Source organism: Narcine bancroftii, chromosome 2 (genome assembly GCF_036971445.1).
Source record: "Narcine bancroftii isolate sNarBan1 chromosome 2, sNarBan1.hap1, whole genome shotgun sequence".
Classification (NCBI taxonomy): Eukaryota; Metazoa; Chordata; class Chondrichthyes; order Torpediniformes; family Narcinidae; genus Narcine; species Narcine bancroftii.
In genome coordinates, this window is record NC_091470.1 from 244,100,559 (window position 1) to 244,244,737 (window position 144,179).

General features: G+C 40.7%; 3 protein-coding genes across 8 annotated transcripts in view; 2 read left to right on the forward strand and 1 right to left on the reverse strand.

The window, feature by feature from the left end:
- Positions 1-6,728: 6,728 nt before the first annotated feature.
- Positions 6,729-14,503, reverse strand: LOC138755190 (uncharacterized). 3 transcript variants are annotated; one of them, XM_069920668.1, is made up of 3 exons: positions 12,984-14,503; positions 8,648-9,647; positions 6,729-8,530 (listed from the first exon to the last, which is right to left on the reverse strand). In XM_069920668.1, the coding sequence occupies exons 2-3, from the start codon at positions 8,950-8,952 to the stop codon at positions 8,092-8,094; spliced, it is 744 nt and encodes a 247-aa protein (XP_069776769.1). In that variant the 5' UTR covers positions 8,953-9,647; positions 12,984-14,503; the 3' UTR covers positions 6,729-8,091. The 3 variants fall into 3 exon arrangements, with proteins under 3 accessions (XP_069776769.1, XP_069776768.1, XP_069776767.1); XM_069920667.1 differs by having other exon boundaries at positions 8,648-9,987; XM_069920666.1 differs by having other exon boundaries at positions 8,648-14,503.
- On the forward strand, positions 13,353-115,546 carry LOC138755188 (cyclin-dependent kinase 13-like). 3 transcript variants are annotated; one of them, XM_069920664.1, is made up of 14 exons: positions 13,353-14,508; positions 18,188-18,823; positions 50,045-50,218; positions 52,247-52,386; positions 57,702-57,872; positions 59,655-59,844; positions 69,550-69,606; positions 78,164-78,265; positions 78,367-78,444; positions 85,756-85,872; positions 88,001-88,132; positions 90,191-90,288; positions 108,246-108,710; positions 112,149-115,546. In XM_069920664.1, the coding sequence occupies exons 1-14, from the start codon at positions 13,547-13,549 to the stop codon at positions 113,018-113,020; spliced, it is 4,194 nt and encodes a 1,397-aa protein (XP_069776765.1). In that variant the 5' UTR covers positions 13,353-13,546; the 3' UTR covers positions 113,021-115,546. The 3 variants fall into 3 exon arrangements, with proteins under 3 accessions (XP_069776765.1, XP_069776764.1, XP_069776766.1); XM_069920663.1 differs by having other exon boundaries at positions 13,355-14,508; positions 90,191-90,390; XM_069920665.1 differs by lacking the exon at positions 18,188-18,823 and having other exon boundaries at positions 13,358-14,508; positions 90,191-90,390.
- Positions 115,547-135,340: 19,794 nt separating this feature from the next.
- sugct (succinyl-CoA:glutarate-CoA transferase) overlaps positions 135,341-144,179 on the forward strand; it is a 544,214-nt gene continuing 535,375 nt past the window's right edge. Inside the window, exons 1-2 of one of the 2 annotated variants that reach the window (XM_069920671.1) lie at positions 135,341-135,469; positions 144,078-144,179. The exon at positions 144,078-144,179 is cut by the window's right edge and continues 28 nt beyond it. The gene's annotated coding sequence lies outside the window, so the exon portion shown is untranslated. Of the gene's footprint in view, positions 135,470-137,108; positions 137,193-144,077 lie in introns of those variants that run through there. The other variant, XM_069920672.1, reaches the window with a different exon arrangement.

Sequence of the window (144,179 nt, forward strand, 5' to 3'; positions counted from 1 at the left end):
AGTAATTTTCTCCAGGGAAACACATCTATGTGTTTCAATATTCCAATGGGCTATTTCCAAGTGAAAATCAGACTTCCAGGTAACTGCGATACATTTCCAGGCCACTGCCAATGCAATTTTAAGAAACTCTGATATTTGGACAGCCTCATTTTAGGTCTTGTGTCTGTAATATTAACTAAAATAAACAATTCTGGACTTAGAGGTAATAGTTTCCCAATAATTTGATGTAATAATGTTCTTAAGTTTCCCCAAAGGGGTTTCAATTTGGAACATGACCAGGTGGAATGTAAAAAAGTACCTGTTTCTTCCCTGAATCTGAAACATATATCTGAAAAATTAGGATTTAATTAATGTATTTTTGCGGGGTAAGATATAGTTGATGCAAAAAATGATATTGTACCAGTCTATATCTTAGATTAATTGTGTTGGTCATACAGTCATTGCATAAGTTTGACCAGGTCTTTTCATCAATACTAATATTTAAATCTGATTCCCATCTTTGTTTTGATCTACATAACTCTCATTTAGGAGTATCCAATTGGATTAAAGAATACATAATTGTATTCTATTATTATCATTGGACGGCCCAGATGAAATTTGACACTGCCCTCTTTGACCGAAGAGACAAGCCTTCATGGGTAGAAATTGAACTGCACAAAGTTGGGGAAAGAGTAGCAGAAGATTTTATATATAAATGGGCTGTTAATTTTATTATAGTTGGAAAAGAAACACCAATAATAAAACATATTTTGAGTATCCAGTATAAAATGAATAATCTAATTGTTACAAGAAAACAAAATTACTCCAAAACACCCTTGTCTCAGAATAGACTAATTCCTCGAACTATAGATAATTTATTTCTACATACATGGATCCATAAAGAGATCAGATATGTAGAAGATTGATGGTACATTTAAACAATTAAAAAAGTAAATACAATATTTATAGCAAGACAATATTTTGCTATTTTCAATTAAGATCTTTTCTTAGAGAAGAATTAGGTCTGACTATGACATTACCAGAGTGCAGTGAAATGGAGATTCTAATTCGAAAGGGGACAACAAAGATGTTCATATCAGTTATGTATTCTTTAATCGAAAGACTGAACTTTGAAATAACTTTCTAGATTTTGGCCTGGATTGTAATGGTTTGGATATATCACACACACACATACACTAGACACCTGCGCATAGGTCAGGAGAGATTTAGTGTTAAGGATCATTTAAAGGTCAAGACTATAGTTTAAGAGTTAGAAATAAAATTAGTGTTTTAAAATTAAATACTGTCTGGTTCATTTCTTATTGCTGCTCTTTACGTGGTTTGTAACACAGAGTATTTACTCTCTCCTGAGCTCTCCTTATAAATTTCAGTACTACTTTAATTAACCAATAAAAGACAATTCAAAATATAACTCTTTTTACTTTTACCCAAATTTTTAAGTTCATAGTTCACTTTGTCTTTTCTTATTTTTCTTTTCTGAAATCTGTTTTGAGGTCCCCTTTAAAGTCCTTGTACATATCTCTCTACCTCCTTTGTAGATTTACATAATTTTCACGGTCTCTCCAACACATCGATCCTCAACGTCACTGAGTATAGCATAGAGTTCTTTGTGTTCCATGTTTAGAGTTATCGCTTGACACCATCAAATTCCATTAAGGTCTTGAAAAAACAATTCTTTTCAACCTCCCAACTCAACTGGGTCATTATTTTCCCTGACATATTCGACTGCTGCTCTTAATGTTGCCTTCCAATCCTAAGAACTCAAAAATCTTACCAGGACTAGTTGTGGTCTTTGATCATCTTGTCTTCTGGGACTGAGGGTCCAGTGGGCTCTCTCAATAAGCAAGTTTTCTTTGAATCTTCCTGTTCCCAACACTTGTGGAATCCATTCCTCAAAGAACCCCACTGGGTCATTCTCTTCAGTCCCTTCTTTTAACTTGATAATACACACATCATTCCTTCTGCTGAAATTCTCCATATGATCGGTTTTATCCAGCAGCAATTATTTATCCAGTTTCCATGCCATTACATTTTCTTCCATGCCTTCAGTTTTTTCTGAGCCATTGTCAGTTCATTTTCAACTTTGTCCACTCAAGTCATCAGATTTTTAACCGTCGTTGCCATCACTGATATTTTGTCTGTCACCTCTCTCGGTACATTTTCTATCTTAGAAAATCATCCACTCAATGTTTCCATTGTTTCCAGCAGTTTTTGCAGATTGGGTGTCAACCTCCCGTCTATTTGAGTCTGCTGCAATAACGTGGAGGCACCTTCTTCACCACTCCCTTGTGGATTGTCAACAATCCCGGCGACCTTTGAACTTCTTCAGCCCTAGTTCTTTTGGTCTTGCTTTTCTTACCTGTCATTTTCTATTTTTAACACGTAAGCTCTTTAGTCTGGTAACTTTGAATCATCTTTTTAATCACTCTTTACGGAAACCTCTTCTAACCCACGTCTGACTAGATCCCTCGCATGGCCATGCTTCAATGATTCAGTTTTAAAGGCCATTGGTGAGATGAGATCTGGAGGGCTGTGCACCATTATTATAGATGAATAATGCTTTTAATTGAGGGAAGTCTTCCATACTGATGGTCAGAAGGTAGTATTGCACAGCAAAGGGAATATGGTGGAGGACCTTTGTCTTGGAAATGTTGAGTGCAAGGCTGAATTTTACATGGTTCAATAAACAAACTGATGATGACTTAAAGCTTGGCCTCAAAATGTGCCAAAACAATAATTACCTGCATACTCAGCTGCAAATATTCAGATGGCATTGACTTTAGATTTTTATCACCATTGGTTGAACAGTTTAAAGTGATAGTTATTGTCAAATAGATAGAAATAATGTACTGATGCACCAAAATTCTTGCTTTCTGCAGTCAAACGGGTGCATCAGATACACCAACTATGATGGTTTCTATTAAATTTGCGTATTGCACGTAGATAGAAAAAGATAAAATAAATTTCAAAGGTTAGATATATCCTCACAGTTACTAGTAGTGCAAGAAAAAATGTGATGTTTCAATAATACAGAAAGATCGTTTGGTGATTCTGGGGTAGTTTATGATTAGGATACACAGGGAGGTTCAAGAGCATGATATCTGTTGGATTAAAAACTGTACTTGAACCATGAGGCAGTGGATTTCAGATTTCTGTACAATTTACCTGAAGGTAGCAGCAAGAAGAGGTTATGACCAAGGTGATGGAAGATCTCTATGATGTTTGCTGCCTTCTTGAGGCAGCAATTCAAATGATTTCAGTGAACAGAAGGTTGGTGCCTGTGTCAAACTTGTCTAGTTTCCCCCTTTCTACAGTCTTCTGTGTTCCTGAGTATGAGTTTCCAAACTAGGCTGTGATGGAACATGCCAAATCTCATTAGAAAAGAGAGGAGTTGATGTGTCACCTTCATGATTGTCTTGATGTGCTGGCTCCAAAAGAAGTTCTTCAATAAGTGGGCTCCCAGGAACTTGAAGGTACTAACTCTTTCCACTGTTTCCATTCCATCAATGAAGACATGTTTCCTTAGGCTTTCCTTCCTAATTTTCTTGCCTTTCCCATTAGTTTTGAAAATTATCTAACTCCAGCAGGAAGTTTGGAGGTGAGGTTCAGCTTAGATGAAACTGGAAAATGTGGACATCTTTTCATTATTTTGTGGCCCATCTCTCAGTGAAGGTGGACCATGATATAATTACCCCTCTCAACACACTAGCACAGCCATTTGGTTGAGAAGGGTATTTGAAGATCAAAACCTTAAAACTAGCACCTAACTCGTACTCTACCAAAAAACATTTATCCTTACCTACCTGTTGGCCTCTGAGACTTAGGCAACACGCACTGGAAAAATAATACCAATGTTATCTCTGCAAAATGGTTCAAATTGACCAGTAGAATAATAAAACTCTCTCTGGCTAGCATCCTCTATATTGATGCCCTAGTTACACATGTACAATTCTGTGCTCATGCTATGTGGCTCACATGTCCAATGCCATATTTCTGAAGCAAATATTCTGTTCTGAGCCCTGTCATTACCAGAAGAACAGCTAACTAAGGATGTGCTCAAAATCTTGTGGAAGAAATGCAAAATGTGCAATGACTTCTACAAATCTCTGTCCCATGACTGCTCAAAGTGAAGTATTGGGATGGGAGTGAGAAGTTTTGAGTTTATGAATTGACTATTTTGAGAATCTCCATGTAATTGGCAGAAGGAGTGTATGAACTATCTACCTGGTTAGGCAACTTCTGCACTGAATATGTGAAAGATTCTATGGTTCCCATACTGGCCTCAACGGTCATTCCAGAATACACAAACTAGTGTGGAAGCAAGTCATCTTTAGCCTTGAGAGACAGCCTTAATAATGAGATTATTTATTTTATAAAGCAATGTTGGAAGGCTAGAATTTTATCAGATTGAGTTTCAAAGGGCAAAATGCCTGGATTATCTTTGAATAATCAAGAACCAATCATTACTCTTTTAACATTTTTTTGACCACTTAAGACAGAAGTGCTGATTTTTTTAACTTTTATAACTGTCTGCTTCCACTTGTGACAGATTATGTTGTGTTTGTATTGTATATAGATATGTTTTTGGGAGATAAATTGGGGAAGGTTTTAGTGTAGGTCACATACACTTTAAAATAGATATTTAAAATACTGGAGCTCTGCTCATGCTAGACATGTTGGCCCCAGAGCCTTTGCAAAAGCTTTGGAGAGTTCCCAAGAGACTTCACTAATGGACTGTTTACAAAAAGGCAACAGATGAAAGAACTTGTCGGAGCCGTAGATTGTCTGGAGTGGAACTTGCTGTTCTAGGAGGGTCATGTGGTTTTGCAAGCAGAGAGAGTAAAACAGGCTGTGTGTGTGTGTGTGTGTGTGTGTGTGTGTGTGTGTGTGTGTGTGTGTGTGTGTGTGTGTGTGTGTGTGTGTGAGAGAGAGTGAGAGAGACAGAGAACAGTTCTGCAGTTTTATACTCAGCAGCAGCAGCTGGGACTGGAACAGGACAAGCTAGCAAGCTTGTAGAAATCCCCATTTGGAAGATGGGTGGTGACTGCTTAATTCAGCCTGGTCAAAACCCTTGTGGCTCATGCAAAAGGAGAAGACTGGCTGTCTAATGTTTCACTTGAAATAAGAGAAACAAGAAAGAACTCTGTGGTGACCTGAAAGAAAGAGGTTATCATCTGGAGAACCCGGAGGGGATAAGTTTCTTCGGCAAGACACTGAAGTGGCTGATTAAAAAGGAATCAGTTGTGGCTGTCCAGTGTACACCAAATCTCTCTCTGAAAACTGACAAGAACCTTCCAGAGCAGTAACTATGTACTTTTCAAGCACCAAAGCCTGGTGAACTTTATAAATGTTAAATTGTGCACAGTAGAAGAATTGTCTGCAACAAGTGAACTTGGAGGAATGGGAAGTGAGATTGGACAGTGAATCAAATAACTTTTCTGAACTTACACACGTTACATACGCGTGTGCTTAGAATTAGAAGGGGGTTGTTAGGTTAGTTAAGTCAATAGTGATAAGTTAAAGTGTGATTCTGTTTTCAAGTTTAAAGATACTTAAAAACAATTTTTGTTTAAGTAACCACTTGTCTTGGTGAATATCTATTGCTGCTGGGTTTTGGGGTTCTCTGGGATCGTAACACACTGCCCTTCCAGTCTTTGAATATCTAAGTCAAAGTAAAATAAATTTCTCAGTTAGTACAGTGGTGATCATGGTGATTCCTCTGGTAAATTACAATGTAAAGTTAATGTTACATTCAGATCAGCCATAATCTTGTCAAATGTCAGAGTGTTTCAAGGGGCTGAGTGGCCTATTCCAGCTCCTAATTTGTATGTAGGAAACTAAAACAACCAATTTGTCTGTAGTAAACCACAACAAACAGCATTGATCTGTTTTCTTGTTGTTGATTGAGGGATTAATACCAGCCAAAGAGCTATTCAGAAGTGTCATGAAATGTGTCACTTCAAAAGAATCCATGAGACCATTGCCCACAGGCATTCATATAAAGTTATTAATGAATTAAAAAATGTGGGTGCAAAGTCAAAGCAAGAAATGCTGAAAAGGGTGACCAAAATATTGGAGTACTGTAAGCGCATTGTTAAGGACAGTGAATGGCGGGAAGCAGTTCGGGGAGGTCATTTGAAGCAGATAGTATTGAAGTCACAATACTGCGTTGGGATTTATTAAGGCATTTAGTCCCAGATGTTGGAAGTGAAGAGGGAGTGGCTTCTTGTAAATTAGTCATCTGATTTCAAAAGATATGAGTTCTCAGGGAGTATGGCAATTACAGGAATATGGAGAATTGGATGTATTTTTCCATTTTGTCCTATCTTGTGTCCTGTGCACTACAATGAACCTGCAATTTTCCTCTTATAAGAGTATAATCCTGCATCTTCAGTAAATAACCAAACAGTCTTTGTCAAGAGTGGAGTTTGCAAAAGGAAAACAAAGCAGGTATATCAACCACACATTGCAATTCTTGCCCTTTATCTTGGGAGATTATTCCACTTTAAAGTTATTAATGAATTTTTAAAAAGTGGGTGCAAAGTCTAAGCAAGAGATGCTGACGAGGATGACCAAAAGATTGGTGAACTGTAAGCACATTGTTAAGAGCATTGAATGATGGGAAGCAGTTCAGGGAGGTCATTTGAAGCAGATGCTGGTGAAGGCACAATATTTAATTTCAGAAAGACAATGAGCAGAATACACTGTGGGTTCAAAAACTATGTTGAGATTTATTAGTTTATATAGCACACTTAAAACAATTCATATTGACCAAAGTGCTGTATAGATCATAAATTACATCTTAAGCAGCTATTTAAAATGGAGTATAAAATGGGTAATTGAGGTTTAGAATTGTACATACAACATGGCAACAACCATCAACCACTTCCAAATACTTGCGAGTAAAAATACAACTTCAGCCTGGATTTTAATGAGTTAAAAGGGCTGATTTGATGGAAAGAGGAATATTGTTCTACAGATTGTGGGCTGCTATCATGAAGTCGTGATTTCCCAAGTTTGCAATTTGAGCGTGGAACAAGCAAGCGCCCTAAATTGGCCAATCTGAGGGGTCTTGAAGTGGAATAGGGCATTAGGAGATCAGTGATGTAGGAGGGGGATAGTCCATTGATGGCTTTGTAAACAAACTGGAGTCCTTTAAAATCTATCCTGAGCCGTTCTGACAACCAGTGAAGGGAGGCAAGAATAAGGGTGACATGGTCCATTGGCTCCTGTCAGGAGCCTTGCTGCCACATTCTGAACCAGATGCAGATGAGATAATGATGACTGACTAATTCCCATGTAAAGAGAGTTAGAGTAGTTCAAACAGGAGAAAATGAGGACTTGGATAACATTCTCAAGGTCTTTCAGTGACAGGAATGATTTGATTTTGGCAAAAGTGCAGAGCTGAAAAAAGCTAGCTTTTACTACTGCATTGACTTGTTTGTCAAACTTGAAGGTGGAATCAAATATCACACGAAGGGATTTGATGTGTGGTTTAATGAGGGTGGCTAAGTTGACAAGGGTATTGGTAATAATTTTGGTGGAGTTGGGGGAGCCAAATAGGATGAATCTCTGATTTGCCTATGTTCAGCTGCAGGACGTTTTGAGCCATCCAGCACTTTGTCCTCCAGACAATCAATGAGGCTGGTTACCTTTGCTTGATCATTGAGTTTCGGGGGAGATAGAGCTGGGTGTCATCAGCATAGCAGTGGAAGGAGATGTCGCATTTTTGGATGATATGGCTGAGGGGAAGCATACATAAGGAGAAGAGAATGGAGCCCAGAATAGACTTTGTGGGACCCCACAGGAAAGGGTAGCAGGTGAGGATGAAAATTATAGAGACGAAAGAGATAACAGAGGTAAGGCCAAGCATGAACTGTAATTTTAGGCTGAGTATTTGAGGATTGTGGTCAGTAAAGGGCCTATCTCATTGACCTGGAGACTAGGTGGCGACCTGGAAGCGACTCAAGTCTCCGCGACATCTCCTGGAGACTAGCCGGGTCTCCGGGGAGTCGTGGGAAATTCAAACATGTTCGATATTTTTGGAGACTGAGGAGATGTTGCGGTGATGTCTCTGCAACACTGCTTGACTTAGAGACCATGTGATTGAGCACGTGCTGGCATCATTGAGACGCCTTCACTCCTGGTCCAAGTAACAGGTACATGCTGGTCAAGGTCTTCATCATCTGGTACTTGTTCCTGCTGCTGCTGCTGCTCCTTGTACTGCCTTGGAAGAGGCCCCATCATCTTGTCTTGCCAGGGGACAGCTCCAACCCCAGAGTAGTACTGGGTCAGGTACTCTCTCTGGTTCTTGGCAACAGACGGCATGTTACTTCCTCTTCTCTGCATCCCCTCCAACTGATTGGTATGCTGTCTCCACTCTCCAGGGGCAACTTCATGGGTGTGTGGGTCCTCTCTGTCAGCTGAGAGTCTGATGTCTGTCATCATGTTGTGGAGTGTACAGGCAGCAAGGACCACCTTTTCAATCGACTGTGGGCGCATCATCATCATGGAGTGGAAGCATCTGAATCTGAAAAGAAAAAAATAGAAGTAAAATTAAAGTCATTGTATTTGCTGTGTTTACAATCTGGCAAATATGACTGTCTGTGTGGCAGGAAAAAAATAAAAATAATAAAGTGCTGCACACCTGTTTGCCAAGATGCCAAAGCTGTTCTCCACAATAAGCCTGGACCTGAACAGCCTGTAGTTGAAGATTCTCTCTGCATGGGTCATCTGGTGCTTGGAGGAGGGCATCCATGTCCTCAGGGCGAATGCATCATTACCAACCAAGATGTAGGGGACATCTTGATCTCCACCAGGAAAGGGTTCAGGAGGTGGCAGGTTGGCTTGACCTTCATACAGTGCCTTGAACAGACTGCAGTCTGAAGATGCCAGCATCTGAGTCAGCCCCAGGAGTTCCCACATTGAGGTACATGAACTTATAGTCAGCATCTACCAACACCAGCATGATGATAGAAAAGTAGTTGTGGTCGACACTGCCTGACCCTGGAGGTTCAGAATTCTGACATGCTTCCCATCCAGTGCACCACAGACATGATGGAAATTTCACTTCTCAGAAAAACCCTTGGCCACTTCCTTCCACTCCTCTGGTGTAGATGGACACTTGATGGCCTCCTCATGATACTCATCATAGATGGCTTGGCACACCTCTGGGACAATACTGACAATGGTGTTTGGAGCCACACAGAAGCCATAGGCAGGCTTTTGTATGAATTTCCTGTAGCAAGGAACATCAGAGTGATGGCAACCTGAAGGGCCTTCCTGAAGTTAGTGATTTGCTTCTGGATCCTGGGAGTAAGGTGAGCCACCAGCTTTCTGAACATCTCTGGATCCACCCTGAAGAAATTCTTGAAGGACCTCACATCCCCCTTCTTCCAGATGTTTCATTAGCTTCTCATACCAGCCATGGTGTTGCCGTTGTAGGAGCCACTCATGTACCCACACTGTTTTTGCCTTCCTGACACCCTTTCTGGCCCTATCCCTGGCCTTTGCCTTGTTCATGGCCAGAGCTATCAGCACGAGGGCCAAGGCATCCTTCTGCTCATCCTCCAGATAGGGATCCTGCTTCAACAGCATAACAGTCTCATTGCAGATGTTCATGCTGAGAGTTCTTGACAGTCTGACATCTGAAAAGTGAATGATAGATCTAGTTGTAGATTTTGGTATATATAGACAGGGAGAAGTCATGGCGATGTCTCCGCAACCTTGTGGAGACCCGTGGCGACCTATCGGCGACTGCTGGAGACGTCACAGAGACGTCACTGCAACTGAGAAAATACTCCAGAGATGTCGCGGCGACTGCTGGAGATGTCGCGGCGATGTCCCCGTGACTTCCAGGCGAATTGGTTGTCACCTTGTCTCGGACGTCGCCCTGGTGTCGCCTTGGTGAGAGCGCAAGCCATTTTTTGGTCTCCCGAGTTGCCGTGTCTGATCAGTTGCGGTGATGTCTTCGCCAATGAAATAGCCCTGAAAGGAAATTGGGTGGGATAGGCAGCACAGTTTTATTGATTTTGATGAGCTGATGCTTCAGAGGCTAGAGATTGAAAATTCATCAAGATGGAAATTGAAATAGTTCCATCAATATATTGAAGATACTTTTCAAATTTACTGAAAATAAATTTTCCCCTTCAATTAATTCCTCACTCTTTTTCTATAGGATAGGCTGAGAAAATAGGGGTCTATGGGTGGAGAGTAATGTGGCTGCTCTTTGTGATGGACAGGTGGACAGTTATCTATTAAGCCATTCAATCTGGCTGGGAATGAGAATGGAAACAATTATAATAGTTTATGACAATAAACTGGAGGCAATGCCTTCAGGTTTCTCAATAATTTAATATTATTTTGGACCTTTCTTTAGACATAAGACCAGATACAAAGGGGATCTTGGAAGAGATACAGCTAGAATAGCACAGTACAGGCCTTCATCCCTTAATATTGTGCTGACCAATATATTCATACCAAAAAAAAAGCCCTTACTTCTTCATCACGCTCTATTTTTCTTTCATCCATTTGTCTAAGAATCTCTTAAATACCCCTAAATATTTCAGCCTCCATCATTACCTCTGGCAAGGTATTCCAGGCATCCACAACCCTGTGTATAAAAAAAAAACCTTTGATGTCTCCCCTAAACCTTTGATGTCTCCCCTAAACTTTTCTCCCTTCACTTTGTACAGATGTGCTCTGGTGTTTGCTATTCCTGCCCTGGGAAAAAGGCTCTGTCTATTTTTGCAGATAGTGAACTTTAATTTGTACTTATTAAAAGAATAAAATTGCAAAATAGTAGTGAGCTGATCCAAACTGTTTTCACTTTTTCCTTTAATTGAACCATCAATTGGAATGGAGCATTTTCTACTAAAAGACAAAATATTTTAGGAATCAGTGAGATATGCCGCACATAACCAGGCCCTTCGGCCCAACTCATCCATGTTGGCCAAGTTGCCTACATGAGGCAAAGTTCAAATTTAAAATTGATTGTCAGAGTACATTTATGGCATCACACAACCCTGAGATTTTTTTCCTGCGGGCAAGGCAGAATTTCTACTTGCCAATAGTGCAAATTGTGCACAAGAAAGATGCGTAACAAATGAGAAATGTAAACAATTTGTGCAATACATAAAAATATTCAGTTATAAACAAGTAAGAGTCCTTAAATGAGCCTCTGAATGAGTGTTTTGTTTAGAAACCTGATAGTGGAGTCATAGCAACTGTTCCTGAACTTGGTGGTATGAGTTTTGTGGCACCTATACCTCTTTCCTAAGGGCAGCAGCAAGAACAGAGCATGTCCTGGGTGCTGTGGATTGTTGATGATTGCTGCTGCTTTCCATCGACAGCATTTGAAATAGATTTTCTCGATGATGGGGAGAGTTTGGCCGGTGATGTTTATTCATTGTAAGTTTGTCTTTTAAACTGCTTATTCTTAATGCGGGTGTATTAATTAGGCATTGTCAGAGTAAGTCTTAAGCAACCGAAAAATACACTTATCCCCATAGGTGCCGGATACCAGGGGTTTAACTGTATTTTCATTATTATTATCATCAGCATTAACTACTCTGACACTACAGTGTAGCAGCCTGCGCACGGGATCGCAGACCAGCCCATATAGAAACAATTACTCTATTATTTTTAATATACTTGCATTATATAACCATTAATCAATGATTGTTTACTATATACTCATTATTTAATATACAGGTAATTCAGTTATTCACTTTTACCATTGAACAGTTATAATCAAAGCAAGGACAAAAGAAAAGGGTGGCAAGGCATGATGAATCATGTTACAGGATAGGAAAGATGGGTAAAAGTTAATGGTGGCGGAATATCATGGAGAATGTGGTTTGAATTATGATTAGATAAAGCAATGAGAAATAATGGTGGCAAACCAAAGATTGGTATGCTGCTAAAATAAGGGACATGATTGATTGAACAAGCAAGGTTGGGATTGTAACATAAAATGAGGATGCATACTGTATTCAGTGGGTTTTGATCAGTGACTCGTTCTCTGACTGCCTCAGCCTTTACTTGCAAATAAAGGTTTAACTTTTCTCAAGAATTCTCTGTGTTGCCTGACTCGTTTTTGGACATCAGAAAACCACACCACCCACAAAATGGCCAACAAATGCACTGGCCGACATCCCAGGTGAACTCCTGCCCGGTGGAAAAATGGTGAACTGTGGCAGGAACGCTGGCCAATCCCAGGCCGGTGCTCCGATGACATGGTGCCTGATGTCAGCACCTGGGGCCTGTATAAATGCATAAACCAGTCTGTATAAATGCATAAACTTCAAGGCTTGGGTGTGCACATCATTCTTTTCCACCCCTGCGTACTGCAAACACTACAACAGCATAATTGTTACCATATTTCTTGAACTGTTATCTGTGAATATTTATTTTGATCTAATTTATCTTTTATATTAAATATATCTTTTAAGTTAAGGTATTGAACTACCCAAAAGTTCTGGAAAAACTCAGTAGGTCATGTTGCATCCATAGATTTCTTGTTTACCACCATACGGTTAGGGTACTGGTTAGTACAATGCTGTTACAGCATCAGCAACTGGGGATCAAATGTGGTATTGCCTGTAAGGAGTCTGAAAAAGCTTTCCTCCAAAATCTACCAGGCTCAGAGGTCAATTGTGCTGCAGGGGCTCATGTTCCTGAAGGGCCTGTTGCTGTGCTGAATATTGTGGTGTTTTTAAATAAAAGCAAAGCACCTGTTCGGGTGCAGCAAATAAAATTTCCAATGTATTTGTACAGTGTATGGAAATAAATTCATTATCTTTATCACTGGCTTCCCTGGATAGCAGGCAAAACAGTTTTTCCACTGTATTTTGGTGCAGGTGACAAACAATTCAGTTCATTCCATGTACCAAATACCTTGTGTGAAAAAGCTGCCCTGCAAGACCTTCTCACCTTAAACCTATGCTCTAGTTTTAGACGCACCCACCCTAATGACTATTTACCTCTGGACCTCATGATTTTTCTTCATAACATTCTAAGATCACGCCAGTCCCCTTCGTTTCAGGGAACACAGCCCCAATTATGTTGAGTCTCATGAGGAGTAATGACAGGTTCCTTGTCCATAGTGATGGGGATACGGCTCGAAGCCAACAGTTAAACCAAAGGTAATCGAGCTCAAGGTAGAGAACAGAACCAACCACTGAACCATTTTTGGACATTAGAATGCCGTGAGCCAAATGCATTAGATTAAAAACAAGGACGTTTTCGTGATTCACCGCGGTCATTTGACATTTTGACAGACTTTCCTCAAGCATCCCTTGCAGCTCCCTGAGGGGAGGGCGCGCGAGGGCGCGCGCGGCTCCTGGGATGGAAACCCACTTCAGCGGGAGGGTCCAGCTGGCTCAGGGGAACGGCCATTTTGTGAGTCGGCGTAGAAGGAGCGCGCGCGGCGGAGCCCGGATGTGCCGGCGCTGTTAGATTGCGGCTCCAGGCCCGGCCTCCTGTGTGTGATGTCTGGCGGCGCTGAGCGGATGGCGTGAGAGGCCCCGAGGAGTCGCGGAAGTCAATGCCGAGCACGGAGACCCGCGGCGGGAGCCGGGGTCACAGCCCCAGCGTCAGGAGACGCCAAAGCGAGAGCGGCCTGGTGCAGGTCCGGGATAAAAGCCGCTGCGCAACGGCCGCCGCTCCTCCCTCGAGTTCACGGCGCAGGAAACGCCGCAGGAAGCGCTCGGCGGAGAGTCAGGCCCTGCGACGGGACGGCAAGCACCCGGCAGTGGCCGCTGCAGTCGCCGCCGCAGCTTCCTCGGTTTCGGGCCCGTCCTCTCTGCCTCTGACACTGCGGAGTTTGGTGGAGAGCGACGATGTGAGCTTGCAGTCAGAGAGTGTAGGCCGCAGTCCTGCCAAGCGCAGACCCGAACGCTGGCGGGAGAAGGAGAGGCGCAAGCGGGACCGAGGAAAGGAGAGCTCTCGGTCCCGCGGTGACGGCAAGAGTAAGAGTCGAAGCCGTAACAAGGCGACGTCGGGGACCGAGCAGACCGGTCAAGAGACCCGAGGAGGCCGCTCTTCCCACCGAACTGACAAAGATACACCCGCGGCTTATAGGGAGCCTCCGCGGGCCTATCGGGAGCTGGACTGGGAGACGCCACGAGCCTATCGCACCTCGGCTTCTCCTGGGGCTCGTAGCCCGGCTTGCCGGGAGCCGAGTCCGTACGGGACGACCGTGCCTTGTTATCCGCAGGTTTATGGAACCGGCCACAGCCCCGCTGGGCCCGCCGCCTTTGAGCTGTTCGGCCGCAGCCCCCCACTCCCACTCTTCGCTTTCAAGCCGCTCTACAGTTCGCGAGAGCAGGGGCTGCATTCCGGCTACACGGGTCGTTCTCCCAGTCCATTCTCGGCTCCGCGCCGCCGCTCGCCCAGCTTCTCTCGGCATCTCAGTCCCTATGAGCTTGGCGGCCTGTCTCCCAATCCCTACTCCAGCAGCAGAGGTCGCCGCTCGTCCAGTCCTTTCAGCCGGAGCCCCGAACTCAGGTTAGTCTGTATGTGGGTGAGATGACACCCACGATTAACAACCGGAGTATAAAAGTTATTTATACATGCATTGGTGTTCAATATCGCAAAATAATCGGACACAAGTGGAAAATATAATTGCATATACTCATGTGGAATTTGTCTCTCTGAGGCGGAAGCCCCCGAACATTTGAAAAATATTTCCCACCTTTTCTATACCATAGTGTACTCAATTGGTCTACACAGGTAAATGTTTGATTTTGGTTGCACGTGTTAGTAGAAAATCAACTAATGTAATCAGATCATATAATTTCTATGAATTCTATATTCATTGCGGAGTGTTCTGTGACTCCAAATAACTAAAATGGTGAACTAAAATAGTTTCAAATATTATCATGGGGTGGTTGTTCAATGGTAGCTAGTTATTAGCATTGAATAATGGTCCAAACGGTACATTTTAAAAAAAAAGTCAGTGTTCCCACAAGTTGACTGTTCTTTGAATAAATCAGTTTGCAAATGGATGACTAAAATGTGAAGTGAAGGTTTGCAGTCAATAGTTTAATCGAGAAAACGGGAACTTTATTATTTCGTTAAATTATTCTGCAAAATTAGATGTTCTTTTAGACTGCTTTAATTTCAATAATTCTTGCTCTTAGCAGAAAAAGATCCTTTTTAACAGTTGTAACATTTTCGTCCTTCAATACTATTAGCCTTTTTGATAACTTGTGTCATCTGTTTTAACATCAAGCACTTCTGAGTTAAAACTTCAGTATTGAATTCCTATTTTTTAACCTTGCCTATTCAGTGCTAATTTTGTGACTGCTTTTGTAAACTAAAAATTTGGTTGCAGCCTTAGTAGTCTGTTTGCAAAGCTGGAATGCATTGTTCCAATTGTATTGTATTATGTGGAATATTTCAGTCACTGGTTATGGTTTCTGGGACCAAAAGATGTGCTGTTAAATTAATTGGCTACTGTAAAGTTTCCTTGTTGAAGGGAAGTGGTAAATGAACCAAAGGGGAGTTGATGGGTCTGAGTAGGTGTACATTACAGGAAAATAAAAGGAACAGGGCTCTGCTGGAAGCTGGCATGGAGCCAGTGACTTGTCTAACTGTCCCCTATATCGTAATGAGACACATTAGCCATCATAGGAGCCACATCTTAAGCATAATATGGAGTTTTATTAATTAGTTTGCAGGAATATTGCTGATACAGGCATAGTTTGCTAATCTGGTTTTTGGGAGCTGTAGGATGTTTCGGAAAGAGTCTTCCCCACAAATATTAATTCACTGAAAAATAGGATAAGGGTTAAACTGTTCATTCAGAAATTAAAGTTTGAATGCTACAGTGGTAGTGGGGGGAGTAAACTGCCACATTCAAAAGAATATGAATGTTCATTTGGTGACCATTTGGTTGTGAAACACCGTCTAATTCACTATTGTGATTTTGGAAAGAAACTTCTTGTCTTGCTTGGTTTACATGGCTTCTGACCAACAAAGCCTCTTTAAAATAACTGGCAGATACTTGGTTATGATTGAATGATAAATGTTAGCCTTGTCACCAATATCTACATGCCAAGAATGAAGGAATAATTTAGAAAAAATTGGAACTCCTAGTTCCTGCGTAATCAGGATTGGATTGTTGGGTTTTGAGACAGATCTGTAAGCTGGATCGGTTTTCTGAAGCAACTTTAAGAATTATTTGTGCTAAACATATATTTTATAGTGACTACAAACATTTTTGTCTCACTTTTATGAAATATGAAATCTTGTATAATTTAGAAAATGCTGAACTTTCATGCAAATTTATATAAATTTCTGCGATGCAGAAAAATATGACACTCTTCATTTCATTGTGTCAATTCCATACAAAAATTGGATATACTTTGATTATCCAAAATCAGATTCAAAATCCTCATTTATCCAAAATTTTTTGGACCGAGAAGTGATGTCTATTCTGCTCTGAAAAATTAGAAATCCTCATTTTTTGAAGTCGAATTGCTTATTTTGGTTGTTATTTTTTGGTGAAAATTAAACATTATCTCATGCATAAGAAGCTTTCCCTTGTTGTTTAAACACTATTACAAGTGATTTGCTGTTGCTATTGGGCTGATTTTAAAAAAAATGACCAGTTATCCAAAAAAAATCACTTATCTGAAATAGCCCTGTCCTAACCAATTTTGGATAATTGGAGTTAGTCCTGGCCTGTAAGTTTTCCTTGAAATTCAAAAATAAACTTTATTCATAAAAATAAGTAGTACAAGGAGAAACATTTTGCTTTGTCAGTTTCATTCAGTGCATACATTGTGTAACTTGTTCTGCACATAGTGTTGGTACATTTTATTTTGTTCATAACATCATAGCACCATTGCCAAATCCCTTGGGTTGATGCATCCTTTCACTATCCGTCTAGTCTCAACTCCTTTAATGTCCAAAACAGAAGGATTTGTACATATTACAACATTGATGTGATGAATTTTCTGTTTCCATTCCTCATCCGGGCAGCAAGTTGAAATTCACCCTCCACCTTACCTGGTTCCACCCATCAACAGCCTCTGTCTTGACCCACCCCTTCATCTTTTTATATGAGCTATCTTCCCTCTATCCCTTTGCCTCCACAGATGATACTTGATTTGGAGTTACTCCAGTAGTTTTTATTTGCTTCTGTGTTTGCAATTCTTTCATACTTTAAATTTGACCCCGAGTTATGAACTCTGAGTATATGTAATAAAGGAACAAAAATTTCCATCGTCATAAGGTATACCTGTTGATTAAGTTATAAGTCTAACATTCAGTGACATGAATTTTCATCCCATGGCAATTGGGAAAGTTAAATTCAAGTACAGGTACACGATCCTTTATCCGGACATCTAAAATCCGGAAAGCTCCAAAATCCGGCAAGTGGGGAGAGAGGTGCCAGTGTGAGTCGGGCGGCCGAGGGACCGGCGGTCGGGGGAGGCGGCCGGGCGACTGGAAGGGGGTGGGGGTGGATATGGCAGCACAATTCAGGTGGGCTTTCCGAAATCCGGAAGAATCCAAAATTTGGATCACACTGTCCCCCAAAGGGTTCCAGATAAAGGATCGTGTACCTGTAATTGGAATTAAAGTAAAATTAATATAGTAATATGAGGCTGTTAAAAACATAACTAGTTCTATAATGCTGCTGTTCATTCTTTTGTGTGACTATCTGTTGGGACAAGTAGGGATGGATATTAAATGCTAGTATTTCCACCTGCATCACATGACATGAGGCAACAAGTAAAAATGAAGCTTGACGACCCTTTATCATTAAATTTACCTTTGGCCTCTACAGTTTTCTGTACAAGTGACTCCTAGTTGCTTTATTTTGGGATAAAACAACAATATTCAAAGCTTTTTTTGCTGTTTATGCTACTTTACTGAAGAAAGCTGCAAATTGTGGGTGTTATATATTAAAACTATTAACAAAAGCAAGAAAGCTGCAAACTTCATGTATAACAATTCAAACTTCCTCTGAAGTAATTCAGATTTTCAACTACTTTGCTGAATTAATATGGGTCAATTCCATCATTTTCCAATTTGTATATCCTTGGGCAAGAAACGACCTTGTCAGAAATGCTGGTGCTTGTTTTACATTATTTTAAACTTTGTTTGCTTTCATATTAAAACTTTCATTTAATCTTATTTATTGGATCTTTATTGAATTCACGATTTGCACTTTCAGGAGACCCAAGTCACGGAGCAGAAGTCCATATTATTCCAGACGCTCACGATCTCGTAGCAAGCATCGTGTGTCAAGGTCTCGCAGTCGGCAGTCAAGCATTTCACCAAACAGTTTAACTTATAAGACTAGTCTTGCTGCTGAGCTGAGTAAGCATAAAAAGGCAAGAGCTGTTGAGGCTGCTAAGAATAATACTAAAATCTCTAATGCACTTAATGTGACTGTTGTCAAGTCGAGTAGCAATGCCAGTTCAACAGCTGGCTATGCCTCTCAGACAAAGGACGCAAAGGAAGCAAATAAGCTCAAGTCAGAGCGAGCACCTGCTTCCCCATCAAACACTGGAATCCAAATTGTTAAGAATGAGAAACCGAAAATCAAGACTATTGCCCAAGAGGTGAAAATAGACCATGAATCAATCCTGGATAAAAAGGAAGTGATACCAATAAACTTGGGAACAAAAATTCCCAGAACTCCAACAATTAAAGTGGAGTCAACCACACCAAAAGAAAAACCTAAACAAGCTATGCCAAGTGAATCTTCAAAAGAAAAAGAAAAGAATTCACAGCCACTGACATCGACATTACCACCACTACCTCTGCCCCTAGTGCTGACAAAGGAAGAGCAAGAAGATGTGTGCAGGTAAAAGTTGCGATAGACCTGGGACAAAGTAGTGAACAATTTATTAAATTTTGAAGCTGGAAGTTTGTGATGGTGTTTAAGCATTGCTACTTTGGAATGGATTTGAAACTATGACAGCAGTTTGCTTCCAAAAATGCAGTATTTTTTTTGGAAATGTGTTGAAAAAGATGCATTTAAGTAGCATCTCTTATTTACCTCCGGATTAGGCAAAGAGATTCACAGTCTCTGATTTACTTTTAAAGTCTTGTTTTAGAAACATAAGACGCTTGGTTTACTCACAGCTTTGTTCCACAGTCAGCAGTGAAATGCAGGTGATCCCTGCGCTGACCACAGTGGGGTGTTGTGCTCCTAGGAAAGGATCCATATTTTTTTTTCTGTAATATGAAGCCATATCATCTTTGCATGCATCAAAAAAAATGCAAGGTTTTAAATATTGTTCATTTGTTTTAACACCAGTTCTGAGAGAATTTTACTCCATGCCTCAAATTTTAGGGTGTGAATTGTGAATTCTTTGGCAAATTTCCACTTACTGAATGGCTGTATTGTGGGAGCTGCCTCTAAATTATCAGTATTAGTGACTCTGGGGGAGAAATGTTGACCAGAGAACCAGGAGTGTTCCCCTTTGTTTCTTTAAATCATGTCATGTATTTTTTTTTGGTAGATAGAAAGGAACCTCTGTGTTTTGGTTATCTTGAATGAAATGTGCATTTGTTATTTGGTTAATAATCTAGTTTAGTCTATACCTGAAATTAGTTTCTTAGGCTGACTGGGTATATCTATCTGGCTGTTAACCACAACATGAAAATAAGCAAAAGTAAGGTGGAATACAAAGAAACGAGCTTCTGCAGAAAAGAAAACGAGGTGGACAAGTAAGTGAGTGTTTGAGAGGAGAGCACCAGGTTACTTGAAATTAGAAAATTTAACATTCAAAGCACCGTTTTCTTCTCTGTCTATTCATCCTTCCAATCCCTATTCCTTTAAATACCTTGATCTGTCATTTCTTCCAGAATGATGCTTATCACCTTTTAAATGGATGATCATTTATGGAAGAGTTACTATCTTGTTCTAATAATGTTTCTATTTTAGTAATGCTGCTTAAATTCTTAAAGCTTAGAAAATTTTGTTATGCCTTTTAAACAAAATTTGATTCATTTTCCACATTTGGCTGCACTTCTATTCTGTGTACAGCTATGCTAGAGACTTTTCAGTTATGAATGCACCTTTTTCTTGGTTCTGATTTCTAAAAGGGCAATTCATGATCTGATAGAATCCTTGGGTTTGATGCTTTTAACATGGTCAGGTTTAGAATCAATCTCTCTCTCCTCTCTCTGTAGAAGAGTTATTTATTGAAAGATTTGTTTGTTTCTTTTGTCAGTGTTTGGCTAACACCTGGGAATGGAAGGAAGCTGAAATGTCTGTCTTCCCTCAAATATTTGCTTTGACCCTTTGGACTGTGTCTGTTTTCAGGGACTACCAACAAATACATACACTCATTGTCCCGGTTTTCCGGTACTGGCTTTGTACCCAACCACCAGCTGGTTCATACTGGTGTTTGTACTGTAGTTTACCATCAGGCCCAGTCCAGAGTATATATGATAAAAGGTTAAAAATGGCTGGAGTCCAATAGAACTTTCCATTGGATATTATATTGCATAATTGAATTGACCATTTAGTGTAAGGAATTGCCAGTGTCCCAAATCTTTTTTTCTTGATTGTTTATTTTCTATTTGGGTGATGTCAAACTGGGTATTTCTTCCAAAATAATCTGGTGCTTATTATGCTCTTGTGTCCCATGAGTGAGTAAATTATGAAGATCAGGAGCAGATACAGTGAAATGTTTACAGATTTTCAAAGGCTTACAGTGCAGCTACTACTAGGGTGTTTTGTCAAACTGGGAAGTTTAGAATCAGAAATCCAAGTCTCAGAAAAATACCTAATTTGAATGGAGAAATTTCTTCAGTCATAATTCTCTATCCTTGAGCTGGCTGGATACCCAGTTGTTGATGAGATTGATAAAACAACAAAGATTCTTGGGTTATAGGTTAAATGGGGGCATTGAGGTAGAGCAAGGCATTACATTTGAGCTGGAAAATTACCCTGATTTTCAATATATGGTGGAATAGGCTTTGTGTTCGATGGATGTTATGAAAGTGCAATATTTCTGTTTCTGTTAGTTCCTTTCCCCTGGGATGTGCTGACTGTCATATTTTCTTGTACCACCTCAGTGATATATCAACAACAATTCTATCAGCCTGCATGATTCAAGCCATCACCTTGACATGTACAGTTGGATTAGTCTTTTAACTTGCCCCCATTATCTGATTACCTTATTATGGTTGTTTGCCTCCACTTTCTGTCTTAGTAATCAAAAATTTTGAGAATTATTGTAACGTGTTCTTTCAGGTTGACTAAGGAACTTAAATCTACTTGTGTTGCACAGTTTTGAATATCAAAAAATTATATTTGTATTCCATGTTAATCTACTTCATTTGAATTGGTTGCTACCTTTGTTCAAATAGTTGTGTTGCTTTCTTTTGCTATTCTGCTTTGAATTGTATTACCTTAGGATGCTTCAGTTGCTGGGCAGATGCAGTGATATCAAAATCTTACTCATTCACATATTAACTTAACAAAACTTTGTGTCTTAATAGACACCACTTGTAATTATAAACACATGAAAATTTTGAATAAGTGTGCCAATTGGGAATAAAATTTGAGTTGATTTTTATTTCAGTAATATTAACATCAGTGAGTGTATATAGTGAATGGCTACAGTGTTAGTACTCTCATCTAAATGCATAAACTAATCTCCATTTTATTTGATGATGCCACCAAAACTAGAAAGGTTTTTTAACTATTTAAAGTTTTAAAAACTACAATTACAAATATTAAAAGTAAATTGAAAAAAGATACATGTGGTGTAAATATCCCTCCCTCCCCACCCCCATAACCATAATTCCTGCCATCTCTAAAACCCTAAAAACAATTTTTAAAAAAGGAATGTAAAAAATACAAATAAAATTTGATTCAGTAACTGTGGAGCTGAGAATTACCACCAAAATGAGTTATTGAGACCTCTAAAACTTTCATAACAACAATATGGGCTCCATATTTTCAAAAAGAAATGATATTTATTAGGTAAATTGTGATTTTTTTTTTCCAAGTGGAATACAGTATCGTAATACAGCATGCCTTCTCTGCTGCATTCCGAAATCAACTTCTGATTTCCAGGTAATGGCTATGCATTTTTTAGAAATAGCTAAAGCTAATCGTAAAAATTCAATTTGACACATAGTTAATCTTAATTTAAGACTAATCATTTTAACATTAGCCAACAAAAATAAAATCAGGTCAAGCAGGAGTTTTAATATTTTTTTCCAAAAATATTTTCACCTCTACCCAGAAAGGTTTTTACCATGGGACATTGCCAAGTAGAATGAAAAATGAGCCTTACTTCTTGACCATAAATCTGATTATTTTGAATTAAATTTTACATGGGGGGGGGGGAGAATTAAGTATAATTGATGTTAAAAATATTATATTGAACCAATCTATACCTTTCATTAATAATTTTCACCATACTGTCTTTACATAACTGCATCCAATCATTCTCATCTTTCTATCTAAATTGATTTCTCATCTTAATCTTGATTTATGAATACCTAATTTAGGAGCTTTTCTTTAAAGTAATTTATACATTTCTGAAATAAGTTTATTCATAATCACCCTTAGTAATCAATAATCCTAACTCATTCTGTCAAGGTAATCTCAACTTTTGACCTAATTTATCAATTAAGAAAACCTCAACCTGATAATAAAAATGTAGTAGTTGAAATATGAAATTTTTCATTCATTTGTTGAAAAGGAATAAAATTACCAGCTTCAAAACAATCTTTTTTTGATCCCCATTTGACTCCAAATCTTCAAAAATTGATTATTCATTTTAAAAGGAAAAAGTCTATTTTGATATAAAGAGATTTTCCAAGGGATCAAATCTTTTCAACCTATCTCATAATCTATTTTAATCCATAATTCAATTAAATGTTTTAAAATTTGTGCATCTTTAGTACCTAGTAACAGTTTTGAATTTCATTTATAATTAAATTCCTGCATATATTTTTCAGCTATTTTATTTGATTCTATTTTAACCCAAGTTAAAGATCACTCTAAATCAAACTTTCTATTAATAGACTTCAATTGAGCTGCTTTATAATAATTCTCGAAATGTGGAAATTGTAACCCTCATAATTCAAACATCCAAGTTAATTTTCTAAACAAACTGTAGTCATCTTTCCATTAAAATTTCTTCATAATTGAGTTCAAATCTTTAAAAAACTTTTTTTAAGGTATATTACAAGGAATGGATTGAAAAGGATATTGAATCTTTGGAAAAATGTTCATTTTAATAGTTTACTCTACGCATTAAAGTTGTAGGTAAATATTTCATCTATTTAAATCATCCTTTATTTTTAATAATGGTAAATAAAGGAGATCCTTGTCTTGTCGATCTCGTCACGAGAAAGCTGAAGAAATTTGTCCATTAGTCACAACTTCAGCAGAAGGGTTTTTATATTACATTTTAACCCAATTAACAAATGTTGATCCAAACCCAAATTTTTCTAATACTCTAAATAAATAATTCCATTCGATCAAAAGCCTTTTCATCATCTAAAGCTAAAACCCATGCTAATTCTGACTTCTTTTGAGACCCATGTATTAAGCCCAATTAATTTAGCAATATTATCTGCAGAATGTCACTTTTTAACAAAACCAGAATGATCCATATGAATTAAATCCAATATTTCTTTTGTCAATGTATTTGCTAGAACTTTCCCTATAATTTTATAATCAACATTTAATAACGATATAGGATGATAAGATTCAGTTTTTAATAAATCTCTATCTTTCTGGGATATAATAGTTATTATTGCATTTGAAAAAGACTCCAGTAAAGAATGGGTTTCTGTTGCCTGTTTCAACACCTCCATAAAAGCAGGTATTATCAAATCTTTAAATTTCTTAATAAAATTCCAGTGGAAAACCAAACTCCCCTGGGGACTTAACACTTTGTAGAGAATTAAGAGCATTAATAATTTCTTTAACTCTAAATGGGGCATCTAAGTCTTTCTGATCTTGGCAATTTAAAGAAGGTAGATGAATTTCAGATAAAATTATTAATCTTAACTTCATTACTATCAGACTGAGATGTATATAAATTAAAATAAAAATCTTGAAAGGAATCATTTATTTCTTGAGGTTTATAAGTAATTTTTTTGAATTCTTTTAGTACCATTAATAGTCTTCAAAGTTTATTCTTCCTTCAATTAACATAACATAACATAACATAACAATTACAGCACGGAAACAGGCCATTAGGCCCTTCTAGTCCGCACCGAACCAAACACCCCTTTCTAATCCCACCTCCCTGCACAATGCCCATAACCCTCCATCTTCTTCTCATCCATATACCTGTCCAACCTTTTCTTAAATAATACAATTGACTCCGCCGCCACTATTTCTCCCGGAAGATCATTCCACACAGCTACCACTCTCTGAGTAAAGAAGTTCCCCCTCATGTTACCTCTAAACCTCTGCCCCTTAATTCTTAACTCATGTCCTCTTGTTTTAAACTTTCCTCCTCTTAACGGAAATAGTCTATCCACATCCATTCTGTCTATCCCTTTCATAATCTTAAATACTTCTATCAAATCCCCTCTCAACCTTCTACGCTCCAAAGAATAAAGACCCAATCTGTCCAATCTCTCCCCATACTCCAGATGCTTAAACCCAGGCAACATTCTGGTAAACCTTCTCTGCACTCTCTCCACTCTGTTTATATCCTTCCTATAATTAGGCGACCAGAACTGCACACAGAACTCCAAATTAGGCCGCACCAACGTCTTATACAATCTCAACATCACCTCCCAACTCCTATATTCCATGCAATGATTGATAAAGGCCAGCATACTAAAAGCCTTCTTCACCACCCTATTCACGTGAGTTTCTACCTTCAGGGAACGATGTACCGTTACTCCTAAATCTTTCTGCTCTTCTGTATTCCTCAATGCTCTCCCATTTACCACATATGTCCTATTCTGATTCTTCTTACCAAAATGAAGCACCTCACACTTATCAGCATTAAATTCCATCTGCCATTTTTCAGCCCACTTTTCTAAGCAGCCCAAATCCCTCTGCAATCCTTGAAAACCTTCTTCATTATCCACTATTCCACCTATCTTAGTATCGTCTGCATATTTACTAATCCAATTCACCACCCCATCATCTAGATCATTAATGTATATAACGAACAACAATGGGCCCAATACAGATCCTTGAGGCACACCACTGGTCACCGGCCTCCAACCTGACAGACAATTATCCACTACCACTCTCTGGCCTCTCCCTTTCAGCCAATGTTCAATCCATTTGACTATCTCAAAATTTATATCTAAAGACTGCACCTTCCTAACTAACCTTCCATGTGGTACCTTATCGAAGGCCTTACTGAAGTCCATATAGACAACATCCACTGCGCTACCCTCATTCACATTCCTAGTCACCTCTTCAAAAAATTCAATCAGATTGGTCAAACATGACCTTCCTCCCACAAATCCATGTTGAGTGCTCCTGATCAGACCCTGTCTATCCAGATGTTTATAAGTACTATCTCTAAGAATTTTCTCCATTAATTTACCTACCACAGACGTCAAACTTACAGGCCGATAGTTGCCAGGCTTCCTCCTTGAACCCTTTTTAAATAACGGAACCACATGCGCAATGCGGCAATCCTCCGGCACTATCCCCATATCTAATGACATTTGAAAAATTACCGCCAGAGCCTCTGCTATTTCCTCCTTCACTTCTCTCAATGTCCTGGGGAAGATCCCGTCTGGTCCCGGAGACTTATCCACCTTTATATTCTTCAAAAGCCTTAAAACTACACCTTTTGTAATCTCTATATTCCCCATATTTACCCAATTTGCTTTTTTTATCCCACATCTCCCAATATCCTTCTCCTTAGTGAATACCGAAGAAAAGAAACTGTTCAATATCTCCCCCATTTCTCTAGGTTCCACACACAGTTTTCCACTCTGATTTTCTAAGGGACCAATTTTGTCTCTAGCTTTCCTCTTACCATTAACATATTTGTAGAACTCTTTTGGATTAGTTTTCACCTTGCTTGCCATAGTTTTCTCGTACCTTCTTTTAGCTTTCCTAATTCCTCTCTTAAGATTCCTCTTACATTCAATGTATCTTTCAAACATCTCCTTAACTCCATGCTTCTTATATTTAATGTACGCCTCCCTTTTTCTTCGAACCAAGTTTCCAATATTCCTTGAAAACCACGGCTCTCTCAAACCTTTTGCCCCTCCTTTTAACCTAACAGGAACATAAAGCTTTTGCACTCTCAAAATCTGATCTTTAAAAGACTTCCATCTCTCTACTACATCCTGCCCATAAAACAAATTGTCCCAATGCACACCCTGCAAGTCCTTTCGCATCTCCTCAAATCTAGCTTTTCCCCAATCAAAAACCTCAATCCTTGGCCCTGATTTCTCTCTTTCCATAATGACATTGAAGCTGATGGCATTATGATCACTGGACTCGAAGTGCTCGCCAACACTAACCTCCGTCACTTGACCGATCCCATTTGCCAACAGTAGATCTAACACTGCTCCTTCTCTGGTCGGCACCTCTACATATTGTTGTAAAAAACTATCTTGCACACATTTCACAAACTCTAACCCATCCATTCCTTTCACAGAATGTGTTTCCCAATCTATATGTGGAAAATTAAAATCTCCCATAATTACAACCCTGTGCTTATCACAAATATCTACTATCTCCCTACAGATTTGCTCCTCTAGGTCTCGGTCCCCTCCGGGTGGTCTATAATACACCCCTACAAGTGTAACCTCTCCTTTCCTACTCCTCAGTTCCACCCAAATAGCCTCCGTGGATGTGCCCTCTAATCCGCACCGAACCAAACACCCCTTCCTAGGCACCGCTGTAATATTTTCCCTGACAAGCAATGCAACCCCACCTCCTCTTGCCCCTCCGACTCTATCACACCTAAAACAACGAAACCCAGGGATATTCATTTGCCAATCACATCCCTCCTGCAACCATGTCTCACTAATCGCTACCACATCATACTTCCAAGTCAAGCCAAAACCTTGTGCTCTTTCCCCAATTCATAAAATATCTGTCAAGTTTTCTCAATTAATTTCTCTGTTCTGTAAGTTTGTATCGAATTATAATTTCTTGTTTATTAAATCTTTTTTCTTCAGATATATTCAAATCTTTTTCTAAATTCTCTTTTATCCAATTTATCTAATTTTTTAAGATAATCCTTTTCAATTTTAGTTGAATAACATTATTTGGCCTCTTAAATAAGCTTTCAAGGCATCTATAAAACAAATTTATTATCAACTGAATTAGTATTAATATTCAAATATTCCTGAATTTGTCATCTTTTATAATTACAAAAATCAATATTTCTTATTTACGAAGAATTAAATCTCCATCTATAAAATGATTTTTCATTTTCAGAAACTATACATGAAATCAAAAGAGGTGAATGATCTGATAAAAATCAGCCTTGTATTCTGCATATGTAACTCACCCTTGTAATTGAACTGATATTAAAAACATATCCTTGAATAAGAATCCTATCTAGAAGAATAAAAAGAATAATCTTTTTCTTTCGGATTTAATTTTCACCAAATTCAAATCCTTCATCAAAGCCAAAATTGTTTTAGCTGTTTTTTGTGACTTATCTAATAATGGATCTAAACAATTAAAATCTACACCAGTTAGCACATTTTCATTTGCTTAAGCAAGATGTAAAAAAAACCTTTTGATAAATCTTTCATCAATGTTAGGTGAACTAGAAAGATTTTTGATGCTATTTGAGGTGCAGTAGAGGGTAATTTTTGCCCATGTCAGGAATACCAAATAATTAATTTTCTTTGGCAATTTGATAATCTTGTTGTGCGCACCGTTGTTGACATACTTATCGCCTCAGCAAGAATGAATTATTGTCTCTGTGCCTTGCTCCTTTTTATCTCTCAAACCTTGACAATGCTCAACCTCTCCATTTTTCACCTTTTTTTTTAGCCTATTCATTTTTTTTCTTGAGCCCCTGAATGCTTTGGTATTTATTACATACAAGGTCCTTTTAACTGTTCATTGATTTTGAAGTTTGATATACAGTATACTGAAAATGAGTGTATTTTCATGTGTAGTTTTAGATGTTTAAGATGCATAATGTTTACAGTCTTGTACATTCTCTCAATTCTGTTTTAAAACTTTGGGAAAATGCTGTATTAACTTTTTCTTATTTGAACATATTATAGCACAGTACAGGCCCTTCGGCCTACAGTGTTGTACTAACCTGTAGAAACTAACAACACATGAAACTTTCCTTACTTTTCACCCATAACCCTTTAATTTTCTTTTATCCATGTGTCTAATCAAGAGTCTTTTAAATGTCCCTGTTGTATCAGCCTCCACTACTATCCCTGGTAATGCGTTTCAAGTGTCCACTACTCTGTGTTTATTCAAAAATACTTTATCCCTGACGTCTGGCCTGTTCTGTGCTGTATATGGTTATATGGTCTCCCCTAAACTTTCCTTCCCTCACCTTGTTCAGATATCTTCTGGTGTTTACTACTCTTACCCTAGGAAAAAGGTGCTTGCTGTCCACCCTATCTATGCCTCTCATAATCTGATAGACCTTTGCAATCTTTGCTCCAAAGAGAAAACTCCTTGCTTTGTGAACCTTGCCTCATAAGACACAGTCTCCAATCCAGCCATCATCCTGATTAGTGTCCTCTACACCCTCTCCCTAGCTTCCACATCCTTCTTGCAGTGAGCCAACCAGAACTGAATACAATATTCCAAGTGCGTTCACACGATTTCATAGAGTTACACAACATTACCTCACGATTCTTGAACTCAGTCCCCCAACTCATGAAGGCCAGCATGCCATAAGCCTTCCTAACTATCCTATCAACCTGCATAGCAGAGAGTTATGGATTTGAACCCCAAGGTCCCTTTATCCTTTCACACTGTTAAGGATCCTACCATTAACTACGTACTCTGCATTTAATTTTGATCTTCCAAAATGCATCACCACACTTATCTGGATTGATCTCCATATCACTTTTCCGCCCAACACTGCATCCTGTCTAAATCCTGTTGTAACCTTTTTACACTATCCACAACACTGTAATGGATAAAGATTGGGAGGAATTAGTAAGATTAGGGTGGGTTACATACATAGAGAAATTTTAAAACCGATCTTATTTGAAAATAAGAGTTTAGGGTTCATATTCAGTAAAATTGCAGAAAAACCTTGGAAAATGATATGCACATTTCACAAGTAGGTGCTAATTGAAATGATGTGAGGAAATGAATAGACCATTGTCTTAGAGGAGGCAAACTAGCTGTTTGCAAGTACCCACAGAATGCTCAGAGAGAGAGAGAGAGAGAGAGCGCGTGTGTGACACTCATAATGTTGCATAGTGTGCAAGTTTCATCAGCGAGACATTAAGATTTCACATGAGAAGTGAAATTGAACTGTGAACCAAATTACTTTTCTTAAATTTTCTCACACGTTACATACACGTGTGCTTAGAATTAGAAGAGGCTTAAGTTAATATAGATTAGTTCAACTTTGATTATGTTTTAATGTCTGTTGCTGCTGGATTTTGGAGTCCTTTGGGCTCGTAACAACACCTCTAACCTTTGAGCCATCTGCAAACTTACTGACCCATCCCTCTATTTCTTCGATCATGTCATATTATCAAAATTACAAAGAGCAGTGGTCCCAGAATAAATCCTTATGGATCTCAACTAGTTACTGACCTCCAAGCAGAATACATTCTATCTCCAACTACCGTCCTCTGCTTTTTTCAGGTAAGCCAATTCTGAATCCACACAGGTAAGGTTCCATGGATCTCATAGCTCATGACTTTCTGAATGCATCTACCATGGGGGATCTTGCCAAATGGTTGACTAAAATCCATATACCCACCATGTCTACCACCTTTTCTCATCAGTTTCTTTTGTTACTGCCTCAAAAATCTCAGTGAAGCTTGAGAGGGATATCATACCTCTCACAGATCTGTGCTAACTATCCCTGAGAAGACTATACTTCTCTAAATGCTTATAAATCCTGTCCCTAAGAATCCTCTCCAATAGTTTACCCACCACTGAAACAGGACTCACTGGTCTATAATTCCAAGAATTCTTTCTATTACGTTTTTTTTTAAAACAAGAGGATGTCAATCCTTCAGTATACTCCCTGTGGCCTTGCTTCCTGTAGTAACCCGGAGTACATCACATCTAGTCTTGGGGATTTATCAATCGTAATGTTTTTAAGAAGATCCAGCCTTCCTCCTTCTTAACCTCAACATGCTCCAGCACATAAGCTTGTTCTGTATTGACTAAGTCCCTCCCTCTGAATACTGAAGCAAAGTATTCATTTAGGACCATCCCTTCCTTTTCCACCTCCAGGCACATGTTCTCTCCTTGATCCTTGTGTGGTTCAACCTTTATTCTCACCAATTTTCTGCACCACTAATGCATGGAACGCCTTGGGGTTTTCCTTAATTCTACTTGTGCCTCCTCCTAGCTTTCTTAATTTTCTTTCTGGATGCCATATACTTCTCATGAGCCCTTCCAGTCTTTTGCAGCCTAAACCTTCTGTATACTTCCTTTTTCCTCTTAACTAGCTTTCTCACTTCTTTTGTCAACTACAGTTCCCTTATCCTACCAACTTTTCTCTGTGCTATTTCCTCTTAGGATAGGTTTTAACTTCTGCTCAGAAATTATTGTAACTGTTTGTGGAACACTATATTAAAGATTAAGAAGAAAAAAATCCTATGAGTTGTTTTCTAGGATCTTCAAAGTGACAATAACAATATACTGCTGTTAGGTGTGGTGAAATTGGTAATTACAATGGCAAAAGATATGGATTGCTGTGTACAGCATCAGTGACTTGGTTGTTGACTAGTACCAGAAACTGATTTAACTTAGTAAGTTCAAAAGTTACTGCAGGGATCATGCATGAATTGTTTTAAATTTAGTTTTATTTAATAAAATCTTGCTAACCAGGTATATTTGGCCAGGTTTCTCAAGTTTCATAACTACATAGTTCACGGGTCCCAACCTGGGGTACATGTCCCCTCAATGGTACATTTGCACTTTTCAGGGGGTACATTGGGTCTGAGAGAATAACCACTACTGTACAAGGTGTTGTAATCTGCAGTCAGATTGCACAGTCGTGTTTTTTTAATCCTTAATTTTTAGGGGTACACGGGAACCTATAAAAATGCCCAAGGGGTACAGAGAAACAAAAAAGGCTGGGAACCCCTGACATAGTTGCTAATTGTCCTAAATGATGGAGCTACCATTTTTGCCAGATTTGGGGAAAGATGTATCTGTTGCATATTTACTTCAATATTCACCAAATTGCTTTAATATTCAATACTAATTTCAAATTATAACTGTCCTTCCAGAATATGTTCATGAAAATTTGCACTATTCTTTGAGTTGTGTTTGTCAGTTGAATTGATTTGCAAGTCCCAGGTTGATTTTGCAGACTTTAGCTATCGCTCAGTGTGCATTTTGACTTCCGAGACATGCTGTAAATAAAGGCTGACTGTCTAATGCAGGGGTGGCCAAACATTTTTGCTTGTGAGCCACTTATAGAAAGATGTAAGGAATCACAGGCCAATGATATTAAGCCCAGCAGTTTGCAGTTACACTGCAAGAAAAATGGTGTGTTTAGACCAGAAAGGTGCTGTGCTATCAAATTCATTTTCTATCAAAATAGCTATATGGTATGACTGAACTGTTTAACTGTTGACATAGTAGTAGTTTATTGATGAGCTCACATATTACAGTAGGGATTTCCGTATCTGCTGTTCTTTAATTTAAATGAATCCAATAAAACTCTTTAAAACTCTCATTCCAAATGCTGTAGAAAATAAAAATCTGGGAGCAAAATAAGAACAGGAAAAAAGATTAAGAAAGGGGCAATGCAGTTTCCAACATTGCTCCACAACTCTGTGAATGCAGTTCATGGCCCAAGTGTCCACTTTAATGATTTTGATGCAATGTGTAAATCTATAGATAGGCTATTAAAGTTAACAGATTGCTTGCAAATCAGAATTTATTGTCATGAACAAGTCATGAAATTTCGTGTTTTGTGGTAGCATCATTGTGCATGTATTTGTATTATAATCATTTACAACATTATGAGAAGTAAAATTAAAGTAGTGCTTGAAAAGTAAGGCAGTGTCTTTGGTTCATTGATTATTCAGGAATCTGATGGCAGCGGGGAAGAAATTATCCTTGTGCTGTTGAGTGCTCATCTTTTGGCTCCTATACCTTTTTCCCAATGGCAGCAGAGTGAAGAGGGCATGACCTGGGTGATGGGCATCTTTGAGGATAGGGGCTGCTTTTTTTAAGGCACTACCTCAAGGTAGATGTCTTTGATGGAGTGAATTCAGGTGCCTGTGGTGTCCCAGGCTGAGTTAACAACCCTCTGAAGTTTATTCTTGAAAAACACTTCCCCTTCTGTGGGGGGAGGTGGGGGGGAAACATATTTGTATTCCCACAGTATTTGAAATTTTAAGTACTCCCTTGAAGTTTTCCATCTGTTTGGTTCCACCATGTTTAATCAATTGAGGTAAATTTAAAAAAAAAATTGATTTAAACATTTTCATCTTAGCTCCCTGCTCTACTCACTTTACACCTATGATTGCAGCTCGGTATGGCAATAACAACATCTACAAATTTTCTTACAATACCACAATAGAGGGTTATATATAGGAAGGGGATGAGTCTGCATTCAGGATGGAGATTGAAAACTTAGCTGAATGGTGCACCAACAACAACCTTGCACTCACTGTCACCAAAACTAAGGAACATTGTTGAATTCAGGCAAGTAAAGCCAGAGGTATACAATGCAGTGATCATTAGGGAAATCAGAGGTGGAGAGGGTGAGCAAATGTAAGTTCTTGGGAGTCACCATCTCGGAGGATTTTTCCTGGACCAAACATACCAATGGCATCATGAAGGAAATACGTCAGCACCTCTACTTCCTTAGGAGTTTGCGGAGGTTTGGTATGACATCAGAAACCCTGGCAAATTTCTACAGAGGTGTGGTGGAAAGTGCAGACTGTCTGCATCACGGTCGGGAATGGGAACACCAATACAATCGAGCATAAAGCTCTCCAAAAGATTGTGACACAATCCCGGACATCACAGGCAAAACCCTCTCCACTATTGAGTACGTCTACAGGGAACTCTACTGTCGTTGGGCAGCAGCAATCATCAAGGATCCACACCACCCAGTACACTCTGTTTTTGCTGCTGCCATCAGGAAAGAGGTCTAGGTGCTACAAGACTTGCACCACCAGTTTCAGGATCAGCTGCTACCCCTCCACCATCAGACTCCTCAATAACAAACTCAGAGACTCATTTAAGGACTTTTACGTGTGCACTTTATTGATTTTCTTTTGTTCTCTATTTCACAGTTTGTTTACATTCATTATGTTTACAGTTTTTATTTGTTTTCATGTTCATGCTGTGTACAATTTATTTTTTGCACTACCAATTAGTGGTAATTCTGCTGTCCTCACAGGAAAAAGGAATCTCAGGGTTGTATGTGATTTCATATAATAAATCTGAAATTTGAGTACCATTGCAATGGCAGTGACATTTAGTGGTAGCCCAGTCGTTGTTCAAAATGGAATCGACATCTAGTATTGAAATGAAGAAGTGTAATGTACATACAGTGACTACGTTCTAATGGTCAGTTTATTTTTAAAATTCACCCTGGGCCACTTAAAAATGAGCAATGGGCCGCAGTTGCTCTGGGTGCTGTAGTTTGGCCACCCTTGATCCAATGCAATATCAACAACAATCACACTGTCCTTTTTTTTCCAGACGAGGTAATAAATGTTCTCAGTAGACTGAAAACTCCACATGCTAGAATCTGGAACAAAAAAAACCTGCTGGAGGAACTTGATGCTTGAGCAGCACCTATGGGGAATAGAATTGTTGTTTTGGGTTGAGAGCTTCCATCAGTACTGAGAGTGAAGGGTGACTAGTATAAAAGGAAACAGTGAAACAGGAACCATTGGGTGGACTGCGGAGGAGAGTGTTCTATCCTAGATGAGCATGAAAGAACTGTTGCTAATTCATTTTGGGAAATTGTCTCTGGCATCTTGGCAAGTAGTTTGTCCTCCCAACATCATCAAAGCAGATTATATGTTATTTCTGATATTCCTGCTTGAGCCCAATTTGACAGCTTTATTTCCTATATTCCAGTACTGATTACACTTCAAAGGTGTAAATCTATGAGTTCAAGGATCAAAGATGTGTTGCTTCAATGAAGGTAAAATGAGAAGTTTTATGTGATCAGTGTTTTTCTCTTGCAGTATGATTTGGAGATTCTGAAGAAGGATGATTTGACGAAAGTGGGGGTGGGTGCAGCATGGCCCATTGAGTAGAGTTGGGTTCAGTCCTCTCAAGTGTGCTTGTACCTTTTCCTATTTCCTTCAGATACTCTTGTTTCTTCCCACATCCCAAAGAATTGCAAGTTGGAAGATTAATTGGCCATATTATAAAGTGTTCCTAGTGCATGGGTGAGTGGTCGAATCTGAGTGGAATGGAAATCTGGAGAATGAACAAAAAGGAAAAATGTGATAATACAGGATTAGTCTACATTGGGTGGGATAGATAGTTGGCAGTGATGATGGGCCAAGAAACTATTTCACATTGTATGCCTTATGACTCTTTTAATTGCTAGTTTGTATGTCATTTTTAAATGATTTGCAGAATTTCTTTCAATAATGTCACTCTATCATTGACTTGCTTTCTTACTCCCACACAGAATCTAACCATGATCTTGGCTTATCTGCTGCCAGAGCCTTCATCTCTGTCTTTGTTTCCAGAATATTCTGGCTGGCTGTTATGTTTTATCCTCCAGAAACTTGAAATATGATTCCTTTTCATCTTCCATTTTCCAGCAGGTCCTTTTCATTCCTGATTAAACAGTCCCTCATTTTTGAAAAAAAATCTTTCATCCTTGAATTCCTGTTCTTCCATAGATTACCCTCTTTCATTTTCTGTAATGTTATGCAGCCTTCAAATATTTCAGGATACAAGCACCTAAAATCAGACCTCTTAACCTTCTCAAATGTTATTAATCCATTCTTGGGAGTCAACATAGGAGATAAGTGTTTGTAACACTTAATTAACACTTAAGTGTATAACACTTAATTCACGCCACTGTTTTTACAGTTGTAGCATGCAAATATAGGCACAGGAATAGTCTTAATATCCCAACTGATCGAGCATTCAGTGAAATCATGGCTGATCTGAATTTTAAGTGTCAATATTCTTTGTCTATTATTTTTACCCTCAATAAAAATCAATTTCAGATTTAACATAAATTGTGACAAAATATACTTTTTTTGTGGGGACTATGCCCTTGCATATTTTTCCATAGAGCCTTACAATATACAATAGGTTACTTTTGGTCCATCAACTACTATTTCTCATCGACTACTAATACTGCTTCTCAAGCTTTTTTCCTTGCAACTTGTTCTCTTGTGCATGTCTATTAATAATTCCCATAATCTGTCAACAATTGGCTAAAAAGTTTTGGGATGTGGGAGGAAACTGGAGCACCGAAAGAAAACCTATGTGGCTGAAGGCTGAATCTGCAAAATCCATGCAGACAACACTGGAAGTTAGGATTGATCCTCAGAAACTGGAGCTGGGAAAAGGCTGCAATTTTCTTGTCTTTTGCATTCTATTCATTCAAATGGATAGTGTTCTTGCAATAATTATCCTGACCCTCTGGGGTGATAGTAGTCATTAGAATACTAATCAATGAGTAACTTAAATTCTAGATCAAGTCTATAGAAATTGGTTTTGCTTTGCTCAACTTTTAAGAATGGGATCCAGCTGGACTTTGGTTTTCAAATTATACTGCAGAACTTTTATTTCAAAGCAGAACTACTTCAGCTTAGATTGGGAGAAGTTTTCTTGACTGGTGGAACAAAGGGATAAAGCAAAACCAGGTCTTGTAACAGAAAAGTTGATGAATGCTGTGTTATACAGTGGGTTGAGATGGAAAGAATCTAGCACTTGATTTTCTACAAGAATTTGTAGATGCTATCTTTGTTCAAATCCAAAATAAAAATACCTTTGGCCATGGTTAAAACAGTATTGAGCTAATGATGGACGTACAAATAGATTATGTTGGGCTGAATGGTTTAATTTTGTGCTGTGGTGATATGTCCACTTGGCTATTAAGTACTTATAAGTTTGCTTGCTCCCACTGTGATATTAATATTTCATTTGGTATGTCAGCTGGTCACTTGATAGCAGGAATGTTCAAATATTGCACGTGGGATGCACGATAAGAATAAAGGACCAACATTTTTATTACTGTACATACCAAGGCTTTTAATGTCTGTTACATTCTCTGTTGTCTAAGGCGCTGGTAACAGTATGTTTGATGAAGATAGTCCAATTGTGTTTTCAGATTGGAAGATTAAACCCAGTGACAAAACCATGTGGAGAATGTCCAGGTTATCGAGATGTCTGATTTAGCAGTTAGCTATATGATGATCAAATGGCAGAGTTTGCAGGTTGTTGCTGTATTTCATCTTGTAGATGCTCAGTAGTCCTATGGAAGAAATGTTTGAAATAGTATTGTAATGTGGTGTCATTGAATGGCTATCGTGTGCGAGAGAATGGAGTTGAAGTTGAATTGTCTAAAATGTTCCTTTGCGTGTCTGATTTTTGTCTTTGCAAGTAACTGATGAAAAACTTTGAGAGTGAGGTGAATCACTCATACAAATAGTAACCTCTGACACTTTTAACCACTTTTTATGGCTGATTTGTTTTCTTTGACTGAAAAGATTGGTGATGGATGTCAGGAAGCACTGGAGAAGCTTGCTATTTTAATGTGCAAAAAATACTTATTAAAAGATGCTTATCTGCAATTCTGAATGGATGGAGCTTTATCATGAAGCCCTGAAGGTGTTGGGCCTAAGAAGTTCCTGCTGAGATGTATCCCAGAGCTGATTGAATATTTGAATTAAGCCATGGCTACTAAATGCATGCAAAACCTATCCCTTTTGTGATGACTGACAAAATAATCTCTTCTATGTCTCCAGGCTAAATGATATTGGTGTGAATGACACTCATTCTCACTGATATAATGAGATGGGCTGAGTGGTTATGTTGGAATCCAAACTAAGCAAATTATTGGTTAGTGGCTTGATTGTAATGCCAGTAAGTATCTGCACAAGGTAAAACATTGTTCAACCAGGATGATTGTGAAAATGAGATGCTGAGAGTTCAGGTTTAACATGTTCCTGGAAGGCTGGCAAAATGGGAATCCTGTTGATGTGACATTGAAGGTTTGAAGAAATAAAAGGAAGCATAAAAGAATGTATAGGTAACTGAAAATAAGAGAGACCCTTGATTAGAGTGAATGTAGGAAAGAAAAAGGACAGAAAAATATCACTGACAGACAAGATAAAGGCTACTCCCAAAGTTATTTTCTAAGTATATTATGAGCAAGAGAGCGAGAGAGAGCGAGAGATCCTTTGCGGAACAAATTGCCATCTGATATAGAAACAGGATGTGAGCTAGGTTTCAAATTAAAGATAATTTGCACTAAAGCAAAAGCCATGTGAGGATCAAGATGTTTTCACATAAATAAAGTTGTATGTTTTTCTACTACCTGATGAAATTTATCCAAGGCTATGGGAATGTTTTACAACCAGGTTTAACCAGACACATGGTTGGATGCAGAGGTCTGGGCACTTCTCAGAGCTTGTGATTGCTACCTTGGACAAGGGACAGGATAGCACCAAGAACTCACCTGTGCAATCGAGAAGGCAAAGAGTAGGTATGCACAGAGGATCCACAGACAGCTGTGACACTGGCGACATGAGATGCATATAGCAAAGGATCAAAACTATAACAGATAGCAAGTCATCCTTGCAAGTTAAAGAAAATGATACCACCTTTCTGAATTGACTGAACATCTTCTCTGCACGGTTTGATGAGAAAAACAAGATGATGCTGAAGAAAGCTCCATGCCCCCCTGATGAATGGGTCCCCTGCACAGCTGCGGCAAGGTGAGGATAACCCTGTCCAAAGTTAACTCGTACAAGGCAATGGACCAGACAACAAACCTGGTCAGGTACTGAAGGACCAATTAACAGAACTCTTCACAGTAATCTTCAACATCTTATTGCAACAGTCCATCATTCCTGCAGGGTTCAACAGCGGCCATCATTCCAGTACTCAAAAGGGTGACAATAAGAGGCCTCAATGACTCCCCCACCCCCACCCCCCACCCCTGGTGCCAGTGACACCTACACCATTATGAAATGTTTCAAGTGGCTAATGATGGAATACATCAAGCACAATTCCCAGAGAAGCAGGGAATTTCAATTTGCTTATAGAAGAAACTGTTCCATGGACAATTCTATAGCCTTGACCCTTCACTCTGACCTGACCCATCTGGAAATTGATGCCTCATATGCAAGGTTGGTGTTCATCAACCTCAGGGGAACATTTAATATGATAATTTCCCAGAGGCTGGTGGAGAAGCTGTCCTCACTGGGACGCAATACCCCTCTCTGTTACTCGATTCTGGACTTAACGGAAAGATCATAGTGTGCTTGGGTTGGTGATGCTCCTTAGGGTTCCCTGTTCACGCTATTGACCTATGACTGCATCGCCAGATCCAGCTCTACAACAGTGTAATCAAATTTGTAGATGACGCAACTGTAGTTGGCTTCATCAGCAACAGTCAATAAAGGTTATCCTACATCTTCACAACGACAATGAGTCACACTATGGAGAAGAGATGGAAAATCATGTGATATGGTGCGACAGTAACAACCCAAGTCTCAACGTGGATAAGACAAAGGACTTCAGGAGGACCAGGTGCGACCACCCTCCATTACACATAAATAACTGTAGTGGAGAGCACCAAGTTCCTTGGAGTTCACTTAAATAGTGACGTATCGTGGACACACATTTCTTCATTTGTCAGGATGCAACAATGATTGCACTTCCTGAGAAGACTGAAGCGGGCAAAGCAACCAGCCACCATAATGTCAACTTTTTACAGGAACTCTTCATCAAGAGTGTCCTGACTAGCTGCATTACAGAGTGGTACGATTGCTGCATAGAAATGGATTGGAGGTCAGTACGCAGGATAATAAGAGTTGCATAGAGGATCATGAGAGTCTTTCTCCAAAATGGATGTGGATCATTGCCTGAAGAGAGCACACAAGGACCCCTTCCACATAGCTGCTCCTGTTGGGAAAGAGCCTCCTCTACCAGGCTGAGAAGCAGCTTCTTCCCACAGGTAGTGAGAATGCTGAATGACCAAAGGAACTGCTCACACTAACCATCCGAGATTCTCATATTGACAGAACAATATTAATTTATTTGTATTTATAAATACAAATACAGTATAACTCTGATTATCTGAAATGTCGCGACTGGGCTCATTTTGGATAAATGTTTTTTTTTTTTAATAATTTTTTTTTTAAAAAGCCCAGTAGCAACAGCAAATCACTTGTAACAGTGTTTATACAACACAAACAGCAAGGTAAGACTTTTTGAGCATTAAAATAAAGTTTAATTCTCACCAAAAAATTGCTGGCCCCTGCTGATCACTAACACTTCCCCGAGGGTTCCGCTCCTGCACGGGAACTTGAGGTCTCCAGGGGCCTGAGATCTCCGGTCAGTTAGGTTCTGAAAAATTTTGGATAACTGAGGATTTCGGAGAATCTGAATTGTGTGTATTGTTTGTATGTGTGTTACGTCTGGCTATATACTTTGCACCGAAGACTGGAGAATGCCATTTCGTCGGGTTGTACTTGTGCAATCAAATAACAATAAACTTGACTTTATTTGAAGAATGGGAGCAGATTGCTTGATTCCTGGCAGAGATTTTTGAATTTTTGCAAGCCACAGTTGAGATATCAGATGACTGGAAGAGAATGTATATGGTTCCATTGTTCAAGAAGGAAAGAAGAGGAAGCCAATAAATTGTAGGCCAGTGAGCCTCGTAGTGGTTGGAAGGTATTTGGAGAAGATATTTTGGGATAGGATTTGTGTCCATTTGGCAACCATGGCTTCATTCAAAGTTCAGATTTATTATCAAGGGTGCGTTCGTGATAACATAAGTAACCCTGAGAATCTTTTTCCTGTGGGCCAGGCACAATTGGTAACTAAACTGTCCTTAAAGATAAGTAAACAAAACAGAGAAATGTAAGCAAAGAAAGAAATATAACCAAAGTCTGCAATACAGGGAAAAATAAATACCCAGTAATAAATAATGTGCAAAGTAAGCCCTTAATGGAATGAGTTTCGGAGTCTGATAATGGATGGGTAGCAACTGTTTTTGAACCTAGTGGTTTGAGTCTTAAGGCACATATACCTCTTTCCTGATTGTAGCAGCGAGAACAAGCATGTCCTGGGTGGTTTGCAACCTTAATAATTGCTGCTGCTCTCTGACAGCAGCATTCCAGGTACATTTTCTTTATGATGTGGAGAGTTTTGCTTGTGATGTTTTGCTTGTTATGTGCTGTGTCCATTACCTTTTACAGGGCTTTACATTCCAAGGTATTGGTGCCCCCATGTCAGGCTGTGATGCAGCCAGTAAGCTTACCAAGGCTTCCAACGAGATACCAAACCTCCGCAAGCTGTGAGGAAGTAGGGACCTTGATGTGCTTCTTCATGATGACGTTAGTTTGTTGGACACAGGAAAGGTCTTCTGAGATAATGATTCCCAGGAATTTAAATTTGCTTACCCTCTCCATTTTTGATCTGAACAGTCAGCATAGTTTTTTGCAAGGCATATCATGTCTTAGAAACTTGATCAAGTTTTTTGAGAAGGTGAGAAAGATGGTTGATGAGGGCAAGGCAGAGGATGTTATCTACATGGACCAGTAAAGTATTTGACCTGGTCCCTCATGGCAGGGTGTTCCAGAAGATGCAGATGCATAGAATCTCAGGTGAATTGATAGTTTAGATTAAGAATTGGCTTGCTGTAGAAGACAGGGTAGTGATGGGATAGTTATTCTGGTTGCAGGTCCATGACCAATAGTGCTCCTCAGAGATTAGCAATGGGAGCTCTGTAATTTCTTGTGTGATTTGGATAAAAATGCAAATGTAAATGTAAATTAATAGATGATACAAAATTGGTGGAGTTGTGAACTGTGTGGAGGGCTATCAAAGGACACAGTAGGAAATCAATCAGTTAGAGATATAGGTGAGGAAACAGACAGATAGATTTCAATATGAGTAAGTACAGGGTTTTACTTTGGGAGATCATGGGTAAGGGAAGTGACAGGACACTTGGGAGCTGGGGGCTCAAGTCCATGGCTTCCTCAAAGTGGATGCAAGGCAATAGACTGATAAAGAAAGCTTGTGGCTTGCCTTCCTTTATTGGTCAGGCATTGAGAATAAGAGTAAGATAGATGTGTTGGGCTACTGTTGACGTTTGTGTGACTATTGTCACAATTGCTCCACAGCAGATGCAATATCACTGGCTCTCCATTCAGCTCTGGATCATCTCTCAAACAGCAACTCATTCATACAACTGCTCTTCATAGACTACATCTTAGACTTCAACACCATTATTCCCTTAATACTGTTCAACAAGTTCCAAACCCTGGGCCTCTCCCCACCCCTCCTCTCAACTGGATCCTTGACGTCCTCATCGGAAGACTACGGTCAGTATGAATTGGAAACAATGTCTTCTCACTGACTATCAACCCAGGCGTACCTCAAGGATGTGTGCTCAGCCTACTATTTTGCTCATTATACACCCATGACTGTGTGGCCAGGGTCAATTCCTGTGCTCCCTACAAATTTACTGATGACACCATGGTTGTCAGGAGAATCACAAATGGCATGAAAAAGTGTACAGGAGGGAGATAGATCAGCTTGTTGAGTGGTATCACACCAACAACTTTGCACTCAACATTAACAAAACCAAGGAGATGACTGTGGTCTTCAGGAAGAAGTCAGGAGAACATAGACTTGTCCTCATCGAGGGCTCAGAAGTAGAGAAGGTCAAGAATTTCAAATTCCTGGATGTCAACATCTGAGGATCTGTCCTGGAGCCTCCATGTAGATGAAATCACGAAGGCTCACGAGCGGCCATACTTTGTGTTTGAGGTGATTTGGTTTGTCATCGAAGACTTTCAAACTTCTACGAATATACTGTGGAGAGCATTCTGGCTGGTTGCATCACTGTCTGATATGATGTCAATACTCAGGACAAGAAAAAATTCCAGAGGGTTGTTAACTTGGTTTGCTACATCACGGGCATCAGTCTTCATTCCATCGAGGACATCTACAAGAGGCAGTGTCTTAAGAAAGGAGCCTCTATCTTCAAGGACCTCCACCACCCAGGCCATGCACTCTTCAATATGCTTCCATTAGGAAAAAGGTACAGGAGCCTGAAGATGAGCAATCAGTGGCACAAGAACAGCTTCCCCGCTGCCATCAGATTCCTGATTGATCAAATGAATCAAAGACACTGCCTAACTTTGACTTTTTGTGTGCTTATTTTTTATATTTGTAAGGTGGTTTATTTGAATATTTGCACTGTGATGCCTCCGCAAAACATTTTTTGAATATCTTATTTTTGCTTTTCTAAAGACTCAAGCAAATCCAATAAACAAAATATTACATTCTCTTTCCACGTAATGATTTACTGAGTCCTTATTTCACCCTCCTTGCATCCTCCCCTCCCTATCCCACAAAGACCAAAAAATACAAAAAACACCTAAATACCAACAAAGGCAATGATACTTCTCTTAGTTGGAGGACCTCAGATGTTAAATAAAAACAGGTAGGGGGAAATAAACACATGTTGTCAGAGCCACTTTAACAACAAATTTTGAGATGTTCATGACAATAAATTCTGATTAATTCTGGTTGCACCATTACAGAAAGTATGTGGAGGCTATGGAAAAGATGGAGAAGATGTAATTTACCAAGATGCTATCTGCCTGAGAGGATATGAGTGAGGAGGACACATTGCACAAATGGGTAGATTTCTCTGGAGTCTCAGATTGAGGGGAGACTTGACAGAAGTTTTAAAAAAATGAGAGGCATGGATAGAGGCAGTCAAACCGCAGCTCGCAATCCACATGCGGCTCTTTGGCATTTAACATGCGACTCGCAGAAGTATGTTGGCTGAGACCGGAATCATATAAGCTCACAATAGTAATTTTAGTGGGTGTGACTTGTAGTGGAAAATATTTGGCATGTATACCATATATACATGTATAATAGTCAATGCTATGTTCAAGTTGACCTCCCTATTTTTGGTGCCAGCCACCTGCCCATCTGAGCTCCCGACGCCCTGACCGCCGTCTCTTGCCCAGGCTCTGGCCGCCCACCATTGGGCTGCCTGCCCAACCGGAGCTCCTGATGCCCTGGCTGCCCGCCCATCCAAGCTCCTGATGCCCCAAATGACGTAGGTACTTGTGTGTAATAGTTGACCTCCCTAAATTTTACCCCCAAAAATTGGTCCACAAAATTCACCTATTACATGAATTTATATGGTATGTGTACTTTCTGATTATTGAAGCTAATACAAATTAACATTTTTAAAATTACATGTATGAATACATACTATTACATAGATTTATTTCTTAATATTTATATAATTTTTCATGTATGTAATATTTTTTCATGCCTTGTGGCTCTCAAGCATCTGAATTTTATTGTATGTGGCTCTTTCATTAAGCATGTTTGGCCACCCTGATATAGATGGTCAGAATCTTTTTCCTGCAGTTAAAAAAAAGTCAGCTATTTGGGGACATGCATTTAAAGAGAGGGAATAAATTAAAAGATTTTTCGCTCTGTGGTAAGTGGTAGGAACAGGCTGTCATGGACACTAGAAGCAGATACAATAGTAGCATTAAATTGGCAGGTGAACATGCAGAAAATAACTGTCATGCCCATACAGAAGATTAAATTTATTTTGGCAAGCATCATTGATCAAGGGACCTGTTCTTGTGCTGTACTGTTCAATGATTAACAAATTTGGAGACAACTTGAACATTTGCAGTTTTGTGGGGAGCAAATAGGTTTGTTGTGGGCTACAGCATCTTATTGATTAGCAAAATAGTGAGATTGAAGCACCAACAAACAGGTGGAATTCAATTCTGACAATTGTCAAGTGACACCATTTTGAGAGGTCAAATAATAGTAAATGATGGGGCCTGAGGAAGTGTTGATTAAAAGAGGGGTTTGAGGTAGAAGTCCATAGATTCTCAAGTGCCAACACAGTTATTGCCATGAATGCATATGTCATCCAGACTAGAATGTAAGAGCAGATATGTCATTTAGCAATTTAATAAAAATTACTTGGGCCACACCTCAAATAATTTGCGCAGTTCTGTTGCCACACTATGGAGGATGCAGAACATTTTCACCATGATGGTAAAACACAATCCTGGAGAGACTCAGCAAGTCAAACCGTGTCCTTTTATGTAGCAAAGACAGAGGTCCATAACTGATGTTTCAGGCTTGAACCTTTCACCATGATGTTGCTTAGAATGAAGCATTTCATTTGTAAGGATGGATTGGATTGGCAGCATTTGTTTTCCCTGGAGGAAAACTGGCTGACAGGTGATCAAAAGCTGCACAAATTATGAGGGGGATAGATAGAGTAGATGGTAAGAATATATTTCTCTTGGTGGGGAATACCCAAAGAAGAGGTCATTAGCATCAGGTACAAGATGGAAGGTTTAGAAAGGTTCTGAGGAGGCCATTTTTCTCCACAGTGTCAGAACCTAGAACGTGCTGCTTGAGAACATGATAGGAGAAGATACAGTCACAACATTCTAAAAAGTATCAAAATGATTTATCAAAGCAGAAATATGAACATTACAGATGGTGTTTACTGGTCAAATAGAATGCCAGATTGAAGAGTGTTTTGATTATTTGGTCTCCACTGGTCAGGCAAAAAAGTGTCTTCCCCGTCAACTGAAAGGTATTTACCAAACTAGTGCTCTTTTAATTTGAAGGATGGATGGAAGTGATAAGAATATAGTGCCTTTTACACATTATTGCTATTTCTAAAACCATGGAAGTAGAAAAAGGCATTGGTGCAATCGTCTGAACGGCTTGGGTATATCTTCACACTCTATGATACCTGCTGCATAAATAATTAGCAGCAAAAATCACCATCAAAACTTCTGATAATATGAAACGCCACTAGAACCATAAAACAATGCAGCACAGAAGTAGACCCTTTGGCCCTTCTCGTCTGAGCCAAACTATTATTCTCCCTAATTCCACTGACCTGCACTCTGACCATAGCCATCATACCCTTCCAATCATTGTACCTGTCCAGATTCTTTTTAAAACTTAAAATTGAATCCACATTCACCATTTTAGCTGGAAGCTTGTCACGCTCCCACCATTCTATGTGGGAAGAAATTCCCCCTAATGTTCCCCCCAAAACTTTTTCCCTTTCACCCTTAACTCATGTCATCTACCCTCAGTGGAAAAAGCCTACCAACATTTATTCTGTTTAGACCCCTCATTATTTTAAATTCCTCCATCAAACCTCCCCTCAGTCTTCTACACTCTAGGGAATAAAGTCTTAACCTGTTTAACATTTCCCTGAAACTTAGTTTCTGAAGTCTGGGCAACATCTTGGTAAATCTTCTCTGCACTCTTTCTATCTTATTGATATCTTTCCGTAGTTGGGTGACCAAAACTTCACATAAAATTCCAAACTTTGTCTCGCCAAGGTCTTGTACAATTTTATCATAACATCCCAACTCCTGTACTCGATACTTTGGTTTATAAAGGCCAATACGCCAAAAGCTCTCTTCATAACCCTTTTAGGAAATTGTGTATCTGAATTCCCAGATCCCTCTGTAACACTGCACTCTACTATTTACCATGTATGTTCTTTTGTACAGGTACACGATCCTTTATCCGGACATCTAAAATCCGGAAAGCTCCAAAATCCGGCAAGTGGGGACCGGCAGTCGGGGGAGATGGTCGAGGGACCAACGACTGGCGGCCGGGGTACCATGGTTGGGGGAGGCGTCCGGGCGGCACAATTTGGGTGGGCTTTCTGAAATCCGGAAAAATTCGGAACACACTGTCGCCCAAGGGTTCTGGATAAAGGATTGTGCACCTGTAGTTTGTCCTTCCAAAATACACCTCATACTTGTCTTCATTAAATTCCTTCTGCCATTTTTCCTGTTGGTCCAGATCCCTCTGCAAGCTTTGAAAACCTTCTTTGCTGTCCACAACACCTCCAATATTTGTGTCATTTACAAATTTGCTGGTCCAATATATACCCCATTATTATCCAGATCATTGATATAGATGACAAACAACAATGGTCCCAGCATCGATCCCTGAGGCACACCTCTTGTCACAGGCCTCCAATCCAAGAAGCAATCATCTACTACCACTCTGGTTTTTCCTGTGTGGCCAATGTCAAATCCAGCTGACAACCTTCCCATGAATACCTTGCATTTGAACCTTTCTGACTAACCTCTCATGTGGGACCTTGTTAAAGGCCTAATAAAGTCCATGTACACAACATCTACACTCTCCTTCATCAACTTTCCTGGTAACATCTATGGAAAAAAAAAAACTCTGATCAGATTGGTTAAATAGGACTAACACACATAAAACTATGTTGACTAATACTTGTATACATGATCTGTAAGAACATCTTCTAATACCTTACCTACAATTGACGTCCGGCTCACCTGTCTATAATTTCCAAGGTTTCTTTTGAAACCTTTTTTAAAGAATGGAACAACATGAGCTACCCTCCAATCCTCCGGCACCACAAGCGTGGCTGAGGACTTTTTAAATATCTCTGCCAGAGCCTCTGCAATTTCTACATTAGTCTCCCTGCCTGTTGAAACACTTTGGATTTTCCTTCATATTTTCTGTCAAAGCATTCTCTTGTCTTAGCCCTCCTGGTTTCTTTCTTAAGTTTTCTCTTGCATTTTTTTATACTCGAGTACCTCAATTGCTCTGTGGTGCCTATACCCGCTAAACACCTCTCTTCCGAACCAGGTCCCAATATTCCTTGAAAACCTAGGCTCCTGATGCCTGTCTACTTTGCCTTTAAACTTGAGAGGAACAGACAAACCCTGTATTCTCAAAATTTCACCTTTTGAAGGTCTTCCACTAAACTAGCACATCCTTTCCAGAAACAACTTGTCTCAGTCCATGCATTCTAGATCCTTTCTCGTTTCCTTAAAATTAACCTTTCTCCAATTTAGAATCTCAACCCTAACCCAGGTTTATCTTCAGTAATTGAAACTAATGGCAATATGGTCACTGGACTCAAATGTCCTCTTGCACTAGGGGACTTCAAAGTGGTGATGGCGACCCCAGGGGGTCGATGGGATTATCCAAGTGGTTGAAAAATGCAAGGAATTGTGGAGCCTGAAGTTCCCACTCCCACCCAGGAGCTTGATGCGACTCTTTGATGCGGACAACACAGCATCTGATGTTGAGAATGGAGTCGCTGATGCTGAAGACTTAGACCTAGCTCTGTCTGGCATCTTCCCAGCCAGAAGCAAAGGTTTTTTTTTACTGTAATTGTAATCGCTTCCTTAATTTACAGATTTGTTACTTGGCATTTGGAATGTTGTAACAAAGTTTGGGTTGTTGTTGGGAGACCCAGACATCATGCATATGGTATGCAGTTTTGCCTGGGGGTCTATAAGGGATCAAGGATTCCATGGTTGATGGTGTAAAAAGTTTGGGAATCCCTGCTTTGCACATACTTCTGTCACCTGTCCTGTCTCATTCCTTAATAGGAAATTTAGTATTGCACTCTCTAGCTGGTACCTTTATATATTAGATATTGATTTAGAAAACTTTACTGAACACATTTGACAAACCTCAAACCATTCAACCCTTTTACAATATCGGAGTTCCAGTCAATATCTGGAAAGTTAAAATCTCCAACAGCACAACTTTCTGTTTGTTACGTCGGTCTGCTGTCTCTTCAGATTTGCTCCAATTCTCGTTGAGTATTGGGTGGTCTGTAATACAACCCCATGAGTGTGGTCATGCGTTTCCTGTTCCTCAGCTCCACCCATATAGCCACAGTAGATGAGCCCTCTGGTCTGTCCTGTCTGAGCACAGCTGTGATATATTCCCTGAAGAGCAATGCCACACCTCCTCCTTTCATCGATGTGCCGCTCTGAATTCACCTGCCTTTCTTTCAATACTCCTAACGTTGATATAGATGCATCTGAGAAAATGTACAACCCTTTGTACATCACGTGTACAACCCTTTGTACAACCCTTGTACATCACGTACAACCCTTTGACTTCTGAGTTTACCTGCAATCTTAATCTTTTTTTGCCCCCTCCACTCATCTATCTCTGTGTTACTATGATTCTCATTCAACCCCCTCCCCCAACCCTGAAGCAGTACTAGCAAACCTTCCCCCAAAGATATTAGTTCCCTTCCTGTACAGCTTCAAATCATCCTGTCAGAACAGGTCTCATCTGACCTGGAAGAGAGCCCAGTGATCCTGAAGCACTCCCTCCTGCACCATCTCTTAAGCCACCTGTTAAACTGCATTAATCTCCTATTTCTAACCTCACCAGCACTTATCACAGGGTAGCAATTCTGAGATTGCAACCCTGGAGGTCCTGTCCTTCAAGCTAGTGCCTTACTCCCTGAACTTTCAGGACCTTCTCAACCTTCCTCCCTATGTCATTGGTCCCTACGTGGACCACGACATCTGGCTGCTCACCCTTCTGAAAATGATGTGAGCTTGATCTGGGATACCAGGGAGGCAGCACGCCATCCAGATTCTCAATCTCTTCCACAGAACTTCTTAACTATGGAATATCCCATCACTACAGTTTGCCTCTTCTCCCTTCCCTTCTTAACCACAAGGCTAGACTGTACCAGAGGCCTGACCGCTGTGGCTTATGCCTAGTAGTTTCCCCACCCTACCTTCAACAGTACACAAAATGGTATACGGTTATTGAGGGGAATGGCCACTGGGGTGCCCTGCTCTAACTGTTTGTTCTCCTTTCCCTCTCCTAACGGTCACCCACCTACCTTCCTCCTGCCTCCTAGGTGTGACGGTGTCCCTGTAACTCCTGTCTAACCATCCCTCTACCTCCCAAATGATTTGGAGTTTGTCCAACTCCCATTCCCTAACACAATTTGAAAGGAGCTGCATTTGCTTGCACTTCTTGCAGGTGATGTAATCAGGGATACTAACAATTCACATTCTGCAAGAGGAGCATGTCCCTGCCCTGGCTGCCATTCCCACTATATGAAATAGAGAAAATAAAGTCAGAAAAACTTGTCCTTATCTTGCCTCAACTCCTCCACCTTCTCAGCCTCTTCTTGCTGAATCCTCTTGAGCCAAATCCTCAAAGTTCCACTCCTACCCTGAACAGCTGCTCTGCTTGTTTTCCTTTTTATTGGCTAGAACTAATTGGTTTGTGCTTCCTGAAAAGATGTTTGTTGGATTTCAGCGTACTGTCATACAAGAAAGGCCATGGCAGTAATTACATTGTGGGAAGATACTGATAATGCAGAAAAAAAGTATTACATTTTTGATCTACTACTCCTTGTTATCACTATTATCTTACAGTCCTTCTGCTGTTAAGATGTGACTTGTATCCTTCACAAATAAAAGGCATGCAATCTATTAGAAATTAATGTCAGAAGCGATATCTGCACCTCAAGCTTGGTCAGAATCAATGTTCTTTTGTGAATCCTGAAAGGAAAAGGACCAAAGGACCTGTGGGATCAAGGCACAACCTTAATAAAAGTTGAAAAAAATTGTTTCAAATGTAAAAGCTGAGAGTATTTTAATGATTTATATTTTTAATTATGTTTTAAAAAATAACATTACCACATTGCTTCTTTTGTGTCAAACATTTCTTTGATAATTCTATTCCTCAGTTATGTCCATTCTCTCTTCTCCAACAATTTTTTAATCAAAGGCAGCTTTTTTAAAAAAAAAACAAAGTTTACACAATGAATAATTGCACAGAGAAGAGGGAAAGTAAGATTAGCTTTGGAATGTTTTTCTTTTCATCTCATTTGAATGCAGGAAATAAAAGCAGGTATTAAATGCCATTTATCTTTTCTACTTGCAGTCCAAAAGAAGGGATCTCGATACAGCCTGTTAAAAAGGATCCTGAAAGAAAGTCCAGACACTTGCTTACAGACCTTCCATTGCCACCTGAACTTCCTGGATCGGATCTGTCTTCACCAAAAACCACTGAAGAGAAGAAAGCAACTTTTCAGTCACCGATTAAAAAGCGACCCAAGTGAGTGAAAATATTTGTTTTGAAGTTCTGTCATTTCGATATTAATTAATCATTTGAGACATCCATGGCAAATTGAATTATGTATATGTGTTATAATGGCTCTCTGGTGTGTCTTTTTAGTTTATAAATCTATTTTTCATCAAAGCAAATGACACATCATTCTCTGCACAAAGGAATTAACCAAAATATCCAAGTGAATTTTTCTCATCATTGAAGTCAATGGCATAACTGTAAAGCCATTGAATAGGATGACCTGGAATTTCCACCAAAACTGTTGGTTTTGAGTGATACCCTTTGTATAAGATAGTCCCAATTCTGGCACTTACTGCTGACCAGTGGATGCTGTTAAAAGCAAATCACATTATTTTAATAACAAATTATCATTTAAAGGTTTACATTTTATTTGGATATTTTAAAATAAACCACTGTTAGCTCCTGTAGCACGCTGTTTAAAACCTGTACAGAGCCGACAGCAGTTGGACTGGGTGAATGGACCCCATGAAGGAGTGTGTCGTTAGTGGTGCAGTGATTGACGCCATGCAAAGTTGATGCAATGCCAATTTGAGGCAACGCGATTACGCAATTCAAGATTGACTCGATGCAAAGATGACACGATGCGAAGTTGATGCGATACAAGATTGACGTGATGTGAAGATTACACTATGCGAATTTAATGCAATGTGAGTTTGATGTGATGCAGATTGGATGAGATGCCAGTTTGATGGAATGCAAATTTGATTCAAGGTGAAGTTGACGTGAGCTGAATGAACAGAACTACTTAATAGAATCTTCGCAGGGGTTTAAACAATAACATTTGGCGCACTTTCACAATCAAGTGACCTCTGAAGTCACGCACCTCCCAGAGTTCTTTTGTGCCTCCCGGACATTGGGAACTCCTGATCTTGTGGGGCCCCGCAACTATGGACACTAGTTTGATCATGGAGCAGCACGGTTCACCACATTACCCTCTCCTAGAACCGGAGTTCAAGGTGACACTGCAGTCTTACCTATGTGGCTAGAATAGGCTGGCAGATTCCACCTGTGCTGGGGGAATTCCACCCGTACTGGCTGAACTAGGTCTACATGTGCTGGCCTAAGGCGATCTACCAAAGCGACTTCTTGTCTGCTGCCAATGTCTATCAAACGTAGAGCTGTCATTCCGTACCACCTTGAAGGGAGCTTCATATGGTCATTGCAAAGGCACCCTGTGCAGGAATACATAAAGGCAGTCCTTGAGTTCAGATGGAATGTATGAAGTTGTAGACCCATGCCGGGTGGATGAGATAGGCGCCTGTGTATCCACCTTTTCCTTTACTTAAGTGTGTGAGTACCGAAGTGGAAGATTCCTACTGCCCACGTGCTGCCGGAATGAAATACCCTGAGACCGTCAGCGGGGCTCCGTTAACTAATTCTGCAGAGAATGTAGCTAGATCTTCTTTCGGTGCAGTGCGGACACCTAAAAGTACCCAAGGCAGTTCATCTATCCAATCTGTTCTCTTGAGACATACCATGAGAGCTGTTTTCATAGGACTGTGAAAACATTCCACTAAGCCATTGGATTGGGAATGATGGGTCATTGACCAATGCTGTTGCATGCCCAGCAACTTGGTGTTTGTGGACCGTAACATGGATGCAAACTGAGCTCCTCTGTCAGAGCATCATTGTTTGTATCTCCTCTTATCCCAGGGAAGTGGTGTTCAGGACTATTTTTTAGAGAAGGAAAGAGAAATGAAAATAAAGTTGCTGTAGTTAGATCTGAGAGAAGAAATAAGAAAGAAGTGAAAATGATAGTGAATGGAGAGGGGAAAATAAACTCCCAAGTGAAGGCACATAGCAGTGACTTGCCAGTCTATCATACTGGAGGGCTTTAAGATGGAGGTAGTGTTAAGTAATTTGGATGAATGATTTTTAATCTATAGTTTGTGGTGACAAGTATTTGCTTTAAATTTTCTGACTCTGGATTTTTTCCATGACGTTACTCCAGGTCATCCAATCTTAAAGTTTGTAATCAAGATTTTTAATTTATAGAATCTGTGGTCCTCGACATGGTGAGACAGAAGTGACAGAAATCGACTGGGGAAAACGTTGTGTAGACAAATTTGATATTATTGGAATAATTGGAGAAGGAACATATGGACAAGTCTACAAAGCTAAGGATAAAGATGCAGGTAAATTATTATCGCTTGAAGTGGTTTATTTTGTGAAATACTAAAATCATTTTATGGAAAGAAGTAGATTTAATATTTGATTGTACTGACCTTTAGTCACAAGTGTAGAATGTTTAACTTTCCTTTCAGCATAGAGGAGCAGATGTGAGTGTTTCCAGTACTTTTTTCTTTGGATTCACATTTGGATTTTTTTCAAGATTCTTTTTTTTCATCATGTAGTAGTACAGAACTTGTAACATTACATGAAATTGCCTCTGCCTGACATTCATGTCACCCGGCACCCCTTAGAGAAAGATGAGCAAAAGAGTCCCTTCAGAGTCACTTAGTGTCTGCATCATCTTCCCCACTCCCACAGCTTCTGCAGCCACGCTCACCTATTCAACCAATGTAATCATGAAGCCTTCAGGAGCCCTTTTTGTTCTCCATATCCTATCTAATCCTGGCTTCAATACCTGGTTCCCACAAGCCAGTCTTGCGGGTCCCCCAACTACAAGTCACCCTTATCTGCTGAATCCTTTGTTAGTCCACTGACATGGCCACCATCCTGTAGGGTTCGCTCCTCAGCTTCTCGTTCTGGACAGGGGTTGTTCTCCCCGTTTTTGGTGCCCTGCACTGGTCCGTTGCTTCCCCAGAATCTGGAACCCCTTGTGGCCAGTGCTGAGCGCAGGTATCACCATCTTGGGTACAGACCTCCGTGGTTGCAGGATTTTACAGTTTAACATCTGTATGGAGCCATTGGCTGTAGGACTGGCTGATTAAACTCTTTGGAGCATTGCTGTGTCTCTGTCATTCAAATTTATGATCAGTAAACAGTTTTTAAAATTATTGTTTCTGGTGTAGAAGTAATTTTCTAATGCTCTTTCTTTGGATGTTCGAGTGGCCCTTGGTATTCTCAAGGGTGGCTAATCAGAAGCAGATTGCCATTAAATGTTTTCATCTTCAGAGTTGTGCTTTCTCTTCTGTCAGCACCTACGTGTGTCTCCCCATGGACTTTCCTCAATCAAGGGAGGACAGCCTGCCCAATCTATTCTACATGGGCAAAATGCAGTGCAGGTTAAAATGTCCTTCCTGGCTTCTGAGAAATGTCCTGAGAGAAACGAAGAGCATCTTGTTAAAATGAAGCTAAATATTAGATCTTGCTACATTGAAAACCAGTTACACAGCTTGGGCCTGCCAATACTGCAGCATCTTTTAAAATTTTATGTGAACATATGATTTAGGAACAGGAGCAACCCATGCCTTGAGGCTGCTCATCATTTAAAAAAAATAGAGGCTGATCTTATGTAACCTTCACTCTAGATCGCTTCCAAAAGTTGTAACATTAATTATCTGTTCTAGTTTAATCTTATTCAGAGACTGCTTCTATCATATTTTGAAAAAGATGTTCAATATCATGTGAAGAAGAATTTTCGCTTCAGTGAAATGAGTGACCCTTATTTTAATTGGTGACTTCCATGAGGAAACCTACTCGATGCATCTGCCTTGTTAAGATCTCTTAGAAACTTGTGTGATTTAATTAAGTTTCTCCTTGCTTTTTGGAACTCAAGGCAATGTGCCCAGGCAGGATTAATGAATCTTTTCTGGACTGGTTTCAGAGCACTAACATTCTTATTAAGAGACCAGTGCTGCATACTGTGCTCCACATGACATCTCACTAATGTCCTCTTTGATTTAAAACCTAAAATCTTTATTTTTATTAATTTACCATTGAAGTTAATAAGGTTTTGTTAACTTTCTTAGTGATTTGTACCTGCAATTGGGCCTTTTGCAAGTCTAGTATCATAACTTCCAGATTCTTGTGCATCACAGTTTTGCAGTCACTCAGAATTTAAAGAACATGCTTTATTCCTGTCAAAGTGAATAGTTTCTACTTTATTTAATGAGCTCCCCTCATTTACTAGACCTATCTATACCCCTTTTTGCTTCCTGATGTCCTATTTATGCCAAGGCTCTGTTTCTAGTTAGTTGACCAATCATCAATCCAAGATGGATACTACATCTCACATTGTAGCTTTTATATTCGGCAATGATCTATGTAGCACCTTTTCATAAGCCTTGTGCAAATCCAAATCTTGTAGATTCATTGTTTTCTCCCTTATCACAACAGATATGGTACTACTTCAAAGAACATAAATCATTCAATATCTCTTTAAGATATAGGCCATTTGACCCATTGAGTTCGCTCTGCCATTGTATCATAAGCTGATCCATTCTCCCACTCATCTCCACTCCCTTGCCTTCTTCCATAACCTTTGATGACCATTCACAAAACCATTAACTTTGCTTAGTAACATTGAATTATTTTTTAAAAGATTGAAAACCTGGTTGAATGGTGCACTAACAACAACCTTGCACTCAATGTCACCAAAACGAAGGAGCTAATTGTTGACCAGGAAAGGAAAGCCAGAGGTATACAATCCAGGGTTTATTGGGGGATCAATGGTGGAGAGGGTGAGCAAATGTAAGTTCTTGGGAGTCACTATTTCAAAGGATCGTTCTTGAACCCAAAACACCAATGGCATTGTGAAGAAAGCACGTCAGCACCTTTACTTCCTCAGGAGTTTGCAGAGGTTTGGTTTGACACCAGAAACCTTGACAAATTTCTACAGAGGTGTGGTGAAAAATGTGCTGACCGGCTGCATCATGGACTGGGGTCACAAATACCCCTGAGCATAAAGCCCTCCAAAAGGTAGTGGACACAGTCCAGGACATCACAGCCAAAACCCTCCCTGCTATTGATTACATCTACAGGGAACCCTGCCATCGGAGAGCAGCAGCAATCATCAAAGACCCACATCACCCAACACTTGTTTTTGCTGCTGCCATCAGGAAAGAGATAGGTGCAACAAGACTCATACCACCAGTTTCAGGAAGAGCTGCTACCCCTCCATCATCAGACTCAATGGCAAACTCAATCAGAGACTCATTTAAGAACTCTTGTGCACTTTATTGATTTTCAAAAAATTCTTTCTTTATTGCAGTCAGTTTGTTTACATTTGTTATCTGTTTAGTTCTTAACATGTTTACTTCGTGTCGACTTTATTTTTTGCACTACCAATTAGTGGTTATTCTGCCACACCTGCAGGAAAAAGAATCTCAGGGTTGTATGTGATATCATGTTTGTACTCTGGCAAGAAATCTGAAATTGAATAGTCTTTATGATAAATAATGGCATCTAACAGTGAGCTTAACATTTGTCAGAGGAAACCCTGAGTTTCCTGCTTTTTATCTCTATTTCAATAAATAAATTGCATTTACTATTTTCTAATCGAATGAACCCTTCCCCAGATCTCAGTAACTTGGGAAAATAAAAACTAATGCTTTACGTATCTCATTACCCACTTCTTCAAACTTTAGGATTAAGTTTGTCAGAACCCAGAGTTTTATCAGTCTTCAGCATTAACAATTTTCTTGGTAATGTTGACCTTAACTTTTGTTTTATTTGTCTTTGTTTTAGTACTACACCCTTTAATAAAAAAATTCCACCTGAATTTGCTGAGTATTTGTGCAGCTTATTTTCTTTTTCTTAACACTAAGGTACATGTCGATGTAAGTTATGGGATCAATTGAATATCTAAGGTAGCTTCTATCAATATTTTATCTAATGACAACCACACAGCATCAATCTCCTAGCTCAATGTTTAAAATTCGCAATCTATGTATTGCAACTTTGGAACAATAATTTCTTAGCTGTATTGAAGAAAGATCATGTCAAAATTGAGAGATGATGTAAATAAAAGAAATAAATGGTTAATTGCCAGCTGTTCAACAAGTTCACAGCTAGACTCCATCCAGAATTCTGCCCATGCTTGACAAGATGTTCAAGTCCAAGATAAGATGCATAACAGATGCTGGCACATGTAACTTAATGCTTTGCCAATGGGCTCATTGTTGAGCTTGGCAGCAGAGCAGTGATGTGCTGATGAATGTACACTTCAAGGAGTTTGCCAATGCTTGGAAAAAGATAAGTTCAGGTAAATGTTTGGAGTTATTTTGTCCTTTTCATTACTTGTTAATTTAAAATATTTTCAATTTAATTATATGTAATTTTTAAAATTTCAATCTATTTGATAAACCTATTTCAAACTTGTATGGAGATGCTATAAAATAGTTAAACATTACTTTACACAAGTGAGCTGTCAAAGTCCATCAGGTGTTTCCAAACCCACTTTTGCATTTAATTGGATTCCATTATATAGCAATGTTTGTTTCATGTTTCCAGTTCTCAACTTCTCTGAGAAAATAGATATGAAAATGTTATGCGCCCAGGGGACCCCAAAACCCAGCAGCAATAGATATTCACCAAGACAAATGATTACTTAAACAAAAGTTGTGTTTAATTATCTTTAAGCATGAAAACAGAATCATATTTTAACTTATTACTCTCGACTAAACTAATCCAACTTAATCCCCTTCTCATTCTTAGCGCACGTGTATTAATGTGTGTGTAAGCTCAGAAGAGTTCTTTGATTCACAGTCCAATCTCACTTCTCATTCCTCCAAATTCACTGGTTGTAGGCAATTCTTATACTGTGCACAGAATTTAACATTTATAAAGTTCACCAGGCTTTGGTGCTTGAAAGATAAATGGTTACCACTCAGGAATGTTCTTGTCAGATTTCAGAGAGAGATTTTTGTATGCAGGGCACCCACAACTGATTCCTGTTTAATCAGTCACTTCATTATCTTGCCGAAGAAACCTGCCCCCTTAAGGTTCTCCAGATGATAACCTCTTTCTTTCAGGTGACCACAGAATGCCTTTTCTGTTTCTCTTATTTCAAGTGAAATTATTAGACAGCCAGTCCTCTCCTCTTGCATGAACCAGAAGTGCTTTGACCATGTTGAACTAAGCCGTCACAACTAGTCTTCCAAATGGGGTTTTCCATAAGCTTGCCAGCTTGTCTTGTTCCAGTCCCTGCTGCTGACTGTAAAACTGATATCACTCTCTCTCCCCCCTCCCCCCCACCATCCCCGCAAAACCACATGACCCTAGTAGAACAGCAAGTTACACTCTAGACAATCTGTGGCTCCGACAAGTTCTTTCATCTCTTGCCTTTTAATGGAATGTTGTTTACAAGTGAAGTCTCTTGGGCACTCTCCAAAGCTTTTGCAAAGGCTCTAGGGCCGACATATCTAGCATGAGCAGAGCTCCAGTATTTTAAATAAGATCTGTTGTAAAGTGTTTGTATGTGACCTACGCTAAAACACCTGCCCCAATTTATCTCCCCAAAACATATCTATGTACAATACAAACACAACATTATCTGTCACATAATGGAGATGCTGCAAGTTAATGTTTGTATGTTTGTTTTCAGGTGAAATGGTTGCTTTAAAGAAAGTCCGCTTGGATAATGAAAAAGAGGGCTTTCCTATAACTGCTATTCGTGAAATTAAGATATTGAGGCAGTTGCATCACTCAAGCATCATAAATATGAAAGAAATTGTGACTGATAAGGAAGATGCACTGGATTTTAAAAAAGATAAAGGTAACTAGAACATTGGAAGCATTTCCAGAGCAAATAATTTGAACACCTTGAATCTAAATTCATTTCCATCATTTCGATACATAGTTGAAAATTTAATATAAGTTCTTGTGTGCTAGGCTATAAATTTGATTGGTCCAATTACATTAAGGCGTTAACGTTTTTGGTAGACTTGCAAGCGCAAGTAATTATGACTAATTTTCAGAAATTTAAAGTTGTCTCAGTCAGGCAACCTTTACAAGTAGGATGCTGATTATGAATAATGTTTTCAAATATGCTTGTTCTACTTGGGTATTAAGTCATAGCATAAGAAGCCCTTTGGATACAGTTCACATCAACTATCTATACAGCTCCACATTCATTGAAATAATTACATCCACTTCCATTATGCTGTCTGAGATGTATTTCATATCAAGCAATGATTACTTCACTTTTTTTAGCTATCTTAATTCGTTATACGATGACTGATCTGTCATTGGAGCAGCCCCTTATTGTTTCAAAACATTTCTTGTCTGTTAACCACCTCTACTTTAAAAAAGCAATTTTCCTAGATCCTTGCTGTAAATAATTTTCCTCATCAGATAATATACAGTAAATCATATTTTCATGGTTATTAATAGTCTTGACATCTTTCTAAAATGAACCCAGAACTGAAGCAATCATCAGAGATTAATCTGTTCATAAGAATTCTACATTTTGTACTCTGTTTAAAGATTCTGGTATCTGAAAAGCTTGTATGAGTGTTTAAACATACTTCAGAATTGTGTCATTCAGATAAAATATCTATTCTTTCCTCCTAACAATGTATCACAACTCTGCATTAAATTTTTCCTTGTCTGCTCATTCTGCTAAAGCCTGTGCTTTCTTAAAAAATGGTTAATCTTAAAGATAATTATGTATCTATCCAACAGGTTAAAATATATCCATGTTGGTCCCAATGGTGAATTTCTGGCGCACCACAACCTTCTCTGGAAAAACAACAATTTATTACTGCTGTTCTTTTGTCATTTTGGGTACCTTCGTGTTAATGAAGTCACTTTTTATTCCAGATTCTTCAGTTTTGCAGACAAATCTAGAGTGTGATATTTTAAAATTCCTTTTTGAAAATCCTTAGGTATAGTGAATGAGTTGCATTGCCAGTATCAGTATTAGCACTTTCTCAAAAACCTCCATTGAGCTTGCCAGGTGCACTTTGTCTTCAACACATTTGTTTTGGTTTTTATCCTTTAACCAATATTTTCCCAAGTTTGAGTTTATTTGGTCCTGATTGGAGCCATTACATTTTCCCAATACTGATGGGTCATCCTGCAAGTAGTTGCTTAGTTTATCATCCCTCTTTGAGCAAGATGTAGCTCTTGGAATGTTTTGATTAGCTCTTGTTTGCTCCCCCTTATCTAAGGGAGATTGGAATAATGTGGCCAGAGCCTCCGCTCTTTCTTCCCCATGCCACACAAATCGTACCTGTATTGTCCTCCTTGAGACACAACTATATCTCTATCTTTATTCAACTTTTGTGCATACTTTTATTGTGGTGTTGGCAGAAACATTTTTTATGATTATAGATGTAAAGGACTCGTTTAATATCTCAGTTAAGGCTCCTACATCAACAGGAAGATCTTTGATCCCCAATTTTGTATGTACACAGTTTAATCAAAAGAATACATTATTCATGTTCTCAACATGGGAATATGTCAGGTCCTTTTTGACAGTATTCAGCAATTTCTTGAAACTTAATAGTTCATCTGACCGTGCTACCTTAAATATATTCTACTTGGCCTCTTCTAGGTGCATTTTATTTGGTATTTGAATATATGGATCACGACTTAATGGGATTGTTGGAATCTGGATTGGTGCATTTCACTGAAAACCACATCAAATCATTTATGAGGCAACTAATGGAAGGACTGGACTACTGTCATAAGAAAAATTTTTTGCACCGTGACATCAAGTGCTCCAATATTTTACTTAATAACAGGTATTCTTATTTTGGATCAGTAAATTATTATCATAGATCTGAAATATATGATTGTAAGTGAAGACAAATCAAAATTGGAGAATTTGTTTTTATTCCATTAATTTTGTTGTAATAGTTTCATTGATTTTATTGTAAAATACCATTCATCAGCTTTCTTTAATGCATTGTGTACAGATTGGTAATGTACCAGGGATTCAAAAACCTGAACTCGTAAGATTTGGTGGATAAACCTGTCAGTCAGCTCTGCTGATGAACTCCCAATGAAGTCCAACAGTAGTTCATAGTTTTATGCTAGGGAATTGCTTGGATCTTGCACACTCTCCCAGGTCCTATTAATTTCAAGGAGATTGATAGCTTATAGGAGGCTAAATTGAAAGCAAGGAACTAGTAAATTGTTTGTGCTTTCTATTCTTAACTTTTAAATTTTAACTTTTGAATTATTTTAATAAGCTGAAAATCAGAGGTAGGTTTGATGGAACAGGGGCTGTTAAATTGTATGGAAGTCCTGTCTCACTAATGCTGCACGTGATCCAGTTGCTATCAGGTCCTGGTTCAGCACGATCCATCCATTTTGTCGACATCAAAGATTGGGAACCAAACAAATTATAGGAATCCAGAAGGTAGTGTCTCATTGCAAAATATAATCTATTGTTTCTAATATCCTATGTGGCGTGACATAATTTTACCATGTTTTAGTGTTAAATGCATCAGGTTTTTTTTAACTGAATAGAGCATTGGTTCTCAACCTTTTTCTTTCCACTTGCATACCAGTTTAAGTATTCCCTATGCCATAGGTGTTCTATGATTAGTAAGGGATTGGTTAAGGTGGTACATGGGAGAGGAAAGAAAAATGTTTGAAAACCACTGTTTTAATTGTACCTAATTGACTTATTATGTGCATGGTTTCATAACTCCAAAGGAAATGGGCCAATGACAATTTTTCTCAAACAAAAGATTTCAGTAATGGTACATATTTGCTGATAACACCATTGTAATGGGTTGTATAACAACGGTAGATTGAAAACTTGGCTGAGTGGGGTACAAGGGACAACCTCACAGTCAATGTCGCCAAAACCAAGGAGCTGATTGTGGGTTTTAGGAAGGGAAAGCCAGAGGTGTTTGATCCAGTGTTTATTGGGGGATCAGAGGTAGAGAGTGTAATGCGCGTCAAAAGAACCAAAGACTTGTTGATCCAAACCAAGGCTTTTATTAACTAAAAGACTGGAGCATATCTCAAGTAGGTCGACCAGTCCAGAATGACCTGGTCTGGCTCTGAGCAATCCTTTAAGACCTGCCAGTAGGTGTGGCTACACTCTCAGCGAATCACAGTCATTCTACACTACTATCTGTACATATGTACGTATACACATTGGTGATAGAATCTGTACTATCACAGAGAGGATGAGGAAATTTAAATTCCTGAGATTCACTATCACAGAGAACCTTTCCTGCACCCAATACACTAATGTCTTGTATGACAATTACAGTACGGAAACAGGCATATCGGCCCTTCAAGTCCGTACCGATTTCAGTGAAACTCCATTAGTTTCACCTACCTACTCTCTGCACATAACCCTCCAACCTCCCTCACATCCATGTACTTAGCCAATCTCTTAAATGACAGAATTGACCCTGCTGCAACTACCTCTTCTGGAAGGTCATTCCACTCAGCCACCACACTCTGAACGAAGAAGCTGCCCCTTATGTTACTTCTAAAGTTTTACCCCCTAACCCTTATGACCCCTCCTTCCAATCTCCCCTACCCTCAAGGGGAAGAGCCTATTCACATCTACTCTATTCCCCTCATAATTTTAAATACCTCTATCAAATCCCCTCTCAACCTTCTATGCTCCAATGAATAAAGACCCAATCTACTCAATCTTTCTCTGTATTCTAGATACTGAAATCCAGGCAATATTTTAGTAAATTTTCTCTGCAGCCTCTCTACCTTATTGATATCCTTCCTATAATTTGGAGACCAAAGCTGCGCACAATATTTCAAACTTGGCCTTACCAATACCTTGAACAGTCTCAACATCACCTCCCAGCTCCTATATTCTATGCTATGATTTATAAAGGCCAGCATACCATATGTCTTCTTCACCACCCTATTTACATGAGACTCTACCTTCAAAGAATGCTGAACCATTATTCCAAGATGTCTCTGTTCCTCTGCATTCCTCAGTGCCCTCACATTCACTGCACATGTCTTATTTTGATTATTCCTCCCAAAATACTCCATCTGCCACCTTTCAGCCCACTCTTCTAAGCAGTCTAAATCCTTCTGCAGTCCACAAAAACCCTCCTCACTATCCATAACTCCTCCTATTTTTGTATTATCTGCATATTTACTCACCCAATTTACCACACCATCATCCAAATCATTAATGTAAATATCGAACAACAAAGGACCCAACACTGATCCCTGAGGCACACCGCTTGTCACTGGCCTCCATCCTGCCAGTCCACCATGGCTCTCTGCTGCCTATCTTTTAGCCACTGATGAACCCATCTGACTACCTCAACATCTATCTCTCGTAACTGAACCTTCCTCACCAACCTTCCATGTGGAACCTTATCGAAAGCCTTATACTGAAATCCAAATAGACCATGTTATTGCTCTACCTTCATCAACCTTTTTAGTCACTCCTCAAAAAATTCAACAAGATTTGTCAAACATGATCTACCCCTCACAAACCCATGTTGGGTGTCCCTGATCTGTCCCTGCCCCTCTAGATACTGAAACATACTATCCCTAAGAATACCTTCCATAAGTTTACACACCACCAATGTCAAACTTACTGGCTGATAATTGCCGGTCCTGCACCTTGAGCCCTTTTTAAACAGTGGAACCACATTTGCAGCACGCCAATCCCGCGGCACCACACCCTCCTCCAGTAACTGTTGAAAAATCACTGTCAGAGCCTCCGCTCTTTCCTCCCTGACTTCCCTTAAGGTCCTGGGGAAAATCCCGTCGGGACCCGGAGACTTATCCACCTTTATATTACCTCAGAAGTTCTAACACCCTCTCTTTCCTAATCCCCATCTTTTCCATAATTACCCCTTTTGCCTCAATTATCCTACACAATTCCAAATCCCTTTCCCTAGTGAATCTCGACAAGAAGAATTAATTCAATATCTCCTCCATCTCATTTGACTCCTCAGACATTTGTCCACTCTGATTCTCTAGTGGACCAATTCTCCTTTTGCTATTCACATATTTTGTAAAAACCCTTCGGATTTACTTTCACTCTATTTGCTATAGCCACTTTGTACCTTTTTCGCTTTCTTAATTTCCTCCTTAAGCTTCTTTCTACAATCTATATCTTTTAAGCAACTCATCCATCCCTTGCTTCCTGTATTTAATGTAGGCCTCCCTTTGATCTCTACCAACTTCCTAATCTCTCTTGAAAATCACAGCTCTCTTGAACATTTGGCCCTGCCTTTTATCCTAACAGGAATATTAAGATTCTGCACCCTTAAAATCTTACCTTTAAATGCCCTCCAATTCTCCTCCCCAAAACACAAATCAGCCCAAACCACACCCTGCAAATCCCTTCTCATTTCATAAAATCTGGCTTTCCCCCACTCAAATACCTTCATCGTCGGACCAGACCTATCCCTTTTCATAATTGTGCTGAAACTAATGATACCATGATCACTGGATTCGAAGTGCTCCCCAACACACCTCTGTCACCTGCCTTATTTCATTCCACAACAATAGTCCAACACTGCCCCCTCTCCAGTGAATACCTCAACATATCGCTGCAAAAAGCAATCCTGCACACATTTTATAAACTAAGCCATCCAGCACTTTCACTGACTGTGTCTCCCAATCTACATTAGGAAAATTAAAATCCCCAACTAACAAAACTCTGTGCTTATTGCACATCTCAGCTATTTCCTTACACATCTACTCCTCTAGTTCTCGCTCCCCCACTAGGTGGTCTATAATACACCCCTATAATTGTAACTTCACCTTTTCTATTTTTTAATTCCACCCACACTGTCTCCCTTGATGAACTCTCCAATCTATCACGCAGCAGCACCGCTGTAATATTTTCCCTGACAAGCAATGCCATGCCTCCCCACCCTCCCTTATCCCTGCAATTCTATTACCTCTAAAGCAACAAAATCCTGAATTTTAACTGCCAGTCACATCCCTCTTGCAACTTATCAAAGCCTCTACTTCCTCAGGAGTTTGTGGAGGTTTGGTATGGCATTGAAAACTTTGGCATACTTCTACAGATGTGCAGTGGAAAGTGGGCACCCAGACCTCTGAGCAGAAAGCCCTGTAAAGGTAGTGGACACAGCCCAGTACATTACAGGCAAAACATCCCCACCATCAAGAAAATCTGCATGGAATGCTGCCATCAGAGAGCAGCAACAATCAAGGATCCATATCACCCAGGACATGGTCTATTCTCGCTGCTGCCATCAGAAAGGAGGTAAAGGTGCAGCAAAACTCAAAACACTAGGTTCCAAAACAGTTGCTATCCCTCCATCATTAGACTCCAAAACAATAAACTCAATGAGAGACTCACTTAAGGACTTAATTTGCACATTATTTATTATTGTACTGAATATTTTTTTTCTGCTGCACACAGTTTGTTTACCTCTCTCTTTTGTATTTTGATTACATTTATTGTGCATTACTGATAAATAGAAATTCTGGCTGGCATTCTGGGAGGGGGGGCGTGGGGTGGTGGTGGTGGAATCTCAGGGTTGCATGTGATGTATTTACTTTCAACTTTTGAACTTCAAATTAACTCGATATTGGAAAGTAAAATTTGGGGTTGAGTAAATTTTTTTTAACTTTTTTGAAGAATGGTATCTGAGATTGGTCAAGAGTTATTCATTTAATGTGTGAGGCTCCTTTTTGTTTAGCGTCAAATGCACTAAAAATGGGAGATTGAAAACTTGCTGTAGAATTGCATGTAACCTGATTACAAAAAGTGCATGGTTTCCTTTCTGAAAGGACATGGATATAATACTTGGGTGGTTTTCTTGCAAAAAGAAAAGCTTAAAGTGTGGCGGCGCACATCCTCATGGCGAATTGGCATGACCCCGACAAACCCAGATTTTCTTTAGGACTCAAAACACCATGGATTCAGCAGAGGCTAACGCTGTTTCCATCAAGCTTCCCCCACCAACTGAGAACATGGCTCGGGCACAATTTCAGCTCCGCAACATCTCAGATGCCACAATGTTGTATCATGTCGTGAGTGCTCTGGACTAAGATACGGCAGCGTGGGTGGACGACATCATCCACCACCCTCGGCTATGGGCAAGTACACTGCCCTCAAAGACCAGCTGCTTGGAACTTTCGGGCTAACTCCCCAGCAACGGGCTTCCAGGCTCCTTCACCTAGATGGGCTTGGGGACCGTAGTCCGTCGGCACTGATGGACGAAACTCTGGCCCTGGCGGAAGACCACAAGCCTTGTTTTCTCTTCTGCCAGATATTCCTAGAACAGTTGCTAGAGGACATCCAGCTGTTCCTCACAGATGGACTACTAGAACCAGAGGAGAGCAGCAGCCCATGCGGAAGCCCTCTGGCGCACGAAGAGGGAGAACGAGGCAGCCCTCAACCAGGTGGCATGGCCAGGAGCAAGCCGACCTCAAGCTGCTCCCAAGACGAAGCCAGAGAAGGGCCAGACGACCTGGTGTTTCTACCACCAGCGCTGGGGAGCGCAAGCCTGTAAATGCCACCAGCCCTGCGGGTTTCAGGGAAACGACCAGGCCAGCCACAATTGATGGCTGCGACGGCTGGCCAAACAAACAGCCTCCTTCATGTGACGGACAGATCCACCGGCCGCTGATTCCTGGTGGACACGGGCTGAGCTCAGCGTCCTTCTTCCCCTCCCCCCTCCCACACACCATTAGAGACTCTCAACTGATCTCAAGGCCCAACTCTGCAGGCAGCCAACGGCTCTACCATCAGGACCCGCAGGGCACAGATCCAGATCGGGAAGGAGAAATTCCACTGGAGGTTTGTCCTAGGCTCCGTGGCCATGCGCTGTTAGGGGCCAACTTCCTCAGAGCCCACAATCGCCACCGTAGACTCCGACAGGGACTAGTTCGACGAGATCCTCCACGAATTCCTCGCCATCTTAGAGCCACGGTTCAACCCAGCCCTGCCCCAGCATGGGGTCTTCCACCTCATTGCTACTCAGGCCCCTCCCCCCCCCCCCGCTGCACGCTAGACCCAGACGGCTGCCGCCTGAGAAGCTCCAGCAGGCAAAGCAGGAGTTCGCCAGGCTCCAGGAACTGGGAATCGTCTGACTCTCGGACAGTACCTGGGCATCGCTGCTCTATATGGTCCTGAAATCATCCAGGGGCTGGAGACCGTGCAGGGACTACCTTTGGTTGAATGAAGCAACCACCCCGACAGATACCCGGTGCCCCACATACTGGACTTCTCTGCCAACCTCCACGGCACACGGGTCTTTTCCAAGATGGACCTTGTGCAGGGATACATTCAGATCCCGATGCATCCAGATGACTTGGGGAAGACCGCCATTATCACCCCTTTCAACCTCTTCGAATTCCTGTGTATGCTCTTTGGTGTAAAGAACGCGTCCCAAACTTTCCAGCGCCTCATGGACACGGTTGGAAAAGACCTGGACTTTGCGTTCATTTACCTGGACGATATTCTCATTGCCAGTCGCAACAGCGACTAACATAAAGCCCATCTCTGCACACTCTTTGCCCGGCTGGCCGACTTCGGCCTCACTATCAACGCGGCCAAATGCCAGTTCGGCAAGGAGTCCCTCCAGTTCCTGGGGCACACCATTTCGGAAGCTGGGGCCACGCTGGCGCTGGAGAAGGTCGCGGCAGTTCAATGATTACTCAAACCCTCCACCCTGAAAGGTCTCCAAAAGTTCGCGGGGATGGAGAACTTTTACCATCGTTGCATCCCTGGAGCCGCGCGCACCATGCGGCCATTGTTCGTGCTCGTGGCCATCAAAGAAAAGTTTTCAACGTCAGAGAAGACGGGCAGGGCTTTCATCGCGACAAAGGAGGCTCTAGCCAATGCCATGCTGCTGGTGCACCCGTGGCTGGAGGCGCACTCGGCGCTCTCCGTGAACGCCTCAGCTACAGTGGGGGGGGGGGGGGGGTTCTGGAACAGTGGCTCTAAGGACAATGGCGCCCACTGGCCTTTTTCAGCAAGCAGCTGCGCCCAGCGGAGCTCATGTACAGCGCCTTTGACCGGGAGCTCCTGGCGCTGTATTTGGCCATCTGCCATTTCCGCTACTTCCTCGAGGGCAGGCCATTCACAGCCTTCATGGATCTCAAGCCCCTCACTCAAGCACTGGCGATGGCCAAGGATCAGTGGTCCACCAGACAGCAGCGCCACCTCTCGTACGTATCTGAGTTCACAACCGATAACCAACATAGGGCCGGCAAGGACAATGTAGTGACGGATATGCTCTCCCGACCAACCATCAACACTTTCATGCCCGGCCTGGATTACAAGCAACTGGCTCAGGCACGGACACATTGCTCTGCGATGTCTCAACAGGCACACCGCGCCTGGTGGTCCTGCCGCTTTGGAGGGCGAAGGTCTTCAGTCTGATCCAAACTTCGCTCACCCAACGGTAAAGACAACCATGCAGATGGTCGCAGAGCAGTTTGTGTGGCACGGGCTGAAGAAGGAGGAAGTGGAACTGTACCAGGTGCCAGACCTTCAAGGTCCAGAGACATAAGCGAGTCCCCATCCAGAACTTTGACCCAGGAGTTCGCAGATTCCAGCACATCCACGGTGATGTTGTTGGGACCCTGCCAGTGTCCAAGGAGGCTCGTTACCTCCTCAACATGGTGGATCGGGCCATAAGGTGACCGGAGGCTGTCCCAATTAAGGAGGCCTCCGCGGAGACATACGCCAGGACTCTGGTCAGCCAATCGATCGCACATCACTCGTGACAGAGAGGCAGAGTTCATGTCTGCCCTGTGAACTCAGATGGCGAAGCTCCTGGGAGCTTCACCACACCACAGCATACCACCCACACTCCAACAGGTTGTTGGAGAGGTTCCACAGGCATCTGAAGGCATCGGTTATGGCCGGGCTCTCTGGACCAGACTGGCTGACGAACTACCCTGGGTCCTCCTCGGGATTAGGACGGCACCCAAGGAGGACCTGCAGGCTTCAGCAGCGGAGATGGTCTATGGCACACCACTTTCCCTGCCGTGTGAGTTTTTCAGCCCTGACCCTGACACCATGGCCACCGACAAAAACCTGCTAGAGGACCTACGCAGGCGACTTACCTCCCTCTCTCTCGGCCGTCTCATCTCCCCAAAGACCAACTCGGCCTAGTTCGTTTTCGTGCGGAGGGGACCACAAAGTGTACCCAAGGAGGACCTGTAGCAACCGTATGAGGGGCCATACAAAGTCTTGCACTACTCTGGCGGAACCTTCACGCTGGAAGTTGGGGGGAGAGAGGAACATTTTTCGGTGGACCGCCTGAAGGCAGCCCATCTGGACTTATCACAGCCGGTGTAGACTGTGCGCCCAAGCACCAGATCTGGCCGCGAAAACAACAGGATGCGTAGCCAGTTCGGGGGGGTGGGGGGTGTGGGGTGTGGGGTGTGTGGTTGTGTGGCGGCGCACATCCTCATGGCGAATCGGCCACGCTTGCCATGTGGCGGGGAAATGGCATCGTCAGAGGTTTCTCTCTGACTCCAGCATCCCTTCCAGCGCGCACCCTGGGCAGTGCTTATGATGTCACAATGTACCAAGTGATTGAGCTCATGCTGCCCTTAAAGGGGCATGCTGAATTTGAATAAATATAGTCGTTAACGACCCTCAACAACGTGGTGGGTGTGTTTCTTCCACTGCTCACACCGCCACAAAAGTGCAGTTATTGATTCTGGTTTTATTTCTGAATTATTACAGTAAAATTGGATTTTTATAAATTACCAGGTCAAAAGTATGACTATTAAGCTCATCTTGTTTGATGCTAATCACATACTTGCATGAACATTAAATGTCAGTAATCCTCCGCCTGTTGTGGTTTTGTGTTGATTCAATCTTTCTGTATTTTAGCTTCTGTGTGTTTGTCAGTGTGTTTTCTCCTTATGCTTTCTATCCAAAATTTTAGAAAAGGTATCTCTTCAGCTGAAACAACCTCCTTGCCAAAATAACTTGATTACTTGACAGCACCATTTTCTCTTGGTTATCTTAACACATTTTTACCTCTTCTATCTTTATTGTTCTCTTGCTCTCACCCTCTTAAATTTACTGTGTCCCACTTTACGTCATTATTTTTCATTATTCCTTAAAAATAATTAAAAATTGACTTTATGAAGGGTATTGCTTGAGAAGAAAGATAAAGGGTCAAAAATACAAAGTTTTCATTTCCAGCAGCAGGGAAAGTAAATGTCTTTTATCATTATTTTGATCTCAAACCTACTGTGGTTTGTAATGTTTTAAAGATCAAGATGATGCCTTGTGCTTTATTGATTATGTTGATTAAAGTTTAAAAAAAAAACACTTTTTTTCCCCTCTGGGATTTTTTAAATTTTGTAATATTCTAATTTTAAGATCTGAAATTAAACCTTAGAATTGAGAACCCTAATAGTTTTGTTTCCTAACTTTGGTGTAAGATTTAATATATTACTTCTTCATTTTTAAAAAATGCACTGTGCAGGTGACCAAAATAAATATGAAAGATTAAAATTTTGAATTTTTTTTTTCCTGCCTCTAGGGGACAGATAAAACTGGCTGATTTTGGGCTCGCTCGACTTTACAACTCAGAAGAAAGGTGTGTAGCATTTTCAAATGTCATGTGTCATTGTAACTTTAATATTGGGTCTTCTGAAAGAAGCTGCTTTCTCCCATTCAATGAAGCTTTAGGTGAAGTAGATTTTGGACAGTTACCCATCCTTGCTGCTGAATATTATTGCTTAATTAAAAATTGATCTTCATACTGTAAAATTTGATAGACTTTAACTGAGGTCTGTAATAATGTTGCAGATATGAGAAAGTATGAGAGTAAAGTGTGTAACAGTTATTGATCGTTAGTTTAATGTAAAACTTTCACATATGTTTGTGTGTGTCTTAGTAAAGTTAGTTATGGTGGAAAGGGTCACGTACAGGTCACATCACGTTTACAGAAACATATTGCACTCAGAGCTCATTTCGGAGTCTGGAAGAACCAGATCATAATGGAACTGACGTGGGTCTTAAATGATTCCAGGACAATGGGTGTGTATACAGCATTCTGCTGGCAACTGGTCAATTAAGCATGCTCTTCTTTGAGCGATGTGCTCAGACTTTACAGAGTCATCGCCACTTAAACCTCTTGGATAGAAATGAAGTCCAGTGTTTGTATGGGTGTGAAGTGATAATTTGAAGGAAGGCAAAAGGTCCTCTACCATGATTTGTGTTTTGGAGAAATGAAACTAAATCAGTGCTGATGTTATGTCATGATTTCAGAGAAACATAACTGAAGGCAGAAATAGACATTTTAAAACCATACTGAAGAAATTGACCATCCTCTGAGAGGCACAGGGGTGAAACAGTAGTTCCTGAAGAAAGAGGGAGATGCTGTTCTGTATTGTATTATCCTTGTAGGAGGTAAACAAAATAAGTGGATTTAAAGTAATAAAAACCACTTTGCTCTTGATTAAGAAAGAAATGATTGTGAAGATCACAATTTCGTAACCATAACCAGATAGGGGGAAACTTGTGAAAACACTTGTATGAAGAATAGATCTCTGAAAGACTACTCATCAAAAGACTAGTGCGTTTAAAGAGATCTGAAGATATGGTTAAAAGTGCTTCATAAATTACTTCTGAACTGCGATTTAAAAAAATCTCCAAGCAACACAAGATGTTTCATGCTGAAATTTTAAAATGAACTTTTCATTCAACCTCAAACTGAAAACACACGCATTAGAGATAAGTAAGAAATGTTGTTATTAATAGTTTCAAAAAAACTATTATTTTGAATTTACCTTTGGTGAAATTTCCATTGCTGATCCTTTGTTAGTTCATAATGACATTTGTTTGTTTGTTTGTATCAGTAGATTTAAGTTCTTTGGCTTTTCAAATTTTCTGCATTGTAACATCATTATTAATGCCCTAGTTTAGTAATTCGAGTGCCCAGAAATGCAGGAAGTAGCAAATCGAGCCAGGTCTATCACAGGTTCTGATCTCCCATGCATTTGAAGCATCTATGTGAAGTGGTGCCTCAAGAAGGCAGTCAGCATCAGAAAGATACAAAAACCAAAAGTCGACCACCTTTAGATTCAAGATCAGTCTTTTCCGTTGGCTGGCAGGATCTTGAACCTCTCAATCTTACTCTAATCATAAACTAGAGCACCACAAAAAAAAATAAATCTGTCTGCACCAATGAAGCACCACTTTTCTTCCATTCTTGTAACTGAATATTTGTTATCTATCTTTTTACAATTATTATCTCTTTCCATACTGGAATAATTTAACATGGACTGTTGAAGTTTTTTTTGACATAAGTATATGTTTGGTGGCAGTAAACAAGAATTTTGGTACAGCTAAACTTTGTAATAATGCATATAATGATAACACATGAGATACTTTGATTCCATTTTCCTGCATTATTACTTTATCACTTTGCTGTTCATATTGCTTGCTGTAAATACATATTGATCTCTGTGGTTCAATTATAAGTCCCCATGGATAACTACATTTTCCCAGTAGCTTGCTAAATATGTCAAGATAGTTTTTTAAAAATTCCTCAATGCCACATATAGATCCTAGCATTTTCTCATTTTAATGTAGAATTCGCGAGTCTGTAACCCAGATTTTCCTTCTCTACTTTCTTGATGTACCTTCCATTCTATAACATGCATACTTCTGGACAATCAAAGTCTGTGAATTCTGCCTCTTCAATTTTTAAAATGTTGGTCGCTGTGCCAGAAAATTTGGCTTTGTGTCACTTATTTTTAGTCTCTTTCTCTGCTAAACCAAATTAATTTCCTCATTGTCATTTTGTTTTGTTTCCTATATTTTGGAACTTTGTCTTGACCTTTCCTCGCTGTCTCTGGTTCATTAACCCCATTGTAACTTCTCTGCCTCTGAAAACACCATATTTGTTTTTACTGATCTCTCTTTACCTGGCGTAAAACAAGAAAGTCTGCAACACAGTGATTGAAGTAAAAACACAATGTTGGAGAAACTCAGCATGTCAAACAGTGTACTTTATGTAGCAAAGTTAAAGACACATAACCAACATTTCAGATTTGAGCCCTTCATCAAGGTATGAGCAAAATGAAAGCAGGTGTCTGAATAAAATTGTGGAGGGAGGGAGGAGCATAGACCCATAGGCAAGAGGTAATAGATGGGTAAGGGAGGGAGGGCACAACAGCAAATAGGGGGAGGGGAATGGCTCTGTGAATGGAGAGGGGAGAAGGGAGGGGTGAAGAGCTAGAGGAAAGGAGACAGAGGGATAGGGAGAGTAGAAGTTGGTGCTACTGAGCAGTAGTTATTGAGGCAGCCAAAGCTACTCTTCTTGGGGACTGGGATGATTGATGCCCTTTTGAAACTGGTGAGAACCTCTGACTGCAGCAATGAGCGGTTGAAAATGTCCGTGAACATTCTGGCACAGATTTTCAGTACTCTGCCAGGTATGCGGTCAGGGCCTGTTGAATGACATTTGACATCGCCCTCAGAGACAGATATCACGGGGTCCACCTTTTTCAGGGATTCTAGTAGGCATTGTTTGGTGGTTCTTAAAGTGGGCATGGGTATTCAGGTCATGGGGTAGTGAAGCATTGCTGCCATATATTCGCTTTTTAGGCTGTAATGGCCTACACTCCCTGCCATAGCTGGCGTGTATCTGTCTCAAGCTTTCTCCAGAATTGCCACTTTGCTTTGGAGGTGGCCTTTCGAAGGTCAACCTGGGCTTCTTGTCAATCCCTAGCCTTAAACCCCCTTGTTCTCGCCCTTAGCCAGTTGTGGATTCTCTGATTCATCTGGGGCTTCTGGTTGGGGAACACCCAGTATTGGCACATGGGCGCACACTCATCCATGCAGATCTTGATGAAGTCAATGACACCTGTTGCATATTATTCAAGTCTTTGGATGAATTCTTGAATATATCCACTGATTCAAAGCAGTCCTGCAGTCACGCCTCTACCTCCCTCTACCACACTTCACTGGTGCTGTGGTCCTCAGTTTCTGCTTGTACACCAGGTGTAGAAGTACAGCCAGGTGATCAGACTTGCTGAAGTGCGCTCGTGGTATGGCTCAGTATGCATTTTTCATGGTGTAGCAGAGGTCGAGTGTGTTGGTTCCCCTAGTCTGGCATGTGACATGTTGGCGGTAGTTTGTACAAGACTTCTTCAGGTTGGCCTGATTGAAGTCTACCACAATGATTGGGAATGCATCCGGATGTGCTATCCATGGCTGTTTATCACAGTGCTCAGTCTCTCTAGTGCCAGCCTAATGTTAGCCTGGGACAGAATGTACACTATGACCAGGATAATGGTGGTGAACTCCTTCGGCAGACAGAATGGGTGACACTTGATCGAGGTAGCAGGACTGGGACATGACCGTCACGTCTGTGCACCACAAGGAATTGATGATGACACAAACGCTGCTTCCCCTGGTTTTTCCAGATCCGTTCGATCAGCATGATGGAGGGTGCAGGCCTTGGGCTACAGTGCCATGTCCGGAATGTCCGCGTTCAGCCATATATCTCTAAAGCGCATCATGCAGCACTCCTTGATATCTCTCTGATGTGGCAGTCTGGCTCTGTGTTCATCAAAGAGTTGGAGTCATCTAGGGAATCTGGTACTCCTGTTGGAGTTCATCAAAGAGTTGGAGTGATCTTGTGTTCCCTTTGTGCCCTTCTCTACATGGGCAAAACTGGTTGCAGTCTCGGAGATCGGTTTGCTGAGCACATTTGCTCTGATTGCACCAATGATAGGGATCTCAAAGTGGCCAACCATTTCAATCCTGTGCTGACATGCCTATCCATGGCCTCATGCACTGCCAAACCAAGGCCACCTGTAAATTGGAGGAGCACCACCTAATATTCTCAACATTGTAATTCCATCTGCCATATTTTTGCCCAATCTCCAAATCTGTCTATATCCCTTTGCAATTTTACAGTTTCTTCAACAGTTCCTGCTCTGCCATCTTTCTTGGTGTTATCTACAAATTTGGCCACAAAACCATTCATTCCAGAATCCAAATCATTAATATAAATTGTAAACAACAGTGGCCCCAAGACCAACCCCTGCAGAACACCGCTCGTTACAGGCAGCCATCCTGAATGGGATCCCTTAAGTTCAACCCTTTGCTTTTTGTCTATCAGCCAATTTTCTATCCAGTCTAATAGCGTCCCTGCAATTCCATGGGCCTTCATCTTATTTAGCAGCCTAACATGCGGCACCTTATCGAAAGCCTTTTGAAACTCCAAAGATGTAACATCCACAGCCTCCCCTTTGTCGATCCTACCTAAGATTTCTTAAAAAAAAACTCTTAATAGGTTAGTCAGGCAAGATCTCCCCTTGGAAACAACCATGCTGAATAGGACTTATCCTGTCATGCATTTCCAGGTATTTCATAACTTCATCCTTAAGGATTGACTCTAATATCTTCCCACCCACCGACATCAGACATTTATAGTTTCCTTTTTTTCTGTTTTCCACCTTTCTTGGACAGCAGAACCACATTTGTAACCTTCCAATCCCCTGGAACCACACCAGAGACTACTGATTTCTTGAAGATTGTCACCAATGGATCTACAATATCCAAAGCCACCTCTTTCAAAACCTGCGGGTGTATCTCGTTTGGTCTGAGAGATTTATCTATCTTTAATTCATTGAATTTACCAAGCACAATTTCTTTAGTAATCTTAACTGTATCCAACTCTACTCCCTGAAGCCTCTGTCAGGGATATTACTTGTGTCTTGCACAGTGAATACAGACTTAAAATATTGATTTAATTCTTCTGCCATATCTTTGTAACCCATTTTAATTTCCTCAGCATTGTTTTCTATTGGTCCCATGTCAACATGTGTCTCTCTTTTATTCTTTATATATTTAATAAAAACTCATATCTTTTTATATTGTTTGCCAATCTCCTTTCATAACTCATCTTTTCTTTCCTTATGACTTTCTTTTATTTCTTTTGCAAGTTTTTAAAAGAATCCCAGTCCTCTGATTTCCCACTTGTATGCCCTCCCCATTGCTTTTATCTTGGCCTTATCTTATTTTTTTAGCCACATTGGTACCATCTTTCCTTCGACTAATTTCCTTTTGCTTGGAATATATCTATCCTGCATGCCTTTTATTATTTTCAAATATATCTTCCAATCCTGCTCTGTTCCTCCGACTAGTTTTCTTTTCCATTCGACTTGAGCCAGTTCTTTCCTCATACCACCATAATTTCCTTTTTTCTCCTGAAAAATTGATACATCGGATGACATTTTTTCCTTTTCAAATTTGAAATTGAATTTGACCATGTTTTGGTCACTGCTTCCTAGAGATTCTAAGACCTTCAATTCCCTAACATTGCACATGACCCAATCGAGAACTGCGGATCCCCAGGGCGCTTCTCAGCAAGCCTTTAAAAAAATCCATCTCTTAGGTTTTCTACAAACTCACTCTCCTGTGATCCAATAAATTCCTGTCTTTCCCAATTCCCTTCCATTTTAAAATCTCCCATAATTATTTTGATATTATCTTTGCGACATGTCCTTTTTATTTCTGTCTGTATCTCATAGTCCACTTCTTGGCTGGTGTTTGGGGGCCTGTATATAACTGCTAATATAATCTTTTTACCCATGGCATTTCTTAATTCAACCCATACTGATTCTAGTGCTTTAGATCTTATGTCCATTTTTTTTCTATTGATTTAATGCCATTACATCATCAGAGCCACCTGTCCACCTCTACTTTCCTGCCTATCTTTCCTATAGACTGTGTATCCTCGGATATTGAGCTCCTAATCGCACACCTCATTGAGCCATGTTTCAGTAATGGCCACAATGTCGTACCTTTTTAGTTGAATCTGAGCAACCAAGTCATCTACTTTTTCTGATGCTATGTGCATTTAAGTAAAGTGCCAGTAAGCCTGTTATTGATGTCGTTTGTGCTGTATTCCTGTTGAATTCCTGTCTGCTCACCTGCATTTCCTTTTTGCTGTTTTTGATCACGTCTTTACTATTAATTCTTTCCTCTTTTATAACTCCCTGTCTCACTGCTATCCTATTCACTTTGTTCTCATTATGATTTCCCTCCCCAGTGACTAGCAAACCCTCCTGCCAGGATATTGGTCCCTTTCCAGTTGAGATGTATCCCATCCTTTTTATTGAGGGCTGTCTTTCCCCAGAAGCAATCCCAATGATCTAGGAATCTGAAGCCCTGCCTCTTACACCAACTTTTTAGCCACACATTCATCTCCCATAACTTCCTATTTGTACCCTGTCTTGCACGTGGTACAGGCAGCAATCCAGAGATTACCACCCTCAAGGTCCTGTCTTTTAACTTTCTACCTCACTCCTTATATTCCCTCTTGAGGACCTCGTCTCTGCCTCGATCTATGTCATTGGTCCCCATGTGGACCACGACATCTGACTGCTCTCCCTCCCCTTCCAGAATGCTGCTGAGACTACTTGAGACATCCCTGAACCTGGCACCTGGAAGACAACATACCATCCGGAAGTCTCTATGCATCTCAGCAAATTTCCTGTCTGCTCTCCTAACCAATGAGTCACCTATTACTAATGCTTTCCTCTTCTCAGCCCTTCCCTTCTGAGCCAAGGAGTCGATCTCTGTGCCAGAGATTTGACCACCTCAACTCATTCCTGGTTGATAGTACCCACCAGCAGTATCCAAAATAGCATACATATTGTTGGTGGGAACCTCCACATGGGTACTCTGCATTACAGGTCCCTTCCTTTCACCTCCCATGACAGTCACCCATGTATCTGCCTCTCTGACTATCTCTCTGTAATTCCTCTCTATGACTGCCTCCGCCTCCTGAATAACCGGTAGTTCATCCAGTTCCAGCTCCAGTTGCCGAACTCGGTCAGTAAGGATCCGGAGTTGAATGCACTTCCTGTTGGTGTGGCTGTCAGGGGCAAGTATATAGTCCCAGATTTCCCACATCCCGCAGCTGGAACAATCCACAGCCCTAGCTGACTCCATTACCTTGTAGAATAATATCCTGGACTACACTTGCCGTCTCACCTTACCTTGATTGCAGCAGTTGCTCTCCTCAGCCTCTGCTAGCCGAAGCCTCTCAAGCCAAAGCCTCAAACCCCACTCCTTTGCTTTGCCACTCACTCACTTGGCCACTCCTTTACCTTGCCCTCTTTTTATATTGAATAGTTTTTTTTAAAAAGGAAAGACTTGATTGCTATTAATCAAGTTTGGCATGAACTGAATGTAAATTCCACACATTAATGTGAAATTGCTGCCTGCTCTTTAGAATTACTTCATGTTCTGACTCGAGACTCACACCAAGTTTAATGATTTTGTAATGTGTAAATCACCCAAGTCTATATTTTAACCACATAGTTCTTTTCCAGAGATGCAGGGATGTAGCAAGATAAGTAATTGTACAATTTTTCTCTTAATTTGTGAAATTTGCACTTGTGAAATTTTATTATTTACTGTATATCATTTGATGTAATAATAAATTAAAAGTTTAGGCAGCTGTCCAACATCAGTAATGGTTATTTTTCCCATCTTTGCTACCCTAAATGGAATCTAAGGGTCTCAGTGGTTGCATAATCCCCAGTTTTCCAAATTGTTTGTGCAAAAGCAAATGAAAAGATGGTTTTGAAATGTGGAACCATGTTGAAAGCTGAGATTTTTTTTTTAAATTAGGCTCCCATTGTTGTCAAAATAGCAAAAGGCAGCTATTTGGCCCCTGCCCTGCCATGTGGTGAAATCAGGTCTGATGAGAGATTAAGTTAATCAAAAAGCAATCAGTCCATGAGAAAAGATGACACTGGGAGGATGATACAAAGAGTATGAATATAAAATTCAGTCATTATAATTTGAAGGTTGTTCCGGGAGCACAATTTATGGCATTGAAAATTAGAAGACTGATGCAGTGGAAGTGGTGTCAATGGGCATGTGAGAAAGATTATATATTACGTATCATGATTCTCCTTACATACTATTGAGATGTGCGGAGTACAGTTAATGATCCTGTCTAGATGTGTTTAAAATATTAAATGAAATTCAATATTCAGCAGCATTTACGGGGGTGGGGGGGGGGGGTGGAGGAGACCATGGCCTTCATTTATTTGCCTTCAAGTTTGTAGATTTTTGGAGGTACTGATGTTGAATTTTCTGATTTTTTTTTTAAATTTCAGTCGGCCATACACAAATAAAGTTATTACACTCTGGTATCGACCACCTGAACTCTTGCTTGGAGAAGAACGATATACACCAGCTATAGATGTGTGGAGCTGTGGGTAGGTGGCTTGTTGAAGAAAAATAATATAAAAAATATTTTGTAGTCATATAAATGAACATTAAAGGTGCAGATATTTAAAAATATTTTTATTTTCTACAGATGTATTCTGGGTGAGTTATTTACAAAAAAACCCATCTTTCAAGCAAATCAAGAACTTGCTCAGTTGGAATTGATCAGGTAGGTGTTAATATTATTTAACTGCTGTAAGAATTCATTCCCATATAATGTTGTTATTTGTGAATTAACCCCTAAGTTTTAATGAAGTTGATGCAAACATTCTTTTCAAGTAGCAATAATCACAGTGGGCTATGTTATGTTGTACCTATCTATTGCACTTGTCAACCTGAAACATAGTTCAATCATATTGGCGATATATTACTTGTTTTTTGGTTCTCCCATGTTAATCTGACAACCTGATAATTTGGAAATGGTAATTTTTCATTGTTGAATAAATCTGCTGGATAAATCTGCACTCTGTCCAATTTTGTGTGTATGGTTGCAGTGTTTGGAGTCTATGATGCCAAAGCTTGGACAACCATGCTTTGGATGAGGTCACTTATTATTCACTTCCATTAAAAGGATTTTATGAACTGATTTCTTGCTTTCATCACTTGTGATGAAAATGTGATTTAAAATTTTTACCTTTAACATGATAACCCAAATTGTTTGGTTGATAGAATTAATCTCTTCAAAACAGTACAAAGCTGGATAACAAATATTTGCAACCCTATTCAGAACTGAACAGCAAAGAAATTACAGATGCTCTAAACCTGAAATAAAAACTAGCTATTGGAAATTGTAAGGTAAAACATCATGAGATGGGAATGTGTAGGGAGTTACCCTGTACAGGGCAGTAACAAGAAGGGGAGGTGTCCTTGTACTCCTGTTAGGTAAAACATCATGAGATGGGAATGTACAGGGCTGTAACAAGATGTGAAAGCATCCTTGTACTTACAAGATAAGAGAGACATTGATGGATTGAGAGGCAGGAAGCTAGCAGGGAAAGGATAGCAACAGTTTTAGTCATTGGACAAGTAATGATATGATGATGTTCTAAGCACATATCCAAGGGTATAAAAAATCACCATTTTGCTGATAACGGCAGAATGCATTCTCCGACTAACATGTTTAGTCGCAAGTGTTACAATCCGGTAATAAAGAACAAAGAACCCTGATTTCGACTCAGTCTGGTGTTTGTCTCACTCATTCATGAACAAAGCAGACCTAACAAAATGCAGCATCTTGATCAGCATTGGTAGAGGGAGACTTAGTATTTAAAGTCGCTGACTTTTCTAAAGAACTGATATAAAAGAAAGATGAAATATTTCAAATTTCAGGGAAGCAGGAGGTGTTGGAGAATCAAATGTGTATGATCAGGTTGGGACCAAAATAGATAGACACATAATGGAAGTGAAGGCTTGTTAATCACAACTAATGTCCTAATCTGGAGGGCATAAATTTAAGTTAAAGAGGGGAAAGATTTAAAAGGGGTCTGGCGGCATCTTATTTTACAGAGGGTGGTGATTACATGGGGCAACCTGCCAGATGAAGTGTTAGAGGCAGGTACAACTATAATGTTTTTTTTTAATTTAGACGGTACATGGGTAGGAATTGTTTGGGGAATTTGGTGACCACAGGCAAATAGACTAGCTTGAGTGAACAGAGTGGTCAGTATGGATGAGTTGGCTGAAGTATCATTAAAATGCTTACTTTATGATGTCTTGAGAAACAAACTGAGATTAAGAATGGGAATGGGGAGGAGAGTATAAAATCTTACAGATTCTGGAAATCTGAAGTGAAGCACAAAACTTGCACAGAACATCAAGACATAGTAACATTTTGATAAATACAAAAGTGATAAAGCTTAGCTAAATTTAACATGGGTCCCATAGAAGATATGGGGGGGTGGCATTAATAATGGATAATGGAAAAGTGACTGAGGCCTTGGGCAAGTGCTTTGTGTCAATCTTCATGGAGGAAGAGATGGGTAACCTGGCAAAAATTTGTGTGAAGGAGCCGAGAATCTTAATACATCGCAGTCACTAAAGAACAAACTTGTGGATTTAAAATGTGGATAAGTTCTCTGGCCCTGATGGAATGTGCCCCATGGTACTGAAAGACAGATACATTTGTGGTAATTAACCAAAATTATCTAACTCTTGGACAGGGCCCAGCCAATCAAAAAAAAAATGAGGTAGACAAAAGGCAGATAACTATAGGCCAGTTAATGCTTGAAGTTATCATTAAGGAAGAAGTCGTGAGAAATCTGGATAGAAATTGTTCCATCAAACAGACCCAGCATAGATTTAGCATTAATTTGCAGGAAAAATAGCTTGATGAAGGGCTCAAGTCTGAAATGCTGGTTATATATCGTTATCTTTGCTACATAAAGTACATTGTTTGACTAGCTCAGTTTCCCCAGCATCATGTTTTTACTTCAACCACAGTGTCTGCAGACTTCTGTGTTTTACTTCCATTAATTTACAGTTCTTTGAAAATTTAACAAGCACATTGGATAGAACTTCGATTATCAGAAAGGATTTGGTGGAGTGCTGCATAAGACTTTTGCATAAGATCAGGATTCACAGAGTTGGGTGTAATGTATTGGCACATATTAATCAATAGAAGGCAGAGTTTCGTTAAATGGGTATTTCTCTGGTTGGCATTCATTAGATAATGGAGTGCAGCTGGGATCAGTGCTGGGTCCACAATGTTCACAATATAAATAAATTATTTGGAGTGGGAGACCAAATATAGCATATTGAAATTTACTGTTGACATTAAATTGAGCGGAAAGGCAAACTGTGTTGGGCTCGGTCTTCAGAGATATATAGATGCATTAAGTGAACAGGCAAGGGTCTGGTAAACTTAGTGAAAAATTACAAATCGTTTTAGTTAAATTTTTTGAAAATTTAGACATGCAGCATAGTAACAGGCCATTTTGGCCCATGAGTCCATGCACCCCAATTTACATCCCATCAACCTACACCCCCGGTACTTTTTGAATGGTGGTAGGAAACTGGAGCCCCCAGAGAAACCCACACAGACACGGGAGAAGGTATGAACTGCTTACAGACAGCATGGGACCTGATTCCTGGTGCTAAAAAGGCGTTACACTAACTGTGCAGAGAATCTTTTGAGGTGCTTGTACATGAATCAAATCAGGTCAGTGTGCCGGGACAGCAGATAATCTTGAAGGAGGCAAATGCAATGTTGGCCATTGCTAGATAAATTTAAGAGCGGGGAAGTTGTGCTGTAACTGGTCATGTGGGTACAATGGGGTACTGTGTGCAGTTCTGGTTTCCACTTGAGAGAGGATGTACTGGCTTTGGAAATGGTACACTTTGTTGTTTCAGAAAATGTGGGGGGTGGGAGATCTTAAGGAGAGAGATGAGTATTCGGGTCCATTCAGTGGACTTCAGAAGAATGAAGGACAAATTTGTGGAGGCACAACATTCTGAAAGGAATACATGGGATAGAGGCAGAGTGGTTGCTTCTACTGGCAGGTGAGACCAGCACTAGGAGACATTGTCTCAAGATTTGGGAGAATAGATTTGAGACAGGAGGAACTGGTGCTCCTAGAGAGGTGAATCTACAGCATTCTTTGCCCAGTGAAGCAGTGGAGACAATCTTGTTAAATGTCCTTGAGACAGAATTTTGAATTGTAGGGGGACGGGTAGGTAGAATGGAATCTACATTCAGATAGGCCACAATCTTCAGGCTCGAGAGGCCAGATAGCATACTCTTTTTTTTTAATGTTCTTGTATGGGGTTGCATGGTTAGCGTAGCAGTTAGCACAATGCTGTTACAATGCAGTGATTGTGACAGGGATTCGAATCCTGCACTGTCTGTAAGGAGTTGCGTTCTCCCCATGCCTGCGTGAGTTCTTGTGTTTTCATGTTGCACTCGAGTAATATGAAAACACTCCATGGACCGTCATAACAAACAGTCGTCGAACACGGTGATCAGGCAGACAGTATGTGGGATGAGATGCCTGCTCCCATAGGCTGCAGGAATAGCGGTCGAATTGGCTAATCACAGCCAGTGGATCGCAGGGGATCCAATCCGGGGCAGCGCATCCAGGTCAACCAATCAGCAGCTGGCCTCACTCAAGCCACACCCCGGTGGTGACACTGCCGGCTGCCTATAAAAGGCAGAGGTGCAGCCCAATAAAGTCAGTGTCGATGATACCCCCTTGTGTGAATCTTCTTTCTACCTCAAATATATAATCTGAGCTATAACTGTAGCAACTCTGCTATGGTGGTGACCCTGACTGGTCTAAATGGCGCTTTCAACCCAACGATGGAGGGCCAGCCTACCATCAACACCATAGTGTTGAAGCTGCTGAGCTTCTGGATGTCACATCCACGGGTGTGGTTCTAGCAGGCTGAGGCATAGTTCACCATTCGCCGGATATCTGCAGATGACGTGCACCCTAGATCAAGACATCGCAGCCCGCATCATTGACTTCTTCCAGCAGCCCTCGGAGAGAGGGAAGTACATGGCAATCAAGGATCTTTTAACCAGCACTGTTAGGTTCTCAAAGTGTGAGCACGCGGCCCGACTACTGCACATTGATGGCTTGGGGGACAGGGCCCCTTCAGCCCTCATGAGCAACATACTTATTCTCGTTGATGGCCACACCTCTTGCCCGCTGTTCCAGCAGATCTTTCTGGAGCGGCTACCTGAAGATATTTGGCCACTCATCGCGAAGGAAGACTTCATTGTCCCCAGGAGGGTGGCTGCCTGAGCAGACGTGCCATGGGTGCTAAAGATGGACACCTGCATTTCTATTAAATAGGTGACGCCGCCTTGTCAGCAACGCCCGGCCAGGGAGCCTGTTGATCAACAAACCCCACCAGTGAGAAGTACAGCTTCTATCATCAATAGTGGGGTACCAAGGCCCGTTGATGCCTCTCACCCTGTGCATTCCAGGGAAATGCCAAGGCAGGTCGTCATTGACTGCTGCAACGAACGGCCAACTCACTTGAGACTATTGTCCTTCAGGTTAAGTGAGTTCGGTTTAGCCATCAACTCAGCCAAGTGCCAATTTGGCCGAGGCTATTGATTTCCTGGGCCATCACATTGACCAATATGCGGCCAGGCCGTTGTCCACCAAAATGGATGCTGTTTGTTTCTTCCCTAGACCAATGACCGTGAAGGGACTGCAAGATTTACAGGTATAGTGAATTTTTATCATCACTTCTTACCTGCAGTGGCTTGCATCGTGAGTCTGCTATTTCCCCTCATGGCAGGGCCCAGTAAAAACATTCAGGAGGCGACTGAGGCTTTCCAAGCAACCAAAGCCACCCTCCTTGTGCATCTCAGGACAGACGCCCTGACTGCCCTCATGGTAGACTAATCCAGCACAGTGGTCAGGGGTGTACTTGAGCAACTGGTTAATGGACAGTAGCAGCCACTGGCCTTTTTCAGTGAACATTCAGGCCACCAGAGCTGAAGTACTGTGCCTTTGATAGAGAGCTGTTAGCATTATAGCTAGCAATTTGTCATTTCCATATCTTCCTGAAGGGCAGGAAGTTCAAAATTTACACAGACCACAAACCACTTTCCTTTGCTATCAGCAAGGTGTCAGACCCGTGGTCAGCCAGGCAACAGTAGTTCCTGTCTGACATATCTGAATTTTCCACGGACATTTAGCATATCGCTGGCAAGTCCAACGTGGTAGCTGATGCCCTATCCTGTCCGGCTATTCTAGCAGGGCACGACCCCGCCCCAGGTATCTACTTTGTGACCCTGGCAGATGCACAGCAAGCAGACCCTTCCACACCGGACAACACTTAACGGCCTGCAACTGGAGGACATCCAGATCACCCCAGGTAACCACGCTTCTCTGCAACACCTCGACTGGTAAACTGCGCCCCATCATTCTGGTCGCATGGAGGAGGTGAGTTTTCGATTCAGTCCACAATTTGTCCCCCTCACTATCAGGACTACAGTTAGAATGGTGGCCAACAGGTATGTCTGGCATGGCCTCTGTAAAGATGTCACTCAGTGGGCCAAAACATGTGCTTATTGCCAGGCATCCAAGGTCCAGACCCACATTAAAGCCCCTCCACAGCCATTTCAAAACAGCAAGCAGCCATTTCAACCACATGCACATAAACATTGTGGGGGCCCTACCTGTATTCAGAGATGCATGTTATCTATTGACCATGGTCGACTGGATGACTTAGATGGCCAGAGGCGGTGCTGCTACCTGAAATCTCCTTGGAACATGCATGGGCATTACTGAACACCTGGGCAGCACATTTTGGGGTCCCCGAACACCTAACATCTGACACGGGGGCCCAGTTCACTTCTAGCCTGTGGACTGCCTTAGCAAATGCCCTGGGGAATAAACTCCATCCTGCAGGCCAATGGACTGTTGGAGAGGATCCACAGGCATCTGAAGACAGCTCTGATGGCCCAACTCACTGGACAAAACTGGGGAGTCAAACTCCCTTGAGTCCTGCTAGGCATCCACACTGCCTCAAAAGAGGATCTTGAGGCATCCTCTGCCGAGTTAGTCTATGGTGCACCCTTTGTCATCCCAGGCAAACTCGTGGTGGTTTTAGAGGACTTTGGGGAGCTCCCAGCGGCTACATTGTCTCAACTGCATGAGTGCCTGGGCTCACTAGTCCCAATTAAGCCCAGAGCTCGCGGGCAAGCCAGCATCTTTGCCTCAAAAATCTTTGCAGACTGTCACTTCGTTTTTGTCCAATGTGAGGCCCACCGACCACCTCTTCAACGTCCTTATGAAGGGCTATAATCGCATTGTCAAACACAACGGCTCCACCTGCATGTTGGACATTAGTGACAGGGAGGAGACCTTCACGCTCGACCGGTTGAAACTGACTCATTTAGATAATAACTAGCCACTCGGGTCTGCCACCAAAGGACAGTGGCCTGATCACCGGTTCTGGAGGGGGAGGGGTGGGGTCATGTAGCGGCCTCCGGCCCACTCCACAGGCTTACACAGCAAACAGTCGTCGAACACAATGATCAGGCAGATAGCATGTGGGATGAGATATCTGCTCCCATAGGCCACAGAATAGTGGTTGAATTGTCCAATCACAGTCAGTGGATCGCAAGGGGTCCAATCCGGGCTCGCACATTCAGGGCAATCAATCAACAGCTGACCTTGCTTAAGCCATGCCCCAGTGGTGACACGGCTGGCTGCCTATAAAAGGCAGAGCTACAGCCCAATAAAGTAAGTGTTGATTACACTCCTTTGGTGTGTGTGTCTTCTTTATACCTCAAGGTAAAAACTTAGTGACCGCTACATGGTGATTATATGCATCTAACTTAACGAATGGTTTTTCACTTGTGTTCAAGCAACGTGAACTTGTATTTGTTACTGAAAACAAATGTTTGGATCCAACAAAATTTGACTGAAGATGCAAGAAAACTATTTTGAAACCATGTAAGTAGAGAATATTAAGAACTGAAAAGAAATTGTGGTTCATCCATCAACTTGTTTCTTGACAGCCGAATCTGTGGTAGCCCATGTCCAGCGGTGTGGCCTGATGTGATTAAACTACCATATTTCCATACAATGAAGCCAAAGAAGCAGTATCGCAGAAGGTTGAGGGAAGAATATTCTTTGTAAGTATGTTGGTGAAAACTGATTTTTGGAACTAGGTCTGTTGAATTGAGTACTCTTTACCAATCTTGTTCATACCTATGTTTTTTTGAGATCCTAATAGATTTCATTAAGCAAAGACAGGATGTTCAAGTTTGAATGGAAGTTTAATTTTTTTTTCATTAGATCAAGATGGGCCAAGGAAAGATCTATTAAGGTTTCAAATTACAAGTTGATTTAAAAGATTAATAATGAGCATTTGTTTCCTGTGAATGCCTGCTTACAATTTGGCAAAGACTATCTCTAGAATGGAGAGGAAGTCAGTCATTTAACTACTTGAACAAAGGATGTCATGGAGCCTACAGACTATATCATAATTTGAAAGCTGAATGTAAAGAGGAATATCTTAGCAGGGATTGGTCCTGGATTAGAATTAGAAATATTTAGTTGGGAAGATAGATGGGCTAATACAAACAAAATGCCAGGTTCCGTTAATAGAAATTCTGTTCTATGCTATTTATTCTGATGTAGGAATGCAAATTTTTAAATCAACTGTTACAGAGAAGAAGAGGTTATATCTTATGAACAAAATGTTTTGAGGTGATGAGGGTTGATGACACATTTAATAATAAATGGCATTTGACAAAGTTTCAAATGCCAGATGGATTAAGAAAATAGAGATCCCTGGGATCCAAGTGAAATGGGCAAATTGGATTCAAGATTGTTTTCTCCCACGAGGACAAGTGGTAATAGTTGTCAAAGGGGTTACACAGTAGGATTCTGTAGGGCAGTATTCGGCCTCTTTACATGTATTTGTGAATGATGTGGACAAACCTGGAGAGGCTTGCCAGTAATGCTGGAGTTAGAAGGATGGTTGATAAGAGGAAAACTCTTGCAGAAAGAAATCTGTGAATTGGTGACGGTGGCACAGAAGTGGCAACTGAATGCCAATCTGGAGAAGTGTGAGATAAACATTTTGTGGAGGCAAATCAGGCAAGACAATGTTTAAGCACAGTGGGATCTGCCCACATTAGTTCTGTATTATTCAGTACCATATCTATTTAAGTGCCTGGTCATGTGTCTCTTTAATATTGTCCAACTCCTCCACTACATCTGGCAATGACTTCCACGGATATCAATTGCTCTCAGAAGATATTTTAAAAAAACACTACTCTCAAATCTTCTTTAAACCCCTTCTTCTTACCCTTAACCTATACCCTATGGTTTTCGTACATCTAACATGGGGAAAAGATTCTACTGTTGACTCCATAAGATTCTAAATCTTGCCTACCTCTATCTGGTCACTCTTCTGCTTCCTTTGCTCCTGGGAAAACAAGCCCAGTCTATCCAACCTCTCTCCTTAACCAAGACCACCAATCCAGCAAACATCTTGATAAATCTTCTGTGCATTCCCTCCATCAGTAAATTGTAAAGTTACAACTTGACATTCCTGTTCACTGAATCTTTCTAGTGTTTTTTAACTTCTGTTTTTTTTGGTTGCTTCATTGCTTGGATAGCATGTCCCAAAATGATTCAACCTGGTGTATTTCTATATCTTACAAGATGTTTTTATTTTGGAGAGAAAATGTCGTTTGGTTCTTTGTGTGAGCAGCAGATACTTTTTCAAGGCCGAGTCATTACTCATAAAGGTCGTTTGATGTAGCTAAAAGAATTGGAAGTTTCATGTTTAACCTTTAACTTTTTTTAATCAGAAAAGAACACGTCAAAGGCATTTCTGGACACTGCCACAAACTTGTAGCTTTTTCATGTTCACATTTTTAATACACTATTCACTGCAAATATTGCTAGTACTTGCACAACAGCCTTGTCAGGCTGTTTGCAGTATCACCTTTTGTCAATTTCTAGTTTCCTGAACCTGCCCTACACTTGTGAAGGATAAGTCTCCTGGATGTTGTATTTAATTAGTATGGATTTATGCTTGAGGTTCCGTTTGTGCTCCACATTGTTAAAGGTGTGTTGTATTGTAAGTCTTAATCCTATTTCAGGTGGTTCTACTGTTCTTAAAATATAACCAATTAAATTGTGAGATGATCCAAGGAAATTCAGTAATGATTCATTGTGAATTTAGTGTGAAAATTATTAGTGATGAAGTAGGATTTTTTTTTTAAAATTTGCTGTTTATGCTTTCAGTATTCCAGCAACTGCTCTGGATCTTTTTGATCATATGTTGGCTTTGGATCCCAATAAACGTTGCACTGCAGAACATGCTCTTCAGTCTGATTTCCTGAGAGAGGTGGATCCTACAAAAATGCCTCCACCTGAGTAAGTCAACTTGCAGACTTGCATTGCGATCTTATTTATTGCTAGGTTTAGATGAAAATCGGATAAAAATCTAAGTAGCAAACTATCTGCTCTCCTGGCAATTAAAAAAAAATCTGTTACAGGTAGCAGTTCTGGTGAGAGTTGTCTAATCTGAATTTTTTCTCTATAAAAATGTCTATTTAATGAAATAATAGATGGGATTCTCCAGAGAGCTAGATAGTTAATCAGAAAAGCAGCATCTCCATGCTTAATTGGATCCTGGCATACAGCACTGTAAGTGCTGCTCATCTATAATAATGCAGTATTTATTAGTAAATCACCCCACAACAGACACACACATTGTCACTTAAGTGAAGGCTTGGTAATGAGCCCCTCTGTCTCCTAAGACTTCATTTGAAAAACTGGTCCTTATTTTCTTATTTCTTGATGACTCAGAAACACTTGAGTTGGCAGGCAGGTTTTGTACTTCTATAGACTCCTGTCATAGATGAGGTTTCTTTGTGATTAAATTAATTTCATGCATTAGTACAAGTAAAAAAAATTCTACAACCGAGCCGTTGTCATACCCACGCTCTTGTTCGGCTCCGAATCATGGGTCCTCTACCGGCATCACCTACGGCTCCTAGAACACTTCCATTGGCGCTCTCTCCGCTCCATCCTCAACATTCATTGGAATGACTTCGTCACCAACATCGAAGTACTCGAGCTGGCAGAGTCCGCAAGCATCGAATCCATGCTGCTGAAGACCCAACTGCGCTGGGTGGGTCACGTCTCCAGAATGGAGGACCATCGCCTTCCCAAGATCGTGTTATATGGCAAGCTCTCCACTGTCCACCGAGACAGAGGTGCACCAAAGAAGAGGTACAAGGACTGCTTAAAAAAATCTCTTGGTGCCTGCCACATGGACCACCGCCAATGGGCTGATGACGCCTCGAACCGTGCATCTTGGCGCCTCACAGTTCGACGGGCAGCAACCTCCTTTGAAGAAGACCACAGAGCCCACCTCACTGACAAAAGACAAAGGAGGAAAAACCCAACACCCAACCCCAACCAACCAATTTTCCCTTGCAACCGCTGCAACCATGCCTCCCTGTCCCGCATCGGACTTGTCAGTCACCAACGAGCCTGCAGCAGACGTGGACATACCCCTCCATAAATCTTCGTCCGCGAAGCCAAGCCAAAGAAGAAGACTTCTCTGTCATAAATGAAGTTTATTTGTGATTAAATTAATTTCATGCATTAGTACAAGTAAAAAAAATTCTACACTTCAAAAGCAATGTAAAGTCCTGTAGTACTGAGTGAGTAGATGTAGTGAAATTTCTAAATTGTTCCAAGGAGATGGATCAGTTGAATAGAATGAATCGCTTTCCATCTGCTTTGCAGATCCAAGATTATTTTTTAGTCCATGACTCTTGTTATTCTTAAGGGACACCCATGTATGTGAAATTTGAGTTGAATTTTCTTACTGTTTCAAATGTTCTTCCATATCCAGTCTTGCTTATTTGGTTTATTCTTTCAATCCAGATGAGGCCAAAAGGCTAAGATAGAAGGCAATTTGTACAGACTTCTTTTGCTTATAGAAGATGGAACTGAAATAATTATAATGTATGTGAAAGGGTAGATGAGGAAAAACTATTTTCTCTGAACTACCCCTATGAGAAGGATAACCTTAAAATGGTGCTATTTAAGAATCTTATTTTGGAACACTTTCCACAATAGATGAAGGCAGTCTGAAACAGTTTCTCTCAAAGTAATTTAGAGTAGGTCAATTAAAAATGGTTAAATTTCAATCAGGTAGTGTTATGAAATTAAGGTGGGTGCATGGAATCAAGATGCAGATTATCTGTGAATAATAGAATGAACAATAAAAAAAATGTTTTAAATTCAACTGCAGTTATCTTTGGATCACCTTTTTCAACCAAGTTTATAAATGGGTCCCACCTTAAAGTAAGAATAAAAGTAAGGATTAGGAGCAGTGGTCATAAATAATGATTGGTGTGCAGTTGCTAAGGGTAATGTGTATATATGATTAATTTTATGAATATTATTTATTTGTAGTCTGCCACACTGGCAAGATTGTCATGAATTATGGAGCAAAAAACGGCGAAGACAGAAGCAATCTGGAATTAGTGATGACACTGCACCCAAAGTTTCTCGTAAGGACTCTGCTTTAAGTATGGATGATAGCAGGAACAACACACCTCAAGGCTTACAACTCCCTCAACATAAAACTCAGGGCAATTCCAGTATAGGAATAGGTCAGTGATAACTCTGCTTTCTGTTGGCTTCGTTTTCTCATTTGTGCTGCTCGTTCATTAATAAAAGGGTCTGCTGCATATATGCCTTCAGCTTGTTTTCCTGTTCTGACCTTGAGGCTCTAAAACTCAAATTTGGCTTTGTCTTTCTGTTTAAACAATGTGTGCTTTCAGTGGCATTGCTGATTTTTTAAAAAATGCCAGCCTGGCACACTTGTAAGTTTCAATTAACTCAAGATAAAGGATCGTTGAAGTCAAATGATCAGTCATTAAAATGTTTCTCAGTTAACTCAATTACTCAATACTTGGCTATTGAGCTGCATCCCTGATACTTTACTGCCTGTTCCCTGCTTTATTGATTGTTTTTCTTTTGTATTCGAGTACGTGTGCATGCCTGCTGTCTCCCAACCTCTGCTGTACTATGTTCATGCTACTTTCATTATCTCTCTTTAGTTCTTCACTTGCTTCTTGAAATTCCCCACGCATTGCGTATGCTTTGTTTTCAGGATATGTCTACTATGAGCCTCCTCTCTTGTACTTGTGTCTATTTATTTGCAAATATGTTAATACGCTTAATTTAAGCTTGGCAGCACTGACCTCTTTGAGCCAGAAAGTTGTGGGTACATGCTCCAATCCAGGACTTGAGTACACAATCTACACCAACACTTAAATGCATTACTGAGCAACTATTGGATTACCAGAATTGTAGTTTTGAGTTAGTCAGTAAATCAAGGTCTCTTGTATGTTTCAGTAAATTACAATTGTCCTGTATATTCAGTGAAGACTGAATTTCTTGCTCTTATGCAATGTTATTCAAGCCTTAAAATAGATTGACTAGTTATTTGTGGGTACTTATTGGAAACAAAAAGGGTTTTAATATGCTTTCAAACAATTATTTGTGCTAATTCTTGACATGATCCAGAGGCTGAACACTTTTTTAGTGTAGGTTACGATACTTTATTCCAGATGCCTCTTTTAGATTCTGCTTTTCAATCATTATGTGCACATACTTTGTCATGCTTGCTTGATTGTTCAGTGATTTGGAAAGCCAGCTGTTTTCTTGGACTCCAGCTTATATTTTCAGCTCTTCTTCAGCGGTATGTATGGTGAGTGTTCATAAACAAAATTTTACTTTAAATCTGCTGCATTATGATTGGATCAGCTGCAGTTAATGCCTTGGACTGCAGGTAAATATTCTCATGTAAAATAATCCTTGATGAAATTTTAAGTCTAGTTTCAATATCTAAACATCCTTAAAAAAAATTTAGTGGCGAATTTTCACTTGTAAGTAACAAACCTGTGGTGCAGCTCATTCTCCCATGTGGCCTTTTTTTTTCATTTGTAAAAGGGAAACTTGAATGCACTGAAATGCTGTTAATCCAGTGGATGTAGTAGACATTTGGAAAATATTTTCTCTTTGGATAAAAAGTGATGTCTTTTAATGAAAGAAAAGCTTCACTCCTCTTAGTTGGCTTATCAATCTTGACTGTATTAACTCACGTTCCTTGTTTGATGCATTGACCAACCATACTTGGATGGTCAACACCCAATAAGGAACACTAATGCGAGAAACTTGTCTCTCTACCTCCCCCCCCCACCACTGAATTGATGCTTACCTTCCTCTTCGATAAATTTGTTTCATTATAATATAATGGACATTTCCCTTTTTTAAAAAAAAATTTAAACATTAATTTAGCAAAGTACAGTGATGGCATTATGACCTAATAGTTTCACTTGTACATCAGCATCCATGGTTGTTGATTGTCTATTTGAATTCATTACCTATTCAAATACAAGTCAAGAACAAAGACTGCTTCTGTTAATTTGAAGTTCTCAGAACATTTAGTCTGCAGTGTGATTTTACACCTCCCACCCATGGCAATAATAAAAACCATTCATTCAACAGGCCATGAAAAAAATTCATAATCAATAACAACATTGATCAGAAAATCTAGGGTTCTGTGCTTTTAGGATCAATGTAAAATATTACAAAGTTAAAACTATTGAAAATAATCTCTTATGAAATAACATGAATGTTATTTTTTGAATTAAAACAAAATTGAAAACTTTCAACAGAAGTTCAGGACTTGTGCAATTGTTGCCGGCTCCTATTTTTAAACACATGCTTGGGTTCCACAATAGTTCTGATTGAAATTTCTGATCAATGTTATCAATTTCTCAGATAGTTAATTTTTGCATCCTGAAGAGATTGCCCAAAGTTGGTGTTGTGGAAAGGTACAAATTTTCCAAAATTTCCTTACTTGAGTGGTAATTAAATTATTTGAAATAGGCATATTTGTATTTTTAAAAGGCCTTCAATAAAGTGGGAGGTATCACATGTTTAGATCTTACAAATTCTTTGCAGTGTAAAGTCAGTAAACTAAAAGCAGAATACACAGCTCTGTCCTTTGAGGATGGCATAAAATAGGAAGTTATGTTCCAGAGAATTTACGGGGCCACAATTGTTGTCACCTTCTGGAATTGGAGGTGCAATTTTAAAATTGCACCAAAATAACAAAAACAAGAAATAAGTAGTAAATTAAGTCTTGAATCCTTTCCAGAAAACATTATTTAAGTTTGTGTAGAATAGTCCATAGTCATGAGGCCATTTTCCTGAGTAATCTTAGCAGAAAAGAAAGATGGAATTGTAATTTTGATTCTTGGTAAAGTTGTGAATTTTTTTTCCTGATCAAGCACATTTTTTAAAACTATTTCAAAATAACACTGTTTTGTACATCTCTAAGCCAAGAATTACCAGTGAAATATTTGTCATTTTCAAGATGTCTCTGGCAAGACTAGAGTTTATTACCTGTTACCCAATTGTACTTGAAAGGATGATATTGTGCACCTCCTTTAATTACTATTTCCTTTCTAGTATTCCCACAGTGCTGTTGCTTAGCAAGTTATAGGATTTAGATTTTAATGAAGAAACAGATGTATATTTACACATATAGCTGCAGCTTATGGCTCTGACCTCAAGGTCTATAACATTTATGTGGCTGATCTAATTCAGTTTCAGATTGGTGACCCTCAATATGTTAATAATGGATGACTGAATGCTAAGGGTGAATGGTTGGACCTTGCTGGTCATGGTCATTGCCTGGCACATGTGTGCCCTCCTTATCACTTAATAATGACTGGGTCTTGTTTTCTGTGTGCAGACTGCTAAATATTCTGAAGAGTTCTGAATGGAATTGACACTTGTGCATTCACCAGTAAAGAGCCCTTGACCACCTTTGTTTTTGTGAGGAATGATTCAAACCATTAGAGCAATTTTCCTGTTGATGTTTGTGGATTTAAGTTGTACTCTTGTTACTTGATGCCAATGTTGGACAGATGCTGCCTTGATGTCAGGAATGACTAGTTCTTCCCTTGTAACTGGAATTAGTTTTTAGTACATTTTTGGCTCCATTGTATGGTATGGTTTGGCGGCAAATGATTCTGGTTGGTAGATTACTTGTTAAATGCTATTTTATAATACTGTTGACATCCCTTAACTTCGATCTAGTTTGATTAACTGGTAAATTGGATTTGTCTTTTTTCTAGACCGGGCTTGTTAGCCATCTGTGCAGCAAACACACAAATTAGAGTGATTCAATGAGTCAGGATATGGAAAGAAATGGTGCAAGTTATGGCAGATGCACTTGTGTGGTAGTAATTTACTAAAATTCTTGACTCAGGCAGGTCCCAGCAGAGTGGCAGACAGCAAATATAACTCCACTGTTTTGTTTTTAAAGAAGAGGTAGACAAGTGGCAGGTAGCTATAGGCCAGATTGCTTAATGACTGATGCCTGGAAAATCCTTGAAACCATTATTAAGGAAAAAATGGCAAGGCATCGAGATAGAAATTGTTTCACCAGGCAGACAGCAGAGGTTCGGGAACGACAAATCACATTCAACTAATTTACTGGAGTTCTTTGATGATATAACAAGTGCAGTGAAAAGAGAGGAACAAGTGGATGTGAAAGCTTTGATTCCAGAAGGTATTCAAAAAGGCACAGCACAAAAGACCTGCATGAGATAAGGATGCACAGAGTCTGGTGTAATGTACAGATATTAGCATGGATAGAGGATTGATTAACCAATAAAAGGTAGAGAGTTGGGATAAATCAGTGTTTCTCTGATTGCCCATCATTAATAAGTGGGGTGCTGCAGGAGTTGGTGCTGGGCCCGCACTGTTCACAATATACATAAATTATTTAGGGGAGGGAACCAAGTGTAGTGTATTCAAATTTCTTGAAGGCACTAAATTGAGTAGAAAAGCAAATTGTGTGAAGGACACAACAAATCTGCAGAGAAATGTCGATAGGATAATTGAGTGGGCAAAGGTATGGCAGTTGAAGTACAATGTGAGATCATCCACTTTGCAAGAAAAAGTAGTAAATAGAGTTATTATTTACATGGTGAAAATTTGCAGCATGCTGTTGTGCAGATGCTTGGGTGTGCTTGAACATGAATCACAAAGTCTGGTGCAGCATGTAATCAAGATGATAAATTAGATATTGGTCTTGATTGCTAGAAGGATTATAGATTAGAACAGGGTGGTTCTGCAACTGCACAGGGTCCTGTTGTCGCTGCATCTGAAGTACAATTTATGTCTCCTTACTTTGAAAAGGATGTACTGGCTTCAGAGGCAGGAGAGAAGAGGTTCTCCAGTTTGGTTTGAAAAATGAGGGGGTTAGCTGTAGGGAAGATGGAGTTAGCTTTAGGGAAGATGGAGTAGCCTGGAACCATTCTCTTTGGAGTTTCAGGGAATAGTGGGAAAGGGGAGAATCTTCATGAAAATGTACACAATTATGAAAGGAATGGATAAGATGGAAACCAGGAGGTTGATTTCATTGGCAGATGAGACTAGCACTGGAGACAGAGCCTCAAAATTCAGAAGAGTAGATCTAAGACACGTGAGGAGAAACTTTTTCTCCGAGAGAGTAATGAATGTGTGGAGATCTCTGTCCAATTAAAGTTTAGAATTAGAGTAATTAAATGTGTTTGATATTTTGAGCTGAGACCGTTTTTAAGATTTAGGTGGGAAGTGATGATGAGCATAAAAAATGGGAAGCTGCTGGGGAGGGACTAGAAGGTAATACCGGCCACACAGGAGAAAAGTAAGAGATGGGTGGAGAGGACCTCTGAAGTAGGGTGGGGGAGGGGTGGGGGAGAGAGGGGGTGGTGGGGTCCAGTGTAAAATGAGTACTGGAAAAGACGAGGAAATGGAAACTGAATTGGGGAGGTATTACCAGAGATTGAAATAATACTGCAGTTATGAATTGCCAAAGTGGAATATAATGTGCTGTTCAACTTTGCATTTGACCTTACTGTGTCATTGGATGAGGTAGAGGACTTTTTTTTCTACAAGTCTGGGGAACACAAAATTAAAGGCAAAATCTTTGGGTACAAAAGGAAAAAAATTAAAGTAGTGCTGATGGGTAAGCTTTTCACACAGGATGGTAAGTATATAGAGTGAGCTGCCCGAGGAATTGGTAACATTGTAACATTTAAAAGGCATTTAGATAGGTGTGTGGATGAGGTTTGAAGAGATGGAGGACAAATGCAGGCAAATGGCACTAGCTCAGAAAGCCTCATTGGTTAGCATGACGTGTTGGTCTGAAGGGTATGTGTCTGTGCTGTATGACTTCAATTGAAGACATGGACCCATGCTAGTGATGGGGTGAAGGAAGAGGGAGGTTACAAAAGAGATCAGGTATGGAGGAGACCATAAATTAATGTAAATACACTAAGAATTTTAAAGTTTTAAAATGTTTCAACTGAAACCAGCATATGCTGGCAACAGGATGTGACATGTTCAGCCCTGCCAAGGAGTAAAAAGAACACAAGGAAATCTCAGAAGTACTTCATAAACAATTAAGTACAAGAGTCATTCCTGGAAAGGCAGAGCTGACTAGGGACCCAACATTTGTCATAGAAAATGTATGAAAGTGGGACCATAGCCCCACTGAGTCTGAACCAATCATTAACACTAATCTGTATTCATTCCTTTTTTTATTCTCCCCATATTCTCATCAACTTCCCCAAATTCTCATCAACCTTTTTTCTCTCATTCCTCCTACCCGCTCCCACCCCCCGCAAAATAATTCCAAGATTCCACCACTCCCCTAAGCAATTGAGGTAATTTACAGTGGAAATTAACATCCACACCCTGTATTTAACATTTGGGATATGGAAGGAAATCAGAGAAACTGGAAGAAACCCACACAGTCACAGCATACATACAGCTCCTGAGGTCAGAATTGAAGCATGTCTCTATCACTGTTCAACATCATTTCTACTAGCTGCGTCACTGTGTTGCACATATTTGAAGATAGAACAAATGTGAGACAGTCAGGTATTGTTAACTGTGAGGAGGTTAGTTTTAGTTTAATGAGATGACCGGGACAGATGCCATTGAAATTTAATCTTGAGAAATCCGAACTCTTCCATAACATTTGAAAGAATGAAAAGATGCAGTATTTCGTAATATATAATTCAAAAGAGTACAAGGAGAGAGGGAGATTGAAAATATATGTGCAAATTATTGAAATTAAATAACATATGACCATGGACTATATTAGTTGAAGGGTTCAATGAGAACAAAGTAGTTAACCATATAACCACTTACAGCACAGAACAGGCCAGTTCGGCCCTACTAGTCCATGCCGTAACAAATTCCCACCCTCCTAGTCCCACTGACCTGCACCCGGTCCATACCCCTCCAGTCCTCTCCTCTCCATGTCACTATCCAGTCTATCCTTAAATGTAACCAATGATCCTGCCTCAACTACGTCTGCCGGAAGCTCATTCCACATCCCTACCACCATTTGCGTTAAGAAATTTCCCCTCATGTTCCCTTTATAATTTTCCCCCTTCAATCTTAAAACCATGCCCTCTAGTTTGAATTTCCCCCACTCTTAATTGAAAAAGCCTATCCACATTTACTCTGTCTGTCCCTTTTAAAATCTTAAACACCTCTATCAAGTCCCCCCCTCAATCTTCTACGCTCCAGAGAAAAAAAGCCCTAGTCTGCACAACCTTGTAACTCAAACCATGAAATCCTGTCAACATTCTTGTGAACCTTCTCTGTACTCTCTCTATTTTGTTTATATCTTTCCTATAATCACCTTTTAATCTACGGTAATCTTCCTCACTGTCCACAACACCACCAATCCTTGTATCATCCGCAAATTTGCTTATCCAATTCTCCACCCCCTACTTCCAGATCATTAATATATATAACAAACAATAGTGAACCCAGGACTGATCCCTGAGAAACTCCACTAGTCACCGGCCTCCAATTGGACAAACAATTTTCCACCACTACTCTCTGACACCTCCCATCCAACCATTGCTGAATCCATTGCACTACCTCCTTATTTATACCTAATGCCTCCACCTTTTTTCCTAACCTCCTGTGGGGAACTTTGTCAAAAGCTTTACTAAATTTGGACCCTTTCTTAAACAGTGGAACCACATGCGCCACCCTCCAATTCTTTGGCACTACCCCCGTGACCAGTGACATCCTAAATATCTCTGTTAATGGCCCCACTATCTGTCCACAAGCCTCCCTGAGTGTCCTTGGGAATATTTTGTCTGGTCCCGGAGATTTATCCACCTTTATATTTTTCAACACAGCCATCACTACCTCCTCGGTTATCCTTATATGCTTCATGACCTCCCCACTATTTTTCTTTACTTCAACTGGTTCAATATTTTTTTCCCTAGTGAATACCAAGGCAAAGAAATCATTCAAAATTTCCCCTATTTCCTCTGACTTCTCACTCAGCCTACCCTCGCTATCTACAAGGGGTCCAATTTTATCTCTCACTAATCTTTTACTTTTAATGTACGTATAGAAACCCTTTGGATTTATTTTTACTCTGTCTGACAAAGCCTCTTCATGCCTTTTTTTGGCCTTTCTAATTTCTTTCTTAAGATTCCTTCTACACTCCTTGTAGTCTTCCTTCAAACTCTCAGCTCCCTGCTCTTTATACCTCTTGTACACCTCCCTTTTTCTCCTAACCAAATTTCCAAAATTCCTCGAAAACCAAGCCTCCCTATGACTTCCAGCCTTTTCTTTGATCCTCACTGGTACATATCTGCTCTGTACCTGCAAAATTTCTTTTTTGAATATCCTCCATTTTTTATTTACATCCTGACCTGAAAATATCCTGTCCCACTCAATACTCCCCAAATCCCTTCTTATTCCTTCGAAATTTGCTCTTCTCCAATCCAGAACCTCAACTTTAGGCCCCTCCTTGCTCTTCCCTAAAACTACCCGAAAACTAACAGAGTTATGATCACTAGGCCCAATTTGTTCTCCAACATTAATGTCTGATACCTGACCTAGCTCATTCCCTAACAGGAGATCTAGTATTACACTATCCCGAGTCGGTTCTTCTACTAATTGATTTAGAAAACAATCTTGAACACATTTAACAAACTCTAGCCCATCCAGTCCTCTAACTGTATGGATATCCCAATCAATGTGAGGGAAGTTAAAATCTCCCATGATCACTACCTTATGATTCTCACACATATATGTTATCTCCCTACAAATTTGTTCCTCTAATTTTCTTGGCCCATTTGGTGGTCTGTAATACACCCCTATTAGCACCCTCATGCCTCCTTCACCCCTCAATTCCACCCAAACAGCCTCACTGGACGATCCCTCCAGACCATCCTGCCACCTCACGGCAGTGATGCCCTCCTTAACAAGCAGAGCAACTCCTCTCCCTTTTTTACCCCCTGCTCTATCACATCTAAAACAAATGTATCCTGGAATATTAAGTTGCCAGTCCTGCCCCTCCTGTAGCCAGGACTCACTAATTGCCACAATATCATGACCCCAAGTATCTGACCATGCTCTAAGCTCATCTACCTTGTTCACTATGCTTCTTGCATATTCTCTTTTCTACCTTTTACCCTAATCTTCATCCTACCTTTATTATCGTTATTATTCCTATCTAGGTGGCCATGCTCCCTTGACACTGCACTCACACTCTGTTCCCCACCCCCCTGCCAAACTAGTTTAAACCTTCCCCCACAGCTCTAGCAAATCTGCTTGCCAGCACATTGATCCCCCTCCAGTTCAAGTGGAGTCCGTCCCTTTTGTACAGGTCCGACCTTCCCCAGAAGAGATCCCAATGATCCAGAAATCTTATCCCTTGCTCCCTGCACCATCTCTTTAGCCACTCATTCATCCTCCACATCCTCCTATTTCTACCCTCACTAGCACATGGCACCGGCAGCAATCCAGAGATTACTACCTTGGAGGTCCTGTTTTTTAACTTCCTACCTAATTCCACATAATCCTGTTTCAGGACCTCATCCCCACTTCTAACTAAGTCATTGGTCCCCACATGGACCACAACTTCTGGCTGTTCTCCTTCCCCTTGCAGAATGCTATGAACTCGATCAGAGATATCCCTGACCCTGGCACCAGGGAGGCAACAGACCAACCTGGATCTCCGATTTCATCCCACAAACCTTCTATCTGTGTCTCTGACTAATGAGTCCCCAACTACAAGAATCCTGTTCTTATCTCTCCTTCCCTTCTGAACCTCAGGGGCAGCCCCTGTGCCAGAGACCTGACCCCCACGACTCGTCCCTGGTAGGCTGTTCCCCCCAGCAGTATCCAATGCCGAATACATGTTGCTGAGTGGCACTTCCACAGGGGTACTCTGCACAGGCACTCTCCCTCCTTTCCTTACAGTCACCCAATTCCCTGACTCCTGCCTTCTAGGGGTGACTGTCTCCCTGTAACTCTATCACTGCCTCTGCTTCCCTTATGATCATTTGTGATGAACATTTTATAAAACACTGGTTTGGCTAAATGAAGTTCTGAGCATCAGAATTTGAAAATAATGCAAAGGATGCAGAAGAAATTTGAGGGAGTAATTTATAGAGAAATATTGGAAAGGGAAAGTGGTGGGAAGCAGCTGGGATTGCGAGATATCTCAGATCGAGTTCTTGGCATTCTTGGGGGGAGGGTGAGCAACAAGATGTTGTGCTCCATGTAGGGATCAACAATGTGGGTAGGAAAGGTGAGGAGGTCCAACAAAGAGAGTTCAGGGAGTTTGGCACTGGATTGAAGGACAGGATATCCAGAGTTGTGATCTCAGGATTGCTACCCATGCCATGTGCCAGTAAGGTTAGAAACAGGAGGATAACACAGCTTAATATGATTAAAGACATGGTTCAGGAGGGAGGAGTTCAGGTTTCTGGATCATTGAGCTCTCCTCCAAGGAAGATGGGACCTGTTCCGATGGGACAGTTTGCATCTGAATTCAAGGGGGACAAGTATCCTTGCAGGAAGATTTACTCGTGCTGCTCCGGCAAGGGTGGTGGGAGGGAGGAGGTTTAAACTAGATTTGCAGGGGGGATGGGAACCACTGTGCCAAAGCAGATGGAGGAATGGAGGAGGGAAATCATGATGTGAAAATTGCATGCAAGTCAACCAGTTGTACATGGTGGAAATGTTCTCGGGTGCATCTATTTCAATGCAAGGAGTATTGAAAGAATGGCAGATGAGCTGAGAGTGTGGAATTATGACATTGTGGCCATCAGTGAAACTTGGTTGCAGGAGGGACAGGACGAACAACTCAATGTTCCAGGCTTCAGACGTGATGGAACAGGGAGGAATGAATGGGGGAAGAGTGGCATTGCTCGGCAGGGGTTGTCTACTGAGGCTATGTGGGTGGATATAATGAATTGGAAAGGTATGACCATACTCATGGGGTTGTATTATAAACCACTCAATAGTCAACGAGAATTGGAGGAGAAAAATCTGTAGAGTGAAAGCAGACAGGAAACAAAGTTGTCAAAGTAGGAGATTTTAACTTTTCACATATTGACTGGCCTCTCATACTGTAAAAGGGCTGGATGGTTTGGAGTTTGTCAAATATGTTCAGGAAAGTTTTCTAAATCAATATATAGAGGAACCAATTAGATATAGTGCAATACTGGATCTCCTATTCGGGAATGAGACAGGACAGGTGACAAAAGTATGTGTAGAGGAACATTTTGGGTCAAGTGAACATAATGCCATTAGTTTCAAGTTAATTAATTATCTTAATAGGACTGTGCTTCTGGTTGAGATTCTAAATTTGAGAAAAGCCAATTTTGAGGAAATGAATTAGGATCTAAAATGCATGGATTGGGATAAGTTGTTTTTGTACAAGGATGTGCGAGGTAAGTGGAGGACCTACAACAAAGGTGAAATTTTGAGAGTACATAGTTTGTATGTTTCTGTCAGGATTAAAGGCAAAGTTACAAGCCATAGGGAATCTTGATTTTTGAGGAACCTGGTTTGAAGAAAAGAGAGGTATATAGCAACATGGAGCAAATGAGGTACTTGAGTATAAAAAATGCAAGAAAGACCTCAAGAAAGAAGTCAGAAAGGCTTAAAGAAGTCATGAAGTTGCTTTGGCAGACAATGTGAAGGAAAATCCTAAGGATATCTATAGGTATGTTAAGAGCAAAAGGATAGTAAGGGCAAAATTGGTCCCCTTGAAGATCTGAGTGGTCAGCTATGTATGGAGCCAAAAGAGATTGGGGAGATCTTAAATGGGTTTTTTGCATCAGCATTCACTCAGGAAACGGGAACAGAGTTGAGGGAAGTAAGGAAAATGAGCAGTGAGGTCATGTAATCCATACAGATTAAAGAGGACTTGCTGTATTCAAGCAAATAAAGGTGGATAAATCCCCAGGTCCTGACAAGATATTTCCTCAGACCTTCAGGGAGATGAGTGTAGAAATTGCAGAGTCTCTGGCAGAAATATTTAAAATATTTTTACCTTGTTTTGGGGGAAGGAGGATTAGAGGGTAGCTTACATTGTTCTGTGGCTTTTTTTAAAAAAAGAAAATGCACCAAAAGTTACCCTGGAAATTATAGGCCAGTGAGTCTGTCATCAGTAGTAGGTAAATTATTGGGAGGTGTTCTACAAGATTGGATGTGCAATTATTTGGATAGCCAGGGACTGATTAGGGATAGCCAAAATGGCTTTATGTGTGGCAGATCATATTTAACCAACTTGTAGAGTTTTTCGAGGAGGTTACCAAGAAAGTTGATGAGGAAAGGCTGTGGATGTTAACGTGGACTTTAATGAGGCCTTTGACGAGATCCTGCATGGGATGTTAGGAAGGTTCAAATGCTAGGTATTCATGGTGAAGTATTGATCTGGATTCAACAATGGCCGGATGGGAGAAGCCAGAGAGCAATGGTGGATGATTGCTTATCAGATTGGAGGCCTGTCACTAGGGGTACTGGGACCATTATTGTTTGTCATCTATATTAATGATCTGGATGATAATGTGATAAATTGGATTAGTAAATTTGCAGATGATACTAAGATTGGAGATGTTGTGGACAGCAAAGAAGGTTTTCAAAGCTTGCAGAGAAATCTAGACCAGCTGATAAAATGGGCTGAAAAATGGCAGATGGAATTTAATGTCAACAAATGTAAGGTGTTGCACATTGGAAGGACAAACCAAGAAGGGACATACATGGTTAATGATAGGGCACTGAGGAGTGAGGTAGAATAGAGGGATCTGGGAATATAGTTCCTTGAAAGTGGTGTCACATGTGGGTAGGGTTGTAAAAGAAGGTTTGGCACATTGGCTTTCATAAATCAAAGTATTGAGTAGAGAAGTTGGGATGTTATTTTAGTTGACTAATTTAATTGAATAATTTTGGAATAGTGGAATAATTTTGGTGAATTGTATGCAGATTTGGTTGCCTAACTACAGGAAGAATATCAATATCAGCGAGATTTACTAGGATGTTGCCCGGGCTTCAGGGATTGAGTTACAGAGAAAGGTTAAACAGGTTAGGACTTTATTCCCTGGAACATAGAAGAATGAGGAGTGATTTGATAGAGGTATTTAAAATTGAGGTGGATAGACAGAGAGTAGATGAGATTTAAACAAGTGGATGTGGGTTTAGGGTGAAAGGGGTGGGTGGGGTAGGAATGGGGGTTGCATGGGCTAAAATATTCATTTGAGTATTTTTTATTGTAAGATTTATTATGACTAATAAAATTTTCAAAAAGAATGGGTAAAAGTTTAGGGAGAACATGAGATGGAACTTCAATTAGAGAGTGATGGGAGGGTGGAATGAGCTTCCAGCTGAAGTGGTAGATGTGGACTTGATTTTAACATTTAAAGATCATTTGGACTGCTATAAAGGTGGGAGAGGTATGGGGGCCTATGGACTGAATGCAGATCACTTGGACATGGCAAGAAGTGGTTGGGCACTTTAGAGGGGCCAAGGTGGCCTGTTTCTGTGCTGTAATTGTTCTGTGGTTCATTGCCTGGCACTTCCATGGTGCGAATGGCTATTACCTCTTATTAACCAATATCTGATCTTACTTCAAGGAGGCACAGTTGCAAAGATGTTAAAATAAAAATTAGCATTTGGAATTTGAATATGATTTGGTAGCCATCACGGAAACATGGCTATAAGGTGACCATAAATGGGAATTAAACTTTCAAGGGTATCAGGTGGTGCAAAGAGATGGACTGGATGGTAAGGGAGGTGGAGTTGCACTCTTAATCAAAGATGAGCTCCAAGCAATAGTGAGGGATGATATAAGATCTAAAGAGCGTAATGTTGAGTCCATTTGGGTAGAGATAAAGAATAACAAAGGGAAAAAATTATTGGTGGGTGCTATCTATCGCCCACCAAATAACAATAGTTTAGTGGCACAGGAAATAAATAGAGAGATAAGTGAGGCATGTAATAATGATACGGCAGTAGTCATGGGGGACTTTAACTTCCACATAGATTGGGAAAATCAAGTTGGTCGTGGGAGTCTAGAAAAGCACTTCATAGAATGCATCCGCGATAGCTTTCTTGAGCAACATGTTAAGGAACCCACAAGAGAAAATGCTCTCCTGGATCTAGTGTTGTGCAATGAGATAGGTAGAGTAAATGATGTAATAGTCAGAGACCATCTGGGAAATTGCAATCATAGTATGATTGAATTTCTCATTCAGATGGAAGGGGAAATAGTTAGATCTAAAACTAATATATTATGCTTAAACAGGGGTGACTACATAGGATGAGGGAGGAGTTGGGCAGGTTGGACTGGGAGCACAGGCTAATTGATGAAACAGTTGAGGAACAGTGGAAGATTTTCAAAGAAATATTTTGTAATGCTCAATAAAAATATATTCCTGTCAGGAAAAAGGACAGCAAGGGAAGGAAAAATCAACCGTGGTTAACAAAGGAAATAAAGGAGAGTATAAAATTGAAGGTGCAGGTGTACAAAGCTGCAAACAGCAGTGGGAAACTGGAAGATTGGGATAACTTTAAGAGACAGCAAGGGGTTACAAAGCGGGTAATAAGAAATGGGGAAAAAGGATTATGAAAGTAAATTGGCACAAAATATAAAAACAGAAAGCAAAAAATTTTATAAATATATAAAACGGAAGAGGGTGGCCAGAGTTAACATAGGACCCTTGGAGGATGAGAAAGGAAAACTGGTAGCAAAAAATGAGGAAATGGCCCAGGCATTGAACAAATATTTGGTCAGTCTTCACTGTGGAAGACACGTCCAGCATGCCCAAGTGCGGAGTTAAGGATGTGAATGTTGGGGAGGGCCTTGATAAAATAGTTGTTACAAAGGAAGTAGTGATGGAGAAACTAATGGGACTAAAGCCAGACAAATCACCTGGTCCTGATGATATGCATCCAAGGGTTCTGAAGGAAATGGCAGAAGTTATAGTTGATGCATTGGTGGTGATATACCAAAATTCCTTGGATTTTGGGCAGGTCCCGGAAGACTGGAAGACAGCAAATGTCACGCCACTTTTTAAGAAGGGATGTAGGCAGAAGACTGGAAATTATCGGCCAATTAGCTTGACGGCAGTAGTTGGAAAAATGCTTTAAGCCGTCATTAAAGATGAAATAGTGAAACTTTTGGAACGTAAGGGTTCAATCAGGCAGACGCAGCATGGTTTTAGAAAGGGAAGAACTTGTTTGACAAACTTGGTAGGATATTTTGAGGATATAATGGGTGCGGTGGATAGAGGGGAACAGGTTGATGTATATTTGGATTTCCAGAAAGCGTTTGATAAGGTGCCGCGCAAGAGACTTATCAGTAAATTACAGGAAAGTGGAGTCCAGGGAAGTATATTGGCATGGATCGAAAATTGGTTGTCTGACAGGAGGCAGAGAATCGGGATAAGTGGGAGTTTTTCAGGTTGGCAGAGAGTGGTAAGTGGGGTGCCGCAGGGGTCGGTGCTAAGCCCACAACTGTTCATCATTTACATTGATGACTTGGAGGAGGGGACAAAATGTGGTGTCGCCAAGTTTGTGGATGACACCAAATTGAGTGGAAGAGCAAATTGTAATGAGGATGTGGAGAGTCTGCAGAGGGATATAGTTAAGTTGGATGAGTGGGCAAAGGTCTGGGAGATGGAGTACAATGTTAGTAAGTGTGAGGTTATCTACTTTGGCAAGAAAAATAAAAGAGTGAATATTATTTAAAGGGTGAAAAACTACAGCATGCTGTTGTGCAGAGGGACTTGGGAGTGCTTGTGCATGAATCGCAAAAAGTTAGGTTGCAGGTGCAGCAGGTTATTAAGAAGGCAAATGGAATGTTGGCCTTCATCGCTAGAGGAATTGAATTCAGGAGTAGGGAGCTAATGTTGCAACTGTATAAGGTACTGGTGAGAGCACACCTGGAGTACTGTGTCCAGTTCTGGTCTCCATATTTGAGGAAGGATATACTGGCTTTGGAGATGGTCCAGAGGAGGTTTATTAGGTTGATCCCTGGGATGAAGGGGTTGATTTATGATGAAAGATTAAATCATCTAGGATTGTATTCGCTCGAGTTCAGAAGAATGAGAGGAGATCTTGTAGAAACGTATAGGATTATGAAGGATAGGATAGATGTAGGAAGGTTTTTTGGGCTGGCCGTGGAAACTAAAACGAGAGGACACAGTCTCAAGATTCGGGGGAGTAGATTTAGGACAGAGATGAGGAAAAATAGTTTTTCCCAAAGAGTAGTGAATGTTTGGAATTCTCTATCCAGGGAAATGGTTGAGACTGCTTCATTAGACGTATTTAAAATTCAGTTAGATAAATTTTTACATGATAGAGGAATTGGGGGATATGGGGAGAAGGCATGTAGGTGGATGATCTTATTGAATGGCGGAGCACGCTCGATGGGCCATTTTTGGCCTACTCCTGTTCCTACTTCCTATGTTCCTGTGATGTGCGGTTGTGAATTGAAGATTAGTTAAAGAAAAACAGCCCAGTAGCAACAGCAAATAACTTGTATCAATGTTTAAACAACAACAAACAAGGGAAGGCTCTTAAGCATTAAATAATCTTTAATACTCACCAAAAAGAAAAGATGGCAGAGGCTGATCCCCAACTTGTCCCCAACACTTCAGCTGGTACAGAGGCCTCCCAATCGCTGCTACCGATCCCCGACACATCCCCATTGCTTCCGCTGATCCCCAGGGAGGCTTCCCAGGCCAGTAGAACACTTATTAGTGAGTCGGCTAGATCCTATCTCCCCGTGGGCTCATTCCAGCTTTGGGTTCTTGTTCTCAATGTTGGAGCCCAACTCAGACCCAGTCTTCACCTGCACACACTCCCCCTCCCAACCGCTACTAAGGATCACAGATACCTCCCCACCAAGGTCCCTGCTCCCCTGTATTTTCTGCCCGGCAGTGTCTCTGACCCCACTGGTCTCTCACTGTCATCAGAGCTCCCAATCCCTGACTCCAAACCCTCCCCTTGCCCTGCACTGGAGCTCCTGGCACCTGTCTGGTGTACATATGTGGAAAGCCAAGGCAAGGGTTTTGACTCAGACAATATAAGTATTCTCTTGATGGAACTGGGCTGCTTTAGAGAAAATTCTTGAATATCCGAAAAATCTGCTTAACTGAGATGGGTCTGGTCCCAAGCATATCTGATAATTGGAAATGTACTGTATTTTCACCTGTTAACCACTTAATGAACTGTTTTCAATAATCTATCCAATTCTCATGGGGATAAGCCTTTAAGATGATTGCATCCTGATGACCATCAATCATCCATCTACACTAATCCTATTTTCATTTCTTGTCACCATCAAATGTCCCTCAATTCTCTACCAATCACCCGCACCAAAGGCAATTATTGCAGGAAACTGCAGCCAATTAATCTACCACTGGCATATAATTGGAATATGATGAAACCTACTGTCCTGCTCCAATTATTAAAATCACAGACTTTTGGTCTACCTTTTTAGGTCTATCACAATAGTTAATCTGCATGCAAGGATATTGGTTTTGGCAATGTGCAGATGTGAATCCTCTTGCTGTAATTGATACATTACTGATAGCCCAGCCCATTAATAACGTAATAGTTCCAGAGATTGCTTGAAATCATGATTTCTCAGCCCATTAATGTTAACCGAAGGACCCATGTCATATTAGTTTCAACACAGAGCATTACTTTTGACGTTCCTATAGAACATGCTGCAAATTCTTCATTTTATCTCATACCTTTGTTCCAGAGAAATACCATATTGTATGAGACCTTTTTGTACCATTGACAAACTAATCTCCAATTACCACTATTGCTAGGCTTTGCTGTAGTTTAAGGTTCATCTTTGATAAACATGGCTGAAAAACTTTGACCATGTTATATTCTTTGAAGAGTGTTTCTTTAATGTAATATCATTATCCAGTGCAGACAATGTGTTAAGTATCTAAAAGTGATTATTGTATTTAGTTTTAACTGTTCCCTTAATTTATTTTAATTGTAAATGCATGCATTTTTTTGAAAGGATGACTTTAGATTTAATTTTAAATACATCTTTGTACTTTGAATTTACTGAATACTAAATCAGATTTTTTTTCTGCAGGGAGTAAAAGCACTGGACCACCACTAAACCAGAATGACCTGGCCATCCTTCTGAACCTATTAAGGTCCAAGAATAGTCTTAGCCTTGCACATCTTGCTCAAGTGCTGAATATTAAAGTGAATCCTGAGACTCAGCAGGAACTCAGCACAGTTAACCTTCCAACTGGAGTTTTGGCAGCAGCTGCTAAGCAGCAGCAAGAAGTCGAGAAGCCAGCACTGGTAACACAATCTGTCCCACCTCAACCCCCACCACCTGCAACACAGCCACCACCCAAAAGTGAGCTTGATTCTGCTCAGGCTGCCATTCAGAGTGCTCTTGCTGTTTTATTAGCTCAGCTGATTAAGACCCCTCAGCAAAAAGAAAAGGAAGTTGTTGCAGAGACAGAGACTGTTGCTGCTGATGTTGAGGTGCCAGCTCAACCTCCGGATCCTCCGGATCCTCCTGAACCTGTGGTTGCTGTTCCTGGTATGTAACTTTGCATTCATTTTCACTTTTGAATTTGTTTTGAATAGTACTTAAGATAATAGTGGTATTTTTTTTGACCAATGCACTGCACATTTGGGTTCTTTGGCCCACACTGAATGTGATGCCAATTTAAACTCTATCTCTGCTGTTTGCTCATGATCCACATCCCTCCGTTGTTGTGTGCCTATCCAGAAGCCTCCTGAATTTGTGCTATTGTCTGCTTCCATTACTAACCCTGGCAGCCTGTTCCACCCTGCCTACAAAAGCAGATTGCTTTGTACATCTTTTTAAACTTTCTTCCACTCATCATAAATGTGTGTCCTTTGGTATTTTACATTTTTTAATCCTGTGAAATAGATTCTGTTTATACCATCAATAGCTCTCTTAGATTTCCTGATAGAAGTTTATAAAATTATCAGTTCTCTTCAGACATTTTGCATAAAGCTCCACTCAACTCAATCCCTTCATACCTCTCACCATGTTGCTATTATAATGGATGCCTTATCATTTGAAGATTCACAGCATCAGTTATCAAGAATCTTTAGTTTATAATTTAATTCTAACCAAATTATATTCCCATTTTCTAGTTAAAAACATTTCAGTTCCTATTTACGTGAATCAATATTGCATCATTAGCTGCTTTTATCCGTGGAGTCACTGGAACATGTCAGGGCCCAAAAAGAGACTTGCTTATTGAATTAGACCTTGAAAAAAGAACTTCCATTTTGCAGTTGTTTCCTTTGGGATCCTATGAGTTCAGTGAAAATGCATACATCTATATGTTGAACAATCCAGTAATGCAATATGTTAGTTGTGCTGTGAAAATAGTATATTTCACTTAGTCTGGAGAAAACATCAGAACATATTATTTCTGAGGTACAAATCATTATCCAGCTGTAGAGGAAAGGCATGGAGGTTTTAATGGCTACCATGCAAGACCTGAAAAAAAAAATGTTGTTTTAGTTATGAGTGTAAAATTTTGCATTTGGGTATTCCATTACATTTTTTGCTTGCCTTATCTAATAAAGTTAAAGAATTATACATTCATTTTATTCTGCCTGTGTCAGCTCTCGGGAAGAATTTTCCAGTTAGTCACACTTTGGCCTTTTCTTTTATTTTAATTTTATTTCCTTTTTGAGCATATTTTCTTTTGTTTTAAAATTGTAGATGAATCTGCTTTTCAGTACAGCTAGTCCTCTGGTTAGTTTAGGGTTCCATTTATTGAGATCTGTTTGTAACCTGAACCTAAAGTCAGAAATGAGCAAAAACTGGATGGGAGAAGGTCACAGAAACAGCTCTGACTGGAGACTGAGCAGGTGCAGATAGAGAGTAGCTATCAGCCAGCCTCAGTGAGCGAGTCAGCCTGCTCAACAAAACCCAGCCCCTGATAGTTGTGGCTTGATCAGAGAAAGCATGGAAGTGTCCTATTCTTTCTCAGCAGAAGATCACTACAGGAGTTAGCAGTCCATCCCATTCATCCCCCTGTCTCCTAAATGCTTGTTTATATGTAAAGGTGTTTGTAACACAGAGGATCTGAAAAAAATATTAATGTCATCCCCATAATTTTGAATATTTTTACTAATTGTTGCCTTAACCTCCGCCAAACAGTGAAGAATCTCAAACCTTCTCATTTCTTCACATAACCCATGTTCCTCATACCCAGTACGTTACTGGTGTAACTCAAGTATACACTGATTTCCATAAGTACACTTCCCAGACTTGGGCATGATGAAACAGGAGATTTAAGAAATAATTTGTAAAGATTTAATAATACATTTGTTTTTATTCTGAATAATTTTTATTCTCTCCTCTGAGTAACAGCTTTTTTAAATGGCCTTTTTAACTGAGAGTCGTGAAGTCCTGTATCAAGAAAACAGGCCCTTCAGCCCTCTGCCATTGCACTGGTCATCAAGTACAAATCTACAACCAGTTTTTGCTTTTTGTATTCCCCATAAATCAATCCTTCATTCCAACCTTGGTCCCCAAAGATTCCACTGGCAACCATCTAAATCGGATGCAATTTATATGAGCTAATTAACCTTCTAATCACACCTCCTTGCCATGTGACAGAAGACTAAAGCATCTGGGGAAATCCAAATGGTCACAAAAAGAAAGCTCAGTCTCAAGATCAGCTTCAAACCTGGGCCTCTGAAGCTGTGAGGCAGCAGTATCACAATGTCTGCAAAACTTAATTGGATATCGATAACTTGTGTATATAGATTTCCAGTGCAGTCTCCAATTTATTTTACAATTTTTACCATTTTGATTTGTAGAAAATAAATCATAGGAAAGCAAATTTTAGCAGTTGTATGATGTGACACATTTTAAGAAATAGTATATAAAGGATTGGCCTCTTGCTGCCTCTGTATTATTTGCATTATAGCCAAAGCTAATTAAATATACTTGGTAGTTAATAGTCTCTTTTCAAAGAGGTGAAAGATCACTTTTCACAGAAGCCAGCCCATGTTATTTTTAATGATAGTTCATATTGTAGTGGAACTGTACAGAGTTTGGTACTCTAGACTAAGAACTTCATCAGCGTTACAGAAACGTTTAGGTTTTACGTGCAGGTGAGAAAAGAATTGTAATGATCTTTTTATGTTGAGTAGCTTTAGATTAAAAATATCAAAAAGATGCATGAGCAATCTTGTTTTCAAATTATGAAAAAGGATTCATAAATAGTAAATTGAACTAAATTTATGAAAATCAGAGACACTCCTTTACCTAAGAAGTGCAGATTCTTGGTGAAGCCATTTAAGACAGGATGAAAAAAAGCACAAGATGAATAGTAAGACAACAAAAAAAATAAGTGTCAAATGCTTTTTGTTCTAAGGATAATAAATTTGTTCTTGTTGCTGAAGTTCTAAGGATACAGGAATTGTGGATTGGAGAGACAACCAACTTTTAAAAAAAAAAAAAATGCCTTTTAACTAAGGCAAAGGTGGATATTTTAAAGATTAAATTGTCGTGTTATTGTGATTCCTGGATTTAGCAATTTTCACTGAGCTTGTAATTGAAATAGGAAAGTCAATATTTTACTTTTGACCAATTCAATTTTATTTTTCAATTTGTATAGAGGTAATTGTACTTGAGGTATATATAATGTTGTAACACCATTCTCGTATTTAAGTTTTAACTTTCCATTTTTTCAAGTGATATGAAGCATCCCTAAACCCACGGACTTTGTGCTGTGACAAGTTCAACAACTTCTGCATTTTGGGAGACTACTTCATTCTACAAGCAGGAAACTATCTTGCGTTCACTTGCTTCCTGTTTTGTAAGATGTTAAGCCTGAGTTCAGTTGCCAGGGATGGGGGTGTTCCATAGTTAAGAAACCGCCTTTTCAGAATGCACTCACGTTTTGGTTTGATTGTTTTATGATTTTGTATATAGTGTACAATGTAAAATGTGTTAATAATGCCAACTCTGTTCTTTCAGCTTTCAATGATCACTCCACTGGTCAGTTGGATCTTGGTGTCTCAGATCAATCACCTGCACACGAACATCCTCGAATCTTACCCCCAGATCAGAGACCTCCAGAACCACCAGAGCCGCCACCTTCAGACGGAAACTTTCAGGCAGAAGATCAGCATGATGTCACTCCTTGCTCAACAAATGATCCAACTGCAGGAGTGAAGGCTGCACTTTTGGAGCTTTTAGCCCATCACCGAGCCCAGGAATTAGGACAGACAGCAGTAGACTATCGAGCAGGTGGCAGCCTTCGAACTGCTGCAGACTATGGGGATGGATTTGGGACATCATATTCGTCTAGTAATTTCAATAGTGATGGGTACAACAGCAGACTTGGCAGCAGTGGAGGAAGGGGCACCTTCTTGGGTAGTGCAGATGCCCCCAGTCACTCGCTTCTGGAATCAGTTTCGTCTACATTCAGTGTTCCATCATCTCATGCTAGTGGTGTGCACCTACATTCTGGTTATTTGGAGGCCTTTTCTAGTTCAGTGACAGGTTACGGAGAAAGGATTGGTTATCTCAGCAACAGTGCTATGCAGTTTACAGGAGATAAAGACCACAGATTTGAATACAGCCGCACTGTTCTGCCCCTGCTGGGCAGCAGTGGGAGTAATCCTGCAGCAATACCTGAAAGTACTCATAGTGCAAATGTGCCTCTTGCTAAAAAACTGCAGAATTATGGATACATTGCCAACAGACAAGATAACCTAGCAACCAGTGGCCCTCTTCATGGACAGAACTGGGGATCCCCAGGGCGTGGAGCAGGTTATTCTCATGCCTATAGTGGGCATATTAGCACACCAACCATAGGAGGACGAGGCAGAGGTTTACCTTATTGATTTACAGACCAGACTTCATATGGTATACATGAATGATACACTGATGAACAGGTGGGAAGTCATCTGCATTGATGTGATTTGTAGCAGGGATTTTTTTAAAATGTAAAGTGTACATTTGAATACAAATACAAGTTATTAGATTTGACAAATTTGAAGTGTGTTCTATTACAAAACTGATTTGTAATCGCAGAGAAGTAATGAAGAAAACACTAGGCTTCTCTCGTGAACTGTAAAATTTTCCCCATTCTCTTCTGTTCTGTTTCAAAAGGATTATTTTTATGATTCTCTTTTGACAGTTTACACCCGTTGGTATTATAACAATTTTGAACAGAATGGTATTTCTAGGCTAGCCGACATTTAAGGTACTTGATACAAAAATCTAGCAAGACTAGTTAAAAGATTGGCAAAAATTCTGTACATGAAGTGCTTTTCTGAGTTTGGACCAACTATTATCTGTGAGTTTCTGGATTCTGCAAGTCTCTTTAGTGTGCTTTTAGAATAAATATCTAATTAGCAAGTAGTTGTCAGTTCTTAAGCTTGGCATTATTGAAGGAAGTGTGAGTAATTCACATTCTGCCTGAACTAAAAAAAGCACCTAGTGATTTAACCTATTTATATACAGTACAATAAGGACAGCAAGTATGTGGTCTGATTTTTTTTTTCTAAGGACAAAGTGGTCAGAAACTGAGTAAAGTCCATGCAAACAACTGTTGCCTTGTTTTGTAGTCTACTTCTATTGCACAATTCTTACGAAATAAAAACAGAAAAATAAAAAGCAACATCGAGTTGCTCCAATATTGTACATGGTCTTTCTGTTCATTCATTTGGGCAGTTCATTTCTGCTTGTTGTTAAAATTTACAGTGCATAAAACCAAGGTAGTTGTAAGCAGTGTATGGAAGAGAGGAGTTTCAGTGGATCTATGAACATTGGTGAACTTTTCTCACAATTTGTGATACGAGACAATTATTACATAATGTTACAAAGCTTTGTGCACTGCTACTTGTAATTCAAAGCAAAAATGCAAGTGAAAACTAATTCTTGCTGAGGAATGAATGCTTTGTAATTCAATCTCCGAACAAGTTTTATAAACCCACTTGTACAGAGGTCTCAGATCCCACAAGTTTTTGGTTGCTTTGAAGGACTGATTATCTGCTGTAAATATTTGAAAATGGTCAGAAGGCAACCTGTGACAAAGGAACCTGTCATGACTACTTTCTGTGCATTACGTTTTTATTGCTTCTGCAGCCAGAAAGATGAACCTATCCTATTGAAAATTAATGGAAATTTTTTTTTCATCCTTGAACTTCCATTTAGTTCTTTGATTTAATGGTGCTCCTATTGCATTGGTTCCAAACTCTTTGCATTCTTGAAGGTCCCCTGGTATATTGAATTGTTAGGAATCCCTGTTTGTATGTAAGATTTCTTCATATGGAAGTCTAAAAATTTGTCCAGAAGTGGTATGTTCTTCATGTGTATTTTAGGTGGAGCATTGTGTTCCACAAACTGAATCACAAATCTACTCACCCTTGTCCATTTTTCCAGCAAGACCAACTATGCAAGATTTCAGGCGCTTGACACAGCATTACCATTGCAATGATATAAGCTGCTCTGTTCTTAAGGCACATTTGATTTTCCTCAGTTTTTGTATTAGTTTAATCCCAAAAAACCGCATTTTTCACCCTAGATCAGATAAAATTTATATCAAATACGTTACTTTACATCTAAGACCATCAAGTAATATATTCAGCAAAATTGTTCATTGTAAATTTTCAACCAGATACAAATCTAGCAAGGATTTCTAAAATTATCATCCATTTTATCTGTTTCCTGTACCTGGAGATTATATCCTTGATGGGGATAGAATTAGAAGATGTGAGTTACAGATTTTCAAGAGTTGTGCTTAAGTTAATAGCTTTTATTTTCCCCGCTAACAAAATAATTCTGTTATGAATTATTTGAAGTTCTGTGCTGCGATCAGAATTTTGATTGAAATAAATTTACATTTCAAGTTCATTTTGTATTGTTCATTTTCCTGTACCCATAATGCTTTTTAACTCATTATAATAAAGATCTCAGGTGCCCAAAAATACTGAACATCCACATTTACTGTGACCTATTGCTGCCCAGTAAAATAAATCCTATTGTTATACTTGTATAAAATGAAGCTTTTTTAAAACTTTCACTGTTGTGCATAGATGGTACAGGTTAGAAATCATTCCACAATTTTGACATACACGGGGATGAATGGGCACATTTGTATTTTAATGCAAACTCAGCTGAAAAATGCTTCACGTTCCATCCTAAATCAGTTGGGTGCTCTATTTTCAAATTTTAAGGACATCATTCTGTTAGCCTACTTCATACTCCCTTCAGAAGAATTCAAAGAAAAGCCTATTTATACTGTAATGTTTTATGAATACTATGGCCTTTTCAAAAAGTTACATGTAATTTGTTAAAAGATTAAATTCTGGCATTGTAATTTTGTATGGATCTGTAAATAAAGATGGAGATTAATTTCTGCAAAACTTCTGTTTGTCTACAGTACGTGTACATAAGGAATGGATACTGCTCTTCCATAGATGGCAGTATGCTGACTCGTGAGCTCAGTGCAGCAACTAAATTAATTCTGCTTTCTGTTGCAAATTTTTTAAGAAAGCGGTGAAATTTGAGCATTTGAAAAGAAATATCAAAGAATACAGCTGAAAGCTTATAAAGGACGATTGATTGTGCATGATTGAATTTGGAACCTAAATTGTTAGATGGCTTTTCTGCAATAAACATTACAATTGAATTTTGTTATATTACAATGCTGCAAATGTATTGCAAATTCTCTGTCTTCCAAGTTCTTTATCCCTTTGTTTCAAAAATGTTGCTTATTGTCATGGGTCAATTAATGGGTATTGGAACATTTTGTGTTCAGAGACTTTGAGAATCGTAGCACTGGGCATCTATCCTATGCTTGAATCTTTGTTGTCCATTGAATGTGAGGCATTTGTAAATTTGAATTGGGTAACTGATCTGTAGAACAGCATTGCATAAGCATTAAAGAGGAGTAATCTGCTGTAGCTCTACAAGGGGCACTTAAGCATTTTCCGTTTCAAAAGCGTTTTGGCACATAGCAGATGAAATATTCTCCTGTGGCAGGGAGGGTGAAAGTAAGTTTTCTTTCAGTATGTTGCCTGATGCTCCAGAGGAAGTTGTAAATTTGTTTAAAGTCTAAGAAGAAAATATGAAAGATCCTCAAGTAATGAAGATTAGGCAGCATGAAGAGTGCAAATGTGAAATTTTAAAATATTCTAATATTTTAGATAAGATTCTATGATACAAGCTCCTTTGAGCCTCCACTATCAGTTAATATAATGGCTGATTTAAATGCACCATATTATAATCTACCTATCATAACTCGCTCGTCCTCCCTAGTTTATCAAGAATCAATCTACTTCCCTTCAAAGACTACACCACCATATTTTGTCCGGTTCCACCATCTTTTGACAAGTGTTTGCCTCTTAAATGAATGATCTCTTTTGTTTCAATCAAGTCACCAAGCAATACTTAGCCAGCCTATTTCCAGCTCCCAATGTAGTAAACTTTTGAATGGCTTCCAGAATATTGAATAAGACTTGCTCCAGATGAGATCTCACTAGTCTTTGCACCTGCTTATGTTTGAATTCAATTCCCTTTGCAATAAGCTATATTGTTTGCACTGTTTTGACTTTGTTCCATATTTTGGGTTTGCACACTGTTATCTCTTGATTCCATGTTATCTTTTGCTGCTTTTGGGCCAAATAGTTAAATTTCTAAATGTATCAGGTACAGAAGGATAAATGTACAGGGCTTTCAATTGAATAAGACCATAAGAATGTATATCACCTGATATTTCAGTAGATTTGTAACTTTGCGCAAACAATTATTTTTGAATGTTTCAAGGTGAATTGTGTTAATCTTCAATTGCACACATCTCTTCAAGGACTGTATGCTTCCCAATTTTGTTCATTTTTAATCGTCACCCTGATCTACTGCTGCCTCCTATGTCAGGTGCTGTCTCACCTCAAACTCTTAATTAAATTAATTGTGCTTGAGGCTAGATATTAAAGTGATATATTGACATGAGTATTTTCCAGGATAATATACATCTGCATCTGAGATCTCTGCCTTTGTACTTGGATAGAGAGAATATTACAATCTGCTCCTGGTCATTGATAAATGAGAGATGATAGGAGGTGAGAGAGATGGGTGCATGTGGATCTTTCTCACCACTTCCTCTTGCATCTGAAAATGGATGAAGGGAGGGTTTCTGCAACAGGCAGGAAGGAAACCACAGGAAAAGAAGATTGACATGAAAAATGGTCAAAATTCTTCCCCTCTGAAAATTGGAAGAGTGTAATTGTGTGCAAAATGTTCATATGTCAAGGAAAACAATGACCATAAAGTGGAAATGAACTAAATGCAGTGGGAATGCAAAATTAGCAAATTGAGTAGCCTCATGGATGATGTTTTTCCTGGGTATGCTGACTAGAATCAGTTACAATCAAAATAAATAGTTGGCCTTCTGGGATCTTTGACAGTTTCTACCCAGAGAATCAGTGGCTGAGTACATTCAACTGAGTTTTGGGGGAATCAAGATGTGTATAATTCTTTGGCTTGGCTTCGCGGATGAAGATTTATGGAGGGGTATGTCGACGTCTGCTGCAGGCTCGTTGGTGACTGACAAGTCCGATGCAGGACAGGCAGGCATGGTTGCAAGGGAATATTGGTTGGTTGGGGTTGGGTGTTGGGTTTTTCCTCCTTTGTCTTTTGTTAGTGAGGTGGGCTCTGCGGTCTTCTTCAAAGGAGGTTGCTGCCTGCCAAACTGAGGCGCCAAGATGCACGGTTGGAGGCGATATCAGCCCACTGGCGGTGGTCAATGTGGCAGGCACCAAGAGATTTCTTTAAGCAGTCCTTGTACCTCTTTGGTGCACCTCTGTCTCAGTGGCCAGTGGAGAGCTCGCCATCGAACACGATCTTGGGAAGGCGATGGTCCTCCATTCTGGAGACGTGACCCATCCAATGCCTTCCCAAGATGTGTATAATTAGTACAACAAAAATAACACCTGAGGCTAAAGATAATCTATAGAACAGCAGAGCAGGTGGAATTTAAAAAAAAACAATGCCCAACACCTGTGCCTCTCTTTTTATGTTCAAATAAATTCTGCTTCCCCAGACAGGCAAGGTAATTACATCTTGTTCCATTTTTGACAAAAGGCCTTTGACCTGAAACATTAATCCATTTCTCTTTGCAGAGACAGTAAATGACCACCTGCTGGAGGGACTCATCATATCAGGATCATTCACATTTCCAGCACTTTGTTTTAATTCAATTTATTGTTTTCTTCCACAAAATAACTCCAGGAGTGCATTCTATGAACCTGGCCTCCAAACTTGGCTCATTAGATTTGTTTGTCAACTTGAAGGCTAAAATCTATTATTAGATAACATTTGTTATAACCTCCCCTTGTTTCTTTAATACTTTTTCCAGCTGGTCTGATTTATCATCATATTTAGTAATGTCTGGTTATTGTTTTTCTTGACCAATACTGATTTTATGAGCTAATTTGATTCTCAGTTACTGTCCTCCAGTCTTATTCTCTTGCTTTCCAGACTCTCATTCACCAGTGTCACTCTCTCATTCTTTATATCCTTAAGGTGAAGCCTCCAGATGAGAGTACAAAGCATTGAGTGACCCATGGGTGCTGTCTGACTTGCTGAGTTTCTCCAGCAATTCTTTGTTCAAGATTCCAACATCCACAGCATTTTTGTTTCAATGTAATGCTCTGTTCTCTTTTCCTGTTGTGTGCCTCCACATTCCTTGATTCTGCATCTAAACTATTCACTTCAACCAGGAGTTAAAATAACTTGTATAGCCAGGGCTGCTAGTAATGGAGCAGTCCAGAGTTTGTTATGCATTCTTTTGAATGTAGTCTGTGAAACAAAGGTCTTTTTCTGGTGTGGTTCTGAGATAAGAAAGTCAATTTTGAATTGTTCTTTGTTCTGAGATGTAGAGTTAGACCTGAAAACTCTAGTGACCGCATCAATCACATGTTTTAAGTATTGTATTAAGCACCATGTTGTGTATCAAAGTTGAAAAATAATAACCCTCATAAGATAATAAACTGTTGAAAAACTGGTCAACTTTGTCATTGATCATTTATGAAGAGAGTTATAAATAAAGGGATTCCATACTCTAGATGACTATGTAGGAAGATAATTGTTGCAAATGAGTCAATAGAGAAGTTGTTATTTGATTTGTTAGTCAATACAAGACAGATCTCCAAGCAAGACTTATTAGTCAAAGAAAATCTGGACTATTGACTTGATAGTCAATAGAAGAACAAATTGGAAGATAACAGAAAATCAGAAATTGAATTTGGAACCAGACTGGAGCAATTGGGCTCTGTTAATAGCAAATCAGAAAAAAGCAACAATCAAGACCATTGAATGAAGTGGTAAGCATTCTGTATTTATTACAGATTAGAACACTGGGGCATTAAAGCTGCTTGGCCAATGGACTGTTTTAGTTTTTGCAAAAATTGTGCATGAATGACAATTAAAAAAATATTAGTTGCAATTGCTAATAAGCCAGAAAGAGCTGCTAAGAAATTGTCGAGAAAATGAAAGTAACAGAGCTCATAATAGAATTGCAAAAGTGACAATTAGATACCAAGGGAAATAAAAAGGCTCTTCAAGCAAGATTGCTGGAGAATAAGGAAAAGAAGGTAGATGAGTAGGATACACCATTTCCAGAATTTCTCCAAAAACCATTAATAGAATTGGATACTGAATTCTTGAGTGGTTGCAGCCATGCGAACTGCAGCCCCTTGGAACTCCTTGATAGCAGCGACCTTCGCAGCAGCGGGTGTGGTTCCTTTGGCCGTGATGGTATGGCTCAGGAACTGCATGGACTCTTTCCCGAACTGGCACTTGGCCGGGTTGATGGTAAGGCCGAAATTGGCCAGTTGGGAGAAAAGGGCACGCAGGTGGGCCTTGTGTTGTGCCTGTTGCTTGCTGGCAACGAGGATGTCGTCCAAATAAATAAAGACAAAATCCAAGTCCCTGCCCACAGAGTCCATGAGGCGCTGGAAAGTCTGAGCGGCGTTCTTGAGCCCGAACGGCATGCGCAGGAATTCAAACAAACCAAAGGGGGTGATGATGGCAGTCTTGGGTATGTCCTCAGGGTGCATCAGGATCTGGTGATATCCACGCACCAAGTCAACCTCGCACCGTGCAGGTTGGTCATAAAGTCCTGGATGTGAGGGATGGGGTAACGGTCATGAACAGTTGCCTCGTTGGCCATTGATGGTCTCCACAGGGATGCCAGCTGCCAGAGGCTTTCGGGACCAGGTGGAGGGGTAAGGCCCTTGGGTTGTCGGACTGCTGAATGATTCCCCAGCTCCAACAGGTGCGAAAACTCTCCTTCGCTACCTGGAGCTTGTCAGACGGGAGTCGGTGTGCCTTGGCGTGAACCAGGAGGCCCTGGGTGGGGATGTGGGGGAACACCCCATGGCACAGCGAGGCAGCGGAGAACTGTGGCTTGAGGAGTGTGCGGAACTCGTCTCTGGACGTGCTGATCATGTCCATCTGTAGTTGCTCCAAGCGGGTGTCGTCAAGGCTAATGGCCTGGAAGGTATGGGCTCCCACCAGGCGCCTACCTCGAATATCCACCAGAAGCCCGTGTGTGAGGAGGAAGTCTGCACCCAGGATGACAGTCGGGAGGGATGAGATGGTGAAACTCCACGCGAAATTCTGTTGGTTGATCTGGAAGTGGACTGTCTTGTCTCCATTACGTCCGGATTGTCGTTGCATTGGCCGCACGAAAGGGGAGGTCCACGAAGTTATTTCTGGATTTGATGGCCGTGGCCGGGATGATGCTGATCTGGGCTCCAGTGTCAATGAGGAACTGCAGGCCGCTGACTGAGTCCCACAGTTAGAGAAGGCTGTGTCCTTGGCCAGCTGCCGCAGCCATTAACGGCGGCCACCCTGGTCATTTCCCTGGAATGAGCAGGGCTGACGACACTTCTGGGCCTTGGCTCCCCAGTGCTGGTGGTAAAAGCAGAGGCCTGAAGCAGATGCTGCGGCCTTGGTTATGGTCTTAGAGGGTCCTGCAGGGGTCGGGTGCTCTTCTGCAGCGCTGGGGTGGGCTTGGCGTGGTCGTGCCCATGCCTCATGACCTGCTGGACCACTGAGCTTTCCGAGAATCGTGCGAGCCATAGCTCTTGGGCCTTCTGGGTGACCTTCCTCAGGTCAGTGAAGCTCTCCTGAACTAGCAGCGGGCGGATGTCCCCGGGCATATGTTCGAGGAAGATGCGCTCAAATGGGCAGTTGGTGTGTTCACCCATGAGCGTGAGCATCTCGTTCATCAGTTCCATCAGGGACCTTTCCCCCAGGGCGTTGAGGTGCAGCACCCGAGCGGCACGCTGGTGTTTGGATAGTCTGAGGCACTCGGTATGCACTCACTTGATGGTCTCATACTTGTCCTTGGTGGGTGGGTGCTGAACAAGGTGCAGCACACGTCTGGCGGTGGCCTGGTCCAGGGCAGTGACCACGTGGTAGAATTTGGTCGTGTCGGACAAAATCTGGCGGAGGCGAAACTGGTTCTCCGCATGGCCAAACCAGGTCTCTGGCTCCTGAACCCAGAATTCAGGCAGTTTTACGGCTTTAGCGCTGATCCCAGGGTTGCTCATGATGGGTTCAAAGACGTTTGAACCAGTTGGGGTCACCAATTGTAGTGGCAGCTACACTGGTCCTGCAATAACACACAACCAGATGGGTTGAGCTCAGTGAGCAGACTAGTTTATTGGAGGCTGCTGGGCTGCACTTGTACTCCCAGCCCGGACATGGCTAAGAACTGCCCTGGAGGGTGCTAATGTCACCTGGGCATCACATGGTTCCCAAGCGCTGGTTTCTGAGCCCTGAGCTGGAAGGAAGGGAAACCCCCGACAGCGGCATTTTGGCCGGTTACCCCGCCACATGGCTTACAAGCGGGGCCGGTTCACCTGCCTTCTGGTGAGCTGCCACAAAACAATATTTGTTTAAAATTAGTAGGGATAAAACATTAAAGTTTATTAGTCTGAATGTTAATGAGCTAAATGGGCCAGTGCAAAAGAAAAGGGTCTTGGCACACTTTTTAAAAAAAACTAAAAACAGATGTCATTTTCCTGCAGGAAACACACCTTACTAAATTGGAGTATGCTAATTTAAAAAGTGGATGGGTGGGAGGAGTAATATAGTAATAATGTATCGATTGACCAAGCCAGGTTTGTAATGGTACATTGTAAAATTTATTCAGAATTCTGGACGTTTATGAATATTTATACTCCAAATCCTTTATGAAAGTAATCTTTTTTGTTTATTTATTTAATATTTCACTGAACTACTACAATATATACATTCATCATTAGAATATACAGTGACATTTTCCCCTTTTTCCTATCATCCTCCCCACCCCCTATAATATAAAGTAAAAGAAAAATAAATAAACAGTAAAAGAATACATAAGAAAAAGAGGATGTGTCGTCTTAAATTTTATATTTATGCATTTTTATATGTCGTTTATTTTAAGAGGTGGATATTTGAAATTGGTGGTTTCTAGTATACTCTATGTATGGTTTCCAAATTTGCTCAAATAAAGCACATTTGTCCCTTTGATTGTAGGTAATCTTTTCTAATGGAATACACTTATTCATTTCTATGTACCATTTTATTTTTAAGGTTGTTTCTGTTTTCCAAGTTGTCATTTTGCATTTTTTTTGTTGTTGTTGTTGCTGTGAGTGCATTCATAATAAATCTTTTTTGAGTTTTGTCTAATTTTAAGTCTAATTCTTTGACTTTTATGTTGTTTAACAGGAAGATTTCTGGATCTTCTGGTATTTTTTTGTAATTTGATTTAATATTAAGTTTAAACCTTCCCAAAAAATTTTTACTTTTGTACATGTCCAAATTGCATGTAATATTGTTCCAATTTCTTGTTTACAATGGAAACATCTGTCTGACATTGTTGAATTCCATTTTTAAAATTTTTGTGGTATCACATGTAATCTATGTCACCAATTATATTGTATCATACGAAATTGGGTATTTGTTGTATTATTCATGTTTCCTGTGCATAGTTTCTCCCATGTTTCATTCTTTATTTGTATATTTATATCTTTTTCCCAACCTTGTTTGGGTTTATATATTGTTTCATCATTTTCCTTGTATTGCAATTTTCTGTACATATTTGTAATAAACTTTTCACTAGTACTGTGTCTGTAATTAAGTATTCATAGTGGCTATCTTCAGGTAATCTTAAACTTGTTCCAAGTTTTTCTTTTAAATACGTTTTTAATTGATAGTATGAAAATATTGTGCTGTGTGATATTCCATATTTGTCTTTTAACTGTTTGAATGTTAAAAAAAATTATTTCCCAAAAAGCAATCTTATTATTTTAATTTCTTTTCTCACCTATTCTCTAAAAAATAAATTATCTATTGTTAAAGGAATTAATGGGTTAGCAGCATTTTTGGTATTTGATCATTTATTATCTTTTGTTCCATATGTATTTTCTTCCATGTTTTTAGTATATGATGTAATATTGGTAAGTTGTTGCATTGTACCAGTTTTTCATCCCATTTATGAAGTATATGTGTCAGGACTTTTTCTCCTAATTTATATAATTCTATCTTGAGCCAGTCTGGTTTTTGTGATAAAATTCTTATAGGTATCTTAATTGTGCTGCTCTACAGTAAGTTTTGAAATTTGGTAATTGTAGTCCTCCTTGTTTATACATCTGTGTTAATTGTTCTAAAGCTATTCTTGATTTTTTACCCATCTATAAAAAAATTCTTATGAATTAGTTCAGTTTCTTTAAAAAAAATTGTCCAGAGAATCAGTAATGTTTGAAATAGATATTGTATTGATGGAAATATATTCATTTTGATGCAATTTATTCTTCCTATTAAAGTTATTGGTAAATGTTTCCACTTTTCTAAATCTTATATTTTTTTAAATAATGGTTGGTAGTTTAATTTATATAAATGATTTAAATTGTTATCTATCTTGATACTGAGGTAGCGTATGGCCTGTGGTTGCCATTTAAAAGGGAATTATTTTTTATATTTTGTATAATCGAGGTTGTTCATTGGTATCACTTCACTTTTATTGGTATTAACTTTGTATCCTGATATTTCATATTCTTTCAATTTTATATTTAGCCTTTATTTGGGTCTGTTAAATATACTATAATGTCACCTGCAAATAAGCTAATTTTAAATTCTTCATCTTTTACTTTTATTTATTTTATCTTGGGTTCCTTTCTTATCAATTCTGCTAATGGTTCTGTGGTGAAAGCAAACAGGGGAGGTGATCGTGGACATCCTTGTCTGGTTGACCTAGTCAATTTAAAGTGATCTGAAACATGCCCATTTGTTAATACTTTTGCTAAAGGTCCATTGCATAATGCTCTAATCCAATTAATAAATTTTTCTGGTAATTTGAATTTTTGTAGTATTTTAAATAGAAAATTCCATTCTACCCTGTCAAAAGCTTTCTCAGCATCTAGAATTGCTGCTATAGTTGTTTTACTTGTGCTGTGTGGATTAAATTAATGAATTTACAAACATTATCTGCCGCTCTTCTATTTTTTACAAATCATGTCTGGTCTAATTTTACTAATTTTGGTATATAATCTTTCAATCTATTTGCTAGTATTTTTGCAATTAATTTATAATCTATATTTAGCAAAGATATTGGTGTGTAGAATGCCGGAGATAATGGATCTTTTCCCATTTTTGGGATTACTGTAATTATAGCTGTTTTACATGAGTTTGGTAAATTCTGGGTTTCTTCTCCCTGTTTCATTACTTCTAAAAAGGGAGGAATTAATAGATTACTAAATATTTTATAAAATTCTGTCGGGAATCCATCTTCACCTGGTGTTTTATTATTCAGTAACATCATTAATGTATCTTGTATTTCTGCAATTATCAGGTGTTCTAGTAGTTTATTTTGATCTCCCAATTGTAATTGGGGTAATTCATTGTTTGATAAAAAAAAATTCATCAATTTTGTAATTTTTCCCTGAATTTTTGGTTTGATATAACTGTTTATAGAATTTACTAAAATTTTCATTAATCTCTATTGGGTTATATGAAATCTGTTTGTCTTCTTTCCATGTTGCCAATATAGTTCTTTTTGCTTGTTCTGCTTTAAGTTGCAAGCCAATATTTTGTGGGTTTTCTCTCATGAAGGATATCTTTTAAAAGTAGCAGAAGGTAGACAAAATGTATTGGGGGGTGGGGTGGGATGGGATTTTAATTTCTGCCTTAAAAATTAGGCAGTTGCAATCCTCCTAATTCATAATTCATATTTCCATGTTAATTAGAGTATCCATGCAGAAATTTTACCCTTCCATAAAAATTTTCTAAATCAATTTATTTAGCTCTTTTAAAAACTGTTGAGGTACTAAAGTAGGTATTGTTTGAAAAAGATATTGAATTCTTGGGAAAATATTTATAATGTACAATTAACTCTTCCTATTAAAGTTATAGGTAGTGTCATCCATTTCTTTTAATCCTCTTCAATGTTGAGTATAGGTAAATAATAGGCTAATTGTATGTTCCTCACAACTGACCCTGAATCCCTTAATAAACATATCCCATCTAATCATCTCTGCAAGAAGTTCAATAGCCAGTACGAATAATGCTGGCGATGAGGGGTATCCCTGTTTACTAGATCTCTGTAAATTGAAGGAAGTTGAGATTTGTCCATTAGTTAACACTTTTGCCTTTGGATTAACATACAAAGTTTAATCCAATTAATAAAAGATTGTCCCAACCAAATTTGTCCAATATCTTAAAGAGAAAATACCACTCTAATCTATCAAAGACCTTTTCTGCATCCAAAAGTACAGTGACATTTAAATCTCCTCTTGATTGTGCCAAATGAGTAATACTTAAGAATCTCACTACATTAGCAGCTAGTCTCTTTTTAAAAAAATACCTGTCTGATTGGCATTAATTAACTTCGGTAGCAATCTATTTATACTATTAGCCAAAATGTCTGCAATAATTTTATAATCTGCATTTAATAAAAATATTGGTTAATATGAACCAGGCTTTAAGGATGTCTTCAAAGTTGGACAAGAAGAACATAAAATCAGCCTATTTGCTGATGTGCTATTATATTTATCTGATCTGGCTGAGTCTCTGGAGAAATTGCAAACAACACTAAATAAAATGGAAGAGTTTCAGGTTATAAAATTAATATGGATAAAAGTGAGATAATCCCATTGACATATTTTGATTATGTAAGATATCAAAAAGGAAGTCAATTTAAATGCAAAGTAGATAGAATTAAATACTGAGGAATTATGATTGATAATAACCTACAAAATTTGTATAAATTAAATTATACTCCTCTGTTGAGGAAGATAGAGAAGGATTTGAAGAAATAGAAAGATTTGCTGATTACTTTGATTGGAAGGATTAATGTGTCAAAATGAAAATGATTACAAGATTACAATATCTTTTTCAATCATTGCTTATTTCTTTGCCAATACATTTCTTTAAATTATTAAATAATTGTATTAGGCAATTCCTATGAAATATTTAGTTGCTGAGAATTTTTCTGAAAAAGTTAATGTGGGATTATAAATTAGGAGGACTTGGCTACAGGATTTTTAGAAAGTATTATTTGTCAGCACAAGCCAGTTGGACAAAAGCCTTGTCTGTTTTTCAAACAACTTTTTCTCAAGCAAATGCCAGGAGACATCATTTTCTGCTTACAGATGAAGACTTTAATGACCCCTGTCACTTAGCAGCCCATGCTGATAAGTTGTGGTATGCTAGGCAGCATGATAGCCTTTTGGTTGGGCGCATAGCAGTGTCTTGGTAAAGGCCACGAACCTGCCCACTCTGGATAGCAATGTAGTTACAGACTCAACCAGACGCAGTGCAGACAATGATGCTATTACCATCAGAAATTGGGAGCTGCAGCCCACTATTGCAGTCCTCCCGCACGCATCTGGAAAACACTGAAGCTGGCCGTCAGTAGTGGCTGTGACTGCCAGCCAGAAGAACAACCTCCTTTTCCTAAGGAATCAACACTCAGGCCATCGACACTGTAGTGGAGGTTAGCGTGTTTCCCTCTTTTGGCCCAGACACATCTTCAAGAAAGAAGGGTTCTCCCCTCACAGCTGCCAACAACAGCAACATCCAGACGTACACGTCATGGACAATTCCACTCAATTTCAGCTCGTCGTGGTTCAGCTGGTCCTTCACCATTGCTGATGTATCACAGTCACTCCTGGGAGCTGTTTTTTTTTTTGGCAAGCACTCTCCCCTCTAGTAGATCTCAAATGAATCCCTCACCTTGGACCCTGCAGCATTGCTCACACCTTCCCTCAACTCAGTGACGCTCTTGGACAATAAATATTACCAGAACCCTAGCAGAATTCCCCAGCATTATTATTCTACAGTTCTTGATGGACCAACCAAAAAAGAAGTACAGCATTTAGGTATAAATTTAGGTATTTAGGTATAAATGAGGAGGTAGTGAAATGGATTCAGTAATGGTTGGATGGGAGGTGTCAGAGAGTAGTGGTAGAAAATTGTTTGTCCAATTGGAGGCCGGTGACTAGTGGAGTTCCTCAGGGATCAGTCCTGGGTCCACTATTGTTTGTTATATATATTAACGATCTGGAAGTATGGGTGGAGAATTGGATAAGCAAGTTTGCGGATGATACTAAGATTGGTGGTGTTGTGGACAGTGAGGAAGATTACCGTAGATTAAAAGGTGATTTAGGAAGGCTGGAGGTGTGGGCTGAGAAATGCCTGATGGAATTTAATACAGATAAGTGTGAGGTGTTACATTTTGGAAAGGCAAATCTAAATAGGTCATATGCATTAAATGGTAGGCTATTGAGATGTGCAGAGCAACAAAGGGATTTAGGAGTTGTGGTAAATAGTACCCTCAAGGCTGATACTCAGGTAGATGGTGTGGTGAAGAAGGCATTTGGAATGTTGGCCTTCATAAATCGGAGTATTGAATTCAAGAGTAGGGAGGTTATGATGAAATTGTACAAGGCATTGGTGAGGCCAAATTTGGAGTACTGTGTACAGTTTTGGTCACCAAATTATAGGAAAGATGTAAACAAAATAGAGAGAGTGCAGAGAAGGTTCTTGAGAATATTGACAGGATTTCAAGGTTTGAGTTATAGGGAAAGGTTGTGCAGACTGGGGCTTTTTTCTCTGGAGCATAGAAGATTGAGAGGGGACTTGATAGAGGTGTTTAAGATTTTAAAAGGGACAGACAGATAAACGTGGATAGGCTTTTTCAATTAAGAGTGGGGGAGATTCAAACTAGAGGGCATGGTTTAAGATTGAAGAGGGAAAATTATAAGGGGAACATGAGAGGAAATTTCTTTACGCAAAGGGTGGTGGGGATGTGGAATGAACTTCCAACAGATGTGGTCGAGGCGGGATCATTGGTTACATTTAAGGAAAGACTAGATAGTTACATGGATAGGAGAGGACTGGAGGGGTATGGACCGGGTGCTGGTCAGTGGGACTAGGAGGGTGGGGATTTGTTACGGCATGGACTAGTAGGGCTGAACTGGCCTGTTCTGTGCTGTAAGTGGTTATATGGTTATATCCCATTCTGACTCATTGACAACCTCTGCCTGCTTGAGCACGCAGGGTACCTCTGGATAAATTACGATTGGCTAAAGATGAATTCCAACACATGGAGGAAATGGGGATTATTCGTTGCTCCAACAGCCCTTGGGCATCACCGCTGCATATGGTACCTAAGGCGCCTGGAGAGTGGAGACTTTGTGGGGACTATCAGCATCTGAATGACATCACTGTGGCAGATCACTACCTAGTTCCACATGTACAGGATTTCTCTGCAATCCTTCATGGTGCTAAGATTTTTTCCAAAATCAATCTGGTGCATGTTACCATTGGATCCTAGTTCACCCAGACGACATTCCTAAGACTGCCTTGGGTTATTTGAATTCCTTCATGTGCCTTTCGGTCTAAAAAGCACAGCTCAGACATTTCAATGCCTAATGGACATAGTTATCTGGTCTGAATTTCATATTCATTTATTTGGACGACATCCTTATTGCCAATCACTTACGGCAGCAGACTATGTCAGATTAGTTATCTACCATGGGTTAGTGATCAACCTGGCTAAATGCCAGTTTGGCATCACATCAATTGATTTGCTTGTCTACTGCATTGGTCAGCACAGAACAGTTCACTACCTTCCAAGATTTAAGGCCATTTGCAAATTTCCAAGACCCTCTACTATTAAAGGCCTGCAGGAGTTTTTTTTTTGGCATGATTAACTTTTACCATAATTTTGTGCCAAATGCAGCCACTTTTCAATCTCCTGGCTGGACATCCCAAAGAACTGAAATAGAATGATGATGCTGTGGCTGCATTCAAGATTGCCAAAGGAGTGCTAGCAAGAGCCACTAAGCTTGTGGACCTGAGGGTTGATGTGCCAACGGCACTGATGGTGGATGCATCAGGCACTGCAGTAGGTGGCATCCTTGAACAGCTCATCAATGACATCAGGAAACCCCTAACTGTTTTTAGTTGTCATTTGAGACCGCTGGAGCAAAAGTACATTGCTTTTGTCGGTGAGCTCCTTGCCTTCCACTTTGCCACAAGGCATTTTCGCCATTTCCTGGAGGGCAGAGGGTTCACAAATCAAAAGCCATTGACTTTCGCCTTTGCTAAGATGTCAGATCTGTGGTCAGCATGACAACATTGACGACTCTCCTACATTTCAGAGTTTAGGACTATGATAAAACACATCACTGGGAAAAACAATCTAGTCACTGACATGCTATCCCACACCACCAACACTTCTCTCCATTAGCCTGCTCCCAGTACAGATGACACGGCTTGGCTTTGGCAGAGGCTCAGCAGGAAGATGAAGAGATGGCAACGTATTGCACTGCCATATCGGGACTGAAATTGGAGAACTTCTGTTTTGATGCACTTTATTATCATTATACTGGTATACCAGCCGATGAAACATGATTAGCATCGACTGGAATATAAAATAGAATACAATACAATAAACACATACAATTTTAAAAAATACACAATAAATCAGATACAATTAGACCACAATATTCTAAACTAAATTGTTTGGGGGGAAAAAAAAATGACTGATTCTGAAATATAAGTGCAGCACTGCTCAGTGCCATGAATTGATATTTAACATTATCAAGGCTTCATGAAAAAAAGCTCTTTTTAAGTCTGGTAGTTCTTGATCAAAGGTTCCTATGATGTCTGCCCAATGGTAGGAGAATAAATAGTTCATGGTCAGGGTGTGTTGCGACTTTAATGATATTCCTTGCCCTGTCCAAACACTGTCCTGTATAGATAGATTTGATTGGTAGGCAATTGCATTCCAACAAACCGATGGACAATTTTCACTACTTATGCTTTCCTATCTCCTGTAGAACAATTCTTGTACCACACTGAGATACTGTCTGTCAGCACACTCTCAATAGTACATCGAAAGAAATTCCATAATATTCTAGGGCAGGGAATAAAGACATTGTTGTGCCTTTTTGATCAATATTGATGAATTCAAAGACCAAGTGAAATCATCAGAGATGTGGCCCCCTGGAATTTGAAGGTCTGAAACCACTGCTCCATTGATGTAAATCGGGATGTGCATGTAGCTTCCCACCTGTCTAAAATCCACAATGATCTTGTTTTCTGGGTATTGAATAACAAATTGTTCTCAATACACCACAAGGTTAGGTGCTGAACCTCATCCCTGTAGGCTGTTTCATTGTTCCCTGTGATCAGGTCTACCTCTGTACTGACATTTGTGAACTTTATAAGCAAGTTTGAGTTGTACATGGGAATGCAGTCAGAGGTAAAGATGGAATATAAAAGGGGGCTCAGCATGCAACCCTGGGCCATTCTGGTGTTCAAGGTGATACTGGAGGAGAAAATATTGTTCAACCTAACAGACTGGGGTCTGTAAGTAAGGAAATCCAGAATCAATTACAAAAGGATGAGCTGATACCATACAAAGTTTAGTTATCAGCTTTGTGTTTGATGGTATGACACTATTGAAAACTGAACTATTGTGGCTGGTGTGAGCAGTGGAAGAAACACAGCCACCATGTTGAGGGTCGTTAATGACTGTCTTTATTCAAATTCAGCACGCCCCTTTAAGGGCAGCATGAGCTCAGTCACCTGGTGTATTGTGACATCATAATCGCTGCCCAGGGTGTGCATTGGAAGGGATGCTGGAGTCAGAGAGAAACCTCTGACGACGCCATTTCCCCATGGCTGCCCCACCACGTGGTGATACAAGCAGGGCCAGTTCTTCATGAGGGTGTGTGCCGCCACACAACCTCCCCCCCCCCCCCCCCCAAGAACCAGCAAAGCGTCCTGTCGCTTTGGCGGCTGGACCCTGCGCTTGGGCGAGGCCATCTGCACCAGCTGAAATGTTCAGATGGGCTGCCTTCAGGTGGTCCACCGTAAAAAGTTCCTCTCTCCCCCCCCCCCCCCCAACTTCCAGGGTGAAGTTTCTGCCGGAACAGTGCAAGACTTTGTATGGCCCCTCATATGGTCACTGTAGCGATGCCCTTTGTGGTCCCCTCCACACGAAAATGAACTGGGCTGAGTTAAGCTCTTTAGGGAGATGAAACGACCGGGTGCTGTGGCATGCCGGACATGGGGGAGCTAGGGAGGCCAGTTGCCTGTGTAGGTCCACCAGCAGGTTTTTGTTGGAGGCCATGGTGTCAGGGTCTGGGCCAAAAAACTCACCTGGCAAGGAAAGCGGTGTGCCATAGACTATCTCCGATACTGAAGCCCGCAGGTCCTCCTTGGGTGCTGTCCTAATCCCGAGGAGGACCAAGGGTAGATTATCCGCTCAGTCTGGTTCAGAGAGCCTGGCCATAAGCGATGCCTTCAGGTGACTGTGGAACCTCTCCACCAACCCGTTGGACTGCGGGTGGTATGGTGGAGCTTGACCTCCAGGAGCTTCGCCATCTGTGTCTACAGTGCAGATGTGAACTGCGCCCCTCTGTCACTAGTGATGTGCACCGGGACTCCAAAAAGGGTGATCCATTGGCTGACCAGAGTCCTGGCACACCTCTCCGCTGAGGCCTCCTTAATCGGGATGCTTGTGGCCCAATCCACCACGTTGAGGAGGAAATTAGCCTCCTTGGACACCGGCAGGGGCCCAACGAGATCAACATGGATGTGTTGGAATCTGTGAACTGCCGGATTGAAGTTCTGGATGGGGGCTCACATGTGTCACTGGACCATGGAGGTCTGGCACCTGGTACAGTTCCTGGCCAGTTCCGCCACCTCCTTCTTCAGCCCATGCCACACAAACTGCTCTGCGACCATCTGCATGGTTGTCTTTACCGCTGGGTGAGTGAGGATGTGGATCAGACTGAAGATCTTTGCCCTCCAGTGCAGCGGGACCACCGGATGCAGCGTGCCTGTTGAGACATCGCAGAGCAATGTGTCCGGGCTGCTGGGCACCTGGACATCCTTGAGTTTGAGGTCTGAGATGGCAGTCCGCAAGGCCTGCATCTCCGCATCGTTCCTCTGTGCCTGAGCCAGTTGCTTGTAATCCAAGCCGGGTATGAGAGTGTTGTTGGCTGGTTGGGAGAGCGTATCCGCCACTACATTGTCCTTGCCGGCCCTGTGTCAGATGTTGGTTGTGAACTCAGACACATATGTGAGGTGGCGCTGCTGTCTGGCGGACCACAGATCCTTGGCCATCATCAGTGCTTGAGTGAGGGGCTTGTGATCCATGAAGGCTGTGAACGGCCTACCTTTGAGGAAGTAGCGGAAATGGCGGATGGCCAAATACAGTGCCAGGAGCTACCGGTCGAAGGCACTGTATTTGAGCTCCGGTGGGTGCAGCTGCTTGATGAAAAACGCCAGTGAGCGCCATTGTCCATTGATCCATTGTTCCAGAAATCCCCCTCCCCCACTGCCATAGCTGTGGTGTCCACTGAGAGCGCCATGTGCGCCTCCGGCCGCGGGTGCACCAGCAGCGTGGTGCTTGCTGGAGCCTCCTTTGTCACGATGAAAGCCCTGTCCACCTCCTCTGACCACGATAAAGTCCTTTCTTTGGTGACCATGAGCATGAACAATGGGCGCATGGTGCATGCGGTTCCAAGGATGAAACGATGGTAAAAGTTCACCAACCCCACGAACTCTTGGAGGCCTTTCAGGGTGGAGGGTTTGGGGAATCATTGAATTGCCGCTAACTTCTCCGGCGCCGGTGTGCCCCAGGAAATGGAGGGACTCCTTGCCAAACTGGCATTTGGCCGCGTTGACCGTGAGGCCGAAGTCCGCCAGCCGGGAAAAGAGTGTGCAGAGGTGGGCTTTGTGTTCGTTGCAGTTGAGACTAGCAATGAGAATATCGTCCAGGTAAATGGACACAAAGTCCAGGTCTTTTCCAACCATGTCCATGAGGCGCTGGAAAGTTTGGGCCGCGTTCTTTAGACCGAAGGGCATATACAGGAACTCAAAGAGCCCGAAAGGGGTGATAATGGCTGTCTTACCCACGTTGTCTGGATGCACGAGGATCTGATGGTATCCCCTCACAAGGTCCACTTTGGAGAAGACCTGTGTGCCATGGAGGTTGGCGAAGAAGTCCTGTATGTGGGGCACTGGGTACCTGTCAGGGTGGTTGCTTCATTCAACCAAAGGTAGTCCTTGCACGGTCTCCAGCCCCTGGATGATTTCAGGACCATTAGAGCAGCGATGCCCAGGCGCTGTTCGAGCGCTGGACGATTCCCAGTTCCTGGAGCCTGGAGAACTCCTGCTTTGCCTGCTGGAGCTTCTCGGGCATCAGCCGTCTGGGGTACCCTGTGTGGCGATGTGCTGGAAGACCCCATGCTGGGGCAGGGCGGCATTGAACTGTGGCTCTAAGATGGCAGGGAATTCATGGAGGATCTCGTCGAACGTATCCCTGGTGATGGCTACGGCGGCAATTTCAGGCCTGTGGGTTTCTGCTGTGTCCATTTGGGTAGAGTGGAACGTTCGGGCATTGACCAGCCTTTTTCCCTTCATGTCAACCAGTAGGCCGTGAGCTCTGAGGAAGTCAGCCCCTAACAGCGCGGTGCCTATGGAGGCTAGGACAAACTCCAGTGGAATTTATCCTTCCCAATCTGGATCTGTGCCCTGCGGGTGCTGTAGGTCCTGATGGTGGAGCCGTTGGCCATCCACAGGGTTGGACCTCGAGATCGGGTGCGAGTCTAATGCTGTGGGGGGAAGGGCATTGAGCTCAGCCCCTGTGTCCACCAGGAATCGGCAGCCGGTGGATCTGTCCATCACATGAAGGAGACTGTTTGTGTGGCCAGCCGTCACTGCCATCAATGGTGGCTAGCCTGGTCATTTCCCTGAAACCCACAGGGCTGTCTGCACTTACGGGCTGGTGGTAGAAACGCCAGGTTGATTGGCCCTCCTCTGCTTCATCTTGGGAGTGGCTTGCGATCGGCTGGCTCCTGGCCGTCCCACCTGGTTGAAGGCTACCTCGTTCTCCCTCTTCGTGCATCAGAGGGCATCTGCATGGGCTGCTGCTCTCCTTGGGTTTGAGAAGTCTTCATCTGTGAGGAGCAGCTGGATGTCCTCCGGCATCTGTTCCAGGAATATCTGGCAGAAGAGAAAACAAAGCTTGTGGTCTTCCACTAGTGCCAGCATTTTGTCTATCAGTGCCGATGGTCCCCAAGCCCATCTAGATGAAGGAGCCTGGAAGCACGTTGCTGGGGAGTTAGCCTGAAAGTTCCAAGCAGCAGGTCTTTGAGGGCGGTGTACTTGCCTGTCATCCACCCTCGCTGCCATATCTTGGTCCAGAGCGCTCATGACATGATAGAACATTGTGTACCCATTTTTGTCTGTTTTCATGTATATGATATGTACCCTTTCTTTGTCTGCTTACATTGTGGTGTCTGAGGAGATGTTGCGGAGTTGAAATTGTGCTTCTGCCTGCCTGAACCACGTTCTCAGTCGGTGGGCCCAAAAGGGGGGAAGCTTGATGGAGACAGTGTTAACCTCTGCTGAATCCATGCTGTTTTGATTCCAGAAAAATGTCTAGGCTCATCGGGTTCTCCACTGTGGCAGTTTGAGCAGTGGAAGAAACACACCCACCACGTTGTTGAGGGTCGTTAACGACTGTTTTCAAATTCAGCACGGCCCTTTAAGGGCAGCATGAGCTCAGTCACCTGGTGCATTGTGACATCATAAGCGCTGCCCAGGGTGCACACTGGAAGGGATGCTGGAGTCAGAGAGAAACCTCTGGCAATGCCATTTCCCCATGGCTGCCCAGCCACGTGGCGATACAAGCGGGGCCGGTTCGCCATCAGGATGTGCGCCGCCACACTATAAACAATAAATAGTAATCTTGCATAAGAGTTTGGTCTATCCAGGTAAGTCATAGTGGAGTGTAGCACTGTTGAAATGGCATCCTCTTGCGACCTATTAGCACAGTAGGTGAATTAATGTTCATCCATAGTGGCAGGCAAACAGATTTCAGATGAGGTAAAACCAACCTCTCCAAACATTTTGCAATAATGGGAGTAAGTGCAACAGGACAGTAGTCAATCAGACTCATGGTGGTAGAGCACTTCGGCACAAGCACAATTATAGCAGTCAAGGACAGATTTAAAAATCTATAAAAACCTCTGCCAACTGATCTGTGAAAGCTCTAAGCACTCGAACAGGAATGCCATCCAGTCCAGCTGCCTTCTGCATATTCACCCTACTAAGGTTGGCCTGGTAAATGCCTTGCTATTTTGTGATGTATCCACCGGCCATCCAAGGCCCACTGTACCTGCTGCGAGGCGACGTCGAGTGTTGATGCAATACACAGTTTGCCTTACCCTTCCATTAGGACGACAACAAGGTTCGTGGTGGGCAAATCCATGTGGCAAGGCCTGTGCAATTAAGTCGGCGCTTGGGCAAGGACATGCATCCAGTGCCAGACCTCAAACGTTCAGCACCACACCAAAGCCCCACTACACATCTTTGCACCCACACAGCTCAGGTTTGATTAAATCCATGTGGATATCATTGGCCCATTGCTACTCATCTCTTCACAATAGTAGATAGGTTCACAAAGTTGCCAGAGGTTGTCCCTCTCTCCAACACCTCTGCATCAGTTTGTGTGAGAGCCCTCAACAAGAATCAGATAGCATATCTCCTTTTACAGAGGAGTTCAGTTGACATCTGGGTTATGGTCCACAATCGCACAGTTGCTAGGCCCACAACTGCATCGGTCAACAGCTAATTGTACCCAGTCCAAAGGCTTAGTGGATCGTTTTCACCATCATATGAAAACGGCTCTCATTGGCACATCTTAAAGGACTGGATTGGATAGATAAACTGCCTTAGGTACTATCTGTACTGCACCAAAGGAAGATATAGCTACATTCTCTGCAGAATTGGTTTACGGAGTGCCCCCAACAGTCCCAGGGTATTTCATTCTGCAGCATGTGGGCAGTAGGAATCCTCTACTTTGGTACTCACATGCTTAAGGGAGAAGGTGGGTATACTGGCACCTATCCTGGCCACCCAGCATTGGTCTACAACTTCATGCATTCTGCCTGAACACAAGGACTGTCTTTATGTATTCCTGTGCATCAGAAGCTGTTGCAACAGCCATATGTAGGTCCTTTCAAGGTGGTACAGAATGATGGCTCCACATTTGATATAGAGATTGGGGGCAAGCAAGAAACTATTTTGGTAGATTACCTTCAGCCGGCTCATGTTGACCTAGATCAGCCGGTATGGGTGGCATGACCCCACAAGGGGCGTCGCTGGCCTGTTCGAGCTGTATAGGTGAGACTGCGATGTCACCTTGAACTTTGGTTCTAGTGGGGTTTACGTGATGAACCGCTCCATGATCAAATCAGTGTTCATAGTTGTAGGCCTCCACAGGATCAGGAGTTCTTGTTGTCCAGGGGGCACAAAGAACTCTGGGAGGTGCGTGACTTCAGAGGTCATGTGATTGTGATAGCAGCACCAACTGTAATTATTTAAACTCCTGCAAATATTCCGTTAAACAGTTCTATTGTTTCAGCTCACAAATATTTGTGCTTTATTCACTGCACCACTCACTACAACATATGATGAGAGTATGGCAAGAAATCAGTGAGTGTATTGGGGAAAAAAGCAGGGATATCATTAAGAGCTTCATTATGTAAGAATGTGTTGCCAATGAATATAAGTAACAGAATATTAAATTCCTGGGATGACAAAGAAATAGGATACATTGAAGACTGGTATGCAGAGGGGACTCTTATGTATTTTGATCAACTAAATCACAAATATGGAGTAGTGAATGGAACTTTCTTGATTTCTTTAGCTAAGATCATTCTTGAGAAAAAGATGGGGGCCAACGGTGGTCCCACCTGAAATTAGTGAAATGGAGCAAATTATCTGACTGGGGAATACACCCAAATTTATAACAAAAAAATACTATGCTCTTCAGAGTGAAAGTGCAAAACCAGGTTTACAGGTTGAGAGAGGGAGATTGGAGTCAGACTTGGGTGTTGTAATATCAGAAAGATATTGGTGTTTGATTAGTATTACATCAATTATAAATGCAGGCTATGGATTGGTTCAGTATAACTTCCTACAACAATTATATCTTACACCACAGAAACTACATAAGTCAAAATCTGAAATATCAGAGATGTGTTTTAGATGTGCGATTGAAACAGGAATGTTTTTACATGGTCATCTGTGAAAGTAAGGCTTTTTGGCAGGATACTGCAGAAATGTCAACAAGGATAACAAGAGTGGCCTTTGCAGACAACCCGGAGCTTTATTTTTTTGGGTAATATTATTGAATTAAGAAATGTTAACTAAATTCAAAATTTCTTTCATCAAAGTAGCTTTAGCAGTGGCTAAGAAGTGTATTGCAATTACTTGGAAGTTTGATTCTCCCTTACTCATAGCATGATGGACTGCAGAGATGAATAGTTGTATCTTTGGCTTGGCTTCGCGGATGAAGATTTAAGGAGAGGTAATGTCCACGTCAGCTGCAGGCTCGTTTGTGGCTGACATGTCCGATGCGGGACAGGCAGACACGGTTGCAGCGGTTGCAAGGGAAAATTGGTTAGTTGGGGTTGGGTGTTGTATACCTATGGAGAAAATCACATACAATCTAAAATAAACAAGTATGACATATTTGTCAAAATATGGCAGCCATATTTGGACCATATAGGGGAAAAATTACAATAATGATCATAATAGATGCTGTTACAATATCTTCTTTGGCTTGGCTTCGCAGACGAAGATTTATGGAGGGGGTAAATGTCCACGTCAGCTGCAGGCTCGATTGTGGCTGACAAGTCCGATGCGGGACAGGCAGACACGGTTGCAGCGGTTGCAGGGGAAAATTGGTTGGTTGGGGTTGGGTGTTGGGTTTTTCCTCCTTTGTCTTTTGTCAGTGAGGCGGGCTCTGCGGTCTTCTTTGAAGGAGGTTGCTGCCCGCCAAACTGTGAGGCGCCAAGATGCACGGTTTGAGGCGATATCAGCCCACTGGCGGTGGTCAATGTGGCAGGCACCAAGAGATTTCTTTAGGCAGTCCTTGTAGCTCTTCTTTGGTGCACCTCTGTCACGGTGGCCAGTGGAGAGCTTGCCATATAACACGATCTTGGGAAGGCGATGGTCCTCCATTCTGGAGACGTGACCCATCCAGCGCAGCTGGATCTTCAGCAGCGTGGACTTGATGCTGTCGGCCTCTGCCATTTCGAGTACTTCGATGTTAGCGATGAAGTCGCTCCAATGAATGTTGAGGATGGAGCGGAGACAACGCTGGTGGAAGCGTTCTAGGAGCCGTAGGTGATGCCGGTAGAGGACCCATGATTCGGAGCCGAACAGGAGTGTGGGTATGACAACGGCTCTGTATACGCTTATCTTTGTGAGGTTTTTCAGTTGGTTGTTTTTCCAGACTCTTTTGTGTAGTCTTTCAAAGGCGCTATTTGCCTTGGCGAGTCTGTTGTCTATCTCGTTGTCAATCCTTGCATCAGATGAAATGGTGCAGCCGAGATAGGTAAACTGGTTGACCGTTTTGAGTTTTGTGTGCCCGATGGAGATGTGGGGGGGCTGGTAGACATGGTGTGGAGCTGGCTGATGGAGGACCTCCGTTTTCTTCAGGCTGACTTCCAGGCCATACATTTTGGCAGTTTCTGCAAAACAGGACGTCAAACGCTGAAGAGCTGGCTCTGAATGGGCAACTAAAGCGGTATCGTCTGCAAAGAGTAGTTCACGAAAAAGTTTCTCTTGTGTCTTGGTGTGAGCTTGCAGGCACCTCAGATTGAAGAGACTGCCATCCGTGCGGTACCGGATGTAAACAGCGTCTTCATTGTTGAGGTCTTTCATGGCTTGGTTCAGCATCATGCTGAAGAAGATTGAAAAGAGGGTTGGTGCGAGAACACAGCCTTGCTTCACGCCATTGTTAATGGAGAAGGGTTCAGAGAGCTCATTGCTGTATCTGACCCGACCTTGTTGGTTTTCGTGCAGTTGGATAACCATGTTGAGGAACTTTGGGGGGCATCCGATGCGCTCTAGTATTTGCCAAAGCCCTTTCCTGCTCACGGTGTCGAAGGCTTTGGTGAGGTCAACAAACGTGATGTAGATTCCTTTGTTTTGTTCTCTGCACTTTTCTTGGAGCTGTCTGAGGGAAAAGACCATGTCAGTAGTGCCTCTGTTTGCGCGAAAGCCTCACTGTGATTCTGGGAGAATATTCTCGGCGATACTAGGTATTATTCTATTTAGGAGAATCCTAGCGAAGATTTTGCCTGCAATGGAGAGCAGCGTGATTCCCCTGTAGTTTGAGCAGTCTGATTTCTCGCCTTTGTTTTTGTAAAGGGTGATGATGATGGCATCACGAAGGTTCTGAGGCAGTTTTCCTTGGTCCCAACAAACCTTGAAAAACTCATGCAGTTTGATATGCAGAGTTTTGCTGCCAGCCTTCCAGACCTCTGGGGGGGATTCCATCCATACCTGCTGCTTTGCCACTTTTCAGTTGTTCAATTGCCTTATATGTCTCATCCTGGGTGAGGACCTCATCCAGCTCTAGCCTTAGGGGCTGTTGAGGGAGCTGGAGCAGGGCGGAATCTTGGACTAAGCGGTTGGCACTGAAAAGAGATTGGAAGTGTTCTGACCATCGGTTGAGGATGGAGATCTTGTCGCTGAGGAGGACTTTGCCGTCTGAGCTGCGCAGCGGGCTTTGGACTTGGGGTGAGGGGCCGTACACAGCCTTTAGGGCCTCATAGAAACCCCTGAGTCGCCAATGTCCGCGCTGAGCTGGGTTCGCTTGGCGAGGCTAGTCCACCACTCATTTTGGATCTCTCGGAGTTTGCGCTGAAGATGGCTGCATGCGCGACGGAAGGCTTGTTTCTTCTCTGGACAGGACGGCTTTGTAAGGTGAGCCTGGAGGGCAGCTCGCTTCTTTGCCAGCAGCTCCTGGATTTCCCCACATAGATTTTTTAACGAATAGTATAAATGTGAGCTCTGAAGGTGTGTGGATTTATATTTTGTAGGGGGGAAGGGATTTTTTGTTTTTTTGTATGAAAAAAATTAACATGCTAAAACATTAATATTTTACTATGTATATGAAGAATTAAATATTTAAAGATAAAGAGGAGCAGGTTAGATGGACATTGGAGTGGCAATGACAAGAGGAGATGCTGCAAGAGGTGCAGCTAAAAAATGGAGGAAATGGAGCTAAAAAAGTAAAAGAAGCAACTGGAACTGGTCAAATAAATTGCTACTAATGAGACTAGGTCATGAGCACTGAAAGTTCAATGGTATCTTGAGCTCGAAGAAAATTGTCGAAAACATTACGTTTTGGTGAAGAACTCCAAGAAAGGAAACAATTAGTTAGCAGAGCCAGTGTTAGAACTATAGCCAGGGCCTGGTCTTGAAATAGACAGTACAAAACTGAACTAGTGCTACAGCTGCCTTTTGGGCTTGTTCCTGAAATAAACAGGTCTAGGCATGGAGCTGAGCCAGAGACAGAACCACAAGAAATGCTTGGTCAAGGACTAAGCAGATTAAGACTTGATGCGAAGCCAGTGCTACAGACACAATTAGGACTTGGTCTTGCAGAGGAGGGCTGAACCATTGCCATGGATCTGAGATGAACCAGATCCTGAATTGAGATGGATCCAAGGAGCCAGAGATTAAACCCCAGTGATAGCAAGACAGGATGAAATGGCTGCACTGTTAATTCAGTTACAGAGACTCTCTTCTCTACCCAAGATAAAAATTCCAATTTTTGATGGTGACCCACTTCAATTTGAAGGGTTAATGAAAAGTTTTGAATGCAGCATTGAAATAAAAAGTCACAGCTCAGAGGATTGTTTAGAGTGGATGACTTCAAGAACTTGTAAAGAGTTGCCAGAATTTGACTCCGGATCACGGATTCACAATGGCTAAGTGGTCATCAGAGTAACATTTTGGTGATGAGTATAAAATTTCTAGAGCTTATATAGATAAGGCTCTTTCATGGTCACTGATAAGACCAGAGGACACAAATCTTACGCTCTCCTTCTCAGAGGATGTTGCAATGTCATGACAGAGATTGGCCATCTTGGGAAGCTTAACAAATCTCAGAATATAGTAAACATAAATTACCCAATCGGATAAAAGAATTATGGAGAAGACAAGTTTGTGAATATCAAGGAAAACATAAGGTGGCAGCTACTTTTAAGGATTTAGTGGATTTCATTGAAAGACAAGTGGATGTTGTTACAGATCCAGCGTATGGAATTAAGAGTACCCAAACCACGAGTAAATAATTTGAAAGGTCCAAATCGTTTCCTTAACCAAAGTTGAAGTATATTTGCCTCCTCTGTGATAGTGGTGGATAAAGAAATTAAGGAAAATGAAAGTTCACCTGTTGAGAAAATATGCTGTTATGTAACGATAAACACAATTTGGAAAAATGCACACAGATGGGCGAGAAGACGCAAAGTGAGAGAATTGCTTTCCTATAGGAAAATGGAGTGTGTTTTGGCTGTCTGTGTAAAGGACACATCAGCAAAGACTGCAGGAAGCAACTCAGCTGTGACATATGTAATTTAAAGCATTCCAAAATGCTATACATCTTCAAGGAAAAGAAAGAAACAGAAAAGAAACAAACATCAATGAAAGAAACGGATGAAAACAGTGCTGAATCTTCAGTATTGACAAGTGGGCTTACTGGGGTTGGTGCAGATAACTGCAAACTCTGTACAATACCTGTACAAGTTAAGGTTAATGATAGAAATCTTGTGTCTCATGCAAAATCTCTCCACCCAGGAAGCACTGCAACATTTTCTACCAAGGGGCTTATGAAAAGGTTTAATCAAAGATTCTATTGGAAATCATGGGACAAAGAAAGTTTGTTGAAACTAACATAGTTTCAGGATTAAAGGTTGCTGTGATCTTTCAGATGTATATACATAGAAGACCATGCATGTGCATAAAGGAAACATCCCATGTCAAAGTGATGTGGATCATTGGAAATATCTGAGAAAGGTTTATATCCCGGGAGCAGATAATTCTGAATCAGAAATGCTAATTGGTTTGAATGTACCAAAGCCTCTGGAACCAATAAAAGTAATCCCTAGTAAGGAAGATGGACCTTACATTATTGGAACTATGCTTGGATGAACAATCAGAATACCATTAGAAAGAATAATATTACTCAAAAGCAGTCAACAATAAATGCCAATACATATCTGCAATGAAACTCAAAAAACCTTAAGAAAAATACAAACAGTTCTTAGAAAATCTTACTGATGGAGTTAAATCAACACCAGGAATGAAACAAATATCTGAAAACAAATCTGACAATATGGTGCAACTGTCCTCAGAGTACAAAATGTTGAAAAAGAACTTTTCTTGGATGGTCCAGAAAAGTGACTAAAAGGATTTTAACTTTCTACTTGGAAACAAAACTGGATCTGATGATTCTTCAGTTTTGAAAGTAACCTAAAGAGAAACAGTTGACAAGAATGAAGATTTAATTGTAAATAGAATTTGACAAACCAAGAGGAAGAAAGAAAAACTGCTAAAGAAATGAATACAGATATTGAAGAAAGGGATTCAGCATTGTCAAGATGCAAAGAGCTGGAAGAGGAGATTCATCTTGAAAGAAAACAAGTCATTGTTTAATGACACCAGACAACTGGAGTATGGAAAACAAGGAAAGAAACACTACATTCTGGCAGATCCACTTGATAAATACAGTGAATCTGATAGAAAACCTCAAGCTAAATCATCAAGAAATGAAACAATTGAAGGTTGTAAATTTGAATCTGAAATTACAGGAAAAGACAATAAAAGCCAGAGAGGTTGTTGACAAGTTTGAGGAACCAATGTTGTTTCTATAACTGATTGCAAAAGAAAAAGAGAAAGAAGACTCATCTTGTGACCTCAAGAAAATGAATACTTTGGAAATTAAAATTGACTATCAATACAAAACTATTGTAAATTATGAATTTTTCAAGCGGGTATTGAAATAGGTGGCTTTGGAGATTGTGAATCCATTGGTGACAATCTTCGAGAAATCAATAGTCTCTGGAGTGGTTCCAGGGGATTGGAAGATTGCAAATGTAGTTCTGCTGAACAAGAAAGGTGGGAAACAGAAAAAAGGAAACTATAGACCAGGGATGACCAAACTTGCTTAACATAAAAGCCACAATCAATAAACTTTGAAAGTTTGAGAGCCGCAATCACGTGATCACAACCATGCAGACTAAAACTACCATTGTGAGCAGTGGCTGGTCCAATTCCTGTCTCAGACACCTTACTGTACATGCTGTTGTATAGGATGATGATGTACAGGACGACCCTGGAATTTTCACCTAAAATGTTGGTTATGAGTGATACCCTTTCAAAAAGGCATCCCCCAACACAAAATCTGGCACTTACTGCTGACCAGTGAATGCTGTTAAAAGCAAATTACAATATTTTAATAAAAGTTATTATTTAAAGGTTTAAATTTTATTTGAATATTGTAAAATAAACCATTTAAAGCCTGTACAGAGCCGACAGCATTGGATCCCATAGAGGAGCGCTGAGACTTCGCAAATAACTATTGGGGCATGCGCAAGATTACGTTGGAGCCGGCAAGAAGAT

Excerpts from the sequence above, each read along its gene's own strand:
- LOC138755188 (XM_069920663.1), top strand. The coding sequence starts at position 13,547 with ATGCCGAGCACGGAGACCCGCGGCGGGAGCCGGGGTCACAGCCCCAGC. Across the intron at positions 78,445-85,755 it reads GCTCAGTTGGAATTGATCAG|CCGAATCTGTGGTAGCCCAT; the intron begins GTAGGTGTTAAT and ends GTTTCTTGACAG. Across the intron at positions 90,391-108,245 it reads CAATTCCAGTATAGGAATAG|GGAGTAAAAGCACTGGACCA; the intron begins GTCAGTGATAAC and ends TTTTTTCTGCAG.
- LOC138755190 (XM_069920668.1), bottom strand. The coding sequence starts at position 8,952 with ATGCTGACTATAAGTTCATGTACCTCAATGTGGGAACTCCTGGGGCTG. Across the intron at positions 8,531-8,647 it reads TTTGGCATCTTGGCAAACAG|ATTCAGATGCTTCCACTCCA; the intron begins GTGTGCAGCACT and ends TTTTCTTTTCAG.